This window comes from Sus scrofa, chromosome 2, assembly GCF_000003025.6.
Source record: "Sus scrofa isolate TJ Tabasco breed Duroc chromosome 2, Sscrofa11.1, whole genome shotgun sequence".
In the NCBI taxonomy this organism is placed as follows: domain Eukaryota; kingdom Metazoa; phylum Chordata; class Mammalia; order Artiodactyla; family Suidae; genus Sus; species Sus scrofa.
The window spans coordinates 126,823,350-126,945,245 of NC_010444.4; the positions used below are offsets into that span (position 1 = coordinate 126,823,350).

Genomic DNA, 121,896 nt, shown 5'->3' on the forward strand with positions numbered 1-121,896 from the left:
CCTATTGATTCCTTTGATCATTTGTTACTTCCTTTTGAATTTAATTTCAGAAACCATATGAAATTCTTTGTAAAGGGCAGCAAATGAACTCACGTACAGTACTTTTTCACCTCTGCTGCAGCTGTTGCAATGTTTGTGACATAAAGAACACTTGGTTGCTGTATTCTCTTTCAAAAAGTAAAGATGACAGTGATAAATGAAAATTTATGTTTAAAATGATTAAAATAAGCAATTGTTAATGCAGTAAATACTAAGCCTCAGTTATCTGGAAAATCCACTTACAAAGAAAAGTATAGTTGGTCCTTAAGCAGTGCGGGAATTAGAGGTACCAACCTTCTCACAACAAAACTTTATAGGTGGCCCTCTGTATCTTATGTACTGCGTCTGTAGAAGCTACCAACTGTTCATCATTATTACTGTAGTATGTATTTATTGAAAAAAATCCACGTATAAGTAGACCTGCACAGTTCAAATCTATGTTATTCAAGGGTCAACTGTATATGCCCTAATATGGGAAACAGATGCATTATCATTATCCTAAATAGTGTATTAAAAACTGAAAAAAAAACTGTATTATTGAAAAAACAAACCAAGAATTCCTTGGTAGCTACTGTTTTTATACTGCTATTTTAAAAAACTTAACACCTTAATTAAGGCATAACTGAGATAAAATAAAGAGCAAATATTTAAAGCACAATTCAAAAAGTTGTGGCATATGGATAAATCCGAGAAATCATTACCTTAGTCAAGATAATGAACATGTCCATTACCCCTAAAAGTTTCCTTGTATCGCTGTAATTCCTCCACTCTGTTCCTTTTCTTAACATCCTACTTAATGCAAATCAACTCTTGATCTGCTTTCTGTCACGACAGATTAATTTTCGCTTTTAAGAATTCTCTATTATCACTCATTTTGTGCTTTTTTGGGGACTTTTTTCAGTCTATAAATACGCTCTAATTATTTTGAGATTCATCCTTGTGGCATCTATCTGATAAATATTTGGACTATTTTGAATTTGGCTACAAATTAAGCTTCTGTGAACGTGTTTACAAGTCTTTGTATGGACATAAGCTTTATTTCTTGGGTAAACACAAAGAGAGGAATGATTTAGTGTATTTAGTCTACATTCTGATTGTTGTGTAGTAATACCTCATTGTGGTTTTAACTTTATGTTTAATGATTATTGATGTTGCGCATCTTTTTCTATACTTATTGGATATCCGTATATCTTTCTTTAGTGAGGTATTTGTTCAAAGATTTTACCTTTCGAAAAATTGAGTGATTTGTTTTCTTTTTATTCTCCTGTTTATATATTCTGAATACAAATTCTGTATCAGATACATGATTTGCAAATATTTTCTCCCAAGTTGTGTCTTTTTTTTTTTTTTCACTCAGTGTCTTTGAACAGCAGAGTTTTTAATGTGGATGAAGTTCTACTTATCAATGTATTCTTTTATGGATTGTGCTTTTGCTGTTATATGTAAGAGATTTTTGTCTAACCCCAACCCACTAAGTTTTTCTTCTAGAAGTTATATAATTTTATACTTTACATTTAGGTTTATGAACCATTTTGAGTTAACTTTTGTTATGTAGTGTAAAGAATAGATTTGTGTCACTTCTCCTCAATGGATCTATAGATTCAATGTAATCCCTATCAAAATTTCACCATGCTTATTTTCGTTGAAATTCAAAATCAGTTTCTAAAATTAATTAATTTTTACTAAGTATATAGTTTTCCAATAAGAATATTAGTTTCAGATGCACAGAATTCAGTATTTTTACAGATTATACTCCATTAAAAAGTATCACAAGATAATGGCTGTAATTCCTTGGGGTATAGAGTTTATCCTTGTTGATTAACTATTTTATACATCAAATTTGCATCTCTTAATCCCTCACCCATAATTTACCCCTCCCTACTTCCCTCTTTCTACTGTGTTTTCTATATTTGCAAGTGTTTTTTTGTTTTGCCATATACAATCTTTTTTTTTTCTTTTTTCAGTAGCACATATTGAAGTTCCCGGGGCAGGAATCAAATCTGAGCCATAGCTGCAACACATGCCACAGCTGTGGCAATGCCGGATCCTTAACCCACTGTGCTGGGCTAGGGATCAATTTGTGCTGCTCCAGAAAAAATGCTGGGTCCTTAATGCACTGTGCCACAGTGGGAACTCCTGTAATATGTAATTTTTATTTTTTATATTCCACATAAAAGTAATATCATACAGTATTTGTCTTTATCTTACTTCACTTAGCTCAATATTCTTCAGGTTCATCTACGTTGCTGCTAATGGCAGAATTTCATTCTTATTGAATGACTGAATAATATTCCATAGTGTGTGTGTGTATCTCATGTGTTTTATCTATTTATGTGTTGATAGACACTTGGGTTACTTCCATATCTTGGCTACTGTAAATAGTGCTGCTATGAACATTGGGGTGCTTGTATCTTTTGGAATTAGTGGTTTCAATTTGTTCAGATACATAACTAAGAGGGGAGTTCTGGATCATATGGTAGTTTTATTTTTAGTTTTTTGAGGTACTCCCTAACTATTTTCCATGTAGTAGCTGCACCAATTTACATTTCTACCCATAGTGTGTAAAGGTTCCTTTTTGTCCACACTCACCTCAACATCTGTTATTTTACACTTTTTGATGATAGCCATTCTGACAAATGTGATATCTCATTGTGGTTTTGATTTTCCTTCCTTTAATAATTAGCAATGTTGGCGTTCCTGTTGTGGCTTAGTAGGTTACAAACCCGACTAGTGTCCACGAGAATGCGATGCAGGTTGGATCCCTGGCCTTGCTCAGTGGGTTAAGGATCTGGCAGTTGCCATGAGCTATGGCGTATGGGCAGATGTGGTTCAGATCTGGTGTTGCTCTGGCTGTGGCATACGCCTGCATCTACAGCTCTTATTCAACCTCTGGCCTGGGAACTTTGGCCCTAAAAATAATGATGATGATAATAATAATAATAAGCGATGTTAAGCAACTTCTCATGTGCCTGTTGGTCATCAGTACATCTTTGTTGGAAAAATGTCTATTTGGGTCTTCTGCCCATGTTTTGATTGAGTTGTTTGGGTTTTTTGGATATCAAGTTGTATGGGCTGTTTACATATTTTGGACATTAACCCTTTGTTGGTCACATCATTTGCAAATAGTTTCTCCCATTCCTGTCTTTTCATTTTTGTTTATGGTTTCTTTTGCTGTGTAGAAGCTTGTAAATTTAATTAGGTCCCATTTGTTTATTTTTGCCTTTGATTCTTTTGCCTTAGGAACCAGATCAAAAAAATATTGTTATGATTTATGTCAAAGAATATTCTGCCTATGTTCCCTTCTAGGAGTGTTAGGGTTTCAGATCTTACATTAAGGTCTTTAATCCATTTTGAACTTATTTTTAATGGTTTCAGAAAATGTTCTAATTTCTTTCTTTTACTAGTTTTCCCAGCACCACTCATTGAAGACTAATTTTTGTCCCTTGTGTATTCTTGCCTATGTTGTCCTAGATTAACTGACCATAGATGTGCATGGATTTATTTCTAGGCTCTCTATTCTGTTCCATTGATCTGTGTGTCTGTTTTATGCCAGTTCCATGCTGTTTTTATGACTGTGTATTTGTAGTACAGTCTGAAGTCAAAGAGCACGATACCTCCAATTGATTGGTTTTTTCTCAAGATTGCTTTGGCAATTCAGGGTCTTTTGATGTTCCATGTAAATTTTAGAGTTATTCGTTCCAGTTCTGTGGGAAATGTTGTGGGTGTTTTGATAGGGATTGCATTAAACTTGTAGATTGCTTTGGATAGTATGGCCATTTTAACAATAATAATTCTTCCAATCCATGAATATATTCCCATTTCTTTGTATCATGTTCCGTTTCCTTCATCAATGTTTTACAGTTTTCAGTGTATAGGTCTTTCACCTCCTTGGTTGAATTTATTCCCAGGTATTTTATTCTTCTTGATGCAATTTTAAATGGGATTTTTTTTGTGTGTCTGTCTTTTCTAGGGCCACACCCATAGCATGTGGAGGTTCCCAGGCTAGGGGTCTAATTGGAGCTGTAGCCGCTGGCCTACACCAGAGCCACAGCAACACAGGATCCGAGCCACGTCTATGACCTACAGCACTGCTCACAGCAACACTGGATCTTTAACCCACTGAACGAGGCCAGGGATTGAACCTGCAAAGTCATGGTTCCTAGTTGTATTTGTTAAACACTAAGCCATGACAGGAACTCCTAAATGGATGTTTTTAATGTTCTCTTTCTGATAATTCATTATTAGTGTATAGAAAACCACTATTAATCTTATTAATTAACTGTATATTAATCTTGTATCCTAAAACTTTATCGAATTCATTTATTAGTTCTAATAGTTTTCAAGTAGATACCTTAAGGTTTTCTATATTTAGTATCATGTCATTGTCATTTGACAGTTAACTTATTCCCTTTTAATTTGGATGCATCTTCTTCCTTGTGTGATTGCTGTGTCTAGAAAATGTAAGTGGCAAGAGTGATCATTCTTGTCTCATTCTTTGTATTAAATGAAAAGCTTTCACTTTTCACCTTTGGGTAAGAGGTTAGCTCTGAGTTTAAGTAGCCTTTACATAGGTTAAAATACATTCCCTCAAACAATTTTGTCAACTGTTTTTTTCTGCATCTATTGAGATGACTATATATCATTTTTCTACTTTATTTTGTTAATGTGGTATACCACCTTGATTGGTTTATAGACTCTGAACCATCTTTATATCCCTGTAGTAAATCCCACTTGGTCGTGGTATATGATCCTTTTTATATATTGTTGAATTCAGTTTGCTGATATTTTGTTGAGGACTCTTGCATCTATATTTATCAAAGATATTGCCTGTTCTTTTCTCTTCTTTTTGTCTCATCTTTTGTGGTTTCAATATCAGGATAATGGTGGCCTTATAGAAAGAGTTTGGAAGTGTTCCCTCCTCTTCAATTTTTTTGGAATACTTTGAGAAGGATAGATATTAGCTCTTTCTGTATTTGGTAGAATTCTGCTGTGACGCTGTCTGCTCCTGGGATTTTTGTCTATTTCTCCCTGATTGAGTCTTGGAAGAATGTGTCCCCAGAAACTTGTCCATTCTGGGTTATCCAATTAGTTGGCATATAACTATTGATAATAATCTCTGATGATTTTTTGGTGTCTCTGTGATATTGATTGTAATTTTTCCTCTTTCATTTCTTATTTATTTGGTCCCTCCCCTCTCTTTTTTTTTGTTGATGAACCTGGCTAAATGGTAATACGTTTTGTTAATCTTGTTTTTTAAGCTCTTGGTTTCTCTGATCTTTTCTTTCTTTCTTTTGGGGTTGATCTCTATATTATTTATTTCCTCTCTGACATTTATTATTTCTGTCCCTCTGCTGATTTTGGGCTTTTTTTGTTCTTCAAGTCCTTTAAACTTGAGTTTAGAGTGTTTATTTAGTACTTTTCTTCTTCCTTGAGGTAGGCCTGTATTACCATACCTCACTCTTAGAAGAGCTTTTGCCACAACCCATAGATTTTGGAAAGTTGTATTTTTTAAATTTATTTATTTAATTTTTTTGTCTTTTTGCCTTTTTCTTGGGCCGCTCCCACGGCATATGGAGGTTCCCAGGCTAGGGGTCGAATCAGAGCTGTAGCCGCCGGCCTATGCCAGAGCCACAGCAACACAGGATCCGAGCCGCGTCTGCGACCTACACCACAGCTCATGCAATGCCGGATCCTTAACCCATTGAGCAAGGCCAGGGACCGAACCCGCAACCTCATGGTTTCTAGTCAGATTCATTAACCACTGCGCCACAACGGGAACTCCGAAAGTTGTATTTTTGTTTTCATTTTCTTGAAGTGTTTTCTGATTTCCTCATTGACTCATTTTTAGTAGCATGTTGTTTGGTCTGCACATGTTTGTGTTTTTCCCATTTTTATTCCTTGTGTATTCTCACTTTCCTCAAAAGTGCTTGATATAATTTATATCCTCTTAAATTTATCGACTTGTTTTTTAATCCAGTATGTGATCTAACCTGAAGAATGGTCCATGTGCACTTGAAAAGAATGTGTATCCTGCTGGTTTTGGATGTAATGCTCTGTAGACATCCGTTGAGTCCAACTGGTCTATTACATCATTTAGGACCTCTGTTGCTTTATTGATTTTCTGTCTGGATGATCTGTCCATTGATGTCGGTAGAGTGTTTAAAGTCCCCAACTACTAGTGTATTATTGTCAGTTTTTCCCTTTATGTTTGTTAATGTTTTTGCTTTGTATATTGAGGCATGCCAGTATAAGTGCATATATATTAACATGCATTATATTCTCCTTTTGTATGGATCCCTTTATCATTATATAATGTCCTTCTTTGTCTTTCATTACAGATTTTTCTTTAAAGTCTATTTTGTCTAATACAAGTATGCTACCTACCCCAGCTTTCTTGTAATTTCTATTTTCATGAAATATCTTTTTCTTTCTTCTCAGTTTCAGTGTGTTTCTTTAGCGCTGAAGTGAGTTTTCTTGTAAGCAGCATATATGTGCATCTTGGTTTTTTAATTTAATCAGCCACGCTATATCTTTTGTTTGGAGTGTTCAGTCCATTGACATTTAAAGCGATTATTGCTAAGTATGTACTTACTGCCATTATGTATGTTTGTATTCCTTTCTCTCTAGTTTTTGTGGTTAACAAGGAGTTCATATATGTTGACTTATAACTGTATCTACCTGTTTTAAACTGGTAATAATTTAAATTCAAACGCATTCTAAAAGATCTGCATTTTTTTACTTCCCTCCCACATTTTGTGTTTCAGATGTCATATTTCACATCTTCATGTTTATCCCTTAACAGTTGTTTGTAGTTATAATTTATTTTACAGTTTGTCATATTTTAGTCTTTATACTAGCTTATTTAAGTGGTCAATCCACAATATTTATTTGCTTCCACTAGTGGGATCTTTCATTTAATTTTTTACATCTTTTTGTATCATTTTCTTTTTCACTTAGAGAAGGTCCTTCAACATTTCTTTTAGATTTAGTTTAGTAGTGACGAACTCTTAGTTTTTTCTTATCCAAATAGTTATTTAGCCCTCTTTCCATTATGTAGGATAATCTTGCTAGGTAGAGTATTTTAGTTTGTAGGTTTCTCCCTTTTAGCACTTTAAGTATATCATGACACTTCCCTCTGGCCTACAAAGTTTATGCAGAAAAATCAGCTGATAACCTTATAGGGAGTCTCTTGTATGTGACTCTTTATTTTCCTCTTGCTGCTTTTAGAATTTTCCCTTTATCTTTTACCTTTGCCATTTTAATTATGATATGTTTGGCATGGGTCTTTCGGAATTGATCTTATTTAGGATTCTTGATACTCTGGTACCTGAATATCTGTTTCCTTCTTCAGGTTCAGGAGGTTTATAATTTCATCAAATATATTCCCCCCCCTTTCTCTCTTCTCTTTCTGGGACACCTATGATTCATAGTTAACATGCTTGATGTTTTCCATAGGTCCCTTAAACTGTCCTCATTTTTTAAAAAAAATTTGTTTTCTCTTTGCTATTCTGATGCAACAATTTGCATTATTCTATCTTCCAGATCACTTATGCATTCTTCTGTTTTTAATTCTTTCCAGTGTGTTTTTCATTTCAGTTATTGTAGTATTCAGCTTTGATTGGTTCTTTAAAGATTTTTCCTAGTTCCTTGTTAAAATTCTGTGTTTATCTATTTTTTCCCCTAGTTCAGTGAGCATTCTTAATTCCTTGAACTGTGGATCTGGTAAATTATCTCTGTTTCATTAGTTGTGTTTTTTTCAGAGGTTTTTTTTCTTTTTCTTGCATTTGAAACAAATTTCTGTGTCTTCTTATTTTGTGTTAGTTTCTCTTTCTCTGTGAAACTAGATAAACAGTTACTGAGTTTCAAGTTATCTAGTTTCAGGACCAGTTACCTACCTTGGTCTTGATGGGGTGTCTTTGTGTGGTTGTCCCTATACAGTCTGTCTGTGTGTCCAGTGGCTTTGGTGGGAGAGCTGGATCTGACATGAACACAAGTCATATATTCCCCAGGCTATACTGGCAGCTATCACTAAGGTGGGGCTGGAGATGGTGGAGCTAAAGCCAGAGCCAGGTGTGATCTGGGGCTTCTCTTGTGTTCAGTGGCTGACATGAGCCTACTAGGGTTGGGGTTAAGTCCCCAGATGCTGAAGACAAAGCCCTGAAATGTGGATCCAAACTGGTTCTGCTTTCTGTAAATATGTGGTCCCCAATGTCCTAGAGCTTTGGCATCCTCACTCCAGAAGGAAGTTGGGCTGGAGTAAAAGGGGCCAGAGCAGGGACCCTATATAGGCTGAGGCATGTCCTGGAGTGACCCTGGTATACCAGGCAGAAATCCAGACCATTCCTGACCTGCTGCCTCCAAGAGTGCCAGCAATGGCTGCCCCTCCACCTCATTCAGAACAATGCCAAGTACAAGCCAGCTTTGTCCCCCATAGCTGCACATTCTCCCTGGCAGTTGTACCCTTCATTCTAGTGGGGTGCTGTCCCACAGAGCAAAAGAGGCTAGAGTGGGCACTCAGTAGGTATCAGGGTGTGTACTGGGGTGATCATGAGACGCTGGTCAGGGTCCTGATCAGAATCAGTTTGGTTATTCAGCATTAATTTGGGAGCAAGGAATCATACACACTCTTCACAAGCAGAGTCCGAGTATCTCACTGCCCCACTCTGAGTCCTACTGGTCCTTAAACCAGCCAAGGGGATTCATCTTCCCAGCATTGAACTCACAGTCTGGCATGTACAAAATGTGGTTTGAACCACTGACTCCCCAGAGAGTATCTCCAAGCCTGTTTAATAACCCCCTTCTGTGTCCCCTTCCAGGGGCATTGGTTCTGACATGATCAATGCTCTTTCCTTCCTCCCCAATTCTGTGTGGATTTTTCTTTATTACCTGATTTCTTTTTAGTTTTTTTCGGCCAGTCTCCAGGTTGTTTTCAGTGAGAATTGCTCCACATGTATATGTTTTTTTGATGTGTCCTTATTCTACCTCTGGTCTTGATCTCTTCAGTCATTATTTCTTTAAGTTTTCTGCCCCTTTTTCTCTTTGCCTTTTGGGATTCTCATAATACAAATGTTGTTTCACTTAATGGTATCCCATAATTTACATAAGCTTTCATAATTTTTTTTCATCCTTTTTTCTTTTTTCTCACTTGACTGGGTAAAAAGCACCTGGCCAGAAGAAATGAAGATTGTTTCTTCTCTATGATTAAGTCTGTTGTTATATTCTCTGTGCATTTTTTCATTCCATTCATTATAAGTTCCAGCTCCAGAACATTTTTGGTTCTTTTTTTTTTTTCCTTTCTGTGGAACTTCTTATTTGGTTCATGCATTGTTTTCCTAATTTTATTGTCTATTTGTGTTCTCTTAGAGCTGATGGGGTCTGACGGGGCTTTTGGTGGTGAAGGCTGCTGGGGAACTCCTGATCTTTTTTTGTCCTGCTGAGTGTGTCATGGCTGAGGTAGTTCCCTTTGGATCCAGGTCCAGCTCACAAATGCCCTTGTGGCATCATGGCACAACTAAGAGGCGGAGGTCTGGAATGTGGATATTCATGGAGCACAAGTGGCTCCAGGGTTTGGAATGCTGGCTAGCTCACAGTGGTGGTTGCTCTGGTGTCTAAGATGTGGATGCAAGCCAAGCAGCCATGGAGCTGGGAAAGAGAAGACTGAGCGTATTTGTAGATAGTAACTCTCGAGTCTGGGGTACTTCCTAGCCCTTGGTAGTGTTGGCTCCAGTGCCTGAGATAGGGGTATACATGTGAGCAGGTGCACACAGAACACATGCATAGTCAGGGTCTGAAGTTGAAGTACATGCAGAGCAGCTGTGGCTCCAGGGTCTGGAGCAAGTGTGGGGTTTGGTGAGAGGGGTGACAGGACACTGGACACCACAACAAAGATCCCTCTTGGTATGTTGAAGTACTACTCTTGGAGGGGTCCACTATGGCAATGGTTGTTGGTTACCAGATTGGTGAAAGATGCTGGTGTCCTCTGTGGGGAACCTGTTGGGATTCATACAATCACGATGGAGGGGGCCATAGTTGTCATCAGAGTTGTTGAAGTCCTTGTCGGCACAAAGCCTGTTGGGATCCTCCCTAGAGTGTGTCATGGGGAATGCAGTAGCCTTGCCCTGTGGCTGGAACTGATAACCCCCCACCTTTTAAAATTTTTGGTTCCAGAGTTCCCACTGTGGGTCAGTGGGCCAAGAACCCAACTGGTATCCATGAGTAAGTGGGTTCAATCCTGCCTTCACTTAGTGGGTTATGGATCTGGCATTGCTGCAAGCTACAGTGTAAGTTGAAGATGCAGCTTGGATCCCCTGTTGCTGTGGTGTGGTGTAGGCCAGCAGCTGCAGCTCTGATGTGACCCCTAACCCAGGAACTTCCGTATGCCATAAGTGCAGCCATTAAAAAAAAAAAAGAAGGGAAAAAAATTTGTTCCTGGCTGTCTCTGGACACCTCAGCTATGCTGAAAGAGATCTATGCCAAAAGAGATCCTTTTTGGCAGTTCTTCTCCAGTTTGGCTCCACTGTGTTGCTATAGGCTCTTAATTGGACTCTTGAGTCCTCCCAGGGCTGTTTTCATTTATGGGTGGCTGCACACTTGTTCTATTTTCTTGAGGGACAAAGATGCATATCTCCTTCTCCATTATCTTGTTCTTTCTGCCTTACTTCACTGGCTGTGAACCTTCTACATAATTCTGAGTGGACAGTGAGAACAGATACTGTTTTGTTCTTGATCTTTAGGGAATGCACCCTCTTTTACTATTAAGTATGTTTGCTGTTAGGTTTTTGTAGATTCCTTTTATCAGGATGAGGAAGTTTCCTTATTCTGCTATGTTTTTCGGGAAAGGATGTTGCATTTTTACAAATGCTTTTCCTCACTTGACTACTATTACTGCTAGTACCCAGTGTTGGCTATTGCCATATTCTATGGAATGCTTTGGCTTCCAACTGAGTTTGCCTACAGACACACCCCCCTTTGCTAGCTAACTTGTGGGAACACAGGCTTATAAACACATTTTTTTCCCCATTCTCTTCATATACTCACCTTTGAAGGTTCTACTTAACCTCTGAAGTTTCAGTGTGACTAGCAGCTACTCTAATGCAGTTTATGACATAAATTATTCCTCTGATTCAAACAGGTTTGATACTACTTTTAACATCAAATTTATTGTCCAGACACCCATGAAACCCGAGACAAAGTTTCTGGACATAAAATAATTAACATGCATTAGCAGCGCTCTTATTACTAATACTGTTATTGGAAACTTTTTTGCTTAATCCGATTTATAGTAATAGGATCTATCACAGAAAAGGTAGAACAATGAGTGTAGATAAAGGATTAGGAGAAGGAAAATGCAGAAATGCTATTTTGGTCACTCACTGCTGTTGTTTACATGAAGGGGGGCCCATTGTCACCTATAGTTTTTACCAATAACCATGAAAGGGATAATCTCTCTCAAAGATAATGTAACCATGTAATAAAGAACAATATTAATACTTTATATATAACTACAGTTGACCCTTGAACAACATGGATTTGAATGTTATGGGTCCACTTACACAGACACTTATACAGAATTACGTGATCCATGTTGGTTGAATCTGCAGATACAGAACTGCAGATAGGAGGGCCCGACTGTAGTTTCAGGTGGATTTTTGACTCTCAGGGGTTGGCACTCCTAACACCTGTGTTGTTCAAGGGTCAACTTTATACAGAACTGTATACTAAATAAAGCAATTCCACAGTGTATTGTATATAAATATATATAAATACATAATTTATTTGATCTCGGTGGAACGGGTAGATTATTCTCTTTCATTTGGTAGAACGGCATGCCACTGGCAATTGCTAAATATCTACACATGCTGAAGGTGGCGCTGAAACGACTACTGCACATGTGCTCCAAATTTTAAGTTTGGATTCATGCCAAAATAGACTAGGTTGACATCTGCTTCTCCTGTGTATGTATAATGTTGGATTCAGAGGCCAATCAGAGAGATCTGGACAGTAACACTGAGGGTCAAGTGAAAAATATAAGGTAAAGAATAATGGAATCAGTAAAACCACCTGATAATTTTATAGACTTCAAAAGGAAAAGGGAGACTTAAGGGAAACGGAGGTGTGAACTCTTCTTCCCACTCTTTTTCTTTCTTTCTTTTTGCTTCTTTCTTCTTTTTTTTTTTTTTTTCTCCAGGAGTTTATAAAGAAACTTTTAGAGAGAAATTTTGGGTGTCATTTGTTCCCAGTAAATACTTGGCACATTTACAGGGAGATGAGAGGAAAAAGCGTAGATTAATAACAGGGAAAGAGGTGGTAGGCCAAATGTGGGCCAGCTAATACAATTTTATTGGCCAAGAAAAAACAAAAAGTCTCTGGCCTAAATTACTTCTGAAGACTATTTATAAGACTTTCCTATCTGGTACCTTTATTTTCTCTGGGCAAATTTTACAAATTTCATTTGGTTACCTAAATAAACTTCTGCCAGAAACCAAGACAGGACCATTAATCTCATCTGCCAACAGTGAAGTTAAGTCAGGAATTGAAATTTCCTTCCTTGAGGCAACAACCAGGTGACTACACCGATCAGCTCTACTATCTCATCCAATCTAAACAGGATGACTCAGGATACATGCTGAATATTAACGTCTCAAGTTCTTGATTTGACATCCCATCTTCAGGGTACTACGTTTAGCAGAAAATCTGAACGGAACTCAAGTAATGCAGTAATAGCCTTGCTTGAAACGCAGAATCTCACTCAAGAAAACAGATGGAAACTGTAGTAACAAAAATCTTTCTCCATTTTTCAGACTACAGCAAGAAATGAAACCAGGTCTTTAATGCTTTTAATCCTGCTCCATCTATTCATTACTATGAGAATTTGCTAAAGAATTGAGGAAACCTACTAGGCATAGACTCTCCTGGGTTGACATTAACTAAAATTTACAGTAATGCCAAAGTAGGATCTTGCAGTAATATTTCATTTGCTCTGGCAAAGTTTTAATCTAAAATATTGAGGAAAATTCAGCATTCAGCACTATCCAATGTATCTGCCTGCTTTTGACTAGTTAACATGTTAATCAAGAAAAGGGTTGTGCTGTCCAAACTATTAGATAAGCTATTTGGAAAAGAAAAAAAATATTTGTCTATGAATTTGTGGATGAAATGTTTCCAAGAAGAAATTATAAATGGGCCCTATTTTAGTTGCCTCCTATTATGAATGACAGGTTTAACATTCTTAGAAACCCTAAGAATATAATGACTACATCTTTAAAAGCCTCTTGGGATGATTGTACATTAATGTATCAGAGTCAGTAAATTATTTATCTATAAATTAATCTTTCTAAACAGATTTCCACCCCCTTCAAATTGAAAGCTAAACTTTGGAGTCTCTATTTCAGCAACTTTATATCTGAAGAGCCTACATCTGTAAAAACATTTCTAATGAAAACATGAAGACAACCCCCAGAGAAGCAAATAAAATGAGATTTAAGTATATAGCAGCCTTTCTACAGTTACATTCCTAACAATAGTGGAGTCTAATTTGATGCCAAATAGAGGTTATATAACAAAATCAGTAAGCACTCTAGTTCTTTGGGTCTCAGTGCGAAATGTAGGTCCTTAAACAATTCCGTCTGTATTTTCACATTGCTACCAAGATGGAGGAGTTACATCTTTGTGGGCCAAGTCACAGAAGCAGAGGGCCCACTGCATGCTGAAAAGTCTGGGCTCCAAGAGGCCTTTGTCCCAGTTACCAAAACACAAGTATCAAAATTGAATTTTCACACCGTGGTAAAAGGGATCCGCCCAGACTTTATTTCAGCACTCTAATACAATCCATTTCATCAGTTAACAATACCACCAACTGAAAATAAGACTCACTCCAAGAAAAGAATACTAAACCCAATTTAGAGAACTAGTAATCCATTGTGAAAAATTATCACTTAAGTTTATGTCCATGGTCTGGACTATCTGATTCATTAAACAACCAGTATTTTTTTGTTGTTGTTGGTTTCAAGTTTGTTGTCATGATTCTTTTTTAAAAGTATCATAAGACCTGAATTTTCTAACACAAGACGGCATTACAATTCCAAGTTTCAAGGATCCTCTGATTTACCTTTAGAAGCTGGGATGAAAAAGAAGCCATTAATTTTTACTAATTTCAGATTTTGCTAACAAAGGTGCTGCCACCATGTAATGAAGTATCTGACCCATTCCTACAATCAAAGGAGAAGATAATTCTCAAAAATGGCTTGGGAGGAGATTCATGTGCAGAAAACTTCAGTGCTTAAACATTGGGTAGGCAGATTTGAAGCAAACATTCTTTTAAATTGTGATAAAATATAACACCAAAATTTTAATAATTTTTAAGTGTACAACTTCGTGGCATTAAATATATTCACAATGCTGCAGCATGTGGGAGTGTTGACTATAAGGACATATCAAGGCACTGCTGGAACAACTTAAGAATCCACGATCATCATTCTAACAGAAACTCTACCTATTCAACTAGAACTCCCCATTCCTGCACCTGCCCCAACCCCTCCCCAGGTAACTTCTGGTCCACCTTCTACCTCAGCGCATTGAAGGTAGGCATACTTGTAAAAGGCCAAGGAGTTCCCATTGTGGCACAGAGGAAATGAATCCAACTAGTATCCATGAGGATGAAGGTTCAATCCCAGGCTCTGCTCAGTGGGTCAGAGATCCGGCGTTGCTGTGAGCGGTGGCGTAGGTTGCAGGCGCAGCTTGGATCTCGCATTGCTGTGGCTGTGGCACAGGCTGGCGGCTACAGCTCTGATTTGACCCCTAGCCTGGGAACTTCCATGTGCCTTGGGGTGGCCCTAAAAAACAAAAAAGTAAAAGTAAAAAAGCCAAACACTCTAACAACCAAACCCCTTGATTTCAGTAGGGCCCGGGCAGTGAGGCCAGGAGAGCCTATTTTCCCACACCTCAGTCGTCATTAATTTTTATACCTATTTTGAACCGACAGATCATACACGAATTTTCCTCATGACTATAGCAAGTATTGAGTGCCTACAGGGTGGAGGCTCTGTTTAGGCCTGGTGTGTGGCAGAAAGTAAGACAGACCTAACAAATCTCTGCCCTCATGGACCTTATATTCTGGTTACCCATGCTTCTCATTATGCTGACTCTGTAAATCATGTGGGAAAGTGTGCAGTTTTGATGGGATACCAGAGCGTGACACATGCCTTTGTATCAGTCCATTTCTAGTACCACAGGCCTGCTCAGGGGGTCTTATTGCATCAGAATATGATCCATTTTCAGTCACTTTTTCATTGTTTTTGGTCACTTCTGAACTAGGGAATGGACAATAGAATAGCTGAACTGTATTAACTGATTGATGAATATTATACCCTCATATTGTCCTTCTGAATCTTTGTATTATTTAACATCAGATAAAATGGTATCTACCCTAGAAGCTGGGCAAAGAAAAATGCTTCAGGTTCCCAATTTCAAATCTCACACTTGGAATTTCATTTATATGAAATGTCCAAAATAGGCAAAGCCACAGAGATAGAAAGGAGACTAGTGGTTGCCAGGGGCTGGGGGTGGGGGAAAAAGGGAATGATTGCTAGTAAGTGTGGTGTTTCTTTGGGGGACGATGAAAACATTTCAGTATCAGTAGTGATGACGGCACGACCATGTGAACATACTAAAAACTTCTGAATTGCATACCTTAAAATGGTGAATCCTTCATATATATAATGGTATATGAATTATATCAATAAAAAACAAGTTAGATATTCAGTCGAGCCAGGCATCATCGTAGCGAGAGGCCAGATTTTAAAAGTCCATGCATAGCTACCAGAGGACCTTTCTTATAGACCGTAAGAACTAGGTCACTCAGTCCCTCCTGAGGTGGTTGAAGACAAGCAGTATGTCCTAGGAGGAGCTGAGGCCTCAGATTCAGGCTGCATAGCATCAGGCCAGAGCAGTGAGTGGATGGGAAGGTTATGTGGTTAGACTAGTCTATCGTACTTAGGCTGTTCAAGCAGTACCTTGATAGGTCCTTAAATCATAATCAAAACTCCAACATCTATAGGATGCCACAGGCTCCCAGGTGTTCAAAGATCACTAGGATATGCCTGTAAAGGAACTCTTCGAGTTTACAGACATGGCACCACATATACCTGGAAGACAAGATACATCTCCTGTGCAGGACGTGCTAGCCTTAGACTAGGAAACTAGGCTTCCTCCAAGAAAAGGGGTCACAAACATTTTAGAGGTAAATTTTGTTTCACATTGATTATCTGATGACAGGAGTTCCCATCGTGGCGCAGAGGAAACGAATCTGACTTGGAACCATGAGGTTACGGGTTCGATCCCTGGCCTTGCTCAGTGGGATCCGGTGTTGCCCTGAGCTGTGGCATGGGTCGCAGACACGGCTCGGATCTGGTATTGCTGTGGCTGTAGCATACGCCAGCAGCTACAGCTCCGATTCGGCCCCTAGCCTGGGAACCTCCAAATGCCGTGGGTGCGGCCCTTGAAAAGACAGAAGACCAAAATATATGACGACAGGTCAGCTGTTACATACAGTGCTGAGGAGACTTACTCACTCACCTTCTCTTGCTTGCTCATTCATTCATCTAACTGTGGTCATACTCAACCCCCAGGCACTGATGATAACTTAGGAAAAGAATCAGTGCACAAGCATTAAATGCCACTTACAAATGAAAGGGTTGTTGCTGAAGGCCCACAAAAAGGTGTTAAAATTTCAGACTCTCCAATCCATTTTAGGAAATATAAAAACATCTGCAACATCAGCATTTGAAAACCAAAAATACAAAGTGGCTCGATCCAGCGAGTGCCAAACACTTGCCCATTCCACTTAAAAGTAACTGACTACTCAGAAACCCCAAGATGCACACAATTCTGAGTTTTATTTGTTAAAATACATAGCCAAAAGATCATTTCACAGAAGGCAAACCACACATCCATTTTAGAAACGTCCTTTCTGTTTCTCTAAATCTAAGGCCCCCTCTAGTGTTTGAAAACAGTCACATTGCAGCACACAATGCAATTGAAGGCACAGCCACAATATTTTACCCGAGACCTTTGGAAACAAAAAAAATACTTCTATTCTGTTCATGTGGCACAAAAATCAATGAGAGAAAATGACTAGCCATAATTAATATCTCACATTCCTGCTATAATTCACATATGCATTATTCTCTCATTCAGTAATTTCTCTCTTTATACTGTTGGGTTGTTTTTAGATTAATACTTGTTAATAAGGGACAAAATATATAAAGCATGCAGGGACTTTACTTTCCTAAACAAGAAATATACTTCCATTGAAACCAACAGAAAATTTAGATTACCAAATAGCCTCTTCTGCTTCTGTAGAAGTTTTATCAGTAAATAGTATACACTTCCTAAAGTATATACTTAAATGTATTATATTTGGGAATAAGAAATTTTAACTATTTCAAGACTCACCTAAATCTGTGAATTTGCTAATAAACCTTCCGAGTACCCTGTTAAAGGAGGTGGAAAGTGTTGCTTAGAGGGTAAATGTTGACTTGGAAGAATGCGATGTAAAGGAATTCTTGAAAATTTATACTGACATGGCACTATGTAAATCCAGTGACTTAATTGCAGGTGCTTTTTATAAAAGACTGAGGAGTAAAAAATACTAGGTTTTCACTTTACTTTCTTAACTAGTGCGTTTATGTGTCTGTTTCCATGTTAAAACAGAGGGTCAAATGGAGGGTTTAAGTTAACAAGTAGTATTACTATTAGTGGAAAATGAAACCTCTATTTTCAACAAAAGAAAACAGTGCAGTCTTGAGCAGGAGACTGACAGGGAAGAAGACCTTATTAAGCTACTGCTTCTTATTCTTAAAAATTAAGAGTACGCTAAAAATTTGAAAATTCAATAGCTGAAACAAATTTAATCTGCATTAACTTTATTTAAATAAATGACTAGTTTGTCACTCAATAGATCACATATGGCTTTTCTGCATTGGTCCTGCGTTCTGTTTTCAAACTCGTCACCTGCAAATGTTGCAAGTTAAAAAAACCGGTAATCTAAAATGAATTAAATAAAACTAGACACATTTACAAAAGACCTCAACTTTTTAAGGTAATGTCCATTCAAATGAACAGGAGAGCATTTTTAAAGTGCAACATACACTCTTTTGGCTCAACATACAAAATTATATAAGTGGAAATTACAGTCATTCCTCTGAGAACAAATTTAGTAACAAGCTGTTTTGAAAGTTAGCCCTGAAATGTTAAATTATGAGAAACACTGAAAAGTCGTTTAAAATGAGTACATAAAATGTGATTACAAATAAGCCAGAGTGGGAGAGGTAGTAGCATAAAGTAAATAAAATCAAATAAATACTATACAATAACATACAAAATTCTGCTTATAAAAAAACTGAAAATTACATTTTAAAACATCCGTTATCCCTTCTTTTCAGGGCTTTACAATTAAAATTGAGACCTGCAGTCTCTAAAGATTTTTCCAAATGGTATTAATTACTGGCATTGTTTCTGGCCAAAACCTCTCTGATCTGTCGGTCGAGTTCACTTATTATTCGATCCTCGTGATTATACACACCCGTCCTCATCAAAGTATCCCTTTCTTCTATGAGGCGAGTCAAGTAGTCATCCAAGCCTTCTTCCAAGGCAGTGCCATGTGAGCCATCCATTTTTCCACTCGCAATCTCTCTGGAATCCTGGTTCTGTTTTTGTTCTTGTTGCCTTAACCTGTGAAGTCAGGAACAAGTGCCACTCGAGCAGGCAACAAACACTGTTTTGGTTTTTGGTTAACAATACCACTTAAAACCCAAATGATTTAATGGCAAAATACACTTTTTAGTTAATATTTTCAGGAAGAAAGCAAAAACTACTTGGCTAGCCAGAGGTATTAGTACTCTTAGAAAAGATGGTTTTAAAAATAATACTTGTTTTTCTAACTGTAAAGTACCTCAAATCTAGAAATTCTGGAAATGTGCAGAAAAGAAAATCATTATACTCATATCCAGAGATAACCAATCTGAGTAATAATTTTCTGTTTCTTTTCAATTAAAAGATGCATGCATTTTAAATGCATTTTTTTCTAAAAAGTTAGTCATACTATATATGCAGTGCTGTATGTTTATCACTTACTAATGTAATGAATATTGTCCTCTATCAGTAAAGTGTTCTACATGGTTTGTAATAGTCCATCATTTGGATGTATTATTACTTAATCATCCTTGATTGTTGATCTTTAGGTTGTTTTATTAAACCTTGGTTATTGTTTTCTGAATATAAAACTTGATGCTAAATTCATCCCACAAACATTTCTTCACACCAAACAGTGCTAGGTTATGGGGATGTTGCAGTGAATCAAGAAGAAAAGTTCCTGTTATTACAAAGCTTATCATCACTAATTATGCACATAAAGTAAAATTCTACAGATGTGAATTCAAAGGGCATGTACATTTTAGGAGTTTATATGGATACCTTCAAGTGTTTTTATGGTGATAATATCTAAGAGATGAAAAAGGGGAGCAGATGCCAGCTTGGGATCTGGGTAATTCCAATGGAATACTCTCAATCATATTACCTTGAAAATGGAGAGTGTACTTGGTATGACTATCATTTAGTAAGTGTACACAGAGTACACTAGTAAATTTGGACATGGAGTAGGTTTTAATTTAATTTGGAATGTACAACTAAGAGAAAACTTTATATTGCTATGTGACTGGCTACAAAATATTTTAATTTGCGACTCCTCCCAAATTTTGTCTTTTTAAAAGATAAAAAGCAGTTGAGTCTAAGCCCCTGCTTCCCGATGATCATCATACTAAAGTGAGCCAGTGTGAACCAAATCCACTTTTGACTTCGCACATGGCGTGGGGGAGAAGGAGGAAGAGCCCGTGAGGAGTGAGTGTCCTGAACGGCCAGACAAGGAGCACGGGGCCCTGGAAAGAGTGCAGGATCATGGGTGGTATACCTTTCTGTTTGTTCAGATGACGCTCTGAAACTTCAGAATGACTCCTAAGACTCCCCACAGAACAAGAAACTGAGGTATACAGTCCAAGAAAGACACCAAACACTTCCATCTGTTCTAAGAAAAAAGCCTAAATAGCGACAGCCCGGTGCTTTGGGACTGGGGTGGAATACTGGTAAAATTATGAGGTTGAATATAAGAGATTTCTGGATAGCTTTTTCTCATACTCTTTAACTCTTACAGCCCTCTTGGAGGAAGAGAGCCTCTGGGTAGATTAATGACACACAATGACAAACTATGTACCAGGAAGTTCAATCATTTTCCTGTTCATGTGTCTATTATGCATGAAAGACAAAATGGAATTTTTTCACAACTGAGAGATGACCCCTACCAAATCTTTCCTAAAATGCAAACCATCATTTATTGTCACAACAGAATTTTAGAACCCTGCAGCTGAAGAAGCCCATAAAGTTATCCAAGGAAACTCTACTTCCCTGACAAACACTATGTGTAGACTCCACTCACCCAGCTTTAAGTCACTTGGAACCTGCTCTTTTGTAAGTGCTCTGTTAGGTCCTTCTACGTTTCAATAACTGGCTATGATTCTGTTCACAAGAATATCCTACTTAATTCTTGTTTACATGCTAAGCCTCCAGATATGTGAACAAAGCTTTGCCCAAGAGTTAGTTCCCTACAAGTTCAGTATACTCGCCTAACCAATTTTGGTCCCACTCCTTTGGATACTCTCTAGGTGGCTGATTTCCCCTTAGAGTGTGTTGCACACTGGTAAGAACAAGCCAGGGGTGGTTTTTAACACAGTGAGTATAGAACACTCCTTTCTACAAATGTCCCTAACTGCACTAGCTCTTTGGCAGTCAAGTCACACTGTTTCATCAGTAGCCACGTAAATCCTCCTAACCTTCCTTCTAGTAACTGTTTTATTATATCTTGCCCATCACTAAAGAGCTTTTTCTTTTTCTTTTCTTTTCTGTTCCCACTGTACAGCAAGGGGGTCAAGTTATCCCTGCATGTATACATTTTTTATTTTTCCCCACCCCTTGTTCTGTTGCAACATGAGTATCTAGACATAGTTCTCAATGCTACTCAGCAGGATCTCCTTGTAAATAAATCTATTCTAAGTTGTGTCTGATAACCCCAAGCTCCTGATCCCTCCTATTCCCTCCCTCTCCCATCAGGCAGCCACAAGTCTATTTTCCAAGTCCATGATTTTAAAGAGGTTTTTCTTATAATTTACACAGAAAACTCCACTTGTTTCTAATACACTTAATCTTGCTGATTTCATTCTCCCTAAATCTCAATTTATTAAGATAGTAATAAGATTCAATTTTGCATTTTGTACATTTGATAGGCAAATGCCTATCTTCATTTAAGCATATGTCTGTGCTTAGAAACCAGCCTTAATATATATTTGCTAAACTAGATAAAAAAGTGCTATATATGTCAGAAAATTTTAGAAGGCAAGATGAATGCTGTAATAAACTTGTAATATCTTCCAAATTGATGATGTAGTAGACATGAAATAAGCCTCTGCTGAATAAAAGAGAGCAGCATGAATTGAGCCCTGCAGCAAGCGCCACAGACCTTCACCTTTCCAAGGTCTGATATTTATAAGCTAATTTTCTAAAGGCAGTTGTGTAATTCAGCTCCTAACTAATTTAATATAGTGACTGAATCTTCCCAGTTCATAGCGGGATATATCGGGGGATATTTTGTTAAATGTGTATGCCATGTACTCAACTGGATCCTCCCCGAACTCACGCTGAAGCCCCAACCCACAATGTGATGGTACCTGGAGACAAGGCCTTCGGGAGTTGACTGATCTAAGTGAGATCATGGGTGGGACCTTAGGATAACATTAGTGCCCTCACTAGACGAGAAGGGGAATCTTGTGAGGACAGAGGGGAAAGCGGGCTGATTACAGGCCAGGAAGAGAGTCCTTACTAACCAGGCTGGTATCTCGATCATGAACTTTTAGCCTCCAGAACTGTGAGAAGTACATTTGTTGTTTAAGCCACCCTATCTATGGTATTTCGTTAGGCCAGCCTGAGCTAAGACAGCATGCTTTGCTGAAATAAAAATACTAGTCTCCTGAAAAACTAAGTTAAGTCTTCCAGTAAACTCCCCTCCAAAAGGACAGTAATTAGGTCTTATACTTTTTCCTCATGATTACTTTTCTAACATGAAATACTGAAAAAATTGTAGCTAAGATGAACATGACTCAAAAGAGAAGCCAGTATTGCAGAGTAGTTAAAAATACAACTTCTAGAATAAGATCTGAACTCTGGTCCCATGATTTACTAGCTGTGTGACCTTGGAAAGAGTACTCAAATCCATTTAATTCTCAGTTTCCTCATCTCTAAATGGGGATAATATCGATCTCAAAAAGTTACCATGAAGACAAAAAAACAGACACCATAGTGACAGCTCAGTAAATAACAGCTACCCTATTATTTATATTAATAATGTAATAATATTTTTCATTATTAAACAATATAAGGAATTTCAAATTCAGTATAATCTATTACTTTGAAATAGTAGCAGTTATCCTGAAATAGTCACAAGGGAAATAAAACTTAAAGTACTAATGCTATGAGTAGAAACAAAAGAGCTAAACAGATTTGTTACAGACTTCATGGCCAAAAATGTAAGTGCAATGATCTCTGGCATAGATTTTTCCATAGATTTTTCTTTTTTCTGTCTCTTTGTCTTTTTTCTGTCTTTTTGTCTTTTTAGGGCTGCACACATGGCATATAGAGCTTCCCAGGCTAGGGGTCCAATCAGAGCTACAGCTGCTGGCCTACACCACAGCCAGAGCAACGTGGGCTGCAAACTGCGTCTGCAACCTACACCACAGCTCACGGCAACGCCAGATCCTTAACCCACTGAGGGAGGCCAGGGATCGAACCTGCAACCTCATGGTTACTAGTCGGGTTCGTTAACCACTGAGCCACGACGAGAACTCCTCTTTTTCTTTTTTTAAATATTGGTCTTTTTTTTTTTTGTCTTTTGTCTTTTTATGGCCACACCCATGGCATATGGAGGTTCCTAGGCTAGGTGTTGAATTGGAACTACAGCTGCTGGCCTACACCACAGCCACAACAACATGGGATCCGAGCTGCATCTGCGACCCACACCACAGCTCAAGGTAATGCCGAATCCTTAACTCACTGAGAGAGGCCAGGAATTGAACCTGAGCCCTCATGGATACTAGTCAGGGTAGTTAACCACTGAGCCACGATGGGAACTCCTAGCATAGATTCTTCTACTGCAGAAGTGAGCTGTGTTTTATATATGATGTACCTTATTCTTGAAAGACCTGATGGTGTACTTTATGTGGACCAATGACCTATGAAAAAGTTGTCCTATTTGAACTCCTGTTTTTGTATGGAAAAAAAAAAAAAAAGGAATCGTTTGGTTACTTCACCTGTTCAGTTCATTTCTTATATCCAACAATTCTTGTCTCTCGGTTTTCACTGTATCTTTTTCCTCAGCAGCCAGGTAACGTAGTCTCATCTGTTCCAATTCTTCCTGCTGTTTTTTAAGACGAGCCATTTGACTTTCTTGTTCCCGCTTGAAAGAAACAAGCCAGATCTCTAATGTTAGGAATAAATACATTTATATGACTTTGACTTGTGATTACTATAATCATACTTAACGGTATCCAATGACAGAGCCACACACTGCAGATTCTATGAGTCACATTATTACATAGAAATGCCCAGATTTTCTTTACCAGCTCTTTCTATGATTTCTCTTGTTATAAGCTGTAAACATTCATGGCCCACTCAGGGACTGAGGGTAGCTGAATATCTAAGATAACGGAAGTAAAAGGCAACAAAGAGTCTCCTTGTCAACACAATGAGTGGTCACAGAACCAAAGCTATAGGAATATCTAAGAAACAGTTATTTATATAAAATCATCTAAGAAACTATACTTATACAAAGAAATGGTAAATTATATGAAATAATTACATAAAATACAAATTAAACAAAGAGGTACCAAGAAAATGTCAGTAACTATTCCTGTGCTGGAAGCTCCTCTGTTTCCTCCCAGTCACTGATCACTCATCCTTTACCAAAGACCACAGCTACCCTTATTTCCAACCCTACAAGTAAGTTTTCACTGCTCTGAACTCTGTATAAACGGAACTGTACAGTATATATTACTTTATACCTGGCTTCTTTCACTTAACATTGTTTTTCATATTCATTTGTATTACGCATCGTTGATGGTTCCACATTACACATACTCTATGGGATGAATATACAATCTATTCATGCCACTGCTGAGGGACATTTTGGTTGGTTTTTAGTTCTCTATTATAAAGCTGATGTGAACACTACGGTATACACCTTTTCCCATAAGTTTGTAGGCATTTCTACTGAGTATATACCTATGATTCAAACTGCTGGGTCACAGAGTATGAGGGTTTCAGTATTAGTAAATACTGTCAATTTTCAAAGTAGTAGCACTAATTTGTACTTTCATGTAAGCATTCCAGTGCTGTACATTCTTACCAATAAATACTTAGTAGTATTTATTAGTAGTATCAAATCTGTTTAATTTAAACCATTCTGATAGGTTAGAGTAGTAGTTATCTCATGATTATATTTTGCATTTTTTTCAAATATTAATGAAGTTGAACGTTTTAATAATTTTAATTGGATTTTTATTCTAAAAAGTTCCTGTTCAACCATTTGGCTCTTTGCTCTAGTTGGCTATTTATCTTTACTTATTGGTATGTTTGTAGTTCTTTATATATAACGGATAAGTCCTTTATCAATTATCTAAACTACACATATTTTCCACTATCGTTTGTTTTGTCTTTTACTCCATTAATGGTGTTTTTTACCTAATGTTAACATGGTCCAAATTTATTTATTCTTCACTGGCTAGAGCTCTCTAGGTCCAATTTAGGGAAATTTTTGCCTGCCTCAGTTTTAAAGATACTCTTTTGATGTTCCTCTCTTGAAACTTCGTTTAGATCAAAAAATCATTTGCAATTGTTTCTGTGGATACTAAGATCAGGTTTCTTTTCCTCCTGATAGAGGGGACCAACTGACCTAGCAACATTTACTGAAAAACAACTCTTTGCCCCAATGCTTGGCAGTGTCACCTGTATCACCTACATCCTGTTATGTATGAGTTTGTTTCTGGATTCTCTATCCTTGCATTAAACTTTACTATCTTAATTGCTGTAACTCTTGTTATAGACTTCTGTCTTAAACTTTTTTTTATTCTTAACTGCTATATTTTCATATAAATATTAATTTCTAGGGTGGAATAAAAAAGGCCTGCTTGAACTAATTGTGATTATGCTGAATCAATTTGGCCAAAACATTATCTTTACAATATTGAGTCTTCGATCAGTGAATAGTTTACCTCTCCAATTATTCATGTCTTCCTTAATTTTGTTTAATAACATTTTACACTTTCCTATGTATTAAAATAGTATATTTTTTCAGTTTTTTTATAGTGAAGTACAGCTGATGTGCAGTGTTGCTAGTTTCAGGTGTATAGCAAAGTGATTTCAGTTATACATATTTCCTTTCTTTTTAAGATTCTTTTCCCATATAAGTTGTACAGAATAGTGAGTTCCCTATGCTATACCGTTAGGTCCTTGTTGATTATTTTTTATATAGTAGTGTGTCTATGTTAATCCCAAAGTCCAAATTTATCCATCCCCATCACCATTCCCCTTTGGTAACCATAAATTTGTTTTCTAAGTCTGTGAGTCTGTTTCTGTTGGTTTCTTGTTTGTTTTTTTCCTTTTCTAGGGCCACTTCCTGTGGCATATGGAGGTTCCCAAGCTAAGGGTCTAATTGGAGCTGTAGCTGCTGGCCTATGCCACAGCTACAGCAACACCAGATCCGAGCTGCATCTTCGACCTACACCATAGCGCATAGCAATGCCAGATCCTTAACCCACTGAGCAAGGCCAGGGATCGAACCCACAACCTCATGGTTCCTAGTCAGATCGTTAACCACTGCGCCACAAAGGGAACTCCAAGTCTGTTTCTGTTTTGTGATACCATATGATATCTGTCTTTCTGTCTGACATATTCTAGTTATGTCATAATGCTGTAAATGGCATTATTTCATTTTTTATGGCTGAGTGATATTTCGTTGCATATATGTGCCACATCTTCTCCAGACAGTCCTCCTGTCAACAGACATTTGGGTTGCTTCCATGTCTTGGCCGTGGTAAACAGTGCTGCAATGAACACTGGGGTGCATTTATCTTTTTGAAGTGTGGTTTTCTCCAAATACATGCCCAGGAGTAGGATTACTGGATCATATGATAGACATAGTTGTAGTCTTTTCAGGAACCTCCATACTGTTCTCCATAGTGGTTGTACCAATCTACATTGTAGGAGGGTTCCCTTTTCTTCAGACCCTCTCCAGCACGTAGACCTTCTGAGGATGACCATTCTGACCAGTGTGAGGTGATACCTCATTGTAGTTTTGATTTGCATTTCTCTAATAATTAGTGATCTTGAGCATCTTTTCATGTGCCTAATGGCCATCTGTATGTCTTCTTTGAAGAAATACCTATTTAGACCTTCTGCCCAGTTTTTTGATCTTTTTTTTTTTTTTATATTGAGTTGCATGAGCTGTTCATATATTTTGGAGAGAATTCCTTGTCAGTTGCTTCATATGCAAGCATTTCCTCCCATTCTAGGTATTTTTTTTCATTTTGTTGATGGTTACTTTTGCTATTGCAAAAGCTTTTTTATGCTTAATTAGGTCCCATTTGTTTATTCCTTATTACTCTAGGAGGTGAATCAAACAAGATACTGCTGCAATTTATATCAAAGAGCATTCTGCCTATGTTTTCCTCTAAGAGTTAGTATCTGGTTTTACATTCAGGTTCTTAATCCATTTTGAATTTATTTTTGTGTGTGGTGTTAGAGAAAGTTCCAATTTCTTTTACATGTAGCTGTCCAGTTTTCCCAGCACCATTTACTGAAAAGACTGTTTTTTCTCCATTATACATTCTAAGAATAGCATCTTTACTAGAATGTTAGCCTAGGTGTTTCAAGTTTTTAAATGCTGTTGCAAACAGAGTTTTAAAGTTTCATTTTCTGTCTCTCATATATGGAGAATTAAAATTGATATTTACTTTTTGTTTTTTAAGGGCTCCATCTTTTTTTTTTAATGGACGTTCCCAGGCTAGGGGTCCAATTGGAGCTGCGGCTGCCAGCCTCCACAGAAACGAGGGATGCCCCACCCACTGAGCGAGGCCAGGGATCAAACCTGCATCCTCATGGATACTACTCAGATTTGTTTGCCCAGTGCCACAATGGGAACTATGAAATTGATATTTACATAGTGATTTTGTTTCCAGCAAACTTGATAAACTCACTTATTAATTGTAATAGATTATGTGTACATGCTTTTTGGTTCTGTACATATATAACAAATGTCATCTGTAAATGACAAGTTCTATTTTTTCCTTTCCAGTTTGTATACCCTTTCTTTCTTGTGGCCCGTTACACTGGATAGAACCTCTAGGACAATGTTGTAAAGAAATGGTGACACCTTTCTCTCATTCCTGACCTTAGGGAAAAACTTTTAAGATTTTTTGGTAGGATATAAGTATCCTTTATTAGATTAAGAAATTTCTCCTACATTCTTAGTTTGCTAAGAATTACTATTATGAATAGGTACTTTTTCTGCATTTTTTTTTTATAAAGAGCACTTGATTTTCTTCTCTTTAAGGAAGTAAGCAGCCAACTTCCCCTTTGTTTAATAAATGATTGTGATGCCTACAAGTTTTATATCTACAATCATGGGCCTGATTGGTCAATTAACTTTCTTACAATGTCCTTCTCAGATTTCAAGATGATGTTGGTCTTGGGAGTTCCCTTGGAGGCTCAGCAGGGATCCACGAGGAGGCGGGTTCGATCCCTGGCCTCACTCAGTGGGTTAAGGATCCAGCATTGCCGTGAGCTGTGGTGTAGGTCACAGACGTGGCTTGGATCCTGAGTGGCTATGGCATAGGTCAGCAGCTATAGCTCTGATTCAACACCTAGCCTGGGAAATTCCATATGTGGGTGTGGCCCTAAATAGCAAAAAAAAAAAAAGAGATCATGTTCTCATTTCTTAAAAAAGTGAGACGTGTTCTCTCTTCCTAGTTTCTGAAACAGTTTGTGTAAGATCAGTGTTATTTCTTTCTAAAATTTTTACTAAAATTGAAAAGTAGATGCCATTTGGATCTGGAGCCTTCTTTCGGTGAAAGATTTTCATTACAGATTTAATTCTCTAATAGCTATATGATTACTTCTGTTACCTGTTTGTGTCAGTTTTACAAGTTCTGTTTCTCAAATTCACACAAAATTTTCACACCATTCTCTTATCTCCTTAAATGTCTGGGGGATCTGTAGCCCTATACCATTTTTAAAATTCCTAATACTGGCAGTTACAATTGGACACTTTTTCCCAACAACTCTGATAATATATTTTCCTCATTTTGATCATTTCCTTCCTAATTTTCTGTTGATTTACTGTTTGAAAGGAATATGTAGAGAATAGATTTTATGCCTTGAGATTTACAAATTTCCTTAAGCACAGCTTTCATTAAAGTTCATGTCGTGACATGTTTTAATTATTCAGTTCAAAATATTTTCTAATTTCACTTTTCTCACTTTACTGGAAGTGTACTATCATTTTATTACTAATTTATAGCTTAATTTCACTGTGGTCAGAGAACATATTCTGAATTGCATTCATCTGAAATGTGTTTAGAATTGCTGTTCAATCCGGGATGTGAGCAATTTGGCTAAAGGTTCCAGTGTACTAGAAAACGATGTGCATCCTGGACTTTTTTGATGTCATTGGCTGTGTTATCTAAATCTTCTAAATCGCTACTTGCTTTCTGTCGTTAGCTTGCTTTATCAGTTCCCAGGAGAGTAACAGAAAAATCCTATTACAAATTTGTCTATTTCTCTTTTAGGTCTAGCGATGGTTGCTTTATGAAAGTCTGTGGCTGTTCACACCTGGTAACACACAAATCTATCTTCTTCCAGGTGTTTGATACCTTTGTAATTATGACACCTCTCTTTATCTACAGTAATGACTCTTGCCCCAAAGCTGAAGTATTCTTAGACCGACTCCCTTTGGGCTAAAAGTAATGTAGTATATATTTTTCCTTCTTTCTAAATTCAATCATTTTGTACCTTTCTATTTAAGGCATGCATATAGTTAAGTAGCATACTGTGGTCTTTTTAAATTCAGTTTGTAACTGAATGTCTTTAATGAGAGTATTTATACTTAAAAGTGATCAGCGATATATATGGGTTTAAATCTTTACAGATTACTATTTTCTACCTATTCCATTTATTTTATATTCTGCTTCTCTCCTTTTGTCCTTTTGGAGGTTGATCTAATATTTCATCACTCCATCTTTCCCTTTTATCAGCTTGTTGTTCATTTTTGCTACTCTTTTAGAAATAATATAAATTAAGACTTGTACAACACTATAAATAATGCAACAGAATCTAAACATTTTAATTATCCCTTTATGTCTTTTGTACTATTGTTTGTCATGAATTTTAATTCTCTATATACTTTAAACCCAACAAATATTTTGACTGCTGTTTTCTCTCAGTTTTTGTTATTCTGAAAGCCTTATGTCACTTTCATTAATGAAGGACATTTTCACTGGGTACAGAATTTTAGGTTGACTCTCCTTTTCTCTCACTACTTTAAGGATGTTATTTCACTCTTTTATGAATTCTTTTATTTCTGATGAAAGTTCACCTGTGTGTCTCATTGTTGCTCTCAAGAAGGCAATGTCTTCCTCTACCCCTCCATGGCTTTTAAGACTTGCTTTGCTTTTTGGCTATTTTAAATGAGTGCCATTATAAAAGAGGCCCAAGAGAGCTCCCTAGCCCCTACTGCTATTTGAAGACAGCAGAAAGATGGCCATTTATGAACTGGGAAGCAGGCCCTCAGCAGACACAGAACCTGACCATGTCAGAAACAAATGTCTGCTCTTTATAAGCCACCCAGTCTGAGGTGTTTTGTTAATGCAACACAAACAGACGAAGACAGAGATCTATGGTTACACAAAGGGTACTCAATCTCTTATGCTCCATCCTGGATGTCACTTAGGTTCTCTGCTGTATTTTCTTTTTTTCTGTTGCAGTTCATATACTTTTTATTGGCTTATCTCAGTTCACACTTCCTTGGTTCCGCTGTTAATTCACCTATTGAAGTTTTTACATTTTATTTGTAATACTTTTCATTTCTAGGCTATCTGTATGATTGAAAAGACCTCAGACCTCTAATACATTTCTCCATCACATCACCTATTTTCTAGTAGTTATTTCTAACTTTCTGGTGACTCCAAAATCTGCTGATTTCTATTAGCAAAAGACATAAAAAGGTGTTCCACAGTGAAGACATACAAATCTAATAAATTAAAAGATGCTCAAAGTCAATGAAAATTTCAGCTATAAAGTGATAATATCTCAGACCTACCAAACTGGAAAAAATTAATACGGCTGATAAAAGCCAAGTGTTAGGCATGGTGTGAAGAATAACAACAATTATACACTTCTCTTGGGAACTGAAGATTTGTACAACCACTTTGGCAAGTAATCTGGCAAGTAATCTGGCAACATTTAGTGAAGCACATGAGCAAACTCTATTACCAGAAGTTCTACTTTTAGACATAAACACTAAAGAAACTCTTACATGTACAAAATTTTCACAAAAAACAGCTTTGAGTCACGTTAGGTAGTCAGAGAAGATTGATTCAAAAACAATGTTTCCATGTATATAAAGTTTAAAAACATACAGAACTAATCACTGTTGTTTACCAATATTTTAAATATATAACATATATAAAGAAAAGCAAAGGAGTAATAACAAATTCAGCAAAGCAGTTCCCTGTGGAAAGGATACAGGTAAGAAAAGGCACATAGAGCACTAATAATGCTATTTATGGAAGGTGGGGGTTGAGGTGCATAAAAATTTTTTTTCCACTTTGGAATGTATGATATATTTCATTTAAAAGTTATTTTAAAATACAAAAGGAAAAGAAATCGGAACAAAATCATACAGATTTTATTCTGTACAAAATACACCAAATGGTTACCTCTGGCTGAAGAGGTGATATAAGTTTACTGTTGCTTTTTATTTTATGTGTCATGATACTGTAAAATTTGAATTTTTTTTTACATAAGCAAATATAATTACAAGCAGAAAAAAAAAGGGTCAAATTATTTATTTTTAGGTTACTCTGTAAAACTGTAACTTTATAAGACCTGAAACCTCTTAACTCTAAAAGAGAAGAAAAGCCTTTACCTAAAAATGCCTAGAATTTTTAATAAAATATACAGCATTAACAATAATCACATGCACACAAAACTCAGAGGTTAGAAGAAGAAATCCTCTCTGCTGCCAGGTGCTCTGGGTTAAAGTCTCCTCAATCAAGTGAGTATAATCTTTATTTTGCCTTGGCTGCCTATAAATCCAGAGAGGAGATGTAAACATACATACACTAGACTAAACAGCGGCTAAAACGTGGCCACTACTTACTCTCCCACTCACACATACCATGTATGTCTGTGGGAAAAAACTTACAACTAAACTAAGGAACTCAAGTCAAGTTTTCTGAAAATAACCCAGAGCTGACAAGTCAGTAGGAGGGCCTGGATGGTTTCAAGACACAGTTTTTAACCAAGACTTGGACCTCCAACTGTTTTCTTAAACAAAGATTTACATCCCATCCTTGGCTAAATTACTTATAAATTAATCAAATTAATTACTCTGAGTGGATAAGGAGAAGGCTGGACAAGATAGCGCTGATGTCAGCCAATGAAGTCTGTGTTGTTTTAACTAAATATATCAGCTCAGTTTTAAACAGATCTACTGTGCACAAATATGGTAAGGGACCCACATCCTACCCCAAATCTTAGGCCTGTTTCCTGTCCTGTGAACAAACATACCTAGCTTTAATGTAGCAGACATGATAAAAACATTAAATTTCCTACAAAAAATTCATACCTCTTAACAATGATTCATTTCTTTTTTAAAAGTAGTGCTCTTGTTCTTCCTCCATAACTACATACATTCTAATGTGTCAAGAAATGTTTTTAAGTAAATATGTTTCACTCCTTAGAACCCAGGAGTAAAAGCGACAGTCTTAACTTGGAGATGGGAAAAAGAGAAACTAAATGCCCCGCAGATGTCTAACACCTAGAACTCTTTAAAGTTCGTGTTATACATCACATCAACAATATCAAACCCAGAAGGTATGGGTGTATTTCCTTGTTTTCAATGTTAGGACCCATTTTATGTTACAGTTGTTTATATTTTACAGCTGTCGCCTACCTAGTCACCAAAGAACAACAACAAAAAAAGTCTACAACTTGGAAACACAGGCTTTTATGGTTGTGAATCAGAAGAAAACATTTTTTTTCTAAATAACTGGAGGATTATGATTTTTTAAATTCACAAATTGACTATACTAGGTCACCTTTGAGTAATGGAAATCCCTGTTTAAACATTCTTTTGGCAATAGGCACTGAGCATTAGGTCTTACTTCCAAGTTTTACCAGCTGGGTTTTGTCATTAACATTTATTAACAATCTAAGATATGGCTTTTGCCGTCTAATCCGTACTACACAAATGTTTTGTATGGCCCTCCAGAGGATTTTGCTGTGACAAATTACTGGCAGAGATTATAGCCCCGTGGCTATTCACCAGAGGCAATGTAAAATTAACATGGTACTAATCCAATTTAAACAAGAAGTTGCACAAACAATCCTCTGAACAAAAGCAGATAGAGGATTCCAATTTTACAAACACAATAAATGTGTTTTTAATAAAAAGCTTTAGAAAAAAATAGAAGTAATTTTCACATGTATAAATTGTGCCTATTTGATGAAGTTATTAATTTTAATCTTCCAAGAAGAGTTAGTGGCAGGGCACAACTGACTATGGTAATCCCAAAGTCTATCACATTTCTTCTTAAAGTGCTGCATCTCAAAGGTGATCTGGAAAACATCCATGATTTCTAGTGTCCTTGAAATCTGTTTACAGTATTGTTTCTAAAGCAGAAAGTCTGCGGGATAAGGAATAGAAATGGTTTGCAATGAAGTTACTGCACTCAAAGAATAAGACTATTTTCTTTCAAGAAGTAGAGTTTGCAGTTGAACCAGTAACTTAACACTGTGTTTTCTTTTCTTCTTAATTCACTTATAGTAACTCAATAGAAAAAAGGCATCTGAATTTTTGTGACAGACTTTCTGTTAGGAGACACAAATAGCTAAAATTACTTTGCCAATGGTTTTTAGGCAAGATGGTAGAAAGTGCACAGAAGAAAATAATGGACACAGATGCATGTGTCAGGAAGGAGGGGTACTTGACCTCGGAGCCTTTTACACTGAACTTCCTTTAGAAGAGTCTACTTCAGTCCATGAGCTGGGGGGATTCCACCTAGAACATTATTTTCTTCTAAAAACCATCTCAAACAATGAAAATAATGTCAGCTGTCAATATACACATACTAATATAATTTAAAAATCTATTTACTCAAAGTAATAAGTTCTTGCATGGGTATTTATAAATAAGAAATATTACAATTATAATGAAACTATGTTTTGATAATTACAAATTTCTTGAGAAGAAATGCCCTAATCAACAGCTAAGTCTTCTATCTTTCCATTACTGATTTTGGTAATGCCTTATAATTACCATTGTATTAGTCTCTTACTCTGCATAAGTTGCATAAAGTTGTTCAATGGTAGGCACTGTCTTCCACAACCATTCTCATTTTAAAATTTGACACAATTTCATACCTAATATTGATTTTGAAACATTGTTTTTGAACCAGGTCTCCCTTAGCTTTGAGTGATAAAATATAATAACCTCATTGTCCTCTTATTTTTCTAATACATATATTTTCTATTTTTTTGCTAACCTCATGTGCATTTCTTACCACTCTGCCATATTCTTATTAAATATTAGCCCTTTCAGCTGAATTTTAAGTTCCCTGTGGGAGAGAACAGCTATGTGTAGAGAATTTACCATAGTGCAAACTGCATAGGAGGCGCTCAAGGAGTACTCGCTGAATGAGAGAATGAACAAATAAAATAACCACAGATGTTTCTTCAGCCCCAGTGCACTCTTATCTCTTTACACCCAACTTGAAGTTCGGTAGTGGCTGACAATCTTGCATATCTGCACATTTAGCACTCATATAAGGTGTTTTTTTCCTTCTGTCAGCTTTCTACAGAGCATCTATTAAAACTACCAGCCAAAAACAAACAATATCCAACCCCACCTCCCTGTCACTATTATCAGATAACAACATCCTAATTTTCTAGACTTAAAAATTGTCAAATTGTTAGTGCTGTCTATCGTTTCCTTGAACAAATCCTTCCAGTATTTTTTGTATTCATCAATATCCAAAGCTATCATCTAATTAGGTCTCCACCGACCTACTATACTACACAGCAGCTTTCTGGCTAACACAAGGACGCTACACAATTGCTTTATGGCTCATGTCCTTTTAACAATCGTTACCATTTACTGAGCATATACTGTGTACCAAACACTGTATAAAATGCTTTACAGACAACTCATTTAATTCTCAGAACAATCTGTGAGGAAAGATTTTCACTGTACAAAAGAGGTGTACAGAAACGAATTCCCCAAGTCACAGAGGCAGTTAAGAGGTACAGCCAATATTCAGTGCAGCTCTCTTGTTCTAAAAGGCCATGTTCTAAACTTCTGTGTATTCTGCCTCTGAGAGAATTTGTATCCTATTATTACTATTATTATTATTTTGTCTTTTTAGGGCTGCACCTGCAGCATATGGAGGTTCCCAGGCTAAGGGTTCCGGCCTAGGCCACAACCACAGCAACGCAGGATTTGAGCCATGTCTGCAACCTACACCATAGCACATAGCAATGCAGGATCCATAACCCACTGAGCAAGGCCAGGGATCAAACCTGCATCCTCATGGATGCTAGTTAGATTTGTTTAATACTGAGCCATGATGGGAACTCTGTATCCTGTTATTTTTAACAATCATTCTCATCACATCTTTTTCTTGCTCCCAATTCCCCAGGGACTCCCTGCTATGGTACTATAAGTAAGCTAAATATCTTGGCATAATGACTTTAACTTTTTTTCTCTTTCAAAGTAACTTGAATTCTCATTACTAAAGCCAGTCTATCTAACAGTCAATGATAACATTTCTCTTGCTACGATAGGCCAAATCATATCTTCCATGGCTCACTTTGTTCTTTTTGAAAGTCTTTAATTATTTGGCATCTATGGAATTAAACCATAACATTATAAAGGGGAAAGGGCCTGAGCCTGAAATCTGGTCAATCACTCTGTCTATCACTCAGTACTTGTGTGATTGTGTGCAACCTACTTACTTTCTTTAAGTCTCAGTTTCTTTCATTAATTGAAATGATACTACCTGCTATTTAGGGATCCTTGCTAGACTTAAATGAAAAGATATGAAAGGCTCAGCACAATACGTGGCCTTTAGTAAGCCTTCAATTAATGCTAACTGCTCTATCAGCACCATTCTAATTATCATCCTTTTTCTCTCTAGCTGCTGTTTCCTTTATCAGCTTTCTTTCCTCTTCTTAAACCTAAGAATTCCAAGTTATCTCTGCAACAGCTTCAATTATCATCTCTGCAGAGGATTCCTTCATCTGTTATTAAGCCCAATCATCCTCCCAAGAGCAGTTCATATTTCTAACTGCTTGCTGAATTTCTCTCTGTAATAATTAAAATGTTCAAATTTGCAAGTTCTATCTCCTTCCCATGCCCCAATCAGCTTTTCTTAATAACTGTATTTTGACACTGAAACATTCCAGACACTTAAGGTTTGCACACTTGGTAACATATTTGACCTTCCACTGTGCATTCTGATCAGGTATAGTGTACTGTATAGAATCTACCAAAATCGTCTTTCAAAAGAATCTCCTTGTCACACTCCCACTGCTTCCACTCAAGTTTTAGTCCTTATTTGCTGAAATGACTCTAAAATAAGACCTCCTCTGTTCTCCAGGAAGAGTCTATGCTTTCTGACTTCATGCTTCTTTGCTATAATCACTGTATTTATGACATTTCCCCCACAACTTTCGTAAATCACAGACAGTTCTCCTGAGGTCCATCTCAAATAACTCATCTGCCATGACACCTTTCCTAAGTTCCATTAAGAGATGTACTTTTCCCTCCTGAGTACTCACTACAGTTCTTTTTAGGGCTCTTACTATTAGGCAGTAAATGGTGTATTTACAGTTTTCTTCTCTGTTATAAACTCCAAGCTTCCTGAGGGACAGACTTACGTTTTACTTTTATCTATAAATCCAGGGCAGTGCCTTGAAAAGGAGACCCTCGGTACTACACATGATTATTCACTCATCTATCCTTTGTCTTTATAAAACACGCAGTGTGTAACATTATTTTATACCTATGCTTACAATCTCAATTCATCGACAAGTTACACTGAGGTAGTAAACTGTACTATTTTTTTCCTGCGTACTCTAGTACATACTCTGCTATCAAGGTGATAAGCATTTAGTACAGTATCACTAAGATGTTTAATAGCGTTTGATGGTTTTGGAGATAATTTTTTTAATATATCTGAAAGACCTTTTGTGCCAAATGTTATTCAAAATACAATGGACACATTTAAGAAAAGCAGACTTAGACTACTAAACTAGCCATTAATGATTCTTAAAAGTTGCAGATGTCAAATAGATGAAATTCAAAATAAAGATTTTGCTCATATATCATTTGATCTTAATCATATGAAGAAATTATACCCTAAATTAAGACTAATGTCTCATGAAGCTAAGAGCATTTGTTCTCTAGTAGCAGGAAGGAAAAAAAATTAATGTACGAAGAATGCAGGAAACTAGAAACTACTATCTCTTTTAAATTCTTGTAAAATTATGCAGAAATACCCTGTGATTCCTTTTCTTAATGAATAAATTTACTGTGTCTTCCTAGGAATAATATTTAAAATATGGTCTTAAATTTCTCCCCCCAAAGGCACTCCCATTGGAAGGAAATTAATACTAAGAAGAAAAAGGACGGTAGTTTTATAATTCAAAGTAAAAGAAATCATTCCCGATTAAAAAAAAAAAAAAAAAAAAAAAAAGGACCTAAAAGTTTGAGTGGGAGGCTCTTACACATGACACTTTAAAAAAAAAAAAGGCTCTAAACATCAAATATAGCAGTGAAGATTCAAATGCAGACATCACCAAATATTCACAGTTGTAAAGAAACAGGGAGAAAAGACTGAATAATCCATCATCAGCTATAAACTACATACCTGCTTAAGTCTGGCAAGTTCTTTCAAAGCTCGTCCCCACTGCTGCTTGTAATGTAATTTAGACTTAGTCGCAGATTCCAACTTTCTTTCAAGTTCAACCTAACAGTGATTAAAATCATATCAAGTGAAACACTATACCACTGTGTACAATCACTGAAAGATAATATATACAAAGAGTCTGGCTTAAGAAAAGAGTTTATGTAGTGTAACATACGACATCATCTAAAACTGTTATATAATTTACTGTAAATATTATGGCACGTGAACATTTTCTTGTTTAAAATATAGTCGTATTTTTACTGCCTAACAGCCTATACTAAAAGGAACTAAATCAGTCTTAACCTCCAGACAGTTACTATAAATGTATTTAAAACATATATATTACAGAAAGATCATAGAGTGAAAATACACTTTTTTTTTTTTTTTACAAAAAGCAGTTCTGTTAGCATTCCAATTTAGCTGACACTCTCAATCTTAGAAACCAAATTATTCCTTTTGGAGGCCTATCATTATGTGGAATTTTGTCTTACACTGAAGAGAACTAGTAGAGATACTTTTATAACTCTGTTTTGGCAAAAATCAAAGAATGCTAAAAACAGTAAAATGTTTTATCAGAAAGCAGTTTACTAAGAAAGTGGAGTACAAAGTCAAAAATATTTTAAGAATGTTAAAATAAACCCAAGAGTCAGAAAAATAATGCTAATAATACTCAGCTAACTTTTATTTTCTATTTTTCTTCATATATATATATATAAAAAGACACAAAAGAGATTCAATTTTAAAAAAAAGATTATTTATACTTGCAGCAGGCAATCTGTTGTGCATGAACTGAAGCCAACTTGGCTATGTTTTGGAATGTACTCTCTCAATGTTTCAAACCAAGCACCAAACAGATTCATGTAGCCAACAGACAGTTTTACTATTTAAGAGATAAGGTAATAATATGCCTGAATTACAGTTAAACACTGTTAATCTAAACTGGTCTAATATTTTCATACCAAGTTTAGTTTTTCCCATATACACAACTCTTAATGTTTTGCAGAAAAATGAATCTGAAGACACTATCCAAAAATTTAAACTTCAGAAAACTCAGAAGGAAATGAAAGGAAAAGCAGATTGCCAAAATCCCTTCACAAAAGAGCAGAACATTCTCTGCAGTAATATATGACTTCATGGAGTCAAGGTCTTTTCTGCTTTACAAATCCCTAGTGCTTGGATTTAAACGTGTTGACATTTCACAACTAGGCTCATATGTCTTAAGTTGAATAATATGCTAAGATTATCAAAGATGATCTCTTCCACTTAGGCCCCAAAGATTTATACATATTACTTGGTAATTTAACAATAGGACATATGTCAGAGGAAAAGCAAAAAATCTGTTTATAACTAAAAGATAAAAGGGTAGTATTCAATAATAAAAGTGATGATGTGCCTGGGTCTTAGAGAAGGTCTAGTATCCTGGACAAGCCCCAGGATGAGGGTTAGGACAGAGATGAACCTAGAGAAATCATTTATATCCACTGAACTGACTCCATCAGAAAAAGTTTTGCCATGATTATCAAAATAATTCACATTTGCATAGTTATTCATTAGCACAGTAAGTCACACTCACAGACAAAAAAACCAAAAAAACTTTGTAGCTAACAAATTCAAGCCACACATAACATTTTTCTTACTCAACCCAACTACCAAATCAGTGATTCCTAACTTTAAAAGGGTATTGATGCCTCTGTGATTCTCAAAAAAGATATGGACCCAGTTCCCAGAAAAATATATACAAGTTTTGACATAGTTTCAGGGCATTCAAAGACCCCAAGTTGAGAGCCCTTTTTGTGGGTAGACAAGTCTTGTTTGCACTTAAAAGGCAAGTTACAGACTCTTAAATTAAAACTTAGCTCAGGACCCAAGTCAGTTCAGAAGCTGGTGAAGACCAAAAACACGGACCTTCACTGGTTCTCATTGTCCCTGTTTCTATCCTTGCTAAACCCATAATCCCAATTCTCTCCTGGAGGTATGGAATTATCTTTGCGTCCAACCTCCTATCCCCAGTTCCAGTCTGTCACAAGGAACTAGAGATTTCTCCCTTGAAATATTTTCCAGTATTATTCTCTGACATTCTTACCACCACTTTCTATGAGCTCTGGCTCATCTCGCCTTTGCTTGTCTCCTCAGCCTCAAATGTATTCTATCTACAAATCCTGCAAGCCACTATTACATCTATTTACTCTCTACTAAAACTTGCCTTCGATAGAGCCTGAACTCCTCTGCCTAGGTTTTAAGGAGCTCCAAAACCGAATCTCCATCCTACTTGCTCAACCTAAGTATTCCTCAACAGGAAACCCTCTCCTCCAACTACGAGGTTTGTGTCCCCTACATCCACCTCCTTGAGCAAGTTACTTCCTGAGCCTGTCAAGTCTTTCTTTTCTTCACTATGTACTTAAAACAGCTAAAATTCTACTTTTATGTGGAGCTGCCATAAAACTACTATATTCTGAACACCAAATGCTACCTCCTTTCTGAAGTGCAGAGAGTTCTTATTACACTCCCTGGTATCTGATCATACAGTCATTTGCAGTTCTGAGTCAGCTCCCTTATATTACAAACTCTTTAAAAGTGAGGTCCCAAAAGGAGAATGTACTTTCCTTTTCCTCTTTGCCCTAAGACGGGTGAGCACACAGTAAATACCCCCCAAATGTTCTTAAATAGACACATTTTAGCTTCTGTCTAAACCCTCTGTATACTCAACTAAATTAGAATGTTTTCCCAATTATTTTTAAAAAGCCATTTCTGAGCTAAAAGCAAATCATAAACTATTACTCACCTCAGGAATCAAGAATGGCAAGCTAACTTATTTTCTGGCCATTTCAGTGAAAAATGGGAATGTGTGTTACACTGAAGAAAACGAATAATCAGAAAAGAAAAAAGCTCTCAATCAGACATAAACAGAAGTTACAGACTAAATCAGGTACTTTTTCACTTACGTCTTTCTTTCTGTGCTTGCATGCCTCTGTTACTTAAGAAATAAGATTCTGCCCTCTTCTGGCTCCAAAAAAACTTACAACAAAGAATTTTCAGAAATGCTGAGAAGCCTTGTTTTACTAGGCACTTAAACATACTGAATGAATTCATTAGATCTGATATAGAGGGAGTTCACTTAGGCTTTTCTTTTTTTTCCTCTCAAGTTCATGGTACTGTTTTTACAGTATGTAAAAACATGTTTGGATTTTTTTATCCTTTTTGTTAGAAGAGTAGTTGGAAAAAGGAATTTTTAAAATCACAATTTATGTCTATGATGGATATTACCTCGTTTATATTCAGAAAAGATGAATATGATTATGCTTCTGCTGCAATTTTGAGATATTTGGCTCTGAATTTCCCAAAAGTAAAATGGATATACTTTTGACAGCTACTTAAGAGTTTGTGAGAACTGATGATATTGTCTGAATGCTTCAAGTATCTCTAGTAAGCCATAAAATTCATATTTATAAAAATCAAAATACTTTTATACTTGGCTTAATCAAAAGGAATGGGAAATAATCCAGCTGGATTTGAGGTCACTGGTAGAGAAATGAGGAGAAAGCCAAACATGGAGAATGAAGAGATTGTTGAGATATGAAAGAAGCAGAATCAACAAGACTTTGCAATTAAATAGATACGGTGGTAAGAAAAGGAACCAAAAATAGCATGGCATCTGACAAGCTGCAGAAACATTTAAAGAATTCAGAAACAGAAGAAACCATTTAATACCCTTTTCAACTCCTTTTTTGTTAACTACACTCTTACTCTTGTCTCCGAATTTTCTATATACTCACCCTTTCTGCCTCTTTAATAGTGCTATCAAGGACTAAGTTTTAAATCTATGCTCCTACCATCCCCTCCTCTCTTAAACCTTCAGTTTCTCCTTGCAGTTAATTTCTCGCAATCTAAAAATATTCTCTGATGTTCCTACCTCTAAATGAGCTTTTCTCAAGAGCATTAGGCCCCTGGGCTATGTTTCTTCTTGTTTTCTTTTCAAAGCCAAACTTTTTATAACCTTTTGCAATTTGGCTTCTTAAAACTCAAGTGACATCTTAACTGCCAAACTCATGGTGTTTCCTCAACCACTCTTGACTTTCCCATCATAAGCGATTACTTTTACTTCCTCGTCCTTGAAACTCCTCCTTTTCTTTTGGGCATACCACTAGACTGTCTTTATTACTTCTCTAAATCTCTCTAGCTTCCTTCCCCAGCTCTTGCTTGCTCTAAAAGCTGAACCTTCCCCCAAGCTTTACTACTGGCTGTTCTTCTTAACACCCTTTAAGCAACTGCATCTATTTCTAGAACTGTTACTTTATTCAAATGACCATCAAATCTATGTCTTAGCCCCTTTCTCTTCCTACTGGATTTTCTCATTTTTAACTACTTGGTGAACTCCTTCATTTAGATTATCCCATTAGCATCTCAAATGGAATTTGTCTAAGATGAGAATTCCCTACAACTTGTATCGCCCCAAAAAGTTCATCAAAATTCGCTGTTTCAGAGGTCCCTGATGGCAGAGCTGTGGGTCTGGTCACTGCTGTGCTAAGGGTTTGTTCCTTGGCCCTGGAACTTTCTCATGCCTTGAGTAGGCTCCCACCCCCCAAAAAATCTCCATTTTTATTAAAATCCATTAAGCCAGTCTTATAAACTTGAGAGTAATCTGACTTTTTAAAATCAAATGAAATAAGAAATTCTCGACATGGCTGAAAATTACCGTTACTTCCAGCATTCTTTCATCAGGCCTGTATTTACTATAGCTGACATTTGTTCAGTGTAGGAAAACTCGTGCTACATACTGTCGAAAATCTGCACCTAACTTCACATTTGGCCCTCCATATACTTGGTTCTATATTTAAAGATTCAACCTACCATGAATCATGTGGTACTCTAGTTGTATTTACTGAAAAAAATCTGCATAAAAGTGAACCCTCATAGCTCAAACTCACATTGTCAACCATGATACAACCATACATACAACAGTCAACTATACTAGTATAATGGCCAAACTCTAGGTTCTAGTCAAGCAGTTACCCAAATATGCAAGGGACTTTTTCATCTCTACATTCCTGTTCAACATCTCTTTTAGGAATAACCTCATCCATGTATTCACCTAGTCAAAGTTTCACTTATTCTTTAGGTTCCATGTGCAATCTCATTTCTTCGTAATACTTAAGGTATTGATTTCAGTAAAAGTAATTGTTTTCCGTTTGCACTCATGGAATTTAGCAAGAGAAAGTTAGATAATCATAGCAAAAGGTAAAACAATAGCAGATTTCATCTAAGTCCCTTGTCTCTTTTTGTAACTTGTTATTTACTTTACAATATCCTGAACATTTTTGAATCATTCCTAATGGTATTTAACATGGTATCATAAATAGTATATATATAAAACAGGTTTCTGGATAATGAAAACCCAAGTGTATCAATCAGCATCCTGCCAGGAAACTAAAAATCAGAAGTGATTTAATACAGGAAACTGGTTATACAGATAATGGAAGAACAGAAATGCCAAAGAGGATACAGTGAGGCAACCTAGTGATCATAAGCAGCAAGAAGCCCCCACCTCTCCTGGGGAGGAGGGACTACAAATGGGTACCAGAAAGTACCCATTAATATAAGGAACCCCAAAACTGGGGATGTCCAGTAGGCTAGAACCATAGTAGGGACTGCCTACGAAAGCTGGAGAGAAGGATGATCTGGTGGGAGATGGATCCATAAAAAGATGTAACTACTTCCAGAGAAAATAAGGGAAGTAATGAGGTCAAAAGATAGAAGAAAGAACTACCCTGGTATCTTCCCAATGCCTCTCTACCAGTCTTCTGCTGGTGTCCCCTAGTGGCTGAATCCACAGAAGACAAAAGGCAAAGAAACCTTCCATACAGAGTTGAGTGGGAACATACAGGCAATGGCTAACACGCCAATTAAACCCTTAAACTTCTAAGGGTTATTTTCCTGTTTCTTAACTGCTTTTTTTTGCCTGTGTATGCTCTATCTTTTTAATAAATGCCTAAAAATTATCAAACTATAAAATGCAAGAGTTCATACTATCAAATTTAGATTGTCTATTGCCCATTATAGATTTTTTTAAAGCCTAAAAGTCAAACATCCTTTTTGTTTGTGGGAAATCCCAATATAAATGGGAATCAAGACCTGGCTACCAACCACAGAAATCAAAATAGGATGGCTATCCCTTCTTTCAAACTGAGAGTGGAGTGAAGGCCTTAGATTTAAATGCATACTCCTATCAGGGACACTCACTCTAGAGGGTAGTAACATTCAGAGGCCACTGCAAAACTGAATTCATGACACTAGAATCAGGGAATACATAAGCCAGCAACACGGCAGTCATGGCAACAACCGGAGCATCCAGAGTAGACTGTTGGCTGACAGGATGAGCCCATGACTTGCTTTCCTCAGTTCCTGCCAGTATTTTGAAACTAGTTCTTTAGCTTTCCTGACAGTTTTGTGAATTCCTTTATAAACACCTGAATCTTACTCAGGTTCCCAGCCAAGGACTCCAGCAGAGGCTATAACTGACAAATACAAGAAATTCAAGTACTTACAGTATCACATGCCTCAAATTCTCTGATATGTTTTTTTTATGTTTTAGGGCCATACCTGTGGCATATGGAAGTTCCCAGGCTAGGGGTCACATCACAGCTGCAAGTGCTGGCCTATACCACAGCCACAGCAATGGAGGATCTGAACCATGTCTATGACCTACACCATAGCTCAAAGCAACATCAGATCCTTAACCCACTGTGCAAGGGCAGCGATTGAACCTATGTCCTCATGGATACTCATCAGATTCGTTACCACGGAGCCACAACAGGAACTCCTGCTGTGTTCTTATTTGATATCAGAGTACTACAGTTAAATGTTATTACATTGTACATGCAAGTATCACTGATTTTATAAAGTGATCATCATTAGGGCTAATTAAGTTGCCATAAATTGACATGGGTACCTTTTCCAAAGTGAGAAGATTTATTTCAGATTGGAGTCGAATTTCTGGTTTGTTGCTTTGCTGATCCTTGAACTGATGAAACTCCTTTTCCAAAATCTTATACTTATTTTCAGCATCATTAAGCTGTAGAAAAAAAAATTACAGCCATATTAAAAGAGTAGTATGCAAAGTTTAATATTACCCAATTCAACAGTGTCATTTTTTCTTATTCTAAGGCATGTTCATATTTAGAAAATTTAGAAAATACATAAAATACAATGAATAAGATATCTAGTAATCTTAAAAATTTAGTAAATCAGCTGATTAGCAATAAACAAAAACTTTTTAGGAGTATGAAACATCTTATGAGTATTTGATATTTTAAATTTCAGATGGCCAAAGAAAATCATTTTATAAAAATACTGAAAATAACTCCTTAAAATAGCACATGTAAGATTGAGGATTATAGATATATCTGATTTTTTTTTTTTTTTTTTTTTTTGGCTGCATCCCTGGCATATGGAAGTTCCTGGGCCAGGGAGTGAATCTGAGCCATAGCTGTGACCTGTGCCACAGCAGTGGCAATGCCAGATTCTTAACACACTGCAACACAGCAGGAACTCCTAGATATACCTGATTATCAATGAAAATAAGTGTAATTTCAACCAGTATTTATTACAATAATTTGACTCTATAAATTTCATAATTCTAATGCTATTATAAGGTAATTTAAAGATTATTTGCCATAATCCCTTCATATTTACAACTAAAAAAAAAAAAATGAGGATCAAAGAGCTAAATTACTAAGGCAGTGCCAAAGAGCCAGTGAGCTGCCCAGTAGCAGATACAGGAAAAGAAATCAGATCTTTTTGTCCCCTAGAATAATGCTCCAATGAAAGCAAGCAAACTTTCTTAAATTAAAAGAAAAAAAAGGGGGAGAGGCTGCTTTGATTTAAATACTATAATTTCTCTTAGTACAGTTTCAAAACTATAAAAAAAAAGGGGGGGGAGCGAGAGAATATATCTGGGATTTTTTTTAATCAAATATAAATAAGCACTGTTAAAGATGTTTTCCAAAAACATACCTCAATATGACTATTCATCATTAGATAAACCAATTATCTGTTTAAGACTAAGACTTAACTAAATGTGAAATACTGAGAAAATTGGTGGCAAAAAAAGGAATTTAAATCACCAATAATTCTAATTAGGATTTATCCAGCATCTTTATTAGGTCATGAGTATTCCATACACAGACCAAAAAACTGAAGTTTACCTGCAAACTTTTATTTTTAAAGTTGAAAAGAAAACTGTCTAAAGAATCTCTCTCACATTTTTGTTTGAAACAAAAGCTAATAAACAACAATTATTTTTATTTAATTATTTTTTTTACCATTTAGGGACATTATCAATCTACTACTACATATTATTAATCAAGCTACTAGGCATACTGGACTCTTTTCCTTTGCTAAGTGGTCCATAAACTACACTCATTTTTTTTCAGTTCTGATAACTGCTTTTACATATTTGAATATAGGTACTTTATCTTCATCACCTTGCACTGACAGAGTATCTATCTGCTCCTTCTACCTGTAGAGTTAGAACTGTATGTATAGTACATGTAACCTGGCTCAGAATAAGGGCCTAAAAGGTTTTCTTATATATAAAATGGGAAATATTAACAGTCTTTTTTTTTTTTTCTTTTTAGGACCATACTTGTGGCATATCGAAGTTCTCAGGCTAGGGGTCACACTGGAGTTGTACCTGCTGGCCTTCACCAAAGCCACAGCAATGCCAGATCCGAGCCACGTCTTCGACCCACACCACAGTTCACAGCAACGCAGGATCCTTAACCCACTGATTGAGGCCAGGGATCGAACCCACATCCTCATGGTTGCTAGTCAGGTTTGTTACCACTGAACCACAACTCCTATTTACAGTCACTGACTTAACAATTTGAGTATCCCAGAAACTTAGGCTGCCCACGCTGTTTTTTCCCCAGGTCCTAGCTTATATTTTAGGAGTGCCCCGGGGAATTTTTCCAAAATACCACTTCTTACCATGCAGGTTCTTCCCACAAACATGTAAGCTAATTATACCAGTCTGGGACAGGAAAGAGATATGGGTTTTTTCCAAGAGTTCCCTGGTGATTCTAATACATGTTAGAAGCCTTTGTTCTAGATGGCTGAATATTCCTGATCAGTAGCAGAAGAGAGGCATTACAGCTGAATCTCATCACGACTGCCCACTTTTACAATTTTTTCTTTCTTTCTTCCTTTTTTTGGGGGGTTAGGGCTGCACTTGCAGCATATGAAGTTCCCAGGCTAGGCGTTGAATTGGAGCTGTAGCAGCCATCTACAGCAACAGAGGATCTGAGCTGCATCTGTGAACTACACCACAATTCACAGCAATGCTGGATTCCTTAACCCACCGAGTGAGGCCAGGAGTTGAACCCACATACTCATGGATAATAGTTGGGTTCGTTACTACTGAGCCACAACGGAAACTCCCTATTTTTCATACTTGAAATGAGACTTCCATAATAACAATCAAATTTACATTTACAACCACTTAAATAATAGGATCTTAACTGACCTCAATTGTTCTGGATACTATTTTTCATGCCAGAATTTACTAAAGACTTCAGATGCATTTGTCATACATATCTAATCTACACTGAAATTTTTCAAGAAAGATAAGCTTCATTTTTAACAGCTTGAGCCTTCTTCTTTGCAGCAAAAATTTATTAAGCCCCTATCATGTGCTGAAGACTGGCTGGGATCGAGGCATACAGATAGAAACCAAAACAGTTTTATGGAGCTAACAATCTGACATCAATCAAATTATCACACTAATGAAAATAAAAACAAACCACTGTAACATATCATAAAGAAATAGAACAGGAAAATAATATCCCAAGAAAACATGGAACAAAAACTTGACCTTGACTTGGACAGCAGGGGTCAGGGAAGATTTCTTTGGGAAAGTGATGCCTCGCTGGAAACTGAAGGGTTAGTACAGCTTCCTAGGCCCAGAAAAAGCAGCACACACCAAGATCCTACGGGTAAAGCATGCATGGTATGCCTGAGGACCTCAAGAGCAATGTGGCTAGAGAGGATACCGCAGAGCTGAAAGAATGGGAGATGAGGTGGGAGAGAGGGAGGCTGAATCCAAACTCTGCAGAGGCTTGGAGGGCAAGGTAATAATTCTGATCTTTATCCAAAGAGCATTAAGATGATCCTGAATTGTTTTAGAGGAGGCTGTTTTAATTCCCAAATTTCAAAAATATCACTCAGGCTGCAATAGGAAGAACAGGTTACAGGGGTCCATTATTGCAGTAAAGAATACTCAGAACAAGGTCAAGTAAGGATAGGAGGATCATGCTGGATTTTAAATGCCTTTAAGACACCCAGACAGACATGTCCAAAAGGCAAAGAAATAAAAGGTCTATAGTGCAAAGGAAAGGTTTAGGGTACAAATGTGCAAGTCTCAGAGGTATAGACTGTCTCTGAAGCCATGGGCATGGGTGAGATTGTTGAGCAGAAAGTTCAGTCCTGAGCTTCGAGGAAGTCTAATAGCTCGCTGAAAGAAAATAAGCCTGGAGTTCCTGACTTATTTGGTAATCAGTGGCTCAGTGGTAATACACCTGACCAGTATCCATGAGGATGTGGGTTCGATCCCTGACCTCGCTTAGTCGGTTAAGGATCCGGCGTTGCCACAAGCTATGGTGTAGGATGGCAGTTGCAGCTCCGATTCGACCCCTAGCCTGGGAACTTCCATATGAGGGTGTGGCTTCAAAAAAAAAAAAGAAAAGAAAAGAAAAGAAGCCTGCAAAGGGCCTGAAAGATGTCGGAAAACTATAGAAAAACAAGAAGAGTGGTGTTAGAGAAGTTGAGAGAAGAGAATATATAAAAACAAGGACAAAGAAAATGGGAAGGCACATAGACAATTCTCTCATGCAATTTGGTTCTTAGCTGAACTTGGTCTAGTGATATACGAAGACTCTGTCAAAGAGATTTATCAGAAAAAGATTTTAAGTAGAGAGTTAAAACATAGTACAATCTCATGCAAATAGTTATAAAGGAAGTCAAATTATTCCAATATAGTCTTTAGCTTTGACTCAGGAAAGAAGATGCAACTCATATTTGAGTCTCAGTGCACTAAATATGATTAATAGTCCAAATTACTGAGAATTTTTAGAATTCTTCAGTGAACCATTTCTAATCCAACCTGCTGCTGAAGTCGGTGTTTATCCTCTTCCAGTTGCCTGATCTTTAACCTTTCTAGCTCTACTTGGTGAACACAATCCTCTTTGGCCCTACGGATGGAATCTTGGAGTTCCTGCAGGTTCCGTTCACGTTCTGATTTCAGCTCCTTCCTTTCTCTTTGAAGCTTAAAAAGATATGTTTTTAAGAAGTTGAATTATACTATTGTTCAACATTTCATTATCCTTATACATGGTCAAATGTCCAGAATATGTTACAAATTGATTTTCATATGATTTTCAGTTATTAGTCAGTATTTAAATTATAAGATTTCATTTAATTTCATTAATTTATAAATTATTGTTTAATTCTAAAATACAAAGTATAACCAAAAATCTACATATAATACATAAATTCAATTGAAAAGGCCCTAATTGCTTTAAATTCCTATCTGAATAAAACCCATTTTATTATATAAGTAAATGTCTCCAAGTTTCTTCTTTTCTACCTAATCGCCTAGAAGATAACACAGCATTAGTATTAGGAACAAAAACACATTATATTTAAGTTTAAATACCTAAATCAACTTAGAAATCCCAGAAAATGTGTAAAGATAAGGTTAAGCTGATATGCTGAGAAAATTTTAAGAAACACATTTGGGTAAGGAAGTAGCAATATATATTTCATGTGGAAGAAATTCTAATAATTTGAAGTGACCTTATAGTAATTTCAGAAAGTATTTAGGGTAAAATTTAATAAGAGCTAACAAAAGTGCTAACCAGGCACAGTATTAACATAAGTTTATTCTTTCTTGGGATCTAATCTTTAATGGGCAAGAAAGAGAGATATTCCCTTTTTACTGAAAACAAAATCAGGATTTGAGGCCCCGAGCCTATGCTACATTTTCTTTTCTCCAAGTAGCACAACTATCCATTCCGTCCACACAACTGCAAAGGTAACCAAAAATCTCCGCTACTGCAGACGTCAGCCAAAGCTGGTAACTGTCATTCGTTTCATTTCACACAGTTTTCCACCTATTCCTTATATACCAACGTATCAAATATTCTTTACTTGGTTCAATAGCAGTTTTCTCCATAATTTCCATGAAATATGTTTTATACAAGTATAAAAGAAAGCAAATAAAAGGTATGAATTCAATATATGGATTCTGTGAAAGAAAGATATGATAAATACAGTACCTCTGATTCTGCAATGGTAAGCTGCTGCTCTCGCTTCTCTAAGTCAATTAGGGTTTTTTGAAGTTTTCCTTCTAGTATAGTATATTCAGCCACCTAAAATATAATGAAAGTTACCTTAACTTTTCCTCGAATTCAAAACACAAGCAATTTCAAAAATGCATATATTATTATTTTACTGAAACAGAGGATATGAGAAGAGGTAAATCATGAATTACATCCAAGTCAAGGCAGAAATTCTTTCTACTATATTCTAAGGAAGGAAGCCAAACTAATTTCTGCTTAGATTATCTCTAGCAATACTCAGTCTCCTGAGGAAGTCTTTCTCCCGCTGGGTGATTGGTTAGACTGCTACTAAAATCTTGTGTTTATGAAAAACTAGCTTCTTAAAAAATCTGCCTTGTTCACTACTCCAGTATTCCTTTGAAGCCCTCTTAGTCATTTATGCTCTTTCACTGGAACTAACCCTGGTGATAGGCCAGCTAGTCAGTTTCAAGTCAGTTCTCCTTTTGTTCAGATATGGCCCTTTACCACAGTTCAAATAACTCAGTGCTTCAATACTTCTGAAGCTAGAGCTCCTGCTTGGGCCCCTAGTCTAGTACCCAAATTTCTATAGGCCTAAAGTTCTGCTCTGTCTTAAAGAATGTGAGTCCCATCAAGGATGAGATCAATGTGCTTGGCCTACTCAGGAAATATAGGACTCTTGTGGTTCTCTAGCTTTCAGTTCAGACTGATCATACTTACCAAGATTTTCTGAACCACATTTCTGGTCTTTCTCACCATTTAGTCTCCAGGTCCCAAGCCTCAACATGATTTTCTCCATACTACTGCCACTAAAGCCCTGATTTGATGCTCCTTGAAAGTCTAACATTTAATCCTGTTTCTACCCACTTGGGAAATAGGAAAAAAAAAAAAGTATCTTCACATATTTGAGTCTAGTAGTGGCCATCATATATTCTCCTAGTCTTTTTTTTTCAAGATAAACACAAGCTTCAACTATTAGTCACATGTTATGGTTTCCACATCCTCTAGTATCTTGGATTGAATTTGGAGTCTATATTCTACACTAAGTTCTTTTAAAAATATGGTACCCAGATGTGATGTCACTAGTCAGAGACCAAAGAATGCACACTGTCAAAGACTAGGTCAACACATGTCTACTAACTTTGTCTAAAACTGCATTTTCTGTCTGAGGATCTTAGTCACACTGTTTGTTATGTCAAAGAAAATCCTCAATATTTTTGTTTTTAGATCTAGAATAACTATACCCATTGTCCAAGTCAGCGTTTCACTCTCACGACAGAACTGGACATTTGTCCTTGTTAAACTTTATTTTGATGATTTAGGCCCAACATGATTATTTATTAATTCTTTTAACCAACCAAGATTATTTATTAATGCTGTTAACTCTACCACCAACTTTTGGTTCACCCTTTAAATCCTTAACCAAAATTACTAACATCAATGTGTCAAATTCTGAGTGCCACATGTAAAGACAAAGACAGGAAAACAGGATGATGCGGGAATATTCAAACCACATGTTCTTCCTCAGGCAACCCAAATATCTGCGTTCCCAGAGGTCTGTCTCACGATGTCTTCTCCTCTCAAAAGACATGACCTCCTTGGGTAAGTTTATCTACGTAACAACACATATATGAAGAATTCCCAAATTTATGCTTCAAAGTCAAACCTCCATCCAGAGTTTCAGACCTATATATCCCAAACCTGCTGAACATGCCAATATTCCCCCAAAATCTCAAACTCAAACTATATAAAATCTGAAACAAATATTTATTGAATACCAGAGGATACCGGGAAAAACTAGGTCAGGTGGAACCTATATTCCAAGGAAAAACAAACTATAAACAAAGAAATGGATATGTAATACAACAGTAGATAAATGCTATGAAGAAAATAAACCAGAATGAGGAGCTAGTGCCTGGGGGAAGAGGAAGAGGACACTATTTTGGATACAGTGGTCAGAGAAGGCCTCATGCAGATTACCAAGCAGACCAGAAAATATCTCTCAAAGAACAGCACTCTATAGATCCTGAGGGAGGTGGCTTATCATGTCTGAGGAAAAACAAAGAGGCCAGGGTGGTTAGAACAGATTGTGTGAACAGGAGGCTGACCAAAGATGAGGTCAGAGAGGAAGCTAGGGGACAGATCACATAAAGCCTTGCAGCTCCTGGTAAGAACTTTGAGTTTTATTCTAAATGTGATGAGGAGTATGATGAGTTTTAAGCAAAGGAGTATATAATCTTCCACTCCTAGCTAAGATGGATATACATTATAGGGGTAAAGAATACCAAATTAAGAGTTCCCTGGTGTCCTAGTGGTTAAGGATAGGGTGTTGTCACTGCTGTGACTCAGGCTCAATCCCTGGCCCAGGAATTTCTGCATGCCTTGGGTATGGCAAAAAAAAAAAAAAAAAAAAAAAAAAAGTAAATGTGGTAGTCTAGGAAAGAAATCCTGATTGTTTAGAAAAGTAGCAATGGAGGTGGTTGGAAATTCTTCATTGCCAGGATACAGTCTGAAAGTGGAGTCAAGAGGATTTACTAATAAACTAGATGTAGAATGAAAGAGAATCAAGGATGACTTGGCTTACAGTCTGAACAACTAAGTAAAAGGTATATCCATTTACTAAAAGAATCAACAGGAAAAAAATTTACATAGGATGGAGATACAGAGTGTTTTTAGACAGGTTAAATTTGAGATGCATATTAAAGACAGCCATTTAGCAATATAGTGTAGGCAGCCAAATAGCCAAATGTAGAGTCAGGGAAGAGGCTGAGGATGGAAATAAACAAACATTATATATTTGTATATATATAACGTGCATAGTGTATATAACATATATAATGGTATGAAAGTGGCAGAGATCACCCCAGGAGTGAGTATTAAAAGGGAAAGGAGATTCAAGGACTGCACCTTGGAGCAAGCCAATAAAGCCCATAGAAGTTGAGATAAAGAGAAGGATCTACCATGAAAATTAGGAAGGCGAGACCAGTGAGGTCAGTAGACTAGTAGGATGAGTAGAGAAATTCAAGTAGAGGAAGTGTTTTAGAAAGGTAGAGATCAAATTGGGTGAGGATGAGAGAGGGTTGTTTAAGAAAACCAGTGTGAAATTTTTTGGGAGAGTGAGAGAATAAATTGATTAGGGAATGCAATAGGACTGCAGGGTACTACTGAGGATGCCTTAAGGTTTGAGATCTGAACCATCCTTAATTTCAATGCTTTAACATCCATTCCTCCTTTTTTTCTCCATCATCTCATCACTGCTGTTTTTAGCTTTCATTTTCTTCTATATTTATTTTCCTGGACTTCCCGACTTGAGTTCCACATTCCACTATGCCATCCACTATACTTCCATCAGAATGATTGTTCCAAAATGAAAACGTGATCTCCACATCCCCTTAAATAAAAATCTTTATGAACAAAAATTCTCAGATTTCTATCTTTACCAAACAGGGTTTATCAGCTGAGCCACAGAACACATAAAGCAATTTAGATGATTTTTTTTTCTACATTCTCCTAGAATGGTACACAACTCTACCATCATAGATGCACAGGAGAAAAGTTAATCCATTACCAACAAGGGCTACCTTTGGGCATTAAGGCTAAATTCTCTCAGAAAACTCTGGCTGAGAAAGTCTACAGGAGCAAGTCTCTACCCCTCAAATGGAATACAAGAGCATTTACATTCCAAAGGCCTCTCCCACCTTATTTCTTGAGGTACACCCTTTCCTCCCTTCTTCCCACACCAAGCTACATACAAATTTCTTAATGTAAAGCCTATTTCAAAATTCTCTATTTAAAATGTCTTCGAGTCCCATTGGCAGTATCTACTAATTTTCGTCAAAGTGGAAGCATGATCTTATCTGTGAAACACTTCCTCATGCTCCCTTATGCAGAACTGATGTCATCCTTCTCTGTGGGTATGTGATAGCTATCTCTGGCTATCTTATGAGAAGTCATAAGGAAGACAAAACAAACATTATCTCAGCCATTCAGAGGGCAGAAGAGGACTGGAATGTTGTAAATGTAATTATAACTTAGTTTAAGAAAAATTCATTAGTTAACAATCACTGGATTTAGCATGATCATCTGTTCAACAAGATGATTGGAAAGGTTAAATGGTAAAAGGAGAAAAAAATTACCAATACCCTGGGTTCTGGAAATAAAGATTTGGTAGGTTGCAAATATCTCAGTTTACCCCAGAAACTACATTATCTTCTTCAAGGTTAACTAAGGCTTCATTTATTTGGGATAGTTTCTGTATAAGTGAAAAAGTTTATAACAACTGAAAAAGATGAATTACTGAACTATTTTATGAAACAGAAAAAAACCTTCCACAAAAATAATCCATTATTTTTCAGGTAACAGAATAATTCTTCTTATATGGTCTCAAAAGATCTCTCTCTCTCAAACACACACACACACACACACACACACACACGAAAGATTTAAAAACCAAATAAAAACCCAATTTTCCACAGTGACTTATCTTTAGGTACAGCTCAAATGCATAAAATACTCATTTACTATTACAAATACAACACTAAAATATTTGTGTTGTTACGTAGTTCACCATCTCATCTTGAATTGATGGGGTACTAGCTCGTTATCTTTTTGGAAGTAAGAATAGCTTTCCTAATAAGTAAACAAACGCTCATTTACTATTAGATCATTACATTGTGCAGAATAACAGAAATAAAAATAAATTAATTGTAAATGTTCCACTAACATTTCAAAGACTCCTTCAGGTAAACTTTCAAAGTACTGAAGAAGTTACATACTGTTTTTTAAAACTTCAGCTAATAAAAAAGGTTCATATATCATGGGCATAGAAATATCAGTATAAGATTCTCAAAACACTCAGCTTCAAAAGACTCCATCTTATTAAGGAAAAACGGCTTTCCTTTTTTCTCTCCAGCGACTCAATTTTACAGTGTCTTATAAAAATTTTAAAACCTGATCACATTTTAGCACATCCTACTTCACAATATTCTTTCAAGATAGGACACATTAAAATAAATGAGTTGTTACTCTTGAAATGTACTTAGGTTAAAAGAAAATGGAAAACTACAATCTACCTTTTCAACATGACCAACTTAGATAAACAGGTCAGCCACTTATAGACAGGCATCATATTTCTAATTTCAATACTTCTGATTGGAGTAATTATTAACTAGTGAAGAGCTCATCAATTTGAGCTGAAATGGTGGCAGAAGTTGAATACTTGGAAACCAACTAAAATTCAACTGAAAAGATCATTATTACCAAGATAACTATCAAGAATTACTCATTTTTTCCCTTTTGCAATAGAAAGTTCAACTATGTCACAAGTTGGGTTTATCACAATTCTGATAAATTTTGGTTTTTCAAAATTTAACACGATTTGAATTTTACAAAACATCAACACTGGAGAACTTAACTGCATTTTAAAAAATGGCTAAAAGATTAACTTGTCTTAAAAATGAAAAATTCAAAAAATTTAAATATTTTTCAGCTTACTCAGACTCAGATTCATGATACTACAGTTGAAAACTATAAAGACTACTTAATATAAAAGTCACTTTCAGGCGTTCCCGTCGTGGCGCAGTGGTTAACGAATCCGACTAGGAACCATGAGGTTGCGGGTTCGGTCCCTGCCCTTGCTCAGTGGGTTAATGATCCGGCGTTGCCGTGAGCTGTGGTGTAGGTTGCAGACACGGCTTGGATCCCGCGTTGCTGTGGCTCTGGCATAGGCTGGCGGTTACAGCTCCGATTCAACCCCTAGCCTGGGAACCTCCATATGCCGTGGGAGCGGCCCAGAGAAATAGCAAAAAGACCAAAAACAAACAAACAAAAAATAAATAAATAAATAAATAAAAGTCACTTTCAAATAAAACTAGTGTAATGTTTAAATATGTGTAAGGGCTCTTAGTTATTTGGTTATTTGAACATTTCTTAAAACAGAAACTTTGATGTAGTCTTTTCTTTTTCTTCCCTTAGGTTTTTGTTTCTGGTTTTTTGTTGGTTTTTTTTTTTTTTTTAAGCCCACTGGTCTTTCAAATTTTCAATGATTGAAAATTAAGTTAAACCAAGTCAAGGTCTGGAGACTTTCTGCTTCTACCCATAAAGACCAACTACTCCCTTCTATAATTACAACCACAAACTGTGTAACACCAATGAAACAACTGTTTTTGCACATTGGGCAGTAGGCTGCACAGGTCTATGATCCCTGGGAGATAGGAGACAAAGCAAGTTCTATGATAACTTTAGCTCACTGCCTGAAGGCAATTTCCAGACTATCAGAGAAGGAAAACCCAAACACAGCCTATCAATCTTCCTTAGTTGAGAAAAAGACCAGACTGGAGAAGTTGTGGCAACTAAAACACATTAGGAGAGGAGGGAGATGCATAGAGAGTGACCACCAGAGACATGCAAAGTAATCCCCTCAAACCTGAGGCTGAATACAGACCTGAGGTGAAACATCATGAGGCTGGGAAAATTACTATTGGAAATCAATAGGCTCAGTAAGTCCCAGGGCTCAAACAGTTTTGAGAGTATTTTACTTTCCTACCACCAAATGGAAAGATCTTGTCATACACTAGGCATCAGGTAGCATCCTCAAGATGACACTGCTGGAGTTCCCGTTGTGGCACAGTGGTTAACGAATCCGACTGGGAACCATGAGGTTGCGGGTTCGGTCCCTGCCCTTGCTCAGTGGGTTAACGATCCGGTGTTGCCGTGAGCTGTGGTGTAGGTTGCAGACGCGGCTCGGATCCCGCGTTGCTGTGGCTCTGGCATAGGCTGGTGGCTATGGCTCCGATTAGACCCCTAGCCTGAGAACCTCCATATGCTGCAGGTTCGGCCCAAGAAATAGCAACAACAACAACAACAACAAAAAAGACAAAAAAATTAAAAAAGAAAAAGAAAAAAAGAAAAAAACACTATTTAAAAAAAAAAAAAAAAAAAAAGATGACACTGCTATATACCCTAATGCTAAAAATGCTCTGGAATCATCCTAACACAACTTCAAAGGACCAAACACATCCCAAAGAATTTAAGTGAGTACCAGAACAAAATCCAACACCCTTTAAAGGAATACAACAAAATCCAGCAACCAATAGTGTAACTTTAATTTCAGGCATCCATTAAAAAACTACCAGGTGTATGAAGAAGTATAACAATATAATCTATCACCAAGAGAAAAAAAAATCAATAGAAACAGACCTCAAAATGATACAGACGGTAGAATTAACAGATAATCTATTATAAATATATTCCAGATACTCAAGAATGTAAAGAAAAACATGAACATAATGAAAAGTTGAATATGTTAAATGCAACTTTTAGATATGAAAAATAGAGCATATGAAATGAAAAATTATGCTAAAAGGGATTAATGGCAAATTAGACCCTTCAAAAGAAAAGATCAGTGAACATTAAGTCATAGCAATAGAAAAATATCCAAAATGCAACACTGAAAAGAAAAAAAGACTTAAAAATAATCAAATTATCTATGGGACAATATCAAGCAGGCTAACATATAGGTAAACTGGAAACTAAGAATGAAAGAGACACAGGAAAAATATTTGAGAAATAAAAATCCCAATTGTTCCAAACTTGATGAAAATTATTTTTTTAAAAACAAACACACCTATAATCAAAGAAGTTCAAAGAATCCAAACAGGATGAACAAGTGTACATATGTACACACAACACCACAAAGCCCACATAATCATACTGCTAAAAACACTGATAAAAAAAATCTGAAAAGCAGTCAGAGGAACAAAGAGACCCATTACACATAGAAGACCAAAGTTAACAATGACAGCAAATATTCTATCAGGACAATACAAAAGAAAAGCTATCTACCCAGAAACCTATACCCAGTTAAAAAAAAAAAAAAAAAAAAAAAGTTTTAATGGAGGCAAAATAAAGACTTTCTCCAATAAAACTTGACAGCATTTATTGCCAGCAGACTCATACTACAAGAAATGTTAATTATATGGCTAATATAAAAGACATTATTGCCTCAAAGTTTAACTTCTTTAAAAAGTAACTGATTAAAGAAAAAATAATCTATTGCAGGGTTTGCAATATACGCAGAAACAAAATACATGATGAGAACACATAGAATACAAGTGAGGAAATGGATATATGCTGTTGTAAAGTTCTCATACTATATATGAAGTGTCATATCATTTGAGGGTATATTGTGCTAAGTTAAAGATGCATATTGTATGCCCTAGAGCAACCACTAACCAAAAATAAAACAAAAGAGGGGACGGGATTAAGATGGCAGAATAGAAGGACTGGAGCTCAACTTCTCTCCTAAAAACAACAAAATTCACAACTAAAGACTGAGCACTCTTCACCAAAATGGACCGGAAACCTTAAAAAAGATACCCTACCTCAGATGAAAAAGAGGAGGCCACATCAAGAGGTAGGAGGGGCGATTTTGCGATATAAACAACCCCATACCCCCTGGGTGGGAAGCTCCACAGACTGAAAACTGGTTCATAGAGACTCACCTATAGGAGTGAGAGTTCTGAGCCACACATCAAACTCTCACGTGTGGGGATCTGGCCCAGGGAGAAAGAGCCCCGGAGCATCTGGCATTGAAGGCCAGTGGGCTTGTGCACAAGAGCTCCACGGGACTGGGGGAAACGGATACCCCATTCTTAAAAGGCACACACAGACGTTCACGTGCACTGAGTCCCAGGGCAAAGCAATGTCTCCAGGGGAATCTGGGTCAAACCTGTCCACAGTTCTTGGAGGACATCCTGGGAAAACAGGGGTGAACGTGGCTTGTTGTGAGGGAAGGACATTGAAAGCAAAGTTCTCGGGAATATTCAGCAGTTGCCTTTCTCTGGAGGTGGCCACATTGGGAAAATCTGGCCCCATCCATCAGCCAGTGGCTGAGAAGCCCCAGAGCAAACAACAACCCAGGTGGGATCACAGCCCCACCCCTCAGTAAACATGCGACCTAAAGACCCCTCAGGCACACAGCTGCCTCTAATCCCATCCAGAGACTAAGCCCCAACCACCAGAGGGATTAGAATCGGCTCCTCCTACCAGGGGGCAGGCATCAGAACCTCCCATCAGGAAGCCTACACCAAGCCCCCATACTGACTTCAGCCACAGGGGGGTAGACATCAGAAGTAAGAGAGTTACAACTCTATTATCTATAAGAAGGTCACCACACCAAAAACCTATAAAAATGAAAAGACAGAGGACTATAACTCAGATGAAGGAGAAAGGAAAAACCCCAGAAAAACAGCTAAGCCATGAGGAGATTCTCAGCCTCCAGGAAAAAGACTTTAGACTGTTGATGCTGAAGATGATGCAAGACATTGGAAATAAACTGGAGGCAAAGACGGATAACTTACAGGAAACACTGACCAAAGAGATACAAGATATAAAACTTAAACAAGAAGATATGCAAAATACAATAACTGAAGTAAAAAATTCACTAGAAGCAGCTAACAGCAGAATACAGGAGGCAGAAGAACAAATAAGCAAGGTGGAGGACAGATTAGTGGAAATTACGGATGCAGAACAGAAAAGAGAAAAAAGATTGAAAACAAATGAAGAGAGTCTCAGGGAACTCTGGGACAACGTGAAATGCACCAACATCCGTATTACAGGGGTGCCAGAAGGACAAGAGAGAGAGAAGGAGACAGAAAAAATATTCCAAGAGATAACAGCCAAAAACTTCCCTAACATGGGGAAGGAATCACTCACTCAAATCCAGGAAGCACAACGAGTACCATACAAAATAAACCCAAGGAGGAACACCCCAAGACACATACTAATCAAACTGACCAAAATTAAAGACGAAGAGAAAATCTTGAAAGCAGCTAGGGAAAAGAAACAAATAACATACAAGGGAACCCTGATAAGGCTATCGGCAGATTTTTCAGCAGAACCTCTGCAGGCCAGAAGGGAGTGGCATGATATACTCAAGGTGATGAAAGGAAAAAACCTCCAACCAAGATTACTCTACCCAGCAAGGCTCTCATTCAGATTTGAAGGAGAAATCAAAACCTTCACAGATAAGCAAAAGCTGAGAGAATTCAGCAACACAAAACCAGCCTTACAACAAATACTAAAGGAACTTCTATAGGCAGAAAAGAACAAGAGAAGAAGGAAAGGAAAAAAAGCAGCAAAAACAAATCCAAAGCAATTAATAAAATGGCAGTAAGAACATACATATCAATAATTACCTTAAATGTGAATGGACTAAACGCCCCAGCCAAAAGACGTAGACTGGCTGAATGGATACAAAAACAAGACCCATATATACGCTGTCTTCAAGAGACCCACTTCACTTCTAGGGACACATACAAATTGAAAGTGAGAAGATGGAAGAAAATATTTCATGCAAACGGGGATCAAAAGAAAGCTGGAGTAGCAATACTCATATCAGACAAAATAGACTTTAAAATGAAGAATATTTTAAGGGACAAAGAAGGACATTACATAATGATCAAAGGATCAATCCAAGAAGATGATATAATAATTTTAAATATCTACACACCCAACACAGGTTCACCACAATATATAAGGCAACTGCTAACAACCTTAAAAGGAGAAATCAACAATAACACAATCATAGTGGGAGATTTTAACACCCCACTTACAGCAATGGACAGATCAACCAGACAGAAAATCAATAAGGAAACACAGGCCCTGAATGAAGCATTAAACCAGATGGACTTAATAGATATTTATAGGACATTTCATCCAAAAGCAACAGAATACACATTCCTCTCAAGTGCACATGGAACATTATCTAAGACTGATCACACCCTGGGCTACAAAGCCAACCTCAGTAATTTTAAGAAAATTGAAATCATATCAAGCATCTTTTCCAACCACAACGCTATACGACTGGAAATCAACAACAAGAAAAAAACTGCAAAAAACACAAACACGTGGAGACTCAACAACATGCTACTAAACAACCAATGGATCACTGAAGAAATCAAAGAGGAAATTAAAAAATACCTAGCAGCAAATTACAACGAAGATCCGACACTCCAAAACCTATGGGATGCAGCAAAAGCCCTTCTAAGAGTTAAGTTTATAGCAATACAAGCCCACCTCAGGAAACAAGAAAAAGCCCAAATAAACAAGTTAACATTACATCTAAAGCAGCTCGAGAGAGAAGAACAGACAAGACCTAGTTAGTAGAAGGAAAGAAATCATAAAGATCAGAGCAGAAATCAATGAAATGGAAACAAAGAAAACCATAGAAAAGATCAATGAAACAAAAAGCTGGTACTTTGAAAAGATCAACAAAATTGATAAACCCCTAGCCAGACTTATCAAGCAAAAAAGAGAGAGGACTCAAATCAATAAAATTAGAAATGAAAAAGGAGAAGTAACAACGGACGTCACAGAAATACAAAGGATCCTAAGAGACTACTATATGCAACTATATGCCAATAAAACGGAAAACCTAGAAGAAATGGACAAATTCGTAGAAAAGTACAATCTTCCAAGACTAAACCAAGATGAAATAGAAAAGATGAATAGACCCATCACAAGAACTGAAATTGAAACTGGGATTAAAAAACCTCCAACAAACAAAAGTCCAGGACCAGATGGCTTCACAGGCGAATTCTATCAAACATTTAGAGAAGAGCTAACACCTATACTTCTGAAACTATTTCAAAAAATTGCAGAGGAAGGGATACTCCCAAACTCATTCTATGAGGCCACCATCACCCTGGTACCAAAACCAGACAAAGATACCATAAAAAAAGAAAACTATAGGCCAATTTCACTGATGAACATCAATGCAAAAATCCTCAACAAAATATTAGCAAACCACATCCAACAATACATTAAAAGGACTGTACATCATGAACAAGTGGGATTTATCCCAGAGATGCAAGGGTTCTTCAATATCCGCAAATCCATCAGTGTGATACACCACATTAACAAACTGAAGAATAAAAACCATATGATCCTCTCAATAGACACAGAAAAAGCTTTTGACAAAATCCAACACCCATTTCTGATAAAAACCCTTCAGAAAGGGGGCATAACGGGAACCTACCTCAACATGATAAAGGCCATATATGACAAACCCACTGCGAACATCATTCTCAATGGTGAAAAGCTGAAAGAATTCCCTCTGAGATCAGCAAGAAGACAAGGATGTCTGCTCTCACCACTACTCTTCAACATAGTCCTGGAAGTCCTAGCCACAGCAATCAGAGAAGTAAAAGAAATAAAAGGAATCCAAATTGGAAAGGAAGGAGTAAAACTATCACTCTTAGCAGATGACATGACACTATACCTAGAGAATCCTAAAGACTTTACCAGAAAACTGTTAGAGCTCATCCACGAATTTGGCAAAGTCGCAGGATACAATATCAATATACAGAAATCGACAGCATTTCTATATTCTAACAATGAAAAAGCAGAAAAGGAAATTAGGGAAACAATCCCGCTCACCATCGCATCCGAAAGAATAAAATACCTAGGAGTAAACCTACGTAAAGAAACAAAAGACCTATACTCTGAAAACTACAAGCCACTGATGAAAGAAATCAAAGATGACACAAACAGATGGAAAGATATGCCATGCTCGTGGATTGGAAGAGTTAATATTATCAAAATGACTATACTACCTAAGGCAATCTACAGATTCAATGCAATCCTTATCAAATTACCAAGGACATTTTTCAAAGAACGCAAACAAAATATTTTAAAGTTTGTTTGGAAGCACAAAAGACCCAGAATAGCCAAAGACATCCTGAAAAAGAAAAACGGAGCTGGAGGAATCAGGCTCCCAGACTTGAGACTATACTACAAAGCAACAGTCATCAAAACTGCATGGTACTGGCACAAAGACAGAACTATACATCAGTGGAACAGGGTAGAAAGCCCAGAATTAAACCCATGCACCTACAGCCAACTAATCTATGACAAAGGAAGCAAGGATATACAATGGAGAAAGGACAGCTTGTTCAATAAGTGGTGCTGGGAAAACTGGACAGGCACATGGAAAAGAATGAAATTAGAACACTCCCTAACACCATACACAAAAATAAACTCCAAATGTATTAAAGACCTAGATATAAGACCAGACACTATCAAACTCCTAGAGGAAAACATAGGCCAAACACTCTCTGACATAAACGACAGCATCTTCTCAGATCCAACTCTCAGAGTATTGACAATAAAAAGAAAAATAAACAAATGGGACCTACTCAAACTTCAAAGTTTCTGCACAGCAAAGGAAACCCTAAACAAAGTGAAAAGACAACCCACAGAATGGGAGAAAATCTTTGCAAGTGAATCGACTGATAAGGGATTCATCTCCAAAATTTATAAACAACTTCTGCAAGTCCATACCAAAAAAAACAAACAAGCCTATCAAAAAATGGGCAGAAGATCTAAACAGACAATTCAGATGGCCAAGAAACACATGAAAAGATATTCAACGTCACTCATTATTAGAGAGATGCAAATCAAAACCACTCTGAGGTACCACCTTACACCAGCCAGAATGGCCATCATCCAAAAGTCTACAAACAATAAGTGCTGGAGAGGGTGTGGAGAAAAAGGAACACTAGTACACTGTTGGTGGGAATGTAAATTGGTGCAACCACTGAGGAAAGCAGTATGGAGATTCCTCAGAAAACTAAACATAGAACTACCATTTGATCCAGCAATTCTACTCCTGGGCATCTATCCAGAGAAAACCACAACTCGCAAACACACATGTACTCCAGTGTTCACTGCAGCACTATTTATGATAGCCAAGACATGGAAACAACCTAAATGTCCATCGACAGAGGAGTGGATCCAGAAGATGTACATAAACACAATGGAATGTTACTCAGCCATTAAAAAGAACGAAATACCAGCATTTTTAGCAACATGGATGGACCTAGAAACTATCATGCTAAGTGAAGTAAGCCATAGAGTGAGACACCAACATCAAATGCTTTCACTGACATGTGGAATCTGAAAAAAGGACAGACTGAACTTCTTTGCAGAATAGATGCTGACTCACAATCACTGAAAAACTTATGGTCTCCGGAGGAGACTGTTTGGGGGGTGGGGGGATGTGCCTGGGCTGTGGGATGGAAATCCTGTGAAATCAGATTGTTATGATCATTATACAACTACAGATGTGATAAATTCATTTGAGTAATAAAAAAAAAAATGGAAAAAAAAAAAAACAACACATGCTTCATCCAAAAAAAAACCAAAAAAACAAAAACAACAGAGATACTGCTAATAGGGCAACTGTAGAAATAAAATACAATCATAAAAAAATTTTTCAATGACTGAAAGAGTAGGAAAACGGAGAAAAAAAGAAACAAAGACTGTTCATGACAAATTGAAAACTGAAAGCAAGATAGTAGATTTAAACACAAGTGTGTCAATAATTACATTAGATGTAAATGGCCTAAAGACAGAGACCTGAAATAACTTCAAAGAATTTTCTAGTCCACACCATGGCCTGTCTCTTGGTCTGGTATAAGATACCACCTTCCCATTGCTTATCCTGTCCCACTTATAAATATTTCATTGACCACTATTTAAAGACTTAAATTTGGAAAATTTGAGACAAGCCTAATTTTTTTATTTTTTAGATTTTTTACTTAGTACTTGAATGGTAATAAATATTTAATTTTTGTTTTCTGGAGTAAGATCAGACGATCTCATGTTATCATTTTTAAAGATGTAATTTAATTTACGACTTAATCCTTAAAAGTTTTTGGTGGTTTTATGTACTTATAAATTATAATGTAATATTTATATATACTTAAATATTCTATTTTTCTACTTAGAAGATTTTTCTCGAGTATTCAGTTTTTCTATTTATTCACTTTTTGAACAGCTAACACATCTGCAGGGTTTAAAAACCAAAGAGTACAAAACACCTTACAGTAAAAACCCCTTCCCTCCTAAGCCCTGACCCATCCATCCACTTTATCAAGCCAATATAGAAACATTATTAATTATTCCTTCCAGAGATTTTCATTAATGCATATAGCAGATATTATCATTAATATTCTTCCTTTTCTCCTTCTATTTTCTAGAAGCTATTACCTTTTTCTTTACTAGTGATTCTCTCTCTCGGTCCCTTTTCTTCCATTCCTCTGCAAGAGCTTGCATGTGAGCCAGTTCTTTCTGCTTTAGCTACAAAAGTAAGAAAAATTAAGTTAAAAAAGAAACCCTAAATATTTAAAATAAACAAGTCAGTTGTTTTCAGTTAGATAATTAATAATGATAACAGATATATTTCTTTCAGGCATGCTATTTTATTTAAAACAAAACAGAGATGCCTGAAGCAAGTAATACCCATATGAGTATAATTCAGGACAGTATAAAGCTAATTAATGTTAAACTACTTTCCACCTCTCTTATTTAACAACTGATGATCCCAGTTTCCAGAAGGGTAACCTAAATGAGGGGTCTGAAATGCAAAGAAAACAAGTTCTTTTTTTTTTTTTTTTTTTTTTTTTTGGTCTTTTTGCTATTTCTTGGGCTGCTCCTGCGGCATATGGAGGTTCCCAGGCTAGGGGTCTAATTGGACCTGTAGCCTCCGGCCTACGCCAGAGCCACAGCAACGCGGGATCCAAGCCAAGCTGCGTCTGCAACCTACACCACAGCTCACGGCAATGCCGGATGGTTAACCCACTGAGCAAGGGCAGGGACCGAACCGGCAACCTCATGGTTCCTAGTCGGATTTGTTAACCACTGCACCATGACGGGAACTCCGAAAACAAGTTCTTAACCTCTGAATTCTAAGATTCATGCAGAAAGTTTAGAGGAATCCCTCTGAGTGGCTTTTGCTGTCACATTTGAGTAATTTTTATTCTCAATTTCCCCTCCCGTCTTTTTTTTTTTTTTTTTTTTTTTTTAGGGCCACACCTGCAGCATATGCAAGGGGCCAAATCAGAGCTGAAACTGCAAGCCTATGCCGCAGCCATAGCAACACTGCATCTGAGCCACTCCTGAGACCTACATCACAGCTTGTGGCAATGCTGGATCCTTAACCCACTGAGCAAGGCCAGGGTTCAAACCTACATCCTCCTGGACAATGTGTTGGGTTCTTAACCCACTAAGCCACAACTGGAACTCAATTTATTTTTTAAGAGTAGAGCATTCTTGAATTTCAAAGATTAGATAGGCTCCCCATGAAACAGAGAGCGAAAAGTCTACTGTGGAGAAGGATAATTATACTAAATAGATAAAAATAGTTTTAAACTAATATTTAAAAAGTAACCTGATTTTCAAAAATGTCTTCTTGCATCTCCTTCCACATTTCCAGCTCAAGTGCTGCTTTGTATTCTAAGGTTTCACGAGGCTCTGTCTGGATTTCTGAAGGACAAGGTGCTGGAGGGAGAGAAGATGGCTTTTGATGTACAGCAGATAATCCCTAAGATACAAATGAAAAAAGCATATTGAAACAAACATACTCATACACATAAACACATTAGGTCCACTTTAAAGAATAATTTCATAACATTCAATGAAATACCTGAGATGAATCAGAGACAAAAATCTCACGCATTTTTACTAGTCCATAATCTTCTAGAGTCACTGTGTAAGAAAGATCTATTATCCTGTTATTTGACCTAAAAATGAAATCAGAAATATCTTAAAACTGATGGAAACACTCTTGTATTATTTTCCCTTTTATTTCCCCAATTCTAGATCATTGAGTTGGTAACATTTCTTGCACCTGACATTTGCTGCTCAAAGTGTAACAGCTTCTATAGATTTCAAGATCTTCTACATACTTGATTTTATTTCATCACAAACACCATATTAAAAGTACACACCTATATATGTATTACAAAATGACCTGTAACAGGTATAGATTATTTTTAAAAACTGAAAAGTATAAAAGAGAGATTTTAAATCTCACTGCCCACAAGTAATTACTTCTAAAATTTAATTTCCTTCCTCTCTTTTTTACATACACACACACACACAGGTACTCATGAACGTTAAAAATCATAGTTTTGGCCTTTCTTCCCATTTACACAGGAGGATTTTCTCCTGTTTAATGGCAAATTCAAAAATGTAATTTTTAATGCCTATGAAACATACTAATGAGTTTACAGATTAAAATTTTAAAAACTTAGTAATTCCTCTACCATATACATAAATTATTCTGAACTCTTTCTACTTTTCTTGGGAGGAACACACTCATTCATAAATTTTTTATGGCTAAGAGCACTGTTTCAGGACTAATTCCTAGAAACAGCATGATTTTATACAATTTTAGTAATAATGAATACCCTTGTATCACACAACAGCATTTACCATTTTTCATTAAATAAAAAGACAAAATGTTAGAGGAAAATAACATTTTGGCAACAAAAACACATGGCTTTGTCTAAACCAAACTTGAATGAATGAATTCCACACAATCTGAACTCTTAATCAACTTCCACATTTTCTTCTAATCTCAGATTTCTCAAGAAATATATAAAGTAAAATTAAGCCCTATCATCTCTGAAATTTTCACTTAATAAACCTCTTAAAACTTCTGTCCACAAAGCAGGGCAACAAAAGTTAATATTCACAGCAAACCTCATTAAAATAACCTCAACAAATAATAATTATATTCTACTTATGATGACAGAAAAGAATGTTGATTTTAAAAAGAATTTTCAGTTAACCAGAATAACGGATTCTCTAAAAACCTGTTCCCAGATCTCCAAGTGAATAAAAGGCTTTACTAAACCCTTCACTCTCTGGAGGTGGCTATGAATGAGGAAGAGGAAGGGAAGAAATTTCAGTAAGAATTTTAGATCTCAGCTGTGTACTGGGCCAGATATTCTTTTGCATTCTTACTATACTTTAAGGTGAGTGAAATATAAAATTAAATTTAAATTTGTATTATTAAATATAAAAAGATCATTCAACAAATATATTATTTTGTCTAAAATACATGAAATCAAGTTTTTTCACTGTTGGCAATGAATTCCAGAGCAAAAAATACACTTATTTTTTTCAGGTGCCAAACAGTTGCAACATTCTCAAACTTGAGATAGGAGGCAAAAGTTAAAATATTTTTCAAGGAAAAAAAAAAAAGCCTCACTTTATAACCTTATAATTACATTATAAATTTGCCCTTGAATTATTAAATTAAAAAAAAAAATCCAACCCTGAACTTAAAACTGTCAGGCCAAAGAGAGGGAAGAGAAATACTTCCTCAACACTCTGAATAAATAAACACTCTGTGAGTGTTTAGTAGGTATCAGAAAGCTAAGGACCAAACTGGGATATAGCTCCCACAGGTCAGAGAAGAAAGATCAGAAACAAAATGACAAGAAAGGATAAAGTAGCTAATCAGAATAAAAAGCAAAGCTAAGACCAATTATAGGAAATACATTACCCTTGTGCTGCTATAATAGGCACGCATTCACTGTACGTTTGTCTCCAACACTGTTCACCATTAGAACCTAAAAAGCGAGTTTTTTCTGAAGACAAGATGTTAGAAAGTTGGATTCTGGCAATTCCCAGTAATAAATCTTTACTCATTTTATCCTTGTGCCATAATTCAACCAGCAATGGAATCCTAAGGAAAAAGAGAAACATGTGTTCATACCTATGAACTCTGAACTAAGGCTTCTTATACTGAAATTTCTAAATTCATTTAATAAGCCAAAGATGTTTTTGTTATCTGGAATGTAAAGGCTCAATTCCACGGTAACAAACAGAAAACACTACTACATTTTTTACACCTCTTTCTATGCAATGAAGAAAACACTTCAAACACTACTATTCCCACAAATGGTTACATGATGTTTACTCTTCATTCTTTCTCTTAAAATTCTTTCTGAGTCGTGATACTCTGAGAAAGTAAAAAGACATTTCACAGATCTCATTTTTCTCCACAAATCCATTTCAGATAGCTGGATGAATACCTCCATTTTATACAGATGAAAAAAACATAAAAAGCATATGATGGGAGTTCCCGTCGTGGCGCAGTGGTTAACGAATCCGACTAGGAACCATGAGGTTGCGGGTTCAGTCCCTGCCCTTGCTCAGTGGGTTAACGATCCGGCATTGCCGTGAGCTGTAGTATAGGTTGCAGACGCGGCTCGGATCCCGCGTTGCTGTGGCTCTGGCGTAGGCCGGTGGCTACAGCTCTGATTCAACCCCGAGGCTGGGAACCTCCATGCCGTGGGAGCGGCCCAAGAAATAGCAACAACAACAACAAAAGACAAAAAAAAAAAAAAGCATATGATGTATTATGGTCATTAAGAGAATCAGTAATAAAAACAGTTCATATTTATCTTCACCTATTATACTAGGAAAAAGCAAGGCTACTTTTCAAAGTTCCTCCATTACTCATATATTATTTTAAGCAAGTTCTAATATCCAAACACAGGCAAACAAGATACGAAAACCTAAAAAGAGCCTTCATATCCATATAAAACTTTATAGTGAAAGCACAAGTATCATAGACATTAATAGTTTGTTTCTACAGTCTCAAATACATAATAAACTGTTGTGGATTAAATATATAGAAATTCCTCTTAGTTTTTTTGTTTGTTGGGGTTTTGTTTTTGTTTTTGTTTTTTTTTTGGCTGTGCCCATGGCATACAGAAGTTCCAGGGCCAAGTGACCCAAGCCGCTGCAATGACAACGCTAGATCCTTAACCCGCCAAGCCGTAAAAAAACTCCCCTGTTAGTAAGATACAAATCTTCAAGAGCTGATTTGAGAAAATAATATACATATCATGCATCCATTACCTCAAGAAGGTATCCTGCAGCTGATGAGGCATTGTTGCAAAATCAAATGCACAGTAAGATTGGGGAAGAAAAACTTCCATGTTTTTCCGAACTTCTACAGGTGGATTAGTCATAATAGGAGCTGCACTTCCAAAGAAAGGATATGAGTACCTAGAATTTCAAAAAAACAAAATCTTACAGTTTGCAGATAAGGTTTAATAGTCCATTTTTAAAAAAAAGTATAATATGAATATTATGAGCAAACAGAATTCTTAAAAGAGACAAAGGGCACAAATACATTATAGTTTTACTCCTGTCACCAACTTTAAAATTATACAAGTATTTTCAGTATTGATATAAAAATTACAGAAATTATAGAGAAAATGCATATTTGGATAGCAAGAGTTTACAAAGTTGTTTTACAAGTCATCTTCCAATGATTCTCTGGAGAATTAGGAGAATTCTGATATTATGAAAGCAATGACACCATGTTAGGAAGAGATAGTGACTTTGATATATTCCAAATAAGAGAAAGATTTAGAAACGAAAATGTCTCCACTAAACTAAGACAGAGCTGCCACATGTTTAGTCGGAGTTCCTTGAAGGCACGGGTCCTATTTTTTTCATCTTTGCACTCCTAAGAACAAGTTTTTGTCATACAGTAAATTATCAAGAAATGCTTGCTGAATTTAATTTCTAAACCTTGTTTCCTTTATATAGTAATGTCCTGACTTTTTTTTTTTTTGGTTGCACCTGCGGCATGTGGAAGTTCCCAGACCATGGATCGAACCCATGCCACAGCAGTGACAATGCAGGATCTTTAACCTGCTGAGCCACAAAGGAAGTCCTATCCTGATTTTTTTTTTTGGCCTCACCCAGAGCATGCAAGATTCCCCAGGCCAAGGATTGAACCTGCACTGCAGTTGCAGGCTGTGCTACAGCTATGGCAATGCCAGATACTTAACCCACTGCACCACAAGGGAACTCCTCTGTCCTGAGTTTTTATGGGCTAAAAAATCTTAGTCAACCCCAAAAGCATTCATTCATATTTTGTTTTTGAACTGAGAATCAAAAATGAGGCAGCTCGAATATACTACAGATGAATCAAAGAGTGACATAAAACTTCTAACTTTCATCATAAATGCCACACCAGATTAAATAGAAGAATGCTTAACTACTGCTGAACTTATTTTGTATTTAAAGCCAAATATAACGATATAGTAATGCTTAAATTTCACCTTATATTTTGTTATTCATAAAGAAAACTAGAAATATAAACTCTACTACTGAAAACTACCTTTCCTGTAAGAAGAACCCTGTGCATACAACTCAATTCCTACATAATTACATACACTAAATTTAGGTCATCTCAGAGAGTTCATCCACTAGAAACTTATCCCCCTACTACACAAGCAGTGACTAAAAAAAGAAAAGAAGCAAACTCATTAAATTTTTTCAAATGTCAGTGTTTGTCTCACCAATTCCATTGGATAACTGCCAACCACAATTTCATACCAATGCAGAGCAGGATAATATAAAATTGATCAAACATCAAGTTAAATGCCCAACTTAAAAAAATGCTTTAAAATGCCTCAAAGACAGAAGCAGTCATCCTTTTTATCAAGTGATTTCCATAGAGAGTATTAAGTGCATCAGAACTATTTCTCTGGCAGGGGTTGGGATGGAAATGCTGTAAAATTGGGTTGGGCTGATCGTTGTACAAATATAAATAAAATATTGTTTAAAAAATAGGTTTTAGGTTTAGTACAATTAGAAAAAAAAAGGAACTATTTTTTGGGATAAATATTCTTTTCCCTTTCTTTGTCAAGTGAAATAGTAGCCTCACATATTGACATTTGTTTTCTTTTGTTTTGTTTTGGTGTACCATTTGTTTCTATTTACACGAAATTCTAGAAAACACACATTGTAGAGACAGCACAGCACTGACTGTCAGGGAGTAAAAATGAGAGGAGGTGACTGACTGCAAAGGGTGCCAAGGGAACATTTTCAGGTGATGGAGATTGCTACATGATGACCTTGGTGGGTGGGAGTTATACAACTGAATATATTTGTCAAAACTCGGAATTGTTGACCTTAAACTGAGGAATTTCGCTTTACATATAAATTATACCTGAGATGCATTTTTGAATCTCCTTCTTCACTAGGTTGAGCTCCTTTATTACATGGCCCATGTACCCCTAATACCTGGCAAATTGTTGGCATAATGTAGGCATTTAATGACTAAACAAGTGGCCCTACAGCAAGATGGAAACACAAAAACTAGTGTTAGTTCTTTCTAAATGGGCTTATTCAAGGCCATCCAATTTTAGATCATCCCTGTGCTTCTGGTCAGCATCAGCTCTAAGTATCCTAAGATCAATTTCTCTAGTAGCAGCAGAATAGAAAAAGGAATAGTGCTATGTTATCTAAACCCTGTAAGAAGAGCTATGTCTGGCCTTCAATTTTTAAATAAAAACAACACTTCAGTAATGATTCTCAGCCTCTAACATGAGATAAAATGTAGAACTTCAGCTGTGAAAGCCTTCCATGCTATGACTTCACCATCATGCTCTGTGCAGGTCCCTCTGATTCTATCCATTATTCACGCCAAAGCTCAGATGATTTTGGAAACAACTTGACAAGGAAGCAAAGAAAATTCAGATACAAGTAGGAGCTGACTGGCACATCTGAAAGACAGATATGCCTCAAATCATAGCAGCAAACAACGAGTAGTTGCCTACATTCCTGGAAATGGCAATTGAAGATGATACAGAGATTTTCATTTTAATCACATAAAGACCAGTAACTTTATTACAAACGCTAATGTCCGTTACAAAGTAATTTATGAGAAGCTAAATACTCCAAACTAAAACACATTAGTGTATTACATTTAATACAATAATTAAATGTAAATTGTGTAAAGCCATGTAACTGACTGAAATACATATTTTAATTAAACTGAACGATGTGGACACATAGTTCATTAGGTATGGTATCTAGAGTCACAGTTTAAAAGGTAGATATTAGGAATACAACCCCCCATTATTACACAGTTTTAGAGAAATATCAGAGACTATACTTCCATTAGTTTAACCTATGGCACCTTTTCCAGAAACAACACATTTTAAGTTCAAGAGTCAGTGCATTTTAAATAGGACCACTAACAAATTATTTTAAATGCCTACAATTATTAGAATAGGCAAGACTGTCATCTCTCATATCACCAATGCCACCCAGTTTAAAGTCAATGGAACATAGCCTTACCCCCTTTGGGCCACTGATTTAATTTGACAAATGTTATTACAACTTCTTTGGTGGCATTTCTCCTCAGAAAATAATACTTTGAAACAAAATCAAATCACACCTTAATATACAGTTGATTGGAAAACCAACTTCCAAATCATGGATACTCCTTAAGTCTATTGAAAAGCAAAAATGATGTGATGTTGCAGGAACAGCAATCTTCTGTCCTGAAGCTGTTTCTGAAGCCATAGGTGTAGTTACTGGCTGGGCCTGTGAAGCCGGTACAGAACTGATAGCTAAAATGAACATAAAAATTAAAATAAAAAAAAAAAAAAAAGAAATTCCATTTGCTAACAGTTTCTCTTAAGTTATTCAGGTAATTTAAAACTATCATCTCATTTATCTTCAAATAAGGAATCTATTTGATTGTATAAATACATGAATTGAGACATAACCTTCTCAATGTGATTTGACCAAAATTACGTAGCCTTTAATTCCCATTACAAAACTGTGTAAATAAGAGTTTACTCTCAACGTATACTGCAAAACATAAAAGCATACAGTACTGATGCAGTAATGTACGACAGCAGCAGATGCTAATTTACTTCTAAGATGGAGTAACAAAAAACTTAATATTTGAGACTTTCTGCAGGTATAATTTAAGAAGGAGTAACAAAAAACTTAATATTTGAGACTTTCTGCAGGTATAATTACATCACTTTTTAAAAAGTAGTTTGGTTATTTGAGGTACATATGACATAGACTAACAAAAAACTAACACTTGAAAAGACAGAAGTACCTAGTTCAACCCAATCACAAAATAGAAGTGTTTAGTGAATGGCCCAAGTCATACAGCTACTCAGTGACAGAGCTGTAACTTGCACCCAAATGTCTAACTCCTAATCCACCACTATTCTAATCACTTACACTACTAAATTTAACTGTAGATCCTTATGTTACAGATGGAAAAAATTTTAAAATACCAGATAAATATGCATTCTCAGACTGTCTCAACTTTGAGATCAGAAATGATTACTATCAGTTTACTATAGGAAGCAATTAGTTCTTTTTCTCTAAAATGCCAAAGAATTCAAGATATCCATGAGTTCGCTAAAAATCAGTTTGAAACTACTATGCTTCTTTAATTTCTTTTGAATAAGCTACTATTTCTAGGATGAAAGTAGATGAAAAATTTTCTTACCTTTTAGCAAGTTTCACGAAGTTAAATAAACTGCAGTTACTTTAAAGTGATTTTTTTTTTCCCCCACTGGCACACACTACTGGCTCTTTAAAATATTTACTTAGAACCCATGAAAACTCTCAGTCATTTATTATTAGATGGCTGAAAAATCTATACCTAGAGGATCTATAAAAAGCATATCTTACCCTTTGGATGTGGTTTTGTGTCCTTATCGTACTGTAAGCTTTCCACTTCACTTTCTGTTGCATCATCTTTTGTTGGAGGTGACTGGTTGTGAGGTGGGACAGGGGACACGCTTGGAGATTTTGCCCCAGTATGTGTCTTCTCCTTTATGGGGGTTAAAACTCTCTTCTTTGAATGGTGTGGCTCATGTTCATTCTGGGTCTTTAATTCAATTAAAGACTAAAAACAATTTTTAAATAAAGTATAATTTGCAAAGAACTTTCCTTCATACTTAAGCAAAAAAATGTGATGTTGTTTTTTAAAAATATAAGCTTCCTTTCCCCGTTTGGATATTCCTAGTCTATTTTTCTTCATAATTTGCCAATTTTCTTATAGCATCTAGGACCAGAAAAAGGAAGATTGAACAGGAAGGAAATATGATATCCAGAGCTCAGCATCAAAATGCATCCTAATGTGTAAAAATGGATATTCAATAGAAGAAGTCAGGCATAGGAGTTACTGGGAATGGCTATTTCTATCAAGGCAATACAAAGGAGGACTTTATTGCTAAAAAACAAACCAAAAACCAAAAACCCAGATATCTAGTATGATTTTCTTCCTTTGCTCTACTACCCTCTAAAAATACATGAATATATGTCTTTTTGAGCTCTCACTTCTCTTCACAACCTACCTAAAAATTAGTTCTTTAAAAGAACAGGACCCTAAAGATGACTCTGGGGCTATATATAATTCAAAAACAGATACGTTCAAATAAATGCCTGTCTCTATTGCCTTGAGGCAGTATGAGAACTATGAAGCACTGATGAGCCAAGAACCTTATTTCAGCTAAGGCTGAGTCAACCAGGAGAGAGGCATGAATGCAGATTCCCAGAAACGAGGTCTAAAACTGTTCTCTTTTACCAGAGTTCCTTTTCTGCCACAGACACTGCCTGAGCTGGGGGTGTAGGGGATGGTTTCCACTACATGAGAACACTGTGCTAAAGGCTCTGCATAGTCACTTATGAATGCCAGCAGAAGCCACTGCACTTTTCAGAAGGGTCTTTCTGGAGAGGCAGTATCACACGATGAAGGTCACCAAGAGTAGTAAATACTTTCTTACGCTAGGTAACTCATTAGAAGTTCAATTTTGGCGACTAATCCTGAGCAACATCACAGAAGCTGGAGAAGGGGAAGGAGGATGACTACTTGCCTGGGGGTCTATGCCTTCTCTCTGCAGAGCCACAGACACTCCCACCGTGGGGGCCAGCTCCACAGGAATAGGTGCAAGCTTTTGTTTGGCTCGATTTGGGGGGTCAAGAGTGAAAGCACCCTCAACTGTGACTGGGCGGTGGTTGATTTCCGTACTTCCCTTTTTCAGTAATCCAGTTAAGGGTACTTCTGTACTTCCAAGCGACTGGTCTCCACAGCAAAGATGGATCTAACATACAAGGGAAAAATCAAAGTCAGGTTTTATGTTTTCTCCTTTATCCTAAACACATAAACTTAACAAAAAGTTATAAAACGATCCACAGAAGGCAAACAGAACGCAGGCTATCTTAATGACCTGCAGTGACTAGGTAAGATTTGCTCACATGATTGTTAAAACTGCGGATAAGGCACAAAGTTTACCCAGAACTCAATAATAAAGCTATTAATTTATTTTTTTTCTTCCAGTACTGCACACTCCTATGTTATCACCTTCTTCTCTTTTCTCTTTGGTGAGTTACGGTTAGCATTTTACTATGCTATTTTACATTTGCATAGAGTATCATCAAGCATTATTTTCCATTTCCATTTCAACAGCAATTTAAACACAGTCCTTAAAAAAATAAGTGGGTGGATCTAGCCCTATTTGGAAATGAGAGAACCACAAAAAATTCTGTTTTACTCACCCATTAAATACCTTGAGTGTTTCTTCTTCTTGCTTCACAAAATTTATATACAAAAAAAGAACTTTAACAGTAAAAGGTAAAAGAGAATACCTCTGGGGTGGAATGTCCTGTTAACCACTGCTAGCTAATCAAAACTTCAACCTTACCACCTTTTATAACTACCGAAAAATAAAAAGAAAGCTATTCTAGCTATGCTACATAACTATTCTTTTCCCTTACTACCCTGAAGTCTCAGCAAACCTAGTACTCATATGAACAATATGTAATCATTATATAAAGATATTTTTAGCTCTAATATCAGCAATGACCACTATATGCACTTATAAACATCTGATAAACTCCAAAAATACTTGCTAAAATAACTTTTTATTTCAAGTTTTAATCACTCAAAATTTCTAAACAGTCAATGTTATTAGGTGTGATATATTTTTAGGTATGAAGAAAGGAGTTTCATGCCTTAAATGTCCATGAGAATCAAAGTAATAAATCAACGGTCTTGTTAAGGACTGATGAGTTAGATCTCAAATAAAATTCCAAGTGTTTTTTTCCTGTATTTCATCATTTTATATACCCTCCAACTTTCTAAATACCTTAGATTTAACAGAAGCACCTCTAAAATTTAGCTCCACTAAAAATTCTTAATGTCCCTTTTCACCTCCTACCCAAAATGCAAAATCTAATAAAGGACCACTTTTCTTTAAAAAACAAACAAACAAACTACCTAACCTTTATTTCACCACCCCATTTCTGTCTGATTAAAAGCAATCATAATACACAAAAGAGTAATTTTGGACTAGTTAAGGTTCACTTTTATATAGAGTCCAATTTAAAAATGGTTTACAAAAACACTCGATTCAAGGGCAGGTTTTAGAAAGTTGTTTTATTCCTTTGCTTTTAAAAGCAATCAGCTGTTTAAGTTCTGAGATATAGAGTGTGACTTGTATGGTGACAGCTAATCTCCACTAACAATAATGAAACCTGCCTGGTGCCCACAGCTTTAAGCTCCAGGTACAATTTTTTTTATTATAAATGACTGAAAAATGATCTACCTTTTTTCACAGTATCATGGTAAGGCAGTATTATCTCCTAAAATTCTGAAATAACTGTTATGCTGTGACTTTAAAAGTCAGGGTGATTCTCAAAAAATTAAAAGATGTGGCAGAAATATGATATCCACTTCAGAAGTAAGAGAGTTTAGGTACCTCTATAATGCTCAAAAAAATAATCTCTAATGAAAAACAATTTTCTGCCATACGTACCTGTAGCTTGGAATGAAGAGCCAGGTAAATGCGAAGAATTTCAACACTGCTACGTATTCGAACAGATGCTCTCTCTGGCTCAAAGTTTGGGTTGATCAGATCATTGAAGGGTTCATTTGTAACATCATTTCCCAGTAAAGAATAGTAAAAGAAAAACTCAGGCTGTCTTTCTGGAAGTTTCATGGTACAGGGAATTAACTAAACATTTAAGGGGAAAAAAAGATTATTACTTTATAAACCACTAAACATGCTTAAAAATGTTGATAACACTAAAAATACTTGCTAAAGTAATTTTTTTATTTCAAGTTTTAATCACTCAAAATTTCTACATCTTTGCCAAATTACTACCAAATAACTAGTTAGATTAATTTTATTTTTTATTTTTATTTATTTTTTTTGTCTTTTCGCCATTTATTCGGCCGCTCCCAAGGCATATGGAGGTTCCCAGGCTAGGGGTCGAATCGAAGCTGTAGCCACCGGCCTACACCAGAGCCACAGCAACACGGGATCCAAGCCGCGTCGTCTACAACCTACACCACAGCTCACGGCAATGACGGATCCTTAACCCACTGAGCAAGGCCAGGGATCGAAGTCGCAACCTCATGGTTCTTAGTCGGCTTTGTTAACCACTGAGCCACGATGGGAACTCCATAGTTAGATTAATTTTAAAAGCTTTATCTTAGCACAAAGAGACTAAAGTATTTGTACACATTTATGTTGTTTCAAGGTTTACATTTCATTCAACTAGTCCATTAAAAGTCCATAAATGTTCTTTTAGAAAAAAAGTGGTCAAATATTTTACTGAGCTTTCCTTTTTTCCATATACCTCTTTATTTCATCTTATCCTTACTCCGCTATCTTCTCCATAAATGAGGATTGTTTCTTTTTTTTTTTTTTTTTTTTTGGCCATGCCCTTGTCACGCCAAAGTTCCTGAGTCAGGTACAGGACCCACATGACAGGAGTGACGATGCAGGATCCTTAACCTACTGAGCCACCAGGGAACTCAAAAAATGTTTAAAAAAAAAAAATCTTAATCCAGGCTATTTACTATAACTCTTAGTCCAAGCTTTTGACTAAAAAAAACAGAGTTCCCTTTGTGGCTCAGTGGAAACAAATCTGACTAGTATCCATGAGGAGGCAGGTTTGATGCCTGACCTTGCTCAGTAGGTTAAGGATCCGGCATTGCTGTGACCTGTGGTGTAAGGTGCAGACAGGGCCCTGATCTGGTATTGCTGTGGCGTGGGCTGGTGGCTACACTTACAATTCGACTCCTAGTCTGGGAACATCCATATGCCATGGGTACAGCCCTAAAAAAGACAAAAACAAACAAACAAACAAAAAAAACACAACTCCCCCCCAGCTTTTTAGCTACTCTTTCAAAATTTGAGAGCTATAAATTAATAGCTGCAAAAAGGTATCTTCCATACTAGGAGCATGTCTTCTTAAAGCTGGTAGTTTCATGGCTACATGTAATGTGAAGACATGGGATTCTTGTCCCATAAAATGGAAAATACCTTCTAACACATCTTTAATGTTTGCTAGCACACTGTTAAAAATAACAATAAACTATAAGTAATTGACATGTTCATCAATAAGAGATGGTTTAAATATTAGAGTTACCATACAGTATGGCTGCTAAGTAATGATACACTGACAGGAAAGTTAACTAAGACACCATTAGGTCAGAAAAAAAGTTACAAGACAGTTTGCATAGTTTGTGAAAATAAAAAGTACTAACTGCTTAGATTAAAACAGCTTAGGTACTAGGCACACTGTACATAGTCAATAACGTTATTTATTTTATATAAATTATATATTATATATAAAGTAAGTTATCACTTTAATCCTATACGTTTTTAGATTTGTTGACATGAGTAGATGTTAATCGTATGGATTTTAATCATGTAGATTTCTGTCTACTGAGAGCCAGCATATACGCATCTCTAGTTGTTAAGAGCACAAATTCTGGAGTAAGCCCCAAACATCGACCTTCGTCCCACTGATGGCTTGCTATGAGATCGTAGACAAGTACTTAATCACTATGTACCTCCATTTCTTTTAGGGTTATTGGAAGGATTAAAAAAGCTAATACATGTTCACTTCCACAGTTCTGCCTAACACATGGTCACCTGTTACTGTGAATGGGATCATGTCTGAGGAAAAAATATACTACTCTTATTGCTAGATGCTTTCCTTTTCTTTTTTTTTTTTTTCTTTTGTTTTTTTTAGGGCCACACTGGTGGCATATGAAAGTTCCCAGGCTAGGGACTGAATTGGAGCTGGAGCTGCCAGTCTACACCACAGTCACAGCAATGCGGGACCCGAGCTGAGTCTGTGAACTACACCACAGCTCACAGCAACACCAGATCCTTAACCCACTGAGCCTTTAACTAGCTTGAGAAGTCCTTGGCTTGTCTCTAAAAAAATGAAAAAACAAAGAAGTAATACTAAGCAGTATCAAGGGATGAATAAATTACTGGGCTTAATTTTCTGTGTGTTTTCAAAAATTATTGTAAAATACATGTAACAGAAAATTTATCATTTTAACCATTAAATACGGTACAGTTTAGTAACATTAAGTACATTCACAATGTTGTACAACCATCACCAGTATCTAGTTGCAAAACTTTTTCGTCACTGTAAACAGAAACACCAGAACCATTAAGCAGTCACTCCCACCCCACACCCCCACAACTTTCCCATCCCTGGAAACCACTTTCATCTCTATGGATTTGCCTGTTCTGGATACTTTATATGAATAGAATATGTGGCTTCTTATGTCTGGCTGATTTCACTCAGCATGTTTTCAACACTCATCCTTGTTATAGCATGTATCAGTACGGATCAGTGTGTGTCAGTGTGTGTAAATACTCACACCTACACACATTTTGTTAACCCAATCATCCACTGATGGACATCTAGGCTATTTCTGTGATACTCTGGGACATTGCGAATAATTCTGCGATGAATACTCATGTACAAGTTTTATTCGAATACTCTGTTTGCAATTCTTTTGAAATTGCTAGGTTCTATGATAGTTCTACTTAAATCTTTTGAGGAGCCTATTTGGCTTAATTTTTTATTTTTATTTTTGTCTTTTTGCTATTTCTTTGGGCCGCTCCCGCAGCACATGGAGGTTCCCAGGCTAGGGGTCGAATCAGAGCTGTAGTCACTGGCCTACGCCAGAGCCACAGCAACATGGGATCCGAGCCGCGTCTGCAACCTACACCACAGCTCACGGCAATGCCGGATTGTTAACCCACTGGGCAAGGGCAGGGACCGAACCGGCAACCTCATGGTTCCTAGTCGGATTCGTTAACCACTGCGCCACAACGGGAACTCCTGGCTTAATTCTTATCAGAGATATCAAACAGCATGCCAGACATCAATCTTTTTTTTTTTTTGAATTTTTAAATAAACTGAGTGACTTCCTCTAATAAGTTACTTTGTATTACCAAGAACTGTATTAGTTTGAGTTGTGGATTCAATAGGTCAATTACCCACAACAAGCTTTCACCATATAAACACATATAAACACAGCTTCACACATACAAACTATATACTAAACACAACAGTTTTTGTTTGTTGATTTGGTGGTGGTGGTGGTTGTTTTTTGTTGTCATTGTTTTTTGGCTTAACAGGGCCACACGTGCAGCATATGGAAGTTCCCAGGCTAGGGGTCAAATCAGAGCTGCAGGTTCTGGTCTACACCACAGCCAGAGTAACGCAGGGTCTGAGCCATGTCTGAGACCTACACCACAGCTCAAGGCAACACTGGATCCTTAACTCACTGAGTGAGACCAGGAATCGAACCTTCATCCTCAGGAATACTAGTCAGGTTTGTAACAAACTGACCCACAACAGGAACTCCCAAAGTACATTAGTTTAATCTCATTCCTCACCCAACACCTACAAAGATGGTAGTATCACTACCATAAAAACAAGAAAATTCAAGCCTGAGAAAGGTAAAGAAAACTGCCTAAGTTAAAGAAGCTAGTAAAAAATGAGATTCCAATTCAAATTCATCTTACTCCAAAAGCCTTTAGAGGCAAAGATCAAAATATGAAAATAATAGAATGTGGAAAGTGACCATATGGCCAGAAATTACTAGGCCATTAGCTAGGTATAAAACCTTCCCAAGACTGGGTTTCCTCATCTCAAAAACAAAAATAATCATCCCAAAAGTTGTGGTAGGATTAAATGTAACATTAGCAAAGTAGTTAGCACAACTCCTATTTCACAAAATATAACACAAGTAAATGGCTGATATATATATATTAACAATTATGCCTTCCTGATGAGTTAAAAAACATTAAAAAAATATAAAGTATCAATTTAAAATACTCTACAGGTATTAAATAACAGTAAAAATAGAGGAGACTCATTATCTAAAGTGTTTTCTGTTGTGGATAATGAACAGACAGTGGACATTTAGCTTTACCCTCAGCCAGTATGGTATATTAAAGTGGGGCAATCCACAAGCAGGGCTTTATGGAAAGAAGAAAAAATAATAAGGAAATTGATGGAGAAAGACAAAAACACATATAATGTAGAGGCTATAAAAGCAAAAACCAAATTAAATTAAAAAGTTCCTGCACAGCAAAGGGAATCATCTACAAAATGAAAAGGCAACCTACCAAATAGGAAAATATATTTGCAAATCATGTACCTGGTAAGGGACTGATATCCAAATATATATAAAGAACTCATACAACTCAACAGCAAAAAAAAAAAAAAAAAAAAAAAGCAAACAATCTGATTAAAAAATGGGTGGGAAATGTGAACAGACTTTTTTCCCAAAGACATACAGGTGACCAAAAGGTACATGAAAAAATGCTCAACATCACTAATCATCAGAGAAATGCAAATCAAAACTACACTTAGATATCACCTCATACTTATTAAAATGGTTGTTATCAAAAAGATAAGAAATGACAGGTGCTGGTAAGGGATGTAGCAAAAAAGGAACCCCAGTGTACTGTTTGTGGGAATGTAAATTGGTGTAATCCCTAGGAAAAACAGTATGGAGGTCCCTTACAAAATTATACAAAACTACTGTATGACCCAGCAATTCCACATCTGAGTATTTATCCAAAGACAATGAAAACATTAATTTAATAAGATAATGTGCACTCCCATGTTCACTGCAACATTATATACTATGGCAAAGATATGGAAGCAACCTCAGTGTCCCTTAATAGATGAATGGGAAAAGAAAATGAAGTATAGATACATACACACACACTCACACACAGCAGAATATTATTTAGCCATAAAAAAGAAGGAAATATTGCCATTTGCAACAAGATGGATGGACCTTGAGGGCATTATGCTAAGTGAAATCAGTCAGAGTAGGACAAGTACAATATGATCTCACTTATAACGGAATCTAAAACAAAACAAAACGAAAGAAACTGAACTCAAAGATCCAGAAATCAGATTGGTGGTTGTCAGAAGTGGAGGGGGTAGGGTGGGTAAAACTGGTGAAGGGGTTCAAAAGGTATAAACTTCTAGTTATAAAGTAAGTACAGAGGATATAATGTACAGCACAGTGATTATGTTCAATAACACTGTGTTGCATATTCGAAAGTTGCTAAGAGAATAGATCTTAATGGTTCTCCTCACAAGGAAAAAACAATTGTAACTATATATATTGTTAACTAGACTTACTGTGGTGACTGTTTTACAATGTATACAAATATCATGGCCATCATGAACAAGTCAACAAATAACAAATGCTGGAGAGTGTGTGGAGAAAAGGGTACCCTCCTATACTGCTGGTGGGAATGTAAACTGGTACAACCACTATGGAAAACAGTATGGAGGGAATCTCAGAAAACTAAATATAGGAGTACCATATGATTCAGCAATCCAACTCTGGGGCATAAACATATATCCAGACAAAACTATAATTCAAAAATATACATGCACCCATATGTTCACTGCAGCCTTATTCACAATAGCCAAGACATGGAAACAACCGAAGTGTCCACTGACAGATGAATGGATTAAGAAGATGTGGTATATATACACAATGGAATACTACTTGGCCATAAAAAGGAAAATAATGCCTTTTGCAGCAACATGAATGGAACTAGAGACTCTCATACTAAGTGAAGTAAGTCCGAAAGAGAAACACAAATACCATATGATATCACATATCTGGAATCGAATATACGGCACAAATGAAACTTTCCATAGAAAAGAAACTCATGGGGGAGTTCCTATTGTGGCACAGTGGTTAACGAATCTGACTAGGAACCAAGAGGTTGCAGGTTCGATCCCTGGCCTCACTCAGTGGGTTAAGGATCCAGCATTGCCGTGAGCTGTGGTGTAGGTCGCAGATGTGGCTCGGATCCTGCATTGCTGTGGCTCTGGTGTAGGCTGGCAGCTACAGCTCTGATTAGACCCCAGCCTGGGAACCTCCATATGCTGCAGGAGCGGCCCTAGGAAAGGCAAAAAGACAAAAAAAAAAAAGAAAAAAAAGACAGTACCAAATTGGGAGAGAAAGAGTAAAGCTCAAAGAAAATATATATATATATAAAGTATTTCTTTTTGTGGGCATGAATTCAGTGTGACAAAGCCAAACATATTTTTTAAGAAACATCTTTACCTGATAAACCTAGTAAGACTTGATGTGGTCACTAACTCATATTTCACTTATGAATGTGGATTATCTGGGAAATGCATACCTCTAAGAAAGTCACGAAATAGTTGTATAAAATTTTAACATCATAAGCCATATTCTCTACTTCTAAAAGCAGTAATTTTTTTCAGGAGTTACAGATCAACATAATTTCAAATAAACTGGACATGATCCTAAAAAGAACAATGAAATAACAGCTACTTTTGCGTTGAGCCACTGTTGGGAAGAAGCAATCAACCACGGGTCCTGAGCAAACCTGTACATTCTTACTGAGTGTACCAAGATTGCAAGGCCCTGACCATTCTTACCCAGGCCGTCTCCCAGGGTTGCTTATACAGCTTGTAACCTTGAGAGACAAGGTTATACGTCTTCCCAGACAAAGACCAGGGCTGCTTACAATAAAAGTGGTTACATTCCATAAGTTCCGTGTTCCTTAGCTGTGACACACACCACTGAGTGTGGAGCAACCACCCGGGCCCCTCCATGTCACCCCCATTGGACTTGGAACAAGGGGAACTGAAAGAAATACACTGATATTCATGCCCCTTGCTGAGGGTAATACACTCCTTTGTCTCTGACCCAAGAATCTTCTGTCTTCTGGCAGCATCCAAGAAAAAAAGTAACAGGCTAATCCATGAGTTTGTAAATAAGGTAAAATCTAATCCCAGACCTGACAACTATTAAGGTATGACTAAGACAATGTTCCCAACATTGTATATTTCTCCAAAAAGTAACTTATTTAATCCTTAGAAAAAAAATCCTTTCAAACCAGTTCTTATAATGGCACACAATACAATGTGAAACAAAGCTTATTTATTGTCTTTCCTCTACATTCTAAGAGTTAAATTATTCTCTTACTACCAAGCTCATCCCAATTTCCTGTTTTCATAAAGCAAAAATGATCTGAAAGAAAACATTTTTCTAATTTTTCTTTGAAGTCCACTTGCAAGTCTTTAATACTTAAAAGACAGATTTTAAAAATAAAATGTTTTCAAATTCTTTGTGAATCACTAATCTCACCTGCTCCAGCTGGGTGGCGAATGCTATGGTCACTGACATAATGAAGGAGTCAGTGCAATACTCAGCTGGCCCGATCTGATGGTAACCTCCCTCCTCATTCAGCACTGCCACCATGTCCTTTGGGTCAAGTCCAGACAGGCTGGCAGGTACTATATGGAAAAAAGACACAAGTAAGCTACATTGTAGTTTACCACGAACCATTATATAAGATTTTGAAAGCTTGTTACACCTTTCAATTTACTTGGCAGGTTTCAAAAATACAGTTAATATCTACCTAAGGGTTCCTTTGATTTTCCTTATATGCCCTCCAAGATACCTTATTTAACCACCATTTTCTTTCCTCCCATAAAAGGCCTACTTTGAAGTAAGAACACCTAATGAACCACATAGAAAAAGCATCACAGGTTTCTTGAAGGAAGCGAATCTAAACTGCAAACTGAAAAACAGGCAAAACTCTACTAAAAAGAGAAAACTGACTGGATAAAAGTGAGGGAGTGAAAAGGGGTGTCCTACGCAATAGGAATAATACATACAAAGGTGTAGAAGCAAGAGAAAGCAAGTGGCTAGAGGACTGAAATAGGTGTGGCGTGCTAGACACAGAGGGAAGACTCAAGTACAGAAATGGGTGAGGCCAGAGAGAGAAACAGAGGCCACATCATTAAGAGCTTCTTGAGTGCTGTGCTGAAACGTTTGGACAGTTTTCTAAGAATAAGAGAAAATCACAGAATGACGTTGAGAAGAGATCAGGTATAATCAAATACTCTTTGCTATAAAGAGAGTGGAAAGGGGCAGGATTCTGCAAATTAATCAAGGATAAAAACAAAACTATACAAAACTAAAATAATAGATAGTGCCAGTGTGAGGAAGAATGCCAGCAAGTTGGCACTCTCCATGTTGGTAGATATAGGTAAGTACCTTTTAGAGGGTAATATGTCAAGGTTTACCAAAATTTTACACATGCATACCCTATAAGCCAGCAGTCCTTGACTCCAGGAGTTAATCCTAGAGAAAGATGCTTACTGCAGCACTGGCTAAAAATAGTGTTAACAGTTAAGAGCACCGACACTAGAGTCACACAGACTGAAGTTCCAGTCTCAGTTCTACTACTGGCAATAGTTCTTTAGGGAAATTATATATATGATCTCCTTCAGTCTCCATTTTTCCTTCTGCAATGCTTTTACAGTGTTGTTGAGAGAAAATTCAATAACAAAAGGAAAGCAATCAGCATGGTATCTGGCAATAAAATACTTCAATGAAGGTAGCCATTAAATAGTAAGATCAGCAGGGCTAAGAAGTCAAAACAGTAACTATGACAGGTTTCTCTTTATCAGAAAAGGAGAACACTAGGATAAATCTTGTGGTATAGGATGAAAAGGAATGAGCTTGTCAATGTGAACTTACGTTGTTCAGTATATGTACAGACAAGATATAAAAATGCATATTATACATCCTTGTGTGTATATATATCCATGTGCACACCATGTATGTATGTACATGCGTGGGAACAGCAATTGGTACAATCAGCACCCAGATCTTGACTTCTAAACATAATTCTTTTCTAAACAGCAGCAAAGTTCCTTAAAGAAATGGCTGAATCCAGGACTGAGACAGGAAAAGCCTAAGATGAGCCTGGACCAATCATCTTCAGCCAGAAAACAAAATAAAACAAAAGCTCAAAGAGTTACTAAAACAGCAAAAAGGAAACAGAAGCAGCTTGAAGGGGCTCTCAATGCCCAAATATAGGACAAAAAATGATAGTTAAAAATTATAAGCCACTATATAAAAAGATGACTATAAGTCCATACTTATACAATAAAAATGAATGAATAAATTGAAGGTATAATGAGGAATAAATATTTCTATAATTTTCTAATTCTTCCCCACAAAATATTTATCACAAAGGAAAAAATGAGTAAGTTTATAGTTGAGAACAGACACACAACACCTGAATCAAGTAACCAAAGTGAACATCATCAGTAGTGAGACAAAAATCCAAATAGTGTGCCACCTGATAAGATGCAATGAGAACATAGCACCCGAGACAGAGACTCCTGCCAAAGATGCATAGCTAAAATTTAATGTTAGACAAGTTCAAACAGGACAGGAGACACAGGTTCACCAAAAGACTGAAATCTAATCACAAAACTATAGAACGCTTCCTCTCCCCCAACACCTTACCATTGCATTTCTATTTATTTATTTATTTATTTATTTTTGTCTTTTTGCCTTTTCTAGGGGCACTCCTGCGGCATATGGAGGTTCCCAGGCTAGGGATCGAATTGGAGCTGTAGCTGCCAGCCTACGGGATAGCCACAGCACCACAGCTCACAGCAACGCCGGATCCTTAACCCACTGAGCAAGACCATGGATCGAACCTACAACCTCATGGTTCCTAGTCGGATTCGTTAACCACTGAGCCACTATAGGAACTCCCACCACTGCATTTCTAAAGGCCTGTTTTCCCTTTACCCACTATATCATGTCCATCTTTCAAAAAAAAAAAAATTATAAGGTACTCAAAGGCAAAAAAAATAAATAAATAAAAATCCATCATCTAGGCTTCTACATTAGGAAAATAGAAAAAGAGGGATGGGGGAGGAGTAGGGCATAGAGCCCACCTTCTCCCACAAATACATTAAAAAAACCTACACGTGGAACGATTCTCACACAACATCTACTGAACGCTGGCAGAAGACCTCAGAATTCCAAAAAGGGCAAGAAAACCTCCACATAACTGGGTAGAACAAATGGGAAAAAACAGAGAGTGAGAAGAGGAAAAAGGGCATCAGGACAGAATCAGCATTCCGAGGAGCTGTAAAATAGAAAGGAATCTGACACTGGGAGGCCACCTAACTGGCAGGGAGACTAACCAGGAGGGAAGGGGGCCCTCAAAACCTTGGAGAAAAGTGCAGCAGCCAGTCTGAGGAGGGCAAAGCAAGGGAGAGCCGCAAAGACAATCAGTACTACTGCCCAGCACACCACAGCCTGAGACTCTCAGGTGGGGACTAAGGGCTGAGGCTTGGACTTCCGAGATCAGTCCCGGGAAGAAGACCAGAGTTGGCTGTGTAAAATCTCCCTGAGAGGGCTAGAGAGTGGTGTGCCATAACCGAGGGAGTGTGGGAGGGGGTCTTGGCCCACCAGAGAGGCAAAGTGCCATTGCTGGGGAGGGGGCGCAGGGAGTGCTCGACTGCCATAGGACCTTCTTTCTCTGCCCATCAGTGGGCTCTCAGGTGGCAGGGCATCTCTTGTGCAGGCTACAGGGCAAGTGCAAACCACCTCAGCCATCTTGGACTCCAGAGGTGGACACAGCCTGCCACCACTAAGGGTCCTGTGATCAGGCATACCTGCTGCCCCAGCCACCCCAGGAGTAGGGCCCTGTAACCAAGCACCGCTGGTGCCCTTACCCCCTGGGAACACACATGCCTTGCCACTGCCACTGCCACGGGCCCCAGGCACCACCCTTACCTCCCTGGGGTTCACTGCCACTGCTAAGGGTCCAGCCACCAGGCACAGTCTGCCAATCCCACTGCCAAGGGCCTGGCCACCAGGCATTTCCCTGTAGGCACCATCCATTGACCTCACCTCCCTGGAAGTATGCACAGGCCATCCACCTGCACACCCCCTATCAAGGAGATAACAGCCTGCACACACAGAGGAAAGAGAGAGGAAGCATTCAAACTGAAAGCAGTGCTCACGTCAAAAAAATAGAAAACCGGAGTTCCCATCGTGGCTCAGTAGTTAACAAATCCGACTAGGAACCATGAGGTTGCAGGTTCGATCCCTGGCCTTGCTCAGTGGGTTAAGGATCCGGTGTTGCCGTGAGCTGTGGTGTAGGTTGCAGACACGGCTCGGATCCCACGTTGCTGTGGCTCTGGTGTAGGCCAGTGGCGACAGCTCTGATTCGAGCCCTAGCCTGGGAATCTCCATATGCCGCTGGAGCGGCCCAGGAAATGGCAAAAAAGACAAAAAAAAAAAAAAAAAAAAAAAGGGAAACCCACACAAGGTTCCCAGGGACACTTCAGCTTATAAACAGCACTCCAAGGCTAAAGTAGATAATTATATTCCCTCAAATCACACAGTAATAAAAATTCAAGCAAAATGAAGCATAAGAACTATTCCCAGTTAAAAGAACAGGAAAATAAATAATGAAACAGACCTCTGCAGTCTAATAGACACCAAGATCAAAAAGGAGGTAACAAAAACACTGAAGAAATTAAAAATGGCTATTGACAGTAATGCAGATTTCTTTAAAAAGGATACAGTAACAATGAGCAAGAGCTAAGAAAAATTAGAAAATTCATTTGCCAAGTCAAAAGCTGACCTACAGGCAGTGAACAGCAGAATGACTAATACAGAGGAATGAATAAGTGACTTGGAAGATTAGAATAATAGAAATCACCCAATCAGGACAACAGACAGAAAGCCAAATGTAAAAACAATGAAAGAGATATATGGGATAATATAAAGCATGCCAATCTATACATAACAGGGATCCCAGCAGGAGAAGAAAGAGAAAGGGGGACTGAAAATGTATTTGAATAAGTTATAGCTAAAAACTTTCCAAATCTAAAGAAGAAAACAGATATCCAGAGATAGGAAGCACAGAGGGTCCCAGACTTACATCAAAACATGTAATAAAAATGGCAAAAGTTAAAGATAAGCAGAGGATTCTAAAGGCAGCAAGAGAAAAACAGAGTTAATTACAAGTGAACCCCCATAAGGCTATCAGCCGATTTCTTTACAATAACACTACCACCAGAAGAGAATGGCAAGATAATCAAACTTCTATAAGGGAAAAGTCTGCAACTTAGAAAACTATAACTAGCAAGGTTATCATTTAAAATTGGAGACACAGAGAATTAATCATACAAAAAGAATACAAAAATACTAAACCAATCCTGAAAGAAACATTGAAGGTCTAAATAGGAAAGAATAAAGAGATATAGGATGAAGGAAATCACAATTATAAAGTAATTACTTAAATAAGCCAGTACTGGAGTTCCCATTGTGGCTCAGTGGTTAACGAATCCAACTAGGAACCATGAGATTGCAGGTTCAATCCCTTGACATGCTCAGTGGGTTAAGGATCAGGTGTTGCCGAGAGCTGTGGTGCAGGTCCAGACGTGGCTCGGATCTGGTGTTGCTGTGGCTCTGGTGTAGGTCGGCAGCTACAGCTCCAATTAGACCCCTGGCCTGGGAACCTCCATATGCTGTGAGAGCGGCCCTAGAAAAGGCAAAAAGACCAAAAATAAATAAATAAATAAGCCAGTACACAGATTTAAAAAAAAAAAAAAACTATTTGTGAAAGTGATGATAAACACAAGGAAGAGCAAAAGGATAAACATGAAGATGTAAAAAAGAACATCGAATTCACAAAATGTGGGGAAGAACAGTAAGAAAATCTAGACTCTTTTTTTTTTTAAATGTGTTTGAGCCTACAGGACTGTCAGTCTCAAGCAAGGAGATAAAGAGGGTAACATACTAGAAAAACAGGGCAATCACAAATCAAGAAGAGTGCATTCACAAAAACCCAAAAGAAAAGGACATAAGAATAAATAAAAGGAAATCTTCAGACCACAAAAAGAAAAAGAAAGGAACAAAGAATCAACTGGAATACAAGGTTTAAAATGGCAATAAATACATATCTATCAATAATTACCTTAAATGTTAATGGGTTGAATGCTCCAATCAAATGACACAGAGTGCAAGAATGGATTAAAAAAACAAAAGCCTACAATATGCTGCCTATAAGAGACCCACCTTAGGGCAAAGGACACATATAAATTCAAAGTTAGGGGATGGAAAAAGATAATTCATGCAAATGGAAATGACAAGAAAGCAGGAGTTGCAACACTCTTTATCAGACAAAACAGACTTTAAAGCAAAGGCATAAAAAAGATAAAGAAAGACACTTTTTAATGACAAAAGGATCACTTTAAGAAGATGGTATTATGCTTGTCAACATATATGCACCTAATATAAGAGCACCCCAATACATACAACAAATACTAACAGGCATTTAAGGAGGAATTGATGGGAATACAATAACAGTAGGGGACTTTAACACCCCACTCACATCAACAGACAGATGCTCTGGGCAGAAAAGCAATAAAGCAACCGAGATCCTACATGACACAAAAGAACAGTTAGACTTAATGGATATTTTCAGGACTCTTACCTTAAAAAAAAAAATCAGAGTATACATTCTTTTCAAGTACATGGAACATTCTCAGGGACTAACCACATACTGGGACACAAAACTAACCTCATCAATTTAAGAGTACAGAAATTATTTCAAGCATCATCTCTGACCCACCATGGCATGAAACTAGAAATCAACCACAGGAAAAGAAATGAGAAAAAACTTACTACATGTAAACTAACATGCTACGAAAAAACTAATGGGTCAACAAGGAAATCAAAAAAGAAATTAAAAAAAAATACTTCATGACAAATGGCAAAGAAAACACAAGCATTCAAAATCTACAGGATGCCAAAAGCAGTTCTTAAAAGTTCATAGCTATACAGGCTATCCTCAAAAAACAAGAAAAATTTCAAACAAACAAAACAACATATAACCAAAAAAGATTAGGAAAAAAAGATCAAACAAAACCTAAAGGCAGCAGAAAGAAACAAATCATAAAGATAAGGGAGGAAATAAATAAAAGAGAGATTAAAAAAAACAACAGAAAAAAAATCAATAAATCCAAGAGCTGGTTCTTTGAAAGGGTAAACAATATTGGCAAACCTCTGACCAGGCTCATCAAGAAGAGAGAATCCAAATAAACAAAATAAGAAATGAGAAAGGAGAACTCTCAATAGGTACTGCAGCAACTCAAAAAAACCATGAGAATACTATGAACAATTATATGCCAACAAATTTGACAACCCAGAAGAAACAGACAACTTTCTAGACATACAGGCCACCAAAACTGAATCAAGAAGAAAAAGATCAATTGAACAGACCCATCACTGGAACTAAATTTGAATATGTAATAAAAACACTTCCTACAAACAAAAGTCTAGGCCCAGATGGCCTCACTAATTCTTCCAAACATACAAAGAAGTTATACCTATCCTCCTTAAACTCTTCAAAAGACTGAAGAAGGAACAATTCCAAAGACATTCTATGAAGCCACCATCATCTTAATACAAAAAACAAAGACACTACCAAAAAAGAAAATTACAGTCCAGTATCTTTGATGACTATAGAAGCAAAAAAACTCAACAAAATTTTAGCAAATCAAATCCACCAACACATAAGAAAGATCATACACCACGACCAAGTGGGATTAATCCCAAGTTCACAAGGATGGTTCAACATAGGTAAATCAATTAGTGTAATACACCACATTAACAAAAGAAAAGTCAAAAACTACATGATCATCTCAGTAGACAAAGAAAAAGCATCTGACAAAATTCAACATCTATTTATGATTAAAAAAAAACAAAAACCTCTTAGCAAAGTGGGTATAGAGCAAACATACCCCAACATAATAAAAGCCATTTATGACAAACCCATAGCCAATGAAAAAAAAGCTGAAAGCCTTCCCACTAAAATCTGGAACAAGATAAGGATGCCCACTCTCACCACTTTTTCTCAATATACTATTGGCAATCTTAGCCACAACAATTGGATTAAAAAAAGAAGTTATCCAAATTGGAAGAGAAGAGGTAAAACTGTCACTATATGGAGATGACATGATACTATATATAGAAAATCCTAAGGACTCCACACAAAAACTACTCGATCTGATCAAAGGATTCAGCAAAATAGCAGGAGACAAAGTTAACATTCAGAAATAAGTTAGCACTGCTGTATACTAACAATAAAGTATTAGAACATGAAAATAAAAAACAATACTTTTCAAAATCACACCAAAAAAAAAAAAAAAAAAAAAAAAAAGGAGTAAACCTACCAAGGAGATTAAAGACTTGTACACTGAGAACTATAAAACATTAATCAAGGAAATTAAAGAGGACTCAAAGAAATAGAAAGGTATCCCATGCTCCTGGATTAGAAGAAATAATATTGTTAAAATGGCCACACTACCCAAAGCAAACCACAGATTTAATGTGATCCCTATCAAATTACTCATAACATTTTTCATAGAACTGGAATCCAAAAATTTATACGGAACCATAAAAGACCCAAAACTGCCAAAGCAGTTCTGACGGAAAAGAAAAAAAAGCAGGAAGCATAATTCTCTCAGACTTCAGACTATATTATAAAGCTATAGCAATCAAGACAGAGTGGTGCTGGTACAAAAACAGACATATGGATCAATGACATAGAATAGAAAGTCCAGAAATAAACCCAGACACCTAAGGCCAATTAATCTTCAACAAAGGAGGCAAGAATATAAAATAGGAAAAAGTATCTTCAGCAAGTGGTTCTGACAAAACTGAACAGATGCATGTAAATCAGTGAAACTAAAACAACCCTCTCACCATGCGCAAAAACAAACTTAAAATGGCTCTAAGACTTAAACCAAAGATATGACTCCATAAAACTCCTAGAAGAGAACACAGGTATAAGATTCTCTGACATAAACCGTACAACAAATGTTTTCTTAGATCAGTCTCTCAAGGTGATAGAAATAAAAACAAAAATTAACAAATTGGACCTAATCAAACTTCCAAGCTTTTGCACAACAAAGGAAACCATGAAGAAAAATGAAAAAACAGCCCACGGAATGGGAGAGAATAGTAGCAAATGTGGCAACCAACAAGGGCTTAATCTCCAAAATATACAAACAACTCATACAACTCAACAACAACAACAACAACAAAAAACCAAATGAAAAATGGGCAGAAGACCTAAATAGGCATTCTTCCAAAGAAGACATACAGATGGCCAAAAAACACATGAAAAGATGTTCAAAATCACTAATTATTAGAGAAATGCAAATTAAAACTACAATGAGGTACCACCACATTCAGGTCAGAATGGCCATCATTAATGTTTACAAATAACAAATGCTGGAGAAGGTGTTAAGAAAAGGGAACCCTCCTACTCTATTGGTGGGAATGTAAATTGGTACAACCACTATGGAAAACAGCATGGTAGTTCCTCAGAAAACTAAATAGAGAACTACCATATGATCCAGCTATCTAACTCCTGGGCATCTATCCAGACAAAACTATAATTCAAAAATATACAGGCACTGCTATGTTCTTAGCAGTGCTATTCACAATAGCCGAGACATGGAAACAACTTGAAAGTCTACTGACTGGTAAATGGATTAAGATGTGGTACATATATATAATGGAATACTACTCAGCCATAAAAAGAACAAAGTAAATGCCATTTGCAGCAATGTGAATGCAACTAAAGATTATCATGCTAAGTGAAGTAACTCAGAAAGAGAAAAATAAATACCATATGATATCACTTATGTGTGGAAACTAAAATATGGCACAAATGAACCTATCTACAAAACAGAAACAGATCATGGACAAGGGGGAGGGCCAGGAAGAGGGATGGACTGAGACTCTGGGGTTAGTAGATGCAAACGCTTACATTTAGAATGGATAAGCAATGAGGTCCTACTATATATAGCACAGGGAACTATATCCAATCTCCTGGGATAAATCATAATGGAAAGGAATACTTAAAAAAATAATGTTTATAAGTTTAGGTTACTTTGCTGCACAAAAGAAATTAAGCACACTCTAAATCAACTATACTTTAAATAAATAATAGACCCAGAATAGCAAACTCAATATTGAAGAACAACGAAGTCAAAGAATGATACTACTCAACTTCAAGACTTACTATAAAGCTACAGTAATGAAGACAGTGTGATGTTGGTGAAAGAGACACAAAGATCAATGACGCAGAATAGAGAGCCCAGAAATAGACTCACATAAATATAGTCAATTGATCTTTGACAAAGGAGCAAAGGCAATACAATGGCACAAAGATAGCCTTTTCAACAAACAGTACTGGAACAACTTAAAATTTCTACAAAAATGAACTCAAAATGGATCATAAACCTAAGTGTAAACCACTAACCTATTGACTCCTAAAAGACAATTCAGGAGAAACGTAAGTGACCTTGAGTATGGTAATGACTTATTAGAAACAACACTGCAGGCACAATCCATGGAACAATGATGGGCTGGACATCATTAAAATTTTACAACTTCTGCTCTACTAAAGACAATGTCAAGAGAACGAGAAGACAAGTCACAGACTTGAAAAAAAATTGTCGCAAAATATACAAAAACTCCTAAAAATGCAATAAAACAAAAACAAACAACAAAGTAAAAATTAGGCAAAAGACCTAAACAGATACCTCACCTAAGAAAATATACAGATGGCAAGTAAATGCATCACGAGAGATGTTGGTACTATTTATCACAAGAGAATTGCAAATTAAAACAACTATTAGAATGGCCAAAATCCCAAACACTGACAACAAATGCTGACAAGGATGTGGAGCAAAAACAACTCACACATTACCGGTGGGAATACAAAATGGTACCTCTACTCTGGAAGACCAGTTTGGTGGTTTTTACAAAATTAAATATACTCTTCCCATATACCCTTACAGTTGGGCAATTTCTTAAAAACTAAGCATGCTTTTACCGTATGATCCAGTAATCACACTCCTTGGCATTCACCCAAATGAACTGAAAACTTAGGTCCACACAGAAGCCTGTACAGGGATGTTAGCTTTATTCCTAACTGCCAAAACTTGGAAGCAATCAAGATATCCTTCAGTAGCTAAGTGGATAAACAACAGTCCATCCAAACAATGGATTGTTATTCAGCTCTACAAAGAAATAACCTACCAAGCCACAAAAAGATATGGAAGAAACTTAAAGGCGTATTACTAAGTCAAAGAAGCCAATGTGAAAAGGGTACATACTTCAAGATTCCAAAGGTACAACATTCTGGAAAAAACTATGCCAAGAGTAAAAGAGCAGCAGCTGCCAGGGGTTAGGTAGAAGGGAGGAATGAACGAGCAGAACACAGAGCATCTTTAAGGCAGCAAAACTATCTGCAGGATACTGCAATCGTGGCTATGTGTCACAGCATGTGTCAAAACCTACAGAATGTACCACACCAAGGACAAACCCTACTATAAACTATGGACATTGGGTGACAGTGATGTGTCCATGTGGGCTTATCAATTTTAATAAATGTACTGCTCTGGGGGAGATGTTGATTGTATTGGGGGGCTGTGGGGAGGGTGACACTCAGTACTTCCCACTCAATGAACCTAGGTTTTACAATGAACCTAAAAATGCTCTAAAAAATCAAGTTTATTAATTTAAAAAGAAAGGGAAAAAAAATGAAGATTCTGTTGAACTACAGCTGAGTTGATAGAGTCCAGCATAACCATTTTTGGCTTTCCTGCACTCACACTAGGAACATTTTCCTAAACTTTTATACACAATATAAATTTCTGCTTTGTTTTGTTATATGTCAAAGACCAATCTTTCCCTATTTCGAATTTTTGTAAACAAGAGCTAAGAGTAGCAAGTGTTCATGTGTAACAATATCAGACTCCTGTCTGATGCTCTAGAGTAAAAGCAGTGTACGCTCCTGCATCTATCTCCCTGAAATATCTCCTCCCTGCCCTTTCCAAGGTCCTAGTCCACAGATTTAACTTCTCAGAGAATGTCCTTTGAAACAATGTACAAACCTTTTCCATCTCGAGGAGGAGCTCCCTTTGCTTTAAAAGTATCCACGGGTGCCTTTGTATCTGTTTCCAAAGCAATGCTTATCTGTATCTCAGACTTGAACTTGGTGTATTTATTACTCAGCAACTGGTACCATTTTGGTGCCTAGAGAGTAACAACAGAACACAGCAAAACATCTTAATAGGAAATAAGCAGTAGTGGGAAATGTTGTATACAATTCTAAATATATTTCCTGTAGTTTCTCAGTACTTCCCCCACCCCACTTTTTTTTTTTTTTTTTTTTTTTTTAGAGCTACACCCACGGCATATGCTAGGGGTCAAATCCAAGCTGTAGCTGCTGGCCTACGCCACAGTCACAGCCATGCCAGATACGAGCCATGTCTGTGACTTACACCACAGCTCACAGCAGTGCTGGATCCTCAACTCACTGAACAAGGCCAGGGATTGAACCTGCATCCTCGAGGATACTAGTTGGATTTGCTACCACTGAGCCACAACGGGAACTCCTTCTTCCTCTTTTCCAGTATTTTTTTCCCCATGTTTTCCTCAAAAGAAATTAATCCTTTTTAATCCTGCTTAGGAAACTAACTGAATTTCCTCTTGAAAAAACTAAGTACAAGTTTGGATTGTTTTCCTTCCTTCTATTCCTGTGCTTCAACAGGTAATAATTTATTACAGAGGAGGAAATACATGTATTTCTTTCTATCTTCACTCTTATAGCTCCAATCTCACTTCATCCCTTATAGAAATAACAAACAAAAAGACTATCAATTTTCCACTTTCCTAATTCCTGATTTTTCACTTTTTATTATACCTTTTCTGCCTCCTATATTTCTGTTCTGTTAATATCAAATCAGGAGAGGAAAAGCAAAGTGTTAATAATAACACTAACAAAATACTAAAGTAAAGGTCTAATGGTAGAGTTCTGGGTTATGAAACATGCACGTGACTGATACTGAACTAGAAAGGTTTGCCCACAGAATGAAGTATCCTAAACCACCTGAATATCCACCCTCTGCCCAAACCCCAGGGTAATCTCATGAATTCTAACGCCCAGATCAGCCTGCTAAATCTCATGGCCCAGGACCACATGCACCGATAGTGCAGAGGCACAATTTCAATACCTATAACCAACATCCTTACTCCGACCACTGTAATACAGAGGCACTGGAAGTAACTGTTGTTTATACTGATCAAAACCCAAAACTGTCTTCTCATGTTCAACCTAAGTTTATAAGTAAAATTGGATTAACTAGGCCATACATATTTTTTAAAAATTCACAACTAAGTTTGGGTTTTTTTGTTTTGGGGGTTTTTGTTTGTTTGTTTTGTTTTTTGGCCATACCCACAGCATATGGACGTTCCCAGGCCAGGGATCAAAACCAAGGTGCAGCTGCGATGTACACCACAGTTGCAGCAATGCCACATCCTTAACCCACAGTGCTAGGCGGGGATCAAACCCACACCTCAGCAGCAACCAAAGCCACTGGAGAGACACCAGATCCTTAACTTGCTGTGCCACATTAGGAACTCCAAACAACCAAGTTTTTTTAAAGGCAAAAATTCATAGTATAATTTGTTCCTGTATTTCTTAGAATAGACATTTTCTCATTGTAAGCATAAGCCTGAAAAAAGAGACTTTAAACCTACTCACAGAATTTATGCTAATTTCTGTTACTAACTCAGAAAACTAAATCTGTTTTTCTGTTTGTGTTTATTTACAGAGAAATCAATTTATTTTGAAATTCAAATATTTACTATCCAACTTCAAATATTTCTGTTGGCAACTGGAAGAGATAACGGGGACAATATTTGATTTTCTGAAAACTGAAAAAAAAAAAAAAAAACCTGAAACATTTCTCCTTAACTTTGATTATCCATATAACAACAAACTACCCTAAAGGACTAGACAGGGGGAAAGGAATACCAAGAGCAGTTAGAGGCATGATCTCCAGCCAGATATCCTCCTCCTAAGAGGATTTACCTTCTCTTTAAGCAAAGTGACTGCGGACTATCCAAGGGTCTAAGACTGAAAAAGGATAGCCTTTCTCAGGACTTAAGGGCAGAGAAACAATGAGTGCCCAAAGATGGAAGAGAAATGAGTCCTCTTTTATATCATCTTAAAATTTCAGTTTCTTTTGATTAACTCCAAATTTGGGCCAGGCCGCCTGGCTCATGAGCAAACAGAGACAGACTATGGTCAAACAGCAAGTTCAGTTCCAGTGCACCACAATAAAGTGACTACTGCAATAAAGTGAGTCACACAAATTTTCTGGCTTCCCAGTGCATACAAAAGCTATGATTACGCTATACTGTAGTCTATTTAGAGTGTGCAGTAGCATTATGACTAAAAAACAATGTACATACATTAAAAAATATGTTATTGTTAAAAATGCTAACCATCGTCTGAGCCTTCAGTGAGTCATGATCTTTCTACTATAGTAACATCACTGACCACAGACCACCATAACAAATAATAGTAACAAAAAATGTTGAAACACTGCAAGAATTATCAAACCCTAACCCTTAATCCTAACCTTCTTTTGGTGGCAATACTGCTGACATAACCTAGGTGTGTTTCAGTAAGTACCTTTACTCTGCTTACTGCACAAGGAAGCACAGAGCAGAAAGCGGGGGAGCCAATTAAAAGGCTACTGTGACAGCCAAGGTAAGAAACGACGGCTTAGGCTAAGAAAGCTGCAGCAATGCAACTGCAGAAGAGCAGATGCATCAGGAGGGAAAACCACCCGGAAAGGGGGGCTATGGAGGCCAGAAAAGGGAAGTGCTGAGGAAGACCTCTCTATTTCTAGCTCACCTAACTGGAAAGAGAGTGGCGACCGTCCACTGCGGCAAGGACTCTAAAAGAGGAGCATCTCTGAAAGAAAAGCGCAGGAGCTGAACATGCCCAGCTCGAGGTAATAGCAACTTGCACACAGATCTGAACTCTGAGAAGTCTCTCTGAGAAAGATAGTTCCAGGTCAAAGGAAGGACCAAACAGGCAGGATTTTCTAAATCAAATTCCTAAGAACGAAGAACGACCACACCGGCTCATGCCCATAATCTATCAGGTCCAATACTTCATGTCCTTCCCATCAATCTGTTACCTACGGAAAAGGACCAACTGTTTAACATAATCAGTAAAAAAACATCAAAAGGTCAGTACCTGTTTGGTTTCTTGAGCAGTTCTTAAGTCTAAAACAATGTAACCTATCGTTTCCTTGGCTGAAGATAAAGGATCCAGGGCAAAACACTGGAGTTTGATAGGAGTACGCTGTAACCTGTAACATAACAATTTATGTGATAAATAAAATCACTTCTGCTTAATACTGAACTTTGTATTAGCTTTGAAAAAGCTGCCTACTACTCGCAAGACAATTATAATTTTGTTGGATAACCTCTATCCGTTCTACATCTGAAAAACTCTTCAAATGGCATGAACTGTTAATTACCTTTACTCACCTATACCACAACTAAGTAATACATGAAACATGTCAAAAAGTTTAGTCTCCCTCACCTAAAAAGCTATCATCTAGGTCAATGTTTCTCAAGCTTCTGTAACATAGAATTCTTTCAAAGTAAAAAGCTACCTAGTCACTTGTGATGGAACATGATGGAAGATGTGACGAAAAAGAATGTGTATGACTAGGTGCGTGTGCGTGACTAGGTCACTTTGCTGTACAGGAGAAAACTGACAGAACACCATGAACCAACTATAATGGAAAAGATTAAAAAAAATCATTAAAAAAATTTTTAAATGACTAAAAAAACTAAGTTAAAAAATAATAATAAAGTAAAAAGTTCCCATAAATCCTCAAGGCTGATGTTAAATTATTTTTCTTAGACTGTCACAAACACACATAAAACTTCAAATGCACGTATGTATATAGTTTTGGTTCTTTCTGTTGCTAAAAAAAATGAAATAAACTTAAGAATTAAATGCCATAATAGCATAAACTATTAAAATTAACAATAGCTCAGTGTAATACATGCTAAGGTAACGTAAGCATGAACTGGACTGGTGTAACATGGCTTCTCCTGAGTCTAGAACTCTTATACTGGCTCATACAGTAAGAGGATTAGATTTTGCCACCACTATTATCTAATAGAATGACTATGAAACCTGCATTTGGCACAAAATCATCATGTATCTGTGTTATTTTCTCAGCCTACAAAATATAGAGTGTTATCGCTAAGCACTAACACCACTGTACACACAACCACAGATGCAGGCACTAATATCTCATACCAAGACTCTGAGCAAATATTCCAGAAGGCAGAAATACAACACAAAATTCTGATATCCTTTAAGAACTTAATTCACTTTCAGATAAATCCATGGATTAATCTGGCAACCCAAGAAAATAAATTTACCCTTGCTTTCATTTTTTGACTCTGTACTTTGATTTTAGTACTAAGAGAGAGCAAATATTGAAATGATTCTATGTTACCCAGAGAAAACATATTTTTAACCCTTTTTCTAATAAAACTATCAGTGTTCTTCCCCGCTTCTGATCATCAGAGTTTATAAAATAATAAAAAGCTATAACTTTAAGTATGTTTTATACACCAATGAAGTCTAAAACCAGCTGTAAAATTAATTAGAAAGAATCTCTTACATAATTACCACATACCTATCTCTATATATCCTTGGCAATCCAGGTAAAATATACAATAAATGAATTAACAGAAATTACAATGAATTCCAACCCACATTTAACAATGGGTAGGTATCATTATGACACTTCTAGAATATCTACTCTCTCAGACATTAGCAAAAAAAAAAAAAAAAGAAAAGAAAAACAAAAGAAAAAAAAGGCAAGCTAAGTGTAGTGGTTAAAGCTTAGCTCTGTCGTTGAACTGGCTGCTGGCCTCTATCCCTATCCAGCTGACTGACTTAGCACAAGTCACTTAGCCTCTTAGGCCTCAGTTTTCTCATTTGTAATATGGGGGAAATAATACCTACTTCATAGCATTGTTTGGATGCTTAAGCCAATTATTGTTGCAAAGTACTTTGAAAATTTTCTGGCACATTAAAAAAAAAAAAAAAACCCTCAACAAGTATTACCAACTAGAGATATATATTTATTGATTTATAACTGACCGAAAAAGAGCAGTACGAATTGAAAATCACAGTCACCTGTGCTGATGCAGTGCTTTCCTGTCTATTTCCCAGGCTAGCTCAGTAGCAAATTCTGGCTGGTCAGTGTGGTCCACAGGATCAGTAGCCAACTGTTCTCCATCAAACTTTGCTTCTACCACAAGCATATGTTTTGGACGTTTGGGGAAATGGCGACCTAGAAAAAAAAAGACTATACAGGTTAACGAGATGTGTACAAAAATCAAATGTGATCATTTCGTATATGTTTTAAAAACTGACAAATGGTGTAAGTGGCTGACATATATCCCATAAAATTATCTCACTAGCACATACTCACATATATATCCAAATTCATGATTAAGAAATATGAGTCAAGTTGAAAGCTTTAATTTACAGGAGTTCCCGTTGTGGCGCAGTGGTTAACGAATCTGACTAGGAACCATGAGGTGGCGGATTCAATCCCCGGCTTCGCTCAGTGGGTTAAGGACCCAGGCGTTGCTGTGAACTGTGGTGTAGGTCGCAGACGTGGTTCGGATCCTGTGTTGCTGTGGTGTAGACCTACAGCTGTAGCTCCAATTTGACCCCTAGGCTGGGAACCTCCATATGCCGCAGATGCCGCCCTAAAAACCAAAAAGAAAAAAAAAAAATCTTTAATTTACAAATCAGTGCTTCTCAAACAATAAGGTGCTCCGAGACCCTGGTAAAATGTAGATTCGGGCTCAGCAGGCCTGGGGTGGGCCTGAGAGTCTGCAAGACTCTTAAAGATCTCAGGAGATGTCACTGGTGTCCTCGGTTCACACTTTGAGCAGCAATGATCTCAGTAACATTTAGAATTAAACAATTAGGAGTTCCCGTCGTGGCGCAGTAGTTAACAAATCCGACTAGGAACCATGAGGTTGCAGGTTCCATCCCTGCCCTTGCTCAGTGGGTTAACGATCCGGCATTGCCATGAGCTGTGGTGTAGGTCACAGATGTGGCTTGGATCTAGCATTGCTGTGTCTCTGGCGTAGGCTGGCAGCTACAGCTCTGATTAGACCCCTAGCCTGGGAACCTCCATATGCTGGGGGAGCGGCCCAAGAAATGGCAAAAAGACAAAAAAATAAAAATAGAATTAAACAATTAAAAATGTAATCATACCAACTTGAGCTATTACTATACCAGTACTTAGTACAGAATAGCTAAGTCATCTGGAGGGTTGAGAAATAATGGAATTAGCACAAACAAATTTACCTGCATCTTAATTTTCCTGTTAAAGTAAGGATACTTTATAAATTAGTAAAAGAAAATAACCATTTATTCATACATCTTATTTTCAAGCACAGTGTTGTTCATTATCAAGAAGGAAAATATTCTATCTACACATTACTGTTCATTTGCACTGCCTGACTCCATTCCTTTACTGTTTGCTGAAGACACATTCAGTGTCCGGTATTATGTCAGATAATGGGATGTAAAGGAATAAAACAGGGTGCTTGCTTGCCCTCAAGGAATTGAGACTCTAGTGGAAAGAGATAAAGTTAAAACACTGAAAACAGAACACTAAAGAACTAAGAAAGACGCACTAAGACTCTTAGAGCCAAGATGTTTATAGACCTAGTGAGGGAGTCTTCAGGGAAGGGAGTTTTAACCACTGTTAAGTAAATACATCTCTGCTGCTACTCACCCTGGTACAAGCTACTTAGGAAGGAATTAGGTGGGCCAAAGAGACCTTGATTGCAAACCTGTGAGTTTCAGCCTGACGTTCTCATCTGAAATGCCCTATGAGTCTTCCCACATCTGGCATGGCTCTCCCAATTAGCACTCAAAAGGCCTCTTTCGGGACCTTATTTTCAGCTGCTGTAAAAGATCACTAAGCTCCCCAAATGCATTTCATATATGTCCAAAAAAAAAAAAAAAAAAAAAAAACTTGTTATTTTCAGATTAACCTAACTACAACCTCCAATAGGTTTGAAAACAGAAGACAGTGAAACAAACAGGTGTCTGCCTTGTCCGAAAGACAACGACTATCTTGAGAACAAACCTTGCCATTTTCATCCCTGGAATCCAATAAATAGGCCAACTTTTGCTCGTGGTAGAAAGCCAATCATTTTCTTTTGAATAAACGGCATTTCCAAAAGTGTATTCAAGAAACTGCAAGTAGCTCAATATAGCTGAAGGACTGGAAACATATGAGCACATGGCAGCGCAGATGAGGTTGAAAAGGGAGGCCACAGGTTTACCCTTATGAATGCCATTCTAAGAAGTATAGACTGGAGCTCCTGTCATGGCTCAGAGGATTCGGGTTGCATCCCTGGCCTTGCTCAGTGCGTTAAGGATCCTTTGCTGCCGTGAGCTGTGGTGTTGCAGACTTGGCTCGGATCCCGAGTGACTGTGACTGTGGTGTAGGCCTGTGGCTGAAGCTCCAATTCGACCCCTAGCCCGGGGACCCCCATATGCCAAAGGTGCGGCCATAAATAGATGGAAAAAAAAAAAAAAGTAGAGACCTTATCTCTTAGGACACTGAGGATTTTAAGAAAATGAGATTGGCACTTCAGAAGGATTATCCCCATATAATAAGGTGAACTGTGTTTACTGAGAAGAACACACTTATGAAACAGACCAGTGAAAAGATTACTACAGTATTTAGGTGGATAAAGACAGCTCTGCAGCACAGCACTCACAATGGAAACTTGTAGATGCTTCATATGAACTTTGAAATGAACTATTATTTTAAAAATAAAATCAATACTTGGTGACAGGCGCAAGTGGGAGATGGAGCAGGAACCCAGGAAGAAGATGACTCCCTGGTTCTTGGCTTGAGGCAACAGTGTGGTTATAACGAAGAGAAATACAAACACAAGAGGAGGAACAGTTTGGAGGGAGGACCGCACGCCAGTTTTAGACATGTTTGTAGCAACACCTAACTGACCTTCCCAACGCCAGGTTCTCCTCCCTGCACACTGCTATTAAACTAAACGTGCAAAAACTATTCTCCTACTTAAGAATGTATCCCGCCTCCCTATTTTTCAGAACATTAAATCTAAACACCACAGTTTTCAAGATCCTCCAAGGCCTATGCACCCTGTCTATACAAGCGTATTTCTTACCACAGTATTCCTAATAGCCTCCTTCCTCCGTTCTGGTCATCTTGCTGACCTCTTCACTGTGCTACCCACCCTGCTCACTCCCACAGTGGCCCGGGCTGTTGAATCACCTGGGATGACCTTCCTCTATCCTCGTTTACCTCAAGCTCAGGTATCACTCAAGGCACTTCAGCCATCATCCTCAGCCACCTCCAAAACTTCCATTTACAGCCTGGATCCTTGAGCTTTATTTAACTTATATCACATCCCAACATATTAGCTCCTGTGCATTACTTTGGTCTCCCCAAGGAGCCAGAACCCTACAACCTTGAAGGGACAGTGAGTGCCTTACATTTCTGTTATCTCAGAGCATGCAGCACGGTTCCAAGTTCAAAAGCTTTTTGTTCACTAAAGTAGAGTAGAATTTCAGGCCTATGTCTTTAAAAGTCAGCAACCTCACAGTTAAAACTGTCCCAACACTATGACTTCTGGTCAGTCTCCTGTTCCACAACTCGAAAATTAGGTTTCCAGTGTTTTCTTCCCTCTCAACCTCCCCCCACACCCATACTCCTAGGCCCTCCCCATACCTTTTTTTTGGGGGGGACACCACCATGACAATCCCCAGCCATTCCTCTATCTCACTACTCAAGATGACTCCTTCTTGTCCTGTTATTCATAACTCACCCTCAATTTACCTATCGACTCTCTCCATTTTGCTGCATCCTGCTCTCAACCTCACTGAATTAAAGCAAACAGAAGCAAGCCTTGCTTTACTACACCTTAAATGCCACCGGCTCTTCCTTTTGCCTGGAATGCCCTTCCTTCCTTTTTCCACTTGACGAATTCCTAATCATCTTTTAGGACCCGAATAAACTCCATCTCCTCTAGGAAACCTTTCCCAGCTTGCCCAGGCAAAAGAGACCATACCCACACCCTGATGCATTATTTGAATGATTTGTTGCTCTTCATGCTACACCTTTAGCTTTTAGAACCAGGACTGGTTTACAGGCTCAGCGCACTGCCTCACAGTCAGTGAGATGCCTAATAAACAAATGTCACTCCTTCGACAAATCAAACTTTAAGGCATGCAAGTGTAACAGACCCTCCTGACAACTGTCTTCTAAGGCCCCCATCGACTTGTAAAGAGAAACTTGTACTAGAGTGAAAGCAAAATTTTCACCAATGGTATTACCGGGAAGTCGCTGAACAGATCGTGCTTTCCAAGCACACTTTCAGCTCATAATATCAAAGTCACATACACGCTGCTTCTGATGCAAATCGTTTTGCCAAGATCCTCTGGGGTCTATGGCTAGTCACGCTATATATCACCGATCTCTAACAGCGCTCATATTCCCTTGAGGGATTTTTAAATCAATTGCCTAACGGACCTCACTACGTACAACTCTGAACAAGTCTCTGGGGGCCGCACAAGCCAGGGTTCCTAAGGTTAACAAAGCCTCGGCCCCGCACTACTCTGTTAAAATTCTGGAAGCAGCAGTTGCAAAAGCAGGTGCCGGGCCACTCACCTTCGAGGATGGACACGACGATGAGCAGTTGGTCGGACTTGGAGACCATGGTCGCGGTCGGCGGCCCACAGGCGGGGTCTGCTGGGAGGAAGAGGGGCCCGGGTGAGCTGCAGGTAGCCCGCCACCCACGGCAGGGCTCTGGGTGAGGCTTCCGTCGCCCGCCCGTGGCCCCAGACGCCCGGACCCAGCTCTGCGGCCCGCTTGTAGCGCGCCCGGCTTCCCGTCCCCAGGCTGACAGTCCACCCGCAACCGGGCCCCGACAGAAGACAAAAGCCACTCAGCAGCCGGCTGGGCCAGTCTGCAGGGAGAGGGGAGCCCGCCGCCTGAGCACCTTTTGCCGCCCGCGTAGCCGCTTTTCAAACGCCCGGGCAGCCGCCGCGGCCGCCACCGCGCCCCGCTTCCGCCTAGCAACCAGGCCCGCAGGCCCTGCGCGCAGGGGAGGCTGGAGGACAAAGGGTGATAGAGACCAGGGCAGTCGAAGATAGAACGCCCCTTAGCCGGCTTCCCTTCCTGGCCTTTTACGCTACGTTCCAGAGGTCTCGGGAGAAGACTAGCCATTACCTCACAGCGCCCCCTGCTAGCCGGATGGGGGAAAGCGGGCGATTTGGTGGAGAACAACTGCGCAGGCGCACTACTGCAGTAAACACTTCCTGAAGTTCCCCTGGGAGGAACGTGAATGCGCTGTATTCTCTGCTTTATGCCCTAAACAACCTGGAAATTGTATCAGTAGTCATTAAAGGAAAAACAAACAAACAAACAAAAACAACAATTAGGTCTGTTCAGGTCCCAAGTATCAACACTGCTTAGAAGTTAAGTTACAGAGCAATAATAATTTACATCTGAACTCTGAAATTGCTAAATTGTCCTCGCGCTGCAGCTCAAGTTTCCACGCCTTATAAACAAGTAGCGTCAATACGGTAATTACTGTAACGTTGGCAGTGACGTAAGCTCTCTGAGAATTTCCTGTGCTTTAGAAATTACCCTAAAACAAAAACATTGTCACGTGGGCAGTGAAATTAAAGGTATAGGGTTTTCTAACCCCGGACCACAAAGTAACTAATTAGCAAAATCAAGACCAGAAATTAAACAAGGCTGACAACCGACATTTTCCCTTTTCCACCCTTCTCCCCCTAAAACTTCAGGCATTATTTTAGAGAAGATTAAAAATCTTTTGGAGGTCACCTAGTTTGAAATTGGATCTTGGACGAGATAGGTGGGAGGGAAGAGGAAGAGAGTACAATTTCTCCTTCCCCACCTCCACCTCTGCTTTGTGCAGGGAGCTGGAGACCATACTAGATTACTTCTAAGACCCTTTCAGGGCATTCCCTGGTGGCCCAGCCGTTAAGGACGCAAGGCTGTGGCTGGGGGTTCAGTCCCAAGCCAGGGAACTTCATGCTGGGAGACCCAAAAAAAGAGGAGTTCACTCGCCTTGTGACTCAGTGGAAACTACCCCACCTAGTATCCACGAGAATGCGGGTTCCTTCCCTGGCCTGGCTCAGCGGGGTAAGCATCCAGCGTTGCTGTGACCTGTGGCATAGGCTGGCGACTACAGCTCCACTTGGACCCTAGCCTGAGAACTTCTATATGCTGTGCTGCCCTAAAAAGAAAAAAAAAAAAAGTGGAAGAATCTAAATCCTTTTCAGGACCCTTCAGAGGCCTCCCTGAGTGAAATAACACATTATGCCATATAAAATCAAAATAATGATCTACTTTGGGTTCATTGTTGAATGATACATTCTTTTGAGGAAAATATCAGACTCGAAAGTAGATAGAATAATGTAATGAACCTGTAGGTACCCACAACACAGCTCCAACAATTATCAGCTTAAAACCAATCATCTTCATCTGGTGCAGAGGAGCCATGATTTGAAGGAAATCCCTTATATATTGATTATTCTCTTTCAATATGTACCTCTAAAAAGAGAGACTTTTTTTAAACAATCTTAAAACGTCAGATACTTAACCACAAGTGAGCTATTGCATCTTAAAAGTTAACAGCAATTCCTTAATATAATTAAGTTGTCATGCTCAAATTTCCTTGATTGTCTAAAAATTTTTTTCAGTTAGTTTGTTCAAATCAGGACCCAAACAAGTTCCAGAATATAATGTATTTGGTTGATCTCTCTCTTGCCTCTTCTTCTCTAGAAGTACTAACTCCCACTTTTTTTTCTCTTGAAACTCTTCACTGAAAAAACTAGTCTTGTGTCCTACAGAGTTTACCACAGTCTAAATTTTGTTGATGCAATATCAGTGTTGTTATTTAATATATACTCCAATGAGCAGTCTAATATGTCTACATACTCAAAAAATAATAATGGGAGTTCCTATTGTGGTGCAGTGATTAATGAGTCCAACTAGGAACCATGAGGTTGCGGGTTCAATCCCTGTCCTTGCTCAGTGGGTTAAGGATCCGGCGTTGCCGTGAGCTGTGGTGTAGGTTGCAGACGCGGCTCGGATCCTGTGTTGCTGTGTCTCTGGTGTAGGCCGGCAGCTATAGCTCCGATTCGACCCCTAGCCTGGGAACCTCCATATGCTGCAGGAGTGGCCCAAGAAATGGCAAAAAGACAAATAATAATAATAATAATGGAGTTCCCTTCATGGCTCAGCAGAAATGAATCTGACTAGCATCCATGAGGACGCAGATTTGATCCCTGGCTTTGCTCAGTGGGTTAAGGATTCAGCGTTGCCATGAGCTGTGGTATAGGTTGCAGACATGGCTCAAATCCCAAGTTGCTGTGACTGTGGTGTAGGCCAGCAGCTGCAGCTCCAATTCGACCCCTAGTTTGGGAACCTCCATATGTCACAGGTGTAACTCTCAAAAGACCAAAAGAAAAAAAAATAAAAGCAAACAGAGTAACAACAAGCAAAAACAAGGTTACCAGGAGTGTAAAACACTACTTAACATTAAATGCTACACAAGGGAGGCCAAAGCACTAAGTATCTCCAGTGGAAAGAACACCCAGGAGATCAGAGTTTGGGACCTTCCTCTGCCATCATCATGCTGGGTGACCTTAAGCAAGTCACATAACTCTTTTAACTTCAGCTTCAGCTAGGCAATTACCATTGTATATGCTACCCATATGTGATTCTTTAGTACAGGACTTAAATACAGTAAATGCCATTTGGTTACTACCTTTTAATATGAACAACCTCGGACCTTAAGTAGCAGCTGTAAAAGAACTAGGAACTGCCATCAATATACTTCATTGTTTTTGCTTTCGGATGTACAGCTGGGCTGAAACCCTAGATTACAAACCATCACTGAACGCCAGAGAATGATCCCAGGTCAGAAAAAAATCTGTCAAATGATTAAAATAAACTGGGAAACTTTTTCACATAGTAAAATTTTTACATAGTTCTCTTTATCTGGATCCCCCTGCCAAACAATACTATTACTTCTAAAATCACCTTATCACACTTTGTGCTGCAATGAACATTTAATTCTACCAGAGCATAGCTGTCTTAGTTTCAGGGGTACAGCAAAGTGAATCAGTTATACGTATACATATATCCATTCTTTTTTTCCCCATATAGGTTATTTCAAACTTTTGAGTAGATTTTCCCTTGCTATACAGTAGATTCTAGTGAATCATCTATTTCATACAGTAATGTGTGTATTTTATTTCCACCCTCACAATTCCCCCCCCCCCCAGTGCTTTCACCTATGGTATCCATTGGATTGGTTTTGAAATCTGTGAGTTTGTCTTATAAATAAGTTCTTTTCTACAAATTTCATTAGATTCCACATCTAAGTGATATCATATGATATCTTTCAGTATGATAATCTCTCAGTATGATAATCCCTGGGCACATCCATGTTGCTGCAAATGGCATTATTTCATTCATTTTTATAGCTAAATAATATTCTATTATATATATATGTATATATATATATATATATATATATGCATCTTTTTATCCATTCCTCTCTCAATGGACATTTAAGTTGCTTCCATGTCTTGACTATTGTAAATAGTGCTGCAATGAACATTGGAACCGTGTATTTTTTCAAATTACAGTTTTCTTCAGGTATATGCCCAGAAGTAGGATTGCTGAATCACATGGTAGTTCTATATTTAGTTTTTAAAGGAAACTCTAATGTGTGAAAAAAGAATGTATACATGTGTGTGTAACTGAGTCACCATGCTGTACAGTAGAAAAAAAATATATTGGAGAAAAGACATTTGATTACAATTTTAAAAAATGAAAAATAAATAAATAAACAAATAAAGGAAACTCCATACTGACCTCCAGAGTGGCTGCACCAATTTACATTCCCACCAACAATGTAGGAGGGTTCCCTTTTCTCCAAACCTCTTCCAGCATTTATTTGTGGACTTACTGATGATGGCCATTCTGATTGAAGTGGTATCTCATAGTAGCTTTGATTTGCCTTTCTCTAATAATTAGTGATGTTGAGCATTTTTTCATGTGCTTGTTGAAAAATATATATGTACATTATTGTATGAAATAGATGATTCACTAGAATCTACTGTATAGCAAGGGAAAATCTACACCAAAGTTTGAAATAACCTATATGGGGAGAAAAAAGAATGGATATACGTATACGTATAACTGATTCACTTTGCTGTACCCCTGAAACTAAGACAACTATGGTCTGGTAAAATTAAATTTAAAAAATAAATTAACAATTCGTTATATTAGTAGAACAAGTGCCAATGAAGTACAATCTATTAATTAAGTTCCATGAGACACAACCTTCTTTGTTCTACTTTCTATCCAAGGGTCTAAAACAGTGCTTGGCACAAAAGAGGCATTTAATAAATATTTGTCGAACAAATGAACAAAACTACAGTGGATTTCAGCCAATGGATGGACTCTAAACTTAATGTGATATGACATATTTGACTAATATTACCTATTATAAAGTAAATTTACCAAAATGTTGAACATTTTCTTGGAATATTCCTCTCTTCAAAATAAAAAGCTGTATTAGGCTAGTAGCTTACTTTTGTCAAATTTTTACACTTCCCATTTTTAAATGTAGAAATCAGAAGTTCAAGGACTTTCTTCTTTTTCTTCACTAGACCAAAATAGAACCGTAAGATTCCCAGGAGTTTATTCAAATTTCAAATACCCAAATTCACATCTCGGTCTATCTTGGAAAATGTACCTCTGAACTTAATCGGTTTGTAATTGAACAAATTATCATATATCAATGTTCAGTCAAGTTCACGGGTGATCTGTCTTTTTAATTAAAGCAAGCTTCTAAGTTTTAGGAAAACTGAGCAGACATCAGGCTTGAATTTGTTTCCATTTAAAAAGTATTAAATGTATTAAAAGTATTAAAAGTCTAACAAAAGCACTGCAAGGGACCAACCCAATTATCAGCCCATCCAAAGAGTTAACTTATCACTTCTCAGAGTAGAGCTTAGGGAGTGCTCGTCTTACACACGTGGCCAGGTTTCTTTTCTTCTTGTCTTTTCCCCTGAAGGGTTTCTGCCTAGATCAATTAGCTTTCTCCCTACCCAGGCTGGTTCTCAGGAGTATGGGTGCCTAATGTTATCATTTTGATAAGAAAAAGTGGAACTTCAGAGCAGTTCCTTGTATTCATTAACTTCACATCCATTTAAATCAAATAAGTACTTTAACCTGATACCCGGTAATTAGGCAATTATTTCATACTTTTTTTTTTTTCTTTCCCTCCTCTTAAATCAACCACGGCTATACTCAAAGATAATAACATATCCAGTGACCTTATTTACTTTGGTCAAAATTTCACTCATTGGGATATTTTATTTACAAGTCCTCTCTCTAAAACGAAGTCTCATTGGATTAAAATGTTATAGGTTTTTGGAAACAGAACCTACAAAATAGCTAATATTGGTTGTTTGGACCTTAGCAGATACTGCTTTCCATTCTAAAATCTCATACACGAACCACCAAACACACAAAAAAGAATAGAGTTAATTTAATACATTTCCCTTAATCAAAGAACTTTCTCTTTTGATGAGGCTATACCTTTTTGCTACTTTCTTCTGTCAGCATAATAGATACCAATTTAAATCTAGATGACCAATATTTAGCTAACCTGAATATTTTATTTCCTCTTTATAATAGGTAGGAATGTGTGCATCGAGCAGATTAAATACAAGTATGTAATGGAGGATGGGTGGCAAAGTGCCTATGGATCTGTAGCCTGCAGAATAAATACTGCTGAGTTTAATGGAGAGAAAGGGGAAATCCCAAAATAAGCATCTTTGAAGGGCAGAAGATTTTCTGTCAAAATATAGCGCAGGTTTTTCACAATTATTTTGGCATCTAAGTGATCTTCAAAAACATACGCTTTCAATGCAGTTGTATTTCTCCTAGAAGACAATCATGTGGCTTACTTGGCATCTGTTTATCACCTTTCCCTCTCCCCATACCCTTAAAGGACTGATTTTCTAGACTTACAAACTGGGGAACAAAATCTGAAATTTCACCAAAGAAGGAAAAAGTTGAGCTCCTTTTTTAGAAAGTTGACTTGCTTCTATTTTTGTGCTTTTGATGTTATTTTTAAATATTTCAGTACACTTTAAAAGAGTAAATGAACGAGCTGAAAAGGGACCACTTTTGAAAAACATAAGAACTATTTTTGTAATACTGTGCATACTTAGTGAAATCTCTCTTCAGTGTAATTCTTCCACTTGACGATGTGATACCTAAATTATTCAGGGAGCAATGTATCTTAATCACCTCTTATCAGCATTGATATTTTAAGATTAGATCTCAAGGACATTACAGGTAAAACACAGTTTAAGCACACATCCTATTATTGAGATTTGCTTTAAGATCGCTGGCATTTTATGATTGCTAAAAGCCCTTGTCTCTTATAACCAGCCAAATTATTATGCTGTATTTAATGGAAACTTTTAGAATTAACATTTAAAATGCTAAAGTGATTAACTTAAATCAACAGTTACAGGGACTCCAGCAGCTTCTCTTTCCCTATTATTCCAGCCTATGAAGTTCACACTAAAATCATACTGAGGAATTCTTCAGTGTTATATAAGTTGTATGCTTTCAGCTTCAAGAAATGGAAAATTTGACCCCAAATGGCCCACAGCGTAAGGAAACATTTGCACTGGGTACTTGAGAAGTGGAGAGAGCTTCAAGGTTGGTACAGCCCCTACAAATCCCTTGTTTGGGCTCTTCGTTTGGAATTAGTTCCTCCTCCAGTCAGCATCCTGTATTAGGGAGAGACTGTAAAAGCACAGGGCAATTTCCATAGAAAAAGAACTTTGGGTTTTTTTTTTTTTTCCCAACAGGGAGGACGTTTCTTTTGAAGTGGCTGGAGTCTCATTCACTCACATTGGCCCTCAGGCTCATTTCTGAACAATCCTATGGTCCAGAAAATGCCACAGGTGACTCGCCTAAACCCTGGTCCTAAACCAGACACAGATGCAAGGGTTGGAGATTAGTTCTAAAGCAACCAGGTCTAGCCCTGAGGCTGGAGGCCAAGTCACCTGGCCCCGCCACTGTACCCCCCACCCCCCACCCAAAGCACAGGGATTATAGAGAAGGACAGCAAGATGGATTCACGAAAGAAGGGAGGGATGAGAATGAAGTGCTACTAACAATGATTAGCAGAATAAAGCTTTTTTTCTTATAGGTAGTTGCCTGCCATGTTGATCTAAATATTCAATAAAAGACAACAAAAATCATATAAACTAGCAATTATCAAAGTAGGGGGAGAGCAGAAGCTGCAAGAAATACTTTTTTTTTTTTTTTTTTTTTTTGTCTTTTTGCCATTTCTAGGGCCACTCCCGCGGCATATGGAGGTTCCCAGGCTAGGGGTCCAATCGGAGCTGTAGCCACCGGCCTACGCCAGAGCCACAGCAACGCGGGATCCGAGCCGCGTCTGCAACCTACACCACAGCTCAGGGCAACGCCGGATCATTAACCCACTGAGCAAGGGCAGGGACCGAATTCACAACCTCATGGTTTCTAGTCGGATTCGTTAACCACTGCGCCACGACGGGAACTCCAAGAAATATTTTTTTTACTTGAGTTCATTTCCTCTCCCCACTCTGATTTGCACCTGTCTCAGGCTCTCTTCCTTGTCCCGTTGAAAGTTACTTACTCTTGGGAGCTTGTTGGATTTGATGGATGATGATGTTAAAACTATTGAGAACTATGGCTGTAGAAAAAGTTTTTTTCCAAAAAAAAAAAAAAAAAAGGCTAATATACTGAGTTAGTACATGGCGGAGTTTGGGGGAGTTGGCTACGCCCACAACTTGTGGAAGTTCCCAGGCCAGGAATCCAACCCACACCCCAGCCACAACCCAAACTGCTGCAGTGACAACACCAGTTCCTTAACCCACTGCACCACAAGAGCACAAGAGAACTCCTGTAAAAAAGCTTTTTTTTTTTTTTTTTTGTCTTTTTGCCATTTCTAGGGCCGCTCCCGCGACATATGGAGGTTCCCAGGCTAGGGGCTGAATCGGAGCTGTAGCCACCGGCCTATGCCAGAGCCACAGCAACGCGGGATCCGAGCCGCGTCTGCGACCTACACCACAGCTCACAGCAACGCCAGGCCCTTAACTCACTGAGCAAGGCCAGGGATCGAACCCGCAACCTCATGGTTCCTAGTCGGATTTGTCAACCATTGACGGGAGCTCCTAAAAAAGCTTTTTAATGTGAGAGGCCAAAATAAATTTTTGCAAAGGAATAAAAATGTATCTAGTTATTCATATTTCATTCTAGCGTCAGCCTTTTTTTCACTTGCTGTTTTGGCTTCACAAATCCTGTGAGCAAATTTTTTTCCCCTAACTTAGTGATAAGGAAAGCAACCTAACTTGTTTTGTTGACCCTGTATCTCACCTAAGACTGTGTCTCTTTGATAGAGGATGGTTCAGGACTAACTGTAGCACTGCCAACCCTTTCTCAGAAAAAGGCAGAAGTAATTTCTCAAAGAGCCCTGGCCAACACTGATCACTTTTTTAGATGGTTTCAACTTCATCCTGGAAATATTTGAATAGAAGAATTTTTTTCTTTTTACATGAGACAATTTTAAATTTAATGATTTCATTTTCAAATTCTAAACAAAATAAAAATTCAATACAGAAAATTAAATCCATATCAGAGTTTCCATTATGGCTCAGTAGATTAAGAACCTGATGTGGTCTCCATCAGGTTACGGATTTGATCTCTGGCCTCGCTCAGTGGGTTGAAGATCTGATGTTGCCTCAAGCTGTGGGGTAGGTTGGAGATGCAGCTCAGATCTGGTGTTGCTGTGGCTGTGACATAATCCAGCAGCTGCAGCTCCAATTTGACCCCAGCGTGGGAACTTTCACATGTCACAGATGCAGCCATAAGAAGAAAAAGGAAAAAAGAAAGTTAAGTACATATAACCCTTGTATAGTGTTGGTAGGAATGGAAATTGGTGCAGCCACTGTGGAAAACAGTATGGAATTTTCTCAAAAAAAAAAAAAAAAAACCTTTAAAACAGGACTATCATAGCACCTAGCAATCCCACTTCTGGGTTTATATCTTAAAAAATGAAAACACCAGAAGTTCTCTTGTGGCACATCAGGTTAAGTATCCAGTGTTATTACTGCAGCAGCTTGGGTCGCTACTGTGATGTGGGTTCAATCCCTGGCCTGGGAATATCCACACGCTGTGGGTATAGCCAAAGAAAAAAAGTTTAAGAAACTTAAAAAAAAATGAAAACACTAATTCACAAAGTTACATGCACCCCAATGTTCACAGCAGTGTAATTTACAATTGCCAAGTGTCTGTCAAACAGATAAATGGATAAAGAAGGTATGGTATATGTGTGTGTACACACACACACACACACACACACACACACACACACACACACACACACACGACTATTACTCAGCCATAAAAAAGAATGAAATTATTTGCTACAATGAAGGTGGAATTGGATGGTATTAAGCTAAGTGAAATAAGTCAAACACTGTATGATATCACTTACATGTAGAGTCTAAAAAATAGGAGAAACCAGTGCAAATATAACAAAAGAGAATCAGATACAGAGAACAAACTAGTAGTTACCATTGGGAAGAGGGAAGAGGGCAGAAGGGAAGCAGGGTAGGGGATTAAGAGATACAGACTACTATGTATAAAATAAGCTACCAGAATATACAGTATAACACAAGGAACAGAGCCAGTATTTTTAAATAACTACAAATGGAGTATAACCATTAAAAATTGAGTCACTGTTATACTTAAAACTAATATTGTACATCAACTATTCCTCGATTTTAAAAAATTGCAAAAAAATTATAGTACAAAAAATTAAAGACAAAAAGATATGAAGAAAAAATTTTTAAATCCTCATAATCCCTCTAGCTAAAGATCTATTGATAACATATGGCATGTCTTCCAACTACATATGAATAAATTGTAATATGTATACATAATACTTTAAAAAGTAGTACTTTACCAGAAATGCTATTTTTATGTAACCTGCTTTCTTTGTTTTTTATGCCATGATCAATTCCCCCATGTATTAATCCTTCTAAAACCATCATAGAGTTACTCAATAGATTACTTAACCAATCTTGAGTGGGCAGCTTACTCTTGCAAATGAAACATTTTACAAAGCTAGAATATTCAACACAAACATAAGCCTAGCCTCCTATTTGAACTCTCTGTGTCTTAAAGTTAGTATTACATGAGAAATCCAATACAGAAACTAGGGGTGAAATCCCAAATCGTAAAAACAAAAGTGTGACAGAGGAAACAAGTATGGGAAAGAATTATAAATCAGATATGCCCTGGAATTTCCCTGGAGTTTTCAGAACCAAGTCGAAAATACTTTGTCTAGATGTGTCTGCACTGAACTTCTGTTATTAGCTGCTCCTTAACTGAGATGAAGTTCTTACGAACAAGCTTGGAACGAAAGTAAAAGCAAATGGATCCAGAGAGTGAACCTCTGTCCTGTGAGGTTTACATACTACATACAGGAAGAAAAACAGAGGCAGGCACTTCTGCCTCCCTCCCTCTCCTCTTGGTTTCTGGTGAAGCAGGCACATCACACTCAGAAGTGGACCACACCCTAGGCAGCAAGGGTTGACCACAGTCTTGCAGTGGAGGCCCAGGGTGGAGCTAGAAGTGCCGTTTCTCCAAGGAGTATCCCTTAGTAGACAACTTGAGAGTCACTAAGACCAATATCTGTTTGTTTTATGTGTTAGAGTCATATTTCTAAGACTTCAGATCTCTTATGGACCACCTTCATGATTTTTTTCATATCTGCCTACCACCTGTGCTATCATTAATATTTTTATTTCAACTGACTCACTTTTTAAAAACTTACTTTATGATAAGTGAAACACTTAACACAATTTTAACTGGAAAACAGAATCACTTACCACACAAGTGGAATGGTGGGTGACCTCATGAATTCCATAAAAACAAACAGGCAACAAAAAAAGGTATTTAATTAGGGCTAGATGTTGTTGCTTGCCAAAGGCTCTTGAGCCTGAGGCTTGATTTCTGTTTGTTTAGAAGAAAAAAAAAAAGTTGGGGAGTGGGTAGGGAGGAATTAGCAAGTGCTAAAAACATTACCAACAAACCCAGACTATAACCAAGGACTTCTTCAGAACTGCAAGGGAACTGAATCACTTTCAGCAAGTGAGTCAGCTTTGTCTACACCACTGAGCTTCCTGTTGGTGGTGTACCCGCCTCTCTAGCAAGCTCTGTGCCAGGGGAAGCTGCCTTCTGTATAGGGGTAGGAGGGGTGATCTTGGCATTGCCCTTAGGCCATACTTAGGAGCTATTAGGAGTTGAAGAGTTACCATAACTCCTATACTCAGTAACGGAATGATAGACTGGACAGTGGATATTCCCATTTCTTGTAAACGCCCCAGTAATGGGCTGTATTGTGCTCCCTTCATCCTCAAGCTCACATGTTGAACTCTTAACTCCATACCGAAGAAGGTGACTATAGCTGGGGACAGGGACTTGAAAGAGGCAGTTAAGTTAAAATGAGGTCATTAGGGTGGCTCCTAATCCAATATATCTGCTGTCTTTATAAGAAGAGAAAATTAGGACACGCCTAGACACACACACACACACACACACACGAGAAAACCATGTGAAGACACAGAGGCATGACAGCCAACAACAAGCCAGGAAAGAGACCTCAGAGGAAACCCACTGTGGCCGACACCTTGACCTCAGATTTCTAGCCTCCAGAACTGTGAGGAAACAAGCTTGTGTTGCACCCGGTCTATTGTACTATGTCATGGCAGCCCCGGAAAACTAACACACCTTCCAACTGGGACAAAATTCAAGCGAGACAGATTGTGTACAACTGTGTTGACTTGTTTCCTGAAATATTGCAAGGTACTAATACTTAAAACACATACGAAGATCATTTGGCTTTGCTTCCTTGGGTGGTGGTAATGGGTATCTTTAAGGCCACTAGTGAAACAGAGAGAGAGAGAGATTTCCAGGAACATGTATATAAGACACCTGTTCAAGTCAAGTGATTAAAAGCAATCCTGTGTTACTATTCTGTCAGGAGGTATGTACTTCAAGCGAGGAAACAGTCTTAGGTTAAAATGGAGTCATGAGTCTGATTGACATTTTTAGAGGTATGGCCCCTGCCACAAAAGATGCAACTGGAACTTATTCCAAAATGTGGCCCCCATAAAATCATAAAAAAAGAGATAAATTGGGTTGTCTTCAACAAGTGAGAGCCACCTGTCCTAGCGTTCAAATTGTACAAGCCTGACCCAGTCCACCAGTGACCCATTCTCATGACAGAACAATTACAAAGGATTGCCGTCCATCGCTTGACTTGAATAGGGTTAGTGTGAGTCCCGACATGGAACAAGCTTCAGATACAGAATGTGGATATGTCATATGTCCCTCTAGTTTTCTTTATGGCTGGAGGAATAGTCCTGCTGATAGATTTTCCAGGAATACAAATCAAACATATTTCTATATTCTGTTACTTCAACCTCCTTAAGCACAGAGACAGTGCAGGACAGCAGAATATCAAAGAGATGCCACTGCCTAAACCAGTGACCCAGTTTTGTTAGAGAGAACCGTCTAACTCAGCAAGACCCATTCCCAAGAGATATATGCCTGCGCTACAGCGCTCTACACAAGTGTAATTATTTTAGTATTCGTCTTTTAAATTTGTGTTATTGGTCTCTCCTGCTAAGTCCTATTGAGATCAGGAATTTCCTAGTTGTGGCTGCTTTATCCTCAGTACATAGCAGGGTGCCTGATATGTAGTATCTACCCAATAAGTATTTTTTGAAGTAATAAATAAGAGCTAACAGCAAAGGCTATGAAATGAGAGCAACTAGATGTAAATCTCAGGTGTGCCATTCACTAGCTCTGTGACCTTGGACAAGTTACTTAACCTTGCTAAGCCTCAGTTTCTTCCTCTTTAAGATGGTTATAGTAATACCTACTTTTAGTGCTATTTTAAGGATTCAATGAACCAGCAAACACCTGGGACATAAGTACCTAGTAAATACTAAAATCATTATATTTATTTTAAGATAATGGAAAAATCGAATCTGTTTGTTTAATTAGCAGAGAATAGATTGGGCAAAAGCAGACCATGCAAATCACTGATTTGATTACTACTTTTTTACCCCCATGTGCCTTAAAGATGCCTATTAAAAAAAAAATTCGGACCACCAAAACATATGTTTGGAAATAGTTGTGATACACTGTACTAGTTGTAAGTCTATTTTTTTTTTAATTTTTTAATTTTGGTATTCAAATCTAGTCAACCTAGATAATTAACTCATAATTCATTTTGGAGATTAATGAAGACATTTATTGAAAAGTCTATTGTAGAATATTACCATCTTTTTATGCTATTATAGCATAAAAATGTATTAAAATATTTTTTAAATTATTACATATTTGGAGTTTCCATTGAGGCTCAGGGGTAACAAACCCAACTAGTATCCATGAGAACATGGGTTCGATCCCTGGCTGCGCTCAGTGTGTTGAGGATCCTGAGTTACCCTGTGCTTCGGTATAGGTCGCAGACACAGCTGGAATCCCACATTGTTGTGGCTGTGGTGTATGCTGGCAGCTGCAACTCCCAGTCAACCCTTAGCCTTGAAACCTCCATATGTCGCAGGCGTGGCCCTAAAAAAAAGCCAAAAAAAATTTACATATTTAACAGAATATTCCAATCTTTATCCATCATCAATTGTCCACAAAGGATACTGACATTAATGTAAGTTACTATGAAAACTTCAGATGATGACTTATTTATATAAGCATCTAAATGAAACACTTCTGTTTAAAAAATTCATACTGGAGCTCCCTCTGTGGTGCAAAGGGATCAGCTGCATCTCTGCAGTGCCAGGCCTCAGGTTTGATCCCCCACCCTCTGACACAGTGGGCACAGTGGGTTAAAGGATCCGGCATTCCCACAGCTGTGGTGTATGTCACAACTGCAGCTCAGATCTGATCCCTGGCCCAGGAACTCCATGTGCCTGGGGTGGCCAAAAGAAAAAAGCAATAAATGAAAAACACATGCAGTAAAATGCCATTTAATAACCTGTTTTCTAGAAGTGAGTGTGGGTGTGTGGGTGTGTATCTCAGGAACATAAATGCTCTTGGCTTCTCTGAATATAAAGGTTTATAGTTAAGAGGAAAGCCAAGGAAGCTTGAAGTTCCAGTTTAGCTTTAGAGATATGTCTAATGATAGCCTTTTATGGAAGAACAAATAGCTGATGGTCAGTTTCCTATTTTGATTGCTATTTTCGCAGGAAAAATAATGGTTTTAAATAATGTATTTTTACCTAGGAATCAAACTGTTATAAAATTCTATCCTTAATTATTTATCATGTCTAGGATTAAATTTTATTTTACACTGTTGTAGGGAACACATGCAGACACACACACACAGAGACATACATCGTACACCAAGAAAATACAATGGCCTATTTTTGGTGGATATTCACGGTACTCTATGAAAACCATTAAATACATCTTTATTTAATTGTTTTGAGATACACTCTGTCCTGTAAAAAAAAAAAATTTTTTTAACAGCCACACCAAGAACATATGGAAGTTTTCCAGCCAGGGACTGAATCTGAGCCATAGGTGAGAACCACATTGCAGCTGCAGCAATGCCAGATCCTTTAACCCCCTGCTCTGTGCATTTGGATTCTTAACCCACCTGGCCATGACAAGAACTCCTAGAATCTAGAATTCTTGAATAGAGTTTATGATATATATATATATGGCATGTGGAAGCTCCTGGGCCAGGGATCAAACCCAAGCTACAGCAGCAACCCCAGGCTGCTGCAGTTACAACACTGGATCCTTAGCTCACTGCACCACAAGGGAACTCCAGAGTTTATAATATCTTCTTGGAGGCACTGTTTTATTACAAATAAATTCCATCACATATAGACAGAGTTAGTTCATTTTCCCAAAAGTATTGCAGAGCGATCTATAAACAAATGCTTATTGTACAAACTGTGAGAGAATACAAGAAAATTATGAGATAAAGTCCCTGCCCAAAAGGAGTTTGCAGTCTAATTAGGAAATGAGATATCCTCCTAAAATCAGTAGTGAACATATGAACAGGACAGGCTTTCACGCAAACACAAAAAAAATTTTTTATCCTGATTTTGGCACCCTCACCCACCCTTTCTATAAAATACAATTAGAGAAAGGAGAAATTCACGCTTTTATTTTTCATCTTGTATTACTTGTGGCTTGACCAGGATGAATAATCCTAT

At 37.4% G+C, this 121,896-nt stretch overlaps 1 protein-coding gene across 4 annotated transcripts; it reads right to left on the minus strand.

Annotated features, from left to right (window-relative positions):
• CEP120 (centrosomal protein 120) lies at window positions 16,913-106,768 on the minus strand. Of its 4 annotated transcripts, none has more exons than XR_002341873.1 (21): window positions 106,521-106,768; window positions 106,190-106,267; window positions 101,641-101,797; window positions 99,667-99,781; window positions 96,506-96,647; window positions 84,849-84,997; window positions 77,182-77,379; window positions 75,241-75,468; window positions 74,054-74,270; window positions 72,789-72,963; window positions 69,446-69,595; window positions 68,082-68,264; window positions 66,213-66,309; window positions 65,958-66,110; window positions 64,778-64,867; window positions 49,706-49,798; window positions 48,532-48,693; window positions 44,323-44,445; window positions 37,338-37,436; window positions 23,445-23,613; window positions 16,913-18,768 (listed from the first exon to the last, which is right to left on the minus strand). XR_002341873.1 is itself a non-coding variant. In XM_005661594.3 (21 exons), exons 2-21 carry the CDS (start codon window positions 106,236-106,238, stop codon window positions 18,534-18,536), a joined length of 2,961 nt encoding a protein of 986 aa, XP_005661651.1. In that variant the 5' UTR covers window positions 106,239-106,267; window positions 106,521-106,768; the 3' UTR covers window positions 16,913-18,533. The 4 variants fall into 4 exon arrangements, 3 of the variants coding, with proteins under 3 accessions (XP_005661651.1, XP_003123925.1, XP_013850511.1); XM_005661594.3 differs by having other exon boundaries at window positions 23,445-23,590; XM_003123877.4 differs by having other exon boundaries at window positions 23,445-23,590; window positions 106,190-106,270; window positions 106,521-106,633.

Excerpts from the sequence above, each read along its gene's own strand:
- CEP120 (XM_005661594.3), bottom strand. The coding sequence starts at position 106,238 with ATGGTCTCCAAGTCCGACCAACTGCTCATCGTCGTGTCCATCCTCGAA. Across the intron at positions 96,648-99,666 it reads CTGCTCAAGAAACCAAACAG|GCACCAAAATGGTACCAGTT; the intron begins GTACTGACCTTT and ends GTTACTCTCTAG. Across the intron at positions 64,868-65,957 it reads AAGACATTTTTGAAAATCAG|CTAAAGCAGAAAGAACTGGC; the intron begins GTTACTTTTTAA and ends TTACTTTTGTAG.